The sequence below is a fragment of the Macaca nemestrina genome, chromosome 15 (genome assembly GCF_043159975.1).
Source record: "Macaca nemestrina isolate mMacNem1 chromosome 15, mMacNem.hap1, whole genome shotgun sequence".
Lineage (NCBI taxonomy): Eukaryota > Metazoa > Chordata > Mammalia > Primates > Cercopithecidae > Macaca > Macaca nemestrina.
In genome coordinates this window covers 26702665-26846726 of record NC_092139.1, presented here as the reverse complement: position 1 = coordinate 26846726, position 144062 = coordinate 26702665, and the positions used below count along the sequence as shown (strand labels likewise).

Below are 144062 nucleotides of genomic sequence, written 5' to 3'. Positions count from 1 at the left end.
CCTGGGGGATCTGCATTAATGATAAGTTTCATTTTTTTAATTAATTAATTTATTTATTTTGAGATGGAGTCCTACTCTTGTTGCCCAGGCTGGAGTGCAATGGCGCAATCTCAGCTCACTGCAACCTCTGCTTCCCAGTTTCAAGCAATTCTCCTGCCTCAGCCTCCCAAGTAGCTGGGATTATAGGTGCGCACCACCACACCTGGCTAATTTTTGTATTTTTTAGTAGAGATAGGGTTTCACCATGTTGGTCAGGCTGGTCTCAAACTCCTGACCTCATGTGATCCTCCCGCCTCAGCCTCCCAAAGTGCTGGGATTACAGGCGTGAGCCACCGTGCCTGGCCATTAATGGTAAGTTTCCTTCATGCTAAAGTTTGTGAGGTATTGGAAATCACCTGTGCATAACAAGTCATTGGAAAAGACAGACTCCATGCTGAGCACTGTGGTCATTTCTGAGAAGTGGGATAGAAGAGATACATACATCCTAGGAGGCTGACTATTTGTAAAGGGCAAGGATTACATGTGTAACTTGAAACATCCTATAAATATTTAAAGAGAACCAATCGGGAAACAAAAGTAAATAAAATGGGGGAAATGAAAGAATGCCAAGGTTGGCAGGAATCCTAGTATGTGCACCATCTGGTGTCTGAGTCCCTTTGACAATGTCTCTCCCCCCAGGGACGAGATGCATTTTCCTTCTGAAAAAAGCCCTTACTGACCCTACCTAGGGCAGACCCTGGAGCTATGTCCTACTTTGCCTCCAGCCTCTCCCACTCTCTCCCCAGTCCTACTTCCTTTTTTCCTTCTCCTCTTCCTTTTTGCTTGCTTGATTTAGTCCCATTAGTTTAGGTTTTTTTCCCCACTCTTTTCAGACCACTTGTCTCAGAAAAGACTTGCCTAGTCTCAGCGTGTGTATCTTGATTGGTCTAAGCCAGGGGCTCTTAACATGCAGTCCACAGACTACCTCAACCAAGGAGTCTGTGGATGGAATGCACGGGATTTACAAACTTGGATGGGGGAAAAGGAAAAGAAGCTACACCTTTATTTTCACTAACATTTAACTGAAATTTAGCATTTGCTTCTCTTATGAATGTAAGGAACAAATCATAGTTGCAATAGCAGTACTTGTGACTTTGTCACCAAAAGAAGTGAAATATTTTTTCATATCACAAAACATTTGTTGCAGGTATCTCACAATACTGTTTACACTCATTGCTGCTTCAAATGATAGTTGTTAGACCAGCTGCTAGATTTTAACATGCTAATAAAGCAGCATATTTGTTCCTGTAACATACTTCTAAAAATATATTTTGAAAACTGTATTCAATATAATTGGTTTTCTTTGCAATTCCATCATTTTATTTATTTATTCTTCATTTTATTTTATGTAGTTAAAACAGTATTATGAGAAGGCGTCCGTCCACAGGCTTCACCAGACTGCCAAAGGGGTCCACTAAACAGAAGAGGTTGATAAGCCTTGGTCTAAGCCAATCCTACAATTTCATTTTTCTTGCTTTTTTCATCTTTCTTTCATTTTTCTAAGGACTGGCTTAGAAGTGTTATGTGACCTGAGATGAAATTTGAGGGTACATGTGCTGGAAGGAAAAGAGAGTCCCTCTTGGAAAAAGTTTCTTGTGATGTGAGGGGACATCTGCTGGAGGGAATGAAGGGAAGGGGGAGTCCCTCCTGGAAAAGGTTTCTTAACTTTTAACAGGAGACACAAGGAAGACATGCTTTCCTCCTCTGCTTCTTGGTGTCTGACCACGTTAGGCTGGGTGTTTCTTCCACCGCTAGGCACCCATGAGGAGAACTACTGACCTACTGAAGATGGCAGAGATGATTGATGGTAAAAGCCTGGGTCTTTGAGGACACAGTTGAGTTGCTGGCTTAGCCAGACACAGAACTACTCTACTTTTGGACTCCAGTTATCAATTGATACATCCCGTACAATCAAGGACAATTTTGGTCAGTTGTCTGTTACTTGCAGCCTAGAGCACCTTCTCTAATCCACCATGCTATTTTTGTTGCCCAGTATTTTCCATTCTTGGTCCTAACTATCTCTGGGTTGACACAGAGAACAAAGCTGGCATCTTCTTTTATCTGATCCTCACTTGAATTGGTCAGGTCTTTTTTTCTTGAGGTTGAACATCTTCAGGTCCTTCAACTAGACTCAAGAGGCATGGTTTTGAGACCTTTATCCATCCCTACTACGTGTGTCTATCCAGATCAGTGGTTTTCAAACTTTAGCATGCATCAAAGTCATGCTGTTTGTTAAGGTTAGCTTGTTAAAATGCAAACTTCTGGGTCCCACTGCAGAGTTTCTGATTCAGTAGAACTGGAGTGGTATCCAATAATTTGCATTTCTAACAAATTCCCATATAATGCTGATGCTGCTGGTCTTGGGGACCACAGTTTGAAAACCACTGGTCTAGGTCCCTATGAAAGCATAGTTCCTCAAGATAAAACCACTAATCAAGTTCAGCAGAGCAGGGCTATCACATCCTTCATTACTGAGAGCATGCTCCTATTATTGCAGCCCAAGTTACAAGCTACTTTCTTATACTGCTGAAATCTATGTGAACCAAAACTCTGAAACCCATTTCATACATGTGGCATCTAAACCCTCTCTCCATTCTTTAAATAGGGAGCTATCACTTGTCAGTGCTTATGGTGTGCTATTTTATATCATTTGATTCTCACAATAACCTTTGAAACAGGCAATGATCCCTTTCTGGAGAGACTGATAACTATAAAAATAAAGAAAAAAAAACTTACCAAAGTCATCCAGCTGGTAAATATATGATGGGACCAGGATTTGAGTCTGGGTTTAGAACTCTACAATTGAGAACATTCCTCCTGCTTAACAGCATCTATTAATCAGCTGCCCTGCGGGGCTCAAGACAAATTTACCTAATTGTGCCTCATCCAGCTCCTTTCTCTTTCTTGTTCACAAGGTCATTGCTTGTGATTTTTGTCAAATGCCCCAGGTTTCTTGAGTCTCCATTATCTCCTTCATCTGCAAGTCATCCCTTTCTCTGCCCCCACCCCTGCTCCCAAACAGAAGGTGAGGCTTGCTGAGTTGCCTTTGGAGCCACGTGAATTTAGTATCTGAAAGTGTTAACTGTGGGCACGTTTTAATAAAAGCCATTTTCTAGGCTATATCTATATAAATGTTCCCATTTAACATGCAAATGTACCATAAGTGATTTAGGGTGTGCTGGGCCTTTATTGTTCTAGTTGCAGTTATGTTGATTTAGCCCATAGCTCTATGGTTAATAATTTAGTAAGCAACCTTATTTTTTAATCTCCCTTTGTCCTCATGCCTCATCCTTTTCCACATTAAGGGACTTAGCCTTGCATTAAAATTCAGTTTAATGAACAATCAATTCTTGAATAAGTGGTAGCTACAAAAGAACTCCATCCAAATGCTAGGGAATGCTGTAAGTTTATGGTTTTTTACCTTCTTTGTGGAATTCTTGCTTTTATCATAAATATAAAGACCCACTTTATCCCTCCTAGTGCTTTTTGCATTATGTTCTATTTTGCCTGACATTGATATTGTTAGTCTAGTTTTCTTTGGTTAGTATTTTCCTGGGATATCTTTTTCTATTTTCAATATTTCTGTGTGATTATCTTAAGTATATCTCTTACACACCATTTACAGCTGGATTTTGATTTTTAAAAATCTCATGGATAGTCTCTGTTTTTAAGAGGTAAAGTTTAATCCATTTACATTTATTGTGATTACTGATTTGTTTGAACTTATTTTCTAACATCTTTCTGTGTGTGTGTGCATATGTTTTCTATTACCATGATATTTTGGGGGGTGGAGGCTGGAGGGCATATGTGATTACTTTAATTTTTTTCTTCCTTTTTTACTTTTGATGGATAGAGCTCCTTATCACCCCATCTTTTACTCCCCACTGATTTGAATGCTATATATCAGGGGTCTCCAACCCCCAGTACTGGTCCATGGCCTGTTAGGAAATGAGCCAGACAGCAGGAAGTGAGCGGCAGGCAAGGGAGCATTACTGCTTGAGCTCTGCCTCCTGTCAGATCAGCAGTGGCATTAGATTCTCATAAGAGCACAAGCCCTATTGTAAACTGTGCATGTGAGGATCTAGGTTGTGTGCTTCTTATGAGAATCTAATGATAAATGTAATGCACTTGAGTAATCCCAAAACCATCCCCGCACTCCCCCACACACACCCACCCACCCCACCAGTCCACAGAAAAATTGTCTTTCATGAATCCAGTCTCTGGTGCCAAAAAAAGTTGGGGACTGCTGTTATATATCACATTTCTTTTAGTGGTTTCGTTTTAATTTTTAACATAGTTACTTGGCTATACATTTTCCCAACAGTGTAAAATTATTCAGTATCTCTATTTTCCTCCTGACAAGACAATCGCTTTAACATAATGTAACTACCAATTGAATTCCCCTCACTCTGTCTTCCTCATTATTTATTTATTTATTTGAGACAGAGTTTTGTTCATGTTGCCCAGGTTGGAGTGCAATGGCACAATCTTAGCTCACTGCAACCTCCACCTCCCAGGTTCAGGCAATTCTCCTGCCTCAGCCTCCCAAGTAGCTGGGACTACAGGCATGCACCAGCATGCCCAGCTAATTTTTTGTATTTATTAGAGATGGGGTTTCACCATGTTGGTCATGCTGGTTTTGAACTCCTGACCTCAGGTAATCCACCTGCCTTGGCTTCCCAAAGTGCTGGGATTACAGGTGTGAGCCACCATGCCCAGCCATCTTCCTTGTTATTGTCTAGAATTCTGTTTCCACTATTTATTGCAAAATTGAATATGTATATAATCAGAAATTAGATTTACCAATATTTGAACACTTTCTGTACTTAATGTTTTCCTTCTTTCACTTTTCCTTCTGCCAAAGTATATGCTTTAGTAATCCTTTCGTGATGGTATGGGTAACTTGATTTATGAAAGTTTGAAAATATCTGTAATTTTTCTTCTTCAGTGTTCATTTAGCTTTCTATTGAAGTAGGTTGATAGTATTTTTCCCTCTGCATGTTCATGATATTACTTCTCTGTGTATGTCATCCCTTATTGCTAATGAAAAATCTGTTCAGTTGAACTAGCATTCCTTTGTGGGCAATTGGTCTTTAATCTCTTGTAACTTAAGATTTATCTCTTTATCTTTGATTTCATCATTGCAATGTTAGCACATGGTATGCATTTTCCATCTCAGGACTTTCTTTTTTATTTTGAAATAGTCTCAGCCATTATCTCATACATATTACATCTCCATTTCATTCTTTATTCTATCTTTCTGGTATTTCTGTTATGTATATAATGAAACATTTTAATCAGTTCACTATGTCTTAGCTGCACTTTCATGTTTTTCATTTCTTTTTCTCTCTGTGTTGCTTTGGGTGAATTTCTCAGAAATATCTTTTAATTCACGAATTGTCCCTTCAACTGTGTCTTATCCCATTTGAATTTACTTCAATGATAATCTTTTTTTTTTTTTTTAATTTTTAGGATTTCTTTTTCCTTTTTTATCTTTTTTTTTTTTTTTTTTTTTTTGAGGTGGAGTCTCACTCTTGTTGTCCAGGCTAGAGTGCAGTGGTGTGATCTTGGCTCACTACAACCTCCACCTCCCAGATTCAAGTGATTCTCCTGCCTCAGCCTGCTGATTAGCTGGGACTACAGGCGCCTGCCACCATGCCCCGCTAATGTTTTGTATTTTTAGTGGAGACGGGGTTTCACTGTGTTAGCCAGGATGGTCTCGATCTCCTGACCTCGTGATCTGCCCTCTTCAGCCTCCCAAAGTGATGGGATTATAGGCGTGAGCCACCACACCCAGCCGTAAGATTTTTTTTGTTTTTTGAGATGAAGTCTTGCTCTGTTGCCGAGGCTGGAGTGCAGTGGCATGATCTTGGTGTGATCTGAGCCACTGCACCCAACCCATTTTTAGGATTTCAAATTGTTTCTTTTTCACATCAACAGTTAATTTTGCTGGGTGTGGTGGCTCACGTTTGTAATCCCAGCACTTTGGGAGGCCAAGGCAGGTGGATCACCTGAGCTCAGGAGTTTGAGACCAGCCTGGCCAACATGGCAATCCCCCATCTGCATTAAAGATACAAAAATTAGTGGGGCTTGGTGGCAGGTGCCTGTAATCCCAGCATGTTGGGAAGCCGAGGCAGGCGGATCACCTGAGGTCAGGAGTTTGAGACCAGCCTGCCCAACATGGCGAAACCCTGTCTCTACTAAACATACAAAAAATTAGCTGGGCATGGTGGCAGGCACCAGTAATCCCAGCCACTCGGGAGGCTGCGGGAGAATTGCTTGAACCTGGAAGGCGGATACTTGAACCCAGGTGACAAGAGTGAAACTCCCAAAAAAAAAAAAAAAAAAAAAAAAGAGGCGGGGCGCGGTGGCTCACGCCTGTAATCCCAGCACTTTGGGAGGCCGAGGTGGGCAGATTACGAGGTCAGGAGATCGAGACCATCCTGGCTAACACGGTGAAACCCCATCTCTACTAAAAAACACACACACAAAAAATTAGCCGGGCATGGTGGCAGACACCTGTGGTCCCAGCTACTCGGGAGGCTGAGGCAGGAGAATGGCATGAACCCAGGAGGCAGAGCTTGCAGTGAGCTGAGATCGCGCCACTGCACTCTAGGCTGGGTGACAGAGCGAGACTCCATCTCAAAAAAAAAGAAAAGAAAAAAAAGAAATGTCCATGAATTAATGGGGGAAAATAATATTTGTTCATATACTGTAATAACAGTATATAAATAAATAAATAAAACTCACACTCCTAAACAAGACAATTTTCTCTGGAACAGAAAAGGAAGAGAAACATGAAGATATAGAGATTGAAACCTCAAGGCCTACAGACTGTGGATCTGGAAACAGGCAGAAGTGACTAGGAATTCAAGTCCTACACAGTAAATAGGGAGCAAAAGAGTTCTTTAGAGCTGGGAGTCTAGCATCAAACTCACAGCTTGAAACCATATCTTAGGTAACAGAAGAGTGCAGACCCAGGTCTGCCAGTTGGGACTTGAGCCAAGCCACCCTGGCTCATTAACTGTATCTATGATACCTTCCATATCACAAAGACTGGAAATTCTGAGCTGCCAATAGGAAGCCTGGCTTGGGACTGGGATCCTGAGGGTCTTGGTTTAGACAAGTGCAGAGAAAGAAAAAGGACAGAAATAATCCTCTTCAAAATAAGCCTACAAACCAAAATTCTAAAGCATGGGAAGAAAATTGACACTAAGAAAGCCAACAAATTCAACTCTGAACAGATGGATTCATTAGTGATAAGTAATTTCATAAATTCAGTTCCAGATTGCTCTAGATAAATAATCTGGAACTGACTTTAAAATACATTTAAGATCCTAGCAAAGGTAAACGAAGGAATGACTTGTAAAAAGAGAAAAGTTATGAAACAAAAACAGACAAAATTAACTGTTTTTTTTTTTTTGGTGGGTTTTTTTTGTTTGTTGGTTTTTTTTTTTTTTGAGACGGAGTCTCACTCTGGGAAAAATACTATCAACCTACTTCAATACAAAGCTAAATGAACATTGAAGAAGAAAAATTACAGACATATTCAAACTTTCATAAATCAAGTTACACATACCATCATGAAAGGATTACTAAAGCATATACTTTGGCAGAAGGAAAAGGGAAAGAAGAAAAACACTAAGTACAGAAAGTGTTCAAATATTGGTAAATCTAATTTCTGATTATATACATATTCAATTTTGTGATCGTGGAACCAGAATTTTACACAATAACAAGGAAGTGCCTAGCCGGACACTTATTTTCTTTAACATCAGTTTTGTTAAAGTATAATTTACATGCAACATAATCACCAATTTAAGTGTATTATTCAATGAGTTTTGGTTAATATATACAATCATGTAATCACAACTAAAATCAGAAAAAGAATATTTTCCTCACCCAAAAACTTCCCTTGTGCCCTTTGCAGCTAATAATCCCCTTCTCCAGCCCCAGGTAACCATCGATCTGTTTTCTATACATTAGTTTGCCTTTCCTTGAATTTCATATAAATGAAATCATACAGTATGTATTCTTTTGTGTCTGGCTTCTTTTTCTAAATGTAGTGACTTTTATTTTTTTTATTTTGTATTTCAATAAGTTATTGGGGAACAGGTGGTGTTTGGTTACATGAGTAAGCTCTTTAGTGGTGATTTCTGAGATTGTGGTGCACCCATCACCCGAGCAGTGTACACTGTACTGAATGTGTAGTCTTCTATCCCTCGCCACCGCCAACCCTTTCCCTGGAGTCTCCAAAGTCCAGTGTATCATTCTTACACCTTTGTAGCCTCATAGCTTAACTCTCACATATGAGAACCTATGATGCTCGGTTTTCTATTCCTGAGTTGCTTCACTTAGAATAATACTCTGCAATTCCATCCAGCTTGCTGTGAATGCCATTATTTCATTCCTTTTTATGGTATTCCATGGTATATATATACCACATTTTCTTTATCCACTCATTGATTAATGGGCATTTGGGCTGGTTCCATATTTTTGTAATTGCAAATTATGTTGCTATAAGTATGTGTGTGTATCTTTTTCGTATGATAACTTCTTTTCCTCTGGGTAGATACTTAAGTAGTAGGATTGCTGGATCAAATGGTAGATCTACTTTTAGTTCTTTAAGGAATCTCCACACTGTTTTCCGTAGTGGTTGTCCTAGTTTACATTCCCAAAAGCAGTGCAAATGTTCCCTTTTCACCATATCCATGCCAACATCTATTTTATTTTTTATTTTTTTAAATTGTGGCCATTCTTGCAGGAGTGAGGTGGTATCACATTGTGGTTTCAATCTGCATTTCCCTGATCATTAGTGATGTTGAGCATTTTTCCATATGCTTGTTGGCTATTTGTATATCTTCTTTTGAGAATTGTCTATTCATGTCCTTAGCCCACCTTTTCATGGGATTGTTTTTTTTTTCTTGTTGATTTGTTTGAGTTCTTTGTACATTTGGGATATTAGTCCTTCATCAGATGTATAGATTGTGAAGATTTTCTCCCACTCTGTGGGTTGTCTGTGAACTCTGCTGATTATTTCTTTTGCCTTATAGTACAGTTTGAAGACGGGTAATGTGATGCTTCCAGATTTGTTCTTTTGCTTAGTCTTGCTTTGACTATGTGGGCTCTTTTTTGGATCCATACGAATTTTGGGATTGTTTTTTCTAGCTCTGTGAAGAATGATGGTAGTCTTTTGATGCGAATTGCATTAAATTTGTAGACTGCCTTTGGAAGCATGGTCATTTTCGCAATATTGATTCTATCCATCCATGAACATGCAGTGCGCTTCCATTGTTTGTGTTGTCTGTGATTTCTTTCAGTGGTGTTTTGTAGTTTTCCTTGTAGAGGTTTTTCACGTCCTTGGTTAGGTATTAACATATTCCTAAGTATTTTATTTTATTTTATTTTGCAGCTATTGTGAAAGGGGTTGATTTCTTGATTTGATTCTCAGCTTGGTCACTGTTGGTGTATTGCAGAGCTACTGATTTGTGTACATTAATTTTGTATCCTGAAACTTTGATGAATTCATTTACCAGTTCTAGGAGCTTTTTGGATGAGTCTTTAGGGTTCTCTAGGTATACAAATCATATCGTCAGCAAACAGTGACAATTTGATTTCCTCTTTACCAATTTGGATGCCTTTGATTTCTTTCTCTTGTCTAATTTCTCTGGCTAGGACTTCCAGTACTGTGTTGAATAGAAGTGGTGAAAATGGGCATCCTTGTTTTGTTCCAGTTCTTGGGGGAACCTTTCCCCATTCAGTATAATGTTGGCTATAGGTTGGCTGTAGATGACTTGTATTAACTTTTGCCCCTTCTATGCCAATTTTGCTGAGGGTTTTAGTCATAAAGGATGCTGGATTTTGTCAAATGCTTCTTCTGTGTCTATTGAGACGATCATGTGATTTTTGTTTTTCTGTTAATGTGGTTTATTACATTTATTGACTTATGTATGTTAGACCATCCCTGTATTCCTGATAAGAAGCCCACTTGATAATGGTGGATTATCTTTTTAATATGCTGTTGGATTCAGTTCGCTAGTATTTTGTTGAGGTTTTTTGCATGTATGTTCATCAGCGTTATTGGTCTGTAGTTTTCTTTTCTTGTTTTGTCCTTCCCTAGTTTTTGGTATCAGGGTGTTACTGGCTTCATAGAATGATTTACGGAGGATTCCCTCATTCTCTATCTTTTGGAATAGTGTCAATACAATTGGTACCAATTCTTCTTTGAGTGTCTGATAGAATTCACCATGAATACATTTGGTCCTGAACTTCTTTTGTTGGCAATTTTTAAATTACCATTTCAATCTCCGTGCTTGTTATTGATCTGTTTAGAGATTCTATATCTTCCTGGTTTAATCAGGGAGGATTGTATGTTTCCAGGAATTTGTCCATCTCCTCTAGGTTTTCTTTTTCTTTTTTTCTTCTTCTTCTTTTTTTTTTTTAGATGGAGTTTCGCTCTTGTTGCCTAGGCTGAGGTGCAATGGCAGAGTCTCAGCTCACTGCAACCTCCGCCTCCCAGGTTCAAGTGATTCTTCTGCCTTGGTCTCCCAAGTAGCTGGGATTACATGCCCCCACCACTACGCCCAGCTAATTTTTGTATTTTTAGTAGAGACAGGGTTTCACCATGTTGGGCAGGCTGGTCTCAAACTCCAGACATCAGGTGATACATCCATCTCAGTCTCCCAAATCTCGGCCTCGACTGGGATTACAGGCGTGAGCCACTGCGCCTGGCCTCCTCTAGGTTTTCTAGTTTACATGCGTAAAGGTGGTTATAGTAGCTTTGAATAATCTTTTGTATTTCTGTAGTATCAGTTGTAATATCTTCCATTTCATTTCTAATTAAGTTTATTTGGATCTTTTCTCTTCTTGGTTAATCTCGTTAATAGGCTATCAATTTTATTTATCATTTCAAAGAACCAGATTTTTGTTTCATTTATCTTTTGTATTTTTTTGTTTGTTTGAATTTCATTTAGTTCTGCTCTGATCTTTGTTATTTCTTTTCTTCTGCTGAGTTTGGGTTTGGATTGTTCTTGTTTCTCCTTAGATTATCTAGGAGACCTTATAATCTAAGTTGTGACCTTAGATTATCTATTTGTGCTTCTTTAGACTTTTTGATGTAGGCATTTAATGATATGAACTTTCCTTTTAGCACTGCTTTTGCTGTATCCTAGAGGTTTTGATAGGTTGTGTCACTATTATCCTTTAGTTCAAAGAATTTTTTAAATTTCCATCTTGATTTCATTGTTGACCCAACGATCATTCAGGAGCAGGTTATTTAATTTCCATGTATTTGCATGGTTTTGAGAGTACTTGATATAACTTCGATTTTCTTAAATTTACTGAGACTTGTTTTGTGGTCTATCATATGATGTATCTGGGAGAATGTTCCATGTGCTAAAGAATAGAATGTATATTCTGTAGTTGTTGGGTTGAATGTTCTGTAAATATTAGTATCTGTTAAGTCCATTTGTTATAGGTGTCATGCGCGTCCATGTGAAGAGACCACCAAACGGGCTTTGTGTGAGCAACATGGCTGTTTATTTCACCTGGATGCAGGCGGGCTGAGTCCGAAAAGAGAGTCAGCAAAGGGAGATAAGTGTGGGGCCATTTTATAGGATTTGGGTAGGTAAAGGAAAATTACAGTCAAAGGGGGGTTGTTCTCTGGAGGGCAGGAGTGTGGGTTACAAGGTGCTCGGTTGGGGAGCTTTTTGAGTCAGGATGAGCCAGGAAAAGGAATTTTACAAGGTAATATCATCGCTTAAGGCAAGGACCGGCCATTTTCACTTCTTTTGTGGTGGAATGCCATCAGTTAAGGTGAGGCAGGGCATTTGCACTACTTTTGTGATTCTTCAGTTACTTCAGGCCATCTGGGCGTATACCTGCAAGTCACAGGGGATGCAACGGCTTGGCTTGGGCTCAGAGGCCTGACAATAGGGTATAGTTTACAGTCCATTGTTTCTTTGTTGGCTTTCTGTCTTGATGACCTGTTTAGTGCTATCAGTGGAATATTAAAGTCCCCCACTATTATCATATTGCCATCTATCTCATTTCTTAGGTCTAGTAGTAATTGTTTTATAAATTTGGGAGTTCCAGTGTTAGGTACATATGTATTTATAATTGTGATATTTTCCTGTTGGACTAGTCCTTTTATCTATGTAACGTCTCTGTCTTTTTTAACTGCTGTTGCTTTAGAGTTTGTTTTGTCTGATATAATAGTTACTCCTGCTTGCTTTTGGTGTCCATTTGCATGGAATATCTTTTTCCATTCCTTTACCTTAAGTTTATGTGAGACTTTATGTGTCAGATGAGTGTCTTGAAGACAGCAGAAACTCAGTTGGTGAATTCTTACCCATTCTGCCATTCTGTATCTTGGAAGTGGTGCATTTAGGCCATTTACATTCAATGCTAGTATTGAGATGTGAGGTACTATTCTATTCATCCTGTTATTTGTTGCCTAAATACCTTTTTCTTCATTGTGTTATTTTTATATAGGTCCTGTGAGATTTATGCTTTAAGGAGGTTCTATTTTGGTGTATTTTGAGGATTTGTTTCAAGATTTAGAGTTCCTTTAACAGTTCTTATAGTGCTGGCATGGTACTGGTGAATTCTTTCAGCATTTGTTTGTCTGAAAAGGACTGTATCTTTCCTTCATTTATGACGTTTAGTTTTGCTGGATACAAAATTCTTGACTGATAATTGTTTTCTTTAAGCAGGCTAAAAATAGGATCCCAATCCCTTTTAGTTTGTAGGGCTTCTGCTGAGAAATCTGCTGTTAATCTGACAGGTGTTCCTTTATAGATTACCTGATGCTTTTGTCTCACAGCTCTTAAGATCCTTTTCTTCATGTTGACTTTATATAACCTGATGACTATGTGCCTAGATGATGATCTTTTTGTGATAAACTTCCCAGGTGTTCTTTGAGCTTCTTGTATTTGGATGTCTAGATCTCTAGCAAGGCTGGGGAAGTTTTCCTCAATTATTCCCTAAAATACGTTTTCCAAACCTTTAGATTTCTCTTCTTCCTTGGGAATACTAATTATTCTTATTCTTGGGACATTTAACATAGTCCCAAACTTCTTGGAGGCTTTGTTTTGAGGAAAGAGAGAGACCCTCTCATATTGTTTTATACTCAGTACCTGTTTTAAGAAAAAACAAGGAAGTGAAACCAAAGACAGGCAGCCCGGTGTCAGGTCCAAAACCAGGCCTGGGTCTGCCTGGCCTAAACCTCGCAGTTAAAAATCAACTCATGACTTAGAAACCAATGTTATCCATAGATTCCCGGCATTGTACAAAAGAACATTGTGAAACTCCCTGCTCTGTTCTGTTTCACTCTGACCACTGGTGCATGCAGCCCGTCATGTACACCCTGCTCGCTCAAATCAATCATGACCCTTTCATGTGAAATCTTTAGTGTTGTGAGCCCTTAAAAGGGACAGAAATTGTGCACTTGGAGAGCTCGGATTTTAAGATAGTAGCTTGCTGATGCTCCCAGCTGAATGAAGCCCTTCCTTCTACAACTCGGTGTGTGAGAGGTTTTGTCTGCGGCTCACCCTGCTACAGTTTATTTTTTAAAATTCATTTTTCTTTGTTTTTGACAGATTGGGTTAATTTGAAAGTCTGGTCTTTGAGCTCTGAAGTTCTTTCTTCTGCTTGTTCAATTCTATTGCTGAGACTTTCCAGTGCATTTTGCATTTCTCTAGGTGTGTCTTCGATTTCCAGAAGTTGCGATTGTTTTTATTTATGCTATTTCACTGAAGATTTTTTCTTTCATTTCCTGTATCATGTTTTCGATTTCTTTAAGTTGGACTTCACATTTCTCTGGTGTCTCCTTGATTAGCTCAATAATCGACCTTGTGAATTCTTTTTCTGGGAATTCAGAGATTTCATCTTTGGTTTGGATCCATTGCTGGTGAGCTGGTATAATCTTTTGGGGGTGTGAAAGAACCTTGTTTTGTCACTTTACCAGAATCGTTTTTCTGGTTCCTTCTCATTTGGGTAGACTATGATCAGGGATTCAGGGGCTGCTGTTCAGACTCTGGTCTCACGGGGTGCTCCCTTGATGTTGTGCTCTTCCCCTTCCCCTAGGGATGGGGCTTCCTGAGAGCCAAACTGTAGTGATTGCTTTTGCTTTTCTGGGTCTAGCCACCCAGTGGAGCTCCCGGGCTCTAGGCTGGTATTGGGAAGCGTCTGCAAAGAGTCCTGTAATGTGATCTGTCTTCAAGTGTCACAGCCATGGATACCAGCACCTGCTCCTGTGAAGCTAGCAGGGGAATGAAGTGGGATCTGTGAGGGTCCTTGGTTGTGTTTTTGTTTAGAGTGCTGGTTTTGAGTTGGTTGGCCTCCAGCCAAGATGTGGTGCTTTCAAGAGTGCATCAGCCACGGTCTACAGGGAGGAAGCAAACTTGCCCTAGAGACAACTGGGGAAGTATTCAGGATTCTCAGGCAGTGGGCAGGGCTGCAGAGCTCCCAAGAGATTATGACTTTTGTCTTCGGTTACTGGGGCAGGTAGAGAAAGACCACCAAGACGGGGCAGGGATAGGCATGTCTGAGTTCAGCTTCTCCTTGGGCAGGGCTTACTGCAGCTGCTGTGGGGGATGGGGGACTGTTTCCCAGTCCAGTGGAGTTATATTCCCAGGGGGATTATGGCTGCCTCTGCTGAGTCATACAGGTCACCAGGGAAATGGGGGAAAGCTGGCAGTCATGGGCCTTACCCACTCCTATGCAGCCTGTAGTCCTAAAGGCTGGTCTCACTCCCACCATGCCCCTCCAACAGCACTGAGTCTATTTCCAGGCAGCCGGTGACCAGGGCTGAGAACTTGCCCTAGACCACGAGCCTGTCTGTTGAGAAAGCAAGCAGACTCACAGGTTTTTGGCATCTCAGGAAGCCTGCAGCAGTGATCCAGTTCCTTTAAAGGGTCTGTGGATTCTCTCGGCTTTCCTGGTATGTTCCTGTGGTAGTTCTTGGAGCAAAAGTTCACGATGTGAGTCTCCACTGGCTGCTCTGTCCATCTGAGCGGGAGCTGAAAGCTAGTCTGGCCTCCTATCTTCCATCTTAATCTCGTCAAATGTAGTGATTTTTAGATTAATCCATATTACTGTGTATATCCATAGTTCATTCCTTTTTGGGTAGTATTCTGTTGTATGGTTATGTCACAATTTTTTAATCCATTCTTCTATTGATAGACATTTGAATTGTTTCCAGTTTGGGCTGTTATGTATAAATCTGCTATGAATATTCATATACAAGTCTTTGTGTGGACATGTTTTCATTTGTCCTGGGCAAACACCTAAGAGTGGGGTTGCTGGGTAGTATGGTAAGTATATGTTTAACTTTATAAGAAACTCCCAAACTGTTTTTCTAAGCAGGTATACCATTTTGCATTCCCATCTGCAATGTATGAGTTCCAGCTGGGGAGCAGAAGTTATTTTTAAAGCATGAACCCAATGCCGTCTTGACTGGAGGTGATGGCAGAAACACTTTAGAATAAAATGCTAGGAATGGTAATGAAGGCTCCAGGAGGGCACAGACTCCAAGCGTCCTGTTTCCTGCTGCATCCCCAATGACTAGCACAGGGCTTGGCTCCTGGCACCCACTCAATAAATGAATCAATGAATAAAAGATTTGCCTCTGACAGACATTAACAGCTTATACGGGTTGGGTCAAAGCTTGGACCTACTGTATCTTATTTAATCAAAGGAAGTTTTAGGGGCCCTGGTTTCTCCTTCCCCAAGTTTCACAAGACACTTAATTTTCAACTTGTTGGCATTTCTACCTGGTTACTACAATATCTGCTGACTCTAGCCTGGCTTTCCTTCACAGCCCAAGATGGCCATTTTGCCTCCCATCACTGAGTATGCACTTCAGCCAGCAGAAAGGAGGAAATGGGAAGAAAACACACCCTCTCTTTACGGAGACTTGGCTGAAGTTGCAGATCATTTCTGCTTATCTGTCATGGGTCAGAACTTGGTCACATGGCCATATCCAGCTGCAGGGGGAACTGGCCACATCCAGCTGCAGGGAAAACATGGCCTTTATTTGGATCAGCTGTGTGCCTAAATACCAGGACCCCATTGCTAAGAAGGGGAGGACAGACAATGGAACACTTCCATTGAATGAATGATAATAATGGCAGGCCCTATCCTGAGCCTGGCTTTGTCCAGAACTGCTGTAGGGACTTCGAGGTCAATATGCCATATTATTCAGAAAACATGTTTATTTCTCAACTCCAGGGAGAATCCTTTCAATTCATACACAAAAGAAAGCAATGCTGGTGAGTACGGAAGGTGTCTCACTCAGCACTTCTCATCCCTGCCCCTGGCCACGCAGGCCAGCCACTTGGATTCCTCCTCAAGGTGGTCTGTTTCAGCTACAAGGGGCAGGGAGCATTTCAAGGATGGTGCATTCAAAGAAGGGGGAGCTAGTGATGGGATGGGGACATGGACATATACCACTGGCCTCTCTGGGAACCAAATGGCTCCCTCTGAGTGACCTACCTTAAGAAGCTCTGGTGTGCTAAGCAGACCCCAGCTGGGCCACCATGGTCTACAGACACACTTGGTAAGGGAAGCAAGTGAGAGAGAGGAGGGGATCCAAGCAAGGGTAACTAGGATGTAGAAGGGGCTTGAGATATATCTGTGTCTTGTTTCCAGGATATCTTATCATGAGTTCCTCCAGAAGCAGGTACTGAGATGAAGATTTGACGGCAGGTAGTTCATTTGAGACCTAATTCCAGGAAGCACCAGTAGGGACATGGGGAAGGGAGACTGCGAAAGAGTGCAGGGTCAAGGAAGTTACACCACCGGGCCCAAGTGGGGCTCAATCCTGTGGGAGCCAGTGTAGAACACACACCTTGAAGTTACCCTGCCCAAGAGGTTGGGTGTAAGGTTTTAAGAAAGAGGAAAGATGAAATGCGGCTCAACATTAAATTGGCCAGAAGCCCCTCTCAGGTTTATTTCTCTAAAATAAACCTGTCCTTGACTGTTGAGCCACATTTCCTGTTTCTTTGCTCTTTCTTTAACTCTTACATTGGGGAGCTGAGATTTTTACACATCAGTTATTGGCTACAGGTTGCTCCCAAGACCTGCTTAATTCACCAGGACTTCTGGCCTGTCAAGCGTGGAGACAGAAGGCCTTCCTTACCTGCAGAAAATCCTTAGGCAAAGAAATCAAATGTGGGGCAGCTGGAAGTTGGCTGGAGCACACTGAGGTGGTAAGCCCTGAGGGATGTGGAGTGGGCACTGGGTACTGTCTGCTACAAAGGATGAAGCCAACATCAATCACACATGCTCTTGCTCTCTGACACACACACACGCCCCTTGCACACCTCGTACACTGGCTTTTTTCCTGACTCACACCACTCCCTCTCAACACAGGACCTCTGCATATGCCATTCTGGATATCTGAGCCACTCTTCTACTCTTTCTGTTACCCCTTCCATGAGTTAAGTTCTACTCACTCTTCAGATCTTGGCTCAACTGCCCCTTCCTCTTGCCCCCTCCCACCCCAGGACAAGATCAGGTCCTCCTGTTGCATATTGTCTCAGCTCCCTGACCTGTAAGTGTGTCATTATAGGTAAGTTTAGGTGATTAATGCTGTCTCCACCATCAGACTGTGAGGAAGGGATTCTCCCTGTATTGTTTACAGTGACACACAGTAGGAACTCAAAAAATGTATGTTGAATGAATGAATGAATGCCAGCTTGATTGACTAAGGCCCCCTGTAGCTAGAGAGAAGAATTTACCAGCTAAAGATCCCAGGAAGAGGAGGTGGCTAATTAGCAATTCATTAGGATCCATTTTCACGTCTATAGTCAATGCTAATCACTTGTTTGTTTAAAACAGGAAGTTCTGCACTCATTAAATCCATTACTAAATGAAAATGTTTCTCATGGAAGTCTGGCCTCCCACACTAGAGTGTAAACTCAAGGACTGCACCCTCTCTTTTGGGTAGACTTCCCAGAAATCAGCAAAGCCGGTGCTCACAAGCTGGAAATACCCTGGGTTAGGACCCTAGTGCTTGCTGCCAGTGGGACCTTAGGAACCTGGCCCTTCAGCTCTGGCTGGGAGTGGCCTGGCAAGGGTGAGCTCTGCCCATCATCCCTCATCCACCCTATTCCACCCTGCAGAAAAGCCCCAGAGAAGAACTTCCCTATGGCAATGCTACCCACCCACTACTCACGCACCTATTGGGTGCCCGCCAGATGTACAGCCCAGGCCAACCTCTCGGGTATTGAACAGACTGGCCTCCTTTCCTGAAGTTTCACCTTTTCCTTTATCTTCATTGCCCACTGCCCCCACCTTACATCAACACAAGCAACACCTTAAATGTGTTGTTTGAGCCTTTGTACCTGCTGTTCCCTCTGTTCAGAGGGGACCTTCTCTGTGTGTACTTGATGGGCAAATACTGCAATGCCAGCTTGATGGTGTCTCCTCCATGAAGCCTCCCAGTTGCCTTTTGGTTCAACCTCTGTGCTGCCATTTATCCTCTTGAATATCATCATCTTCGTGGTGGCGACCAACTCTGATAGAGCACTTCCCAGGGGCCAGCCAGTCCCTGAGTCTATCACTCTATCACTCCGGTGTCCCATGCTCCCAGGGAGGTACTGTTTTTATTTTCATTTCGTCAAGGCTAAGAGTCCTGAAGAGACTTTTCCAAGACCACATGGCAGGGTCAGGATTCCAACCTAGGCCATCTTGTCTCCAGAGCCCATGAGCTTAACTGCCGCTCCCTACCTCCTCCCAATGTAGACTTTTATTGCTGTCTTCTCACACTAACTTGCCTTGTTTAGCTCTCCTGTAAGCCTAGCTCCTAAGAGGCAGTATACATGTCTTTTTATCTCTGGGGCTGGCACGTAGGAAGCCTCAAAAAATACTTGTTGAAGTTTCCAACCAGCAGATTTCAGATCCTGTTCCATAAACCCTGTTGTAACTGATCATGCAACTGATCAGTAGCCTCCTGTTAGAATCCTGTCTTTGCTCTTAATGCCTTTGGATCAGTCACTGGATATGTCAGTCATCATGACCATGAGATGAAGCGGCAAGTCATGACCCTGTCGTGTGCCTGTCAGGTGCTGAAGATGCAGAAAGGAATATGACTCCTACATGAGAAAAAGGCCGCAAGCCCCAGGCAGAGCTGTGGCGAGGGCTGCAGCAGAGGGCGGCATTGCAGTGGCCTGATTTCAGCATGGGTAGTCAGGAAAACCTCCGAGGCCTGACCTGCCTCTTTTGGGATTCTGAGGGGGCTCATATGAGCTAGGGCATGGGCGGCAGATCATCTTCCTGTATGCCCACAGGGATACAATCCATCCCCTGAGAGGCATCCTCTCCAAGATTCCTTTGCTTATTTTTTTGCTATTATTATTTTTTAGACGGAGTCTCGTTCTGTCACCCAGGCTGGAGTGCAGTGGTGCGATCTCAAGCAATTCTCTGCCTCAGCCTCCTTAGTAGCCGGGATTACAGGTGCCATGCCCAGCTTTTTGTTTTGAATTTTTAGTAGAGACGGGGTTTCACCATCTTGGCCAGGCTGGTCTTGAACTCCTGACCTCGTGATCCACCCGCTTCGGCCTCCCAAAGTGCTGGGATTACAGGCGTGAGCCACCGCACCCAGCTGCTTATTTGGATTAAGCATTGATTCCCCTTCTTCCAGCCCTGGTTCCCCTTGAGAAACGCAAAGCACAAGCGAGGGGCCCAAGATGACGTTAGGCCCCTAACACCAAATGTGAGTTTGCTGTAGGATTATAGACCCATAAACACCCTCTATTTTGATAACTTTTTTTCGTGTGAGTGGATAAGATACACATTAATAGGGTTTAAAAATAATATCAAGGGTATATGGGGTACTTGTGAGAAGATTTCTCACCATTGATCCTGTTACCCTTCCTAGAAGCTAAAGGCTGCCACTTGGGTATCCTTTAAGACAGATTCCACACATCAAGTATCCCCCTTCCCCATATGTAGCAGCATTGTTCTGCTTGTCGTTTTCTTTTTTTCTTTTGAGATGGAGTCTCGCTCTGTTGCCCATGCTGGAGTGTGATGGCGCTATCTTGGCTCGCTGCAACCTCCGCCTCCTGGGTTCTAGCAATTTTCCTGCCTCGGCCTCCCGAGTAGCTGGGATTACAGGCGCCTGCTACCATGCCCAGATAATTTTTATATTTTTAGTAGAGACGGGATTTTGCCATGTTGGTCAGGCTGGTCTTGAACTCCTGACCTCAAGTGATCCACCCACCTCGGCCTCCCAAAGTGCTGAGATTACAGGTATGAGCCACAGAGCCCTGCCGCTGCTTGTCTTCTTCTTTAATAATGTATCTTGAAGCTATACAGAGAACTACCTCATTATTTTGAAAGGCTACGTGGTACACTACCCGTGTTTATGAGGCACTTATTTAGCCAGTACTCTCTGGATGGACTTTTAGGTTGTTTCCAATCTTTCATTAATGCAAACAATGCATCAACAAACACTTTATTCATCATCTTTGCTCGTGGCAAGTAAATTCCTAAAAGCAGGATTGCTGAGTCAAAGGGTATGTGCATTTGAAACTCTGATAGCTATTGCTGTTTTAATTTTTATTCTTTTAAAGGCAGACTACCACATGTAGCACCTCATTTGAATGTGTCCGGAGTCTTGGAAACTTGACTACCCTATGTTCTCCTACAAATGGACCTTGAGAGCTTGTTTGGAGGTTCTAGCAGGGGGGCTCAGCTACTTATATATCCTTGACTGAAGACCAGTCTTCCTCTATTGGGGATGGTTGTCCTCTTCAACAGTGTGCAGCTTCAGGAGGGACACACATGGAGCAGAGAGGGAGGAAGGGGACACCTGCCTGGCCAGCCAGATCAGCCGAATCAATCCTGGCAATCAATGGGGTGACGGATGTTGCAGCCAGATTGCTCTCCCATCCAGTTTTATTCTTTTAAAGTGTTGCACAGTATTTTGTTATATGAATGCATCGGAGATCATTTAACTAGTCCATCCCTCCCTTCCTCCCCGGTTCTTTGTAATTTTCTTTGTCTTTTCTTTTTTTTTTTTTTTTTTTTTTGAGATGGAGTTTCACTCTTGTTGCCCAGGCAGGAGTGCAATGGTGTGATCTTGGCTCACCACAACCTCCACCTCCCAGGTTCAAGTGATTCTCCTGCCTCAGGCTCCCAAGTAGCTGGGATTACAGGCATGTGCCACCATGCCTGACTAATTTTGTATTTTTAGTAGAGACAGGGTTTCTCCATGATAGTCAGGCTAGTCTCGAACTCCTGACCTCAGGTGAACTGCCTGTCTCAGCCTCCCAAAGTGCTGGGATTACAGGTGTGAGCCACCAAGCCTGGCCTCTTTTTAATTTTCTATTTACTTTGAGGAAATAGTTAACAGTAACATTTCAAGACTCTGGAGTGTAGTGGCACAGTCAGCTCACTGCAGCCTCAATCTCCTGTGCTCCAGCAATCCTCCTGCCTCAGCCTCCCAACATGTTGAGATTACAGGCATGAGCCACCATGCCTGGCCTCATGACATTTGATGTATCACTCTTCAGTATAGCTCAGTAGAATTTCTGTGTCGTGGGAGGCATTTCAGTCTCTTCTGGATGAAGAGCTCAGCACTGTGATTAGGTTATTTCCTATATTTTGCTTCCAGTCTTTGGATACTGAGGAAAAGCATCAAGCACAAAGCCTGGCACATACTAGGCATTCAATATTTGTGACTTTTAAAAAATTTGGAACGATGTCGCAGTGAACTGCCTACGCATGTACATCTTTGTGCACATGTGTGAGTAGGACATACTTAAGGGGCAGAATTACTGATCAAAAGGTGTGTCCATTCAAATTTGGTCGATACTGCCCAACTGACCTCCAAAGACCTTGTGCCAATGTACATGCCTGTCTCCCTATATACTTGCCAACATTATATTATCAAATTATAGATGCTGAGGAGGTGGAACAATGCTTGGAGACTGATTGGTTCAAACTCTTTACCTAGTAGATGGGGAGGCTGAGGCATAGGGAGGGGAAGAGCATGCCCAAGGTCACCCGTGAGCTGTGGCACAGTTCGATTCCCTCCAGGGAACTGGGGCAGGGTCTGGGGTGAAACACGTGACTGCACCCTGTGGGGTCCATGAGACAATGAGAAGATGGGCTAACAAGAGGTGGGGTGCGCCGAGGCCTATTCCTCCCCCACACCTACGCCCGGGGAACGCAACATGTTTTATTTCATGAAGGAACTTCTGACTCTTCTCCACTACTTCTCCCTGCCTCCCCCCGCCCATCTTTTCCCTTGGAAACAGCCTCAGAGATTCTGAAAGGTGCTTCCCTTACTTCTGAGCCCGCCTGTGTGGGAGGAAGCTGAGGACGTGAGGGTACTGATTGAGAGAGCAGGTTGAGACCCAGGAGCTGTTGTGCAAAAAGAATGGCAAATTATATAAGGAGGGGAAACGGAAGTGGGTGGCGGAGGCAGCCATTCATCAGTGTTTTTTAACTCTTTCCTGCTGCAAAAGCAGGCAGCCCCAGATGCCGGGATAGGGCCGCAGTGAGACAGACATTTTCATAAACGGCTGGTGCTGAAAGCTTTGAAGCGAGGAGGGCACTGCTCCCTCCTCGTCCTTTGCAGACTGGCTTTGTACTCTGGGTAAAACTGTCGGAAAAGGTAGAACAGCTCCTAATCTAGGAGATGATTCCTGTGGGAAATCAGGCTGCTTTTCAAGCGTAATTTGAAAAGCCGCAGCCTCCAAACTTCAGTGGTGGAGGAGGGGAGTCGGGGGGGGGAGATGGGGGAGCGCAGAGAGGAGAATGCCATTTATAAAGCAATCAACGCTTCCACAGAGTCCACCATCACTCAGAATTATTTTCTGAAATTTGGCCTCTATTCCTTACTCTGGAGGAAAGGCAATACGGGCACCTGGCTTCCAATCAAGCCCAACGCACAGGGCTGGGTAAGCCACACAAAAGGAGAGGGACCCTGCATTGCTCATCACAGCTGGAGTTGTGGAAAATCATTTCTAGGGCTCCTCAAATCTCCGGAACCAGCCGGAGGAAGCCTCATCAGAGGTTTCATTCATCTGACTTCTTACTTTTAAACTTTAAAGCACATATTTATGTGCCTCAAGTTGCCCATGAACCACGGCATGTCAAACAGTTTGGGGTTGATGGAAGAGGTACATTTTCTCGTCCTGGGACTTTCAGAAATACAATTTCATTGCCAGTCTCTCTCCCTTCCAATTTCTCCCGTATGCTGCCACGAGATGAATATTCCTAACATCCTGCTTTCAATACATTATTCACCTGTTCAAGAACCTTCCAAGGCTACTTCTTGATCCCTTAAGGCCGGGATGCTCAGATTGGCATTCAAGGCCTTCCATAAATGTGGCCTCAGCGCCCACAACCTCCTTACACTCACTCTCCCAGACTGCCACACCACACGTGTCACAGGCCACAAATACAGGGTGGTGAGTGCCTGTCACATATGCCCTCCCCAATCCCAGCATCTCTCTTCCTGGTAACCAAATACAGTGCTTTCTTTTAGGGGAAACCACTCCACCTCAACTCTTTCTCCATATGGTGTGGGTGTCTCCAGACCTGTCCCCGAGAATGCTGCAGTTCAGGGGTTGGCAAACTAAGGTCAGAGGGCAAAGCAAAAACAAAAAAACCACCAATGAACAAAAAAACAAAGGCCACTGGCTTATTTTTTGTGAGGCCCTTGAGCTAAGAATTTTTCTGTTTTTTAAAAGATTGTGGCCCGGCATGGTGGTTCACACCTGTAATCCCAGCACTCTGGGAGGCTGAGGCGGGCTGATTGCTTGAGTCCAGGAGTTTGAGACCAGCCTATTTCGCAATACAGCAAAACCATGTCTTTACTAAAACCACGAAAAATTAGCTGGGCATGGGGGTGTGCGCCTGTAATCCCAGATTACTTGGGAGGCTGAGGTGGGAGAATCACCTGAGCCTGAGAGGTTGAGGCTGCAGGGAGCTGAGATCATACCACTGCACTCCAGCCTGGGCTACCAGAGTAAGACCCTGTCTCAAAAAACAAAACAAAACAAAACAAAACACATTGTAAGAAAAAAAAAGTCAAAGAAGATGCCACAGAGACCTTTATGTATGGCCTGTAAACGCTAATAGATTCACTCTGGCCCTTTACAGAGAAAGTCTGCACACACCCGTTGTAGATGACCAAGTTTGGTTTGAGGCTGGGCAAAGCACCGGCTGAGCCAATGAGAGCAAATCCTAGGATTTAGGCTGAGGTGGGAGGATCTCTTGAGCTCCGGAGTTCCAGGTCAGCCTGGGCAACAGTGCAAGACCCCATCTCTAAAAATCCAACCCAATCCTAGGCCTTTGGCTGGAGCTGTTAGGAGGTGCCCATTCACTTGGGTGTGTGACGCTGAAGGAACAGGAGCCTGGAGTCAGAGTGAAGCCACCACTGGGGAAAGCAGCATCGGAACACAGAGACAGCCTGGGGGAGCTGTGCCAGCGGGGCCTCTTCATTCTGTGTGCCAAGATACTTTTTTTTGCTCAAGCCAATTTTGAATTGGGTCTCCTGTCACTCCCAACTGAGTTATGATGTGTACAGATAGTGGCAGGCATGCCCGCAGGTCTTTCGGCATGTTATTTTTCCTGTCTGCAATGCCCATTATTCTGTCTGCTGAAATCTACTTGTCCACTAGGAGGTCACCTCCTCCTAGAAGCCTTCTTTGATTCTCTCCCCCTACTGTGGTTCTATTTTAGTTTCTGGGTGGTACATGCTGAGACCTAACCATCTACTTCCTCAGCTGTAACCGTCAAGAGGAGTGTGTATTGCAGCCATAACAAAGAAATGGGCAGCAGGGGAAAGACGTTGCTAGAGCCCCAGGCACAGTGCAAAGACCTAGGATTGGGTTGGATTTTTAGAGACGGGGTCTTGCACTGTTGCCCAGGCTGACCTGGAACTCCGGAGCTCAAGAGATCCTCCCACCTCAGCCTAAATCCTAGGATTTGCTCTCATTGGCTCAGCCGGTGCTTTGCCCAGCCCCAAACCAAACTTGGTCGTCTACAACAGGTATCTGCAGACTTTCTCTGTAAAGGGCCAGAGTGAATCTATTAGCGTTTACAGGCCATACATAAAGGTCTCTGTGGCATCTTCTTTGACTTCTTTTGGCTTTAGAAACACTACTGCATTCATCCCCTCTGATGCAGCTGCCTGAAGAGGCAGAGGCAACAGCTCTATTTCAGAGATGGGAAAATGCAGTTCAGAATTAAAATGACTTGGCCAAGGTCACACAGTTACAGAGAGACGGAGTCAGAAATGAAGCCCAGCTCTGAGGAACTCCAAATCATCCATGCTCCTCCCACAACACAGTGCCTCCTGAAGACCACAGCCACCCCCCTCCAGCCATCTCCAAGGATCCCCTGGGTCCAGGTCTACGCTTTCCTGCATCCTCCAGGAGCCTTCTACTGCCTGCAGATCATGACTCAAACATCTCAACCTGAAATTCGAGACTTTGTAGTATCGACCTATCCATTCTGTACCAACTCCTAACCCTGACCCAAACAATACTTGAAGTGCTGGTGCGCCCTGAATGAAATAAGAAGCCCCTATTGCTCCACAAGTTTTAACAGGGGGAATGGAGTATTTTGCAAAGCTTATGTTAACAAGAACTAGACTGAGTCGGTTGGACAGGTTCAAAATTAAAGTTGCCTGAATATAATCATAACTGGAGATGCACTCTAATGAGATTTTTTTTTTTTTTTTAAATCAAGTGCAACAATCTGCCTGCAAGAATCTGAAAACAACTTGAGATAGCTTAACTCTTTGAGGGAAAAGTGGGTTTTCGGAGAGCCATGGTGTATCCTGTTATGCCGATTATCTCCTGGAGAGCTTTCCCAGAGCCCAAGTTTTTATCAGGATGCGTGTGCACATCTTCCTGGCCTCTCAGGACAGCATCGGGCTTGCCACATCCAGGTGCTCTGTGAAGACAAGCTACTTTAATCTCACTGGGAGAGCTAAGTAATGCTTGGCACGTCACGCCACCTCCCTGACCTGTTTTTCTCATTTGTCAGAATCTGGAGACTGAATTAGCCTATCAATTTGGGTCCCCAGTGGAATTAGGAACAATGCTGTGAATCCTTTCACCATCTCCGCAATTAGAGGCATTTCCCTCCCTTTTTCCAAAGGAAATCATCCCAGAATTTTAAAGCTCAAAGAGAGTTTAAGTGATTATCTTGCTCTTTCAGGGGGTTCTTCTCCCCCTCTGGCCCAGTCCCTCCACTTTACAGGCTGCAGAACTGAAAAAAGCCCTAAGAGAAGAGTTCCCTGAGGGCTCAGGAGCCAGACCAGAGCCAGGCTGCTGCCACTGAGACTGGAGCTGGACATAACTCTGCCCTTGCAGGGTGGAGTGGAGACGGAAGTGAGTGGGAACTCTCCAGAGCTGGCTGCGGACCCTCACACCAATATGTTCCCATGCCAGGCACCCTCTGGGCTTTTTAAGAGTTTGGGAACTATCTATGTCACTGGAATTGTGATCTAGCCAGTGCCTCACTATGCACCTGTGAGGAAGCATTCATCATCCCTGGGATCCTTCAGCACACGTGGGGGCGCTGGGGTGGGATGTGCGCCTGAATTTACATAATCTGTGTGTTTTAAATTTCTCAGCTAGAAAAAAATCAAGTATTTATCTTGCTTTTTCTTTTGAGACAAAGTCTCGCTCTGTCGTCCAGGCTGGAGTGCAATGGCACAATCTCGGCTCACTGCAACCTCCGCCTTCCTGGGTTCACGCCATTCTCCTGCCTCAGCCTCCCGAGTAGCTGGGATTACAGGCAGGTGCCATCTTGCCTTTTCTATACAAACTGTACCAGTAGGTTACCAGATGGTTGATGAAGGGAAGGTTCCCCTTACACAGGACTCTGGCTAAAAGCAAGCCAGCATGGCGGAATTAGAACAGCATTACTCTGCAATCGCTAATGAGCATGTGAATCCCAGTGAGATCACCATGGTTCCATGGTTGCTAGTGACACAGTAAGAGATCAAACACACCTCCCGATGGAAGTACATAACACCACCTATGGAGAAGTGCCAAAAACAAAGCTAGAAGACCCAGACCTGATCGCGACTCTTACTCTGCCTCCCAACGGCCAGGAAACACAGGTGATAGGAGGGGCCCATGAAATGACCTCCATAGGGATGCAATCAATAAATCCAGATGGTGGGAAACGCTATAGGAGAAATGACCATGTTTCCCCACCAAAACACTTACAAGGAAAATGAGAGAGAGGTGGAGGGGGAATCTACATATTAAAAGAGATTTATTTTTTATTTCTGAGACGGAATTTTGCTCTTGTTGCCCAGGCTAGAGTGCAACGGCATGGTCTTGGCTCACCGCAATCTCTGCCTCCCAGATTCAAGCGATTCTCCTGCCTCAGCCTTCCTGAGTAGCTGGGATTACAGGCATGCACCACCATGCCCGGCTAATTTTGTATTTTTAGTAGAGATGGGGTTTCTCCATGTTGGTCAGGCCGGTCTTGAACTCCCGACCTCAGTTTATCTGCCCACCTCAGCCTCCCAAAGTGCTGGGATTACAGGCGTGAGCCACTGCGCCCGGCCTAAAAGAGATTTATTAGGGAACATACTGATACCAGCAACGTACATCACTTATTTGGATCCTGATCCAAACACACTGGGGAAATTTAGACACTGACAATATCTGACAATATTAAAGGGTCATTGTTAATTTGGTTAAGTGTGATAATGGTATTGTGGTTTACATTCAAAAAGTTTCAATGTAACATCTGGGATTTGCTTCAAAAAAATACGGGGTGTGGAGAGAGAGGTACGTGGGCGGGGCACAGAGGAAGCAAGCCTGGCCACATGCTGCCTGCTGGGGAAGTCCGGTTCATGGGGACATGGGACTTCATTACACTATTACCCATAGTAAAAAGTTAAAAAAAATTAACCTCCTGCTTAAGAAGTATCCAAAACTTTGTTATGAGTGTTTGCCTTTGGAGAGAGAAACCAGACGGCTGGGAAATGGGGAGAGGAGATTTACTCTTTATTGTTTTCTGTTTTGTACTGCTTGGATTTGGATTTTACACCATGGTTCTATATTAACCATTCAAGAATATAAACTCATTTAAAAAAAAGAAAAAACCCCACCCAGTTTAAATAACAAACTTCAAAGTGAGCTCTTGGTCATACTTTTCATCCAAGAAGTGTCTTTATTTCCGTTTGTTTCCCAAAGAACAGGTTAGGTACAACAAAATTAGTTCCATCTCATTATTTGAAGAGAGGGAGGTGTATGCAGATGGAGGGGAACTGACCTCTTGTGTGTGTCTGTGTGTGCATGTTACCTGTGAGGGAGCTGAGGCTATAGAGATGGTAGGCTAAGGAGTTAAACCCTTAGAGCCACCAGACAATGTCACTTGAAAACACAAGGTATGAAATATAAATAACAGTCAGCTACTTTCCTTCAATCCATTTCTAGGCAGTTGTGTGACTGATCAATTTACAAATCGATTGGCTAATTCACCTTCTCTGCTGCCACTGCCACCGCCTATGGCCAGGGTGGGGTCAGCCCAACTTCTGGCTGGCAGGGGAGGAGGGATCGGTGGCCTCTGTAGTGGGGGAGCAGGGTCACTGCAGCTCTGTGAGCAGGTGGAGCACGTTGGCCGTGTACAGGTTTTGCTGCCCGCTGGCCCCGCGCAGCTGCACGGGGTGGAGGCTGAGGTGGGGAGGTGTGAACTGCACGGGGCAGTAAAGCTCGTTCAGGAGGAACCAGGTGGAGTCTGGGTCCACCTTCATCAAGTGGAGGAAGACGCTGTGGAGAGATGGAAAGGAGTGAGTAGAGGGTACGGGCAGGGAAGGTGGGGAGTGCTACAGCCCCAACCAGGAGGCTATTTACCGGGCTATTTGAGAAGAAACCGGTAACCATATCAAGTCACTTCAAATAGTAGAAATAACCCACTTGAATTCATAAGACAAGACCAGTAGGATGGTCCCAAAGCCCAACAGAAATACAGGTAACAGTTTCATATCCACTGACATACAGAAAACCAGTAATTAGTGTAAGCAGAACAATATTGACAGCAAACAAGCTCTTGGCAAAGAAAGAGGCTGAATTCCAGAGTATAAAGCAGGAGTTTTCATAAAGAAGAAAAATGACAGAGTGTACCCTTTCTTAAAGGCTTTGCTCAGCTCACAGGCCCAGACCAGGGTCAGGGGCAGGCCCAGGGCAGGGTTCCCTGTCCTGCTCGGGGGCCCTGAGCAAGCCTCATTATTACGGTCCTCCAGCATGGTGCTGAACTTGGCAGTTGGAGCCTTTCTGGCTGAGAGCCATGGATACTTGGTGGTGCGAACAGACACTCATGGCTCCCGTGTGAGGAGCCCGTTTCCTCACAGGGATCAGATCCACAGAATATGCCGCCTTTGGCAGGCTGGCAAAGGGCTCCTTTATTCTCCTGGGGCAGGACTGGCTGAGCCCTGCTCTGTAACCTTTGGCAGAGATAGAGCACTGATGTCCTCTGACACGTGACAGGGACAGAGCTCAAGGGCCTGCGCTACTGAACGCCACACAGCCACCGAGGGTGGTTTTTGCCTTAGTCTGAACTTTGGGGTCATAACCTGTGCCTCTTAGCTGCTCAAATACTATTTCTGAAAGATCAGTCACGTGCCCAGGGCCACTGTGTTGGGCAGTCCAAGTGTAAACTTCATACGCGGTGGCAATTCAGTCTGGCTTGGCAATCCCTGGAAGAATGGGGCCCTCCCACAGTGGGCGGGACCTCCCAGCCAGTCTGCCCATCTCAGCTCACAACTGCCTGCTCAGAGGCTGGGCTCCCCATGCCATTTTGCCCATACCACTGTGCCCCAGTAAGGCTGCCCCTTACTTTTCTCTTTCGGGACACCTTTCCCAGCACATATTGACTATTGATCATCTCCCTTACAACACAAGCTCCCCGAGGGCAGGGACCAGCGACCACATCTGTTCTGTAGGTTGCTGTATTTCCGGCACCTGGAATGGCATGTGGTCAGCATCCAGTTAATGTTGACTGAACAGGTTCTCATTTCTCTTTTATCTTTTTTTCCCGTGCAATATGTCCATGTAACAATGAATGAGTTCTCATTTTAATGAGGACATGGCGAGTTACTACATTGCACATGAATGACTTTAGACGACACCCCTCTCTAGAATACTTAAAATTCTACAAAAGGATCTGAAGGAGGGGTTAAACTCTCACCATCAAGGAAGGAACAAGGAAGATTATTACCAGGATTCAAATTATGAGAGGCATCACTAACCATGTGGCTTTGGGAAGTTATTCAACTTGCCCTGTTTCAGCCTCCCCATTTCAAAAATGGGGGATGTACTTCACTCAGGGTTTTGCTGAGGTTTAAAGCACAGATCAAGCCCTACACAGTCTAGCACACGTGACCCCTATTTACCAATTAACAGTATGTAGTATCTATTTGATAAATTACATTTTATTCTTGGCAATTATTCTGAGGAGCCTCTTGCATACTGTTCGGCATTAAATAGGAACTTCAATGCCTGCTAAGTGGGAGTAAATTCTGGGTTTTAATTTCACTAATATGAAAGACCTGCACCCTCAGGGGATTTGGGTCTTACCATGAAGCCAGTCTTGATATCATCCTTAGGTGTAATGGACATACACTAAAGAGGCCAGGGAGGCAGTGGGGGAGTGGGGAGGGTGGACAAGGGCACTGAATTTGCTTTTTTTTTTTTTGAGACAGTCTTACTCTGTTGCCCAGGCTGCAGTGCAGTGGTGCGATCTTGGCTTACTGCACCTCCACCTCCCAGGTTTAAGCCATTCTCCTGCCTCAGCCTCCCGAGTAGCTGGGATTACAGGCGCCCATCACCATACCCGGCTAATTTTTGTATTTTCAGTAGAGACGGGGTTTCACCATGTTGGCCAGGCTGGTCTCGAACTCCTGACCTCAGGTGATCAACCCTCCTCAGCCTCCCAAAGTATAGGATTACAGGTGTGAGCACCGGGCCCAGCCAACTGAATTTTTTCCCGGCCTGTTCTGTGCCCAAACAATTTAAGTTTCCTTTGCTTAGGATAATCTTGTGTTTATAACCTCCACAGTGGTTGTTGGAGAAGTGATTAGAATATTCTAATTCATCGTTTCCACTTCACCGCAGAAAGGAGATGAGGCCTGCGTGGGAGACAATTTTTGTTTAAAAATAAAAATATCTTTGATAATTAGAGTGGCAAGGGAAATTATGAAAAAATGCACCAAAACCGGTGAGCAGATTTCTGTTTACACGTGACACAGTTGACAGTTTTCCCTGGTGCCAAAGACTGTTAGAATGCAAATGGTTTCATTTGATTTTTTTTTCCCCTTTCAAGAGCTGGAACAATTTCTCAAGCTACAGCATGGCGCTCTCCCAGCTTCAAGGAATATTTTTATCTGGGCAACACCCAGCAAAGTGGTGCCACGCGACCCAGTTCAGTCATAGCTGCGCTCTGACTTACACAGCATGAAAACGCTACAATGTTCATTTTCTGAGCTCTTTTTTTAACATGCTAAATATGAATGTTGTATTCATTGGCAGGAAAGGAAAGAAAATAAGCCACTCTCTTTGCCCTGCAAGATACCCACATAAAATATTAACAGAAAAGCAAAGGGAAAACATGTGCAAAGTTCACCTTCTTTTATTAAGCAAGAGCCAAACTCTTGGAAGGATTGTTTTGGGTCTCATTTCTTTGCTCTTAAAGGGGCAGATGCCCCAGAACGGCAGGAATGCACGTTCCGTCTCTCACCTCTGTGGCTTGGAGCAAGTTATTTTGCCTCATGAACCTGTTTCCTCTTTCTCCAAAGATGATCACACCTGGCCCACTCTCCTCACAGGTTTGTTCTGAAGCTCAGAGGAGAGGGGGTGCAGGACAACACTTTGAAGTATGTAACGAAAACAGTATTCCTTCTTTCCTTCCAGAGAGAGACAGAGAGAGAGAGAGAGAGAGAGAGAGGGAGACAGAGAGTCTGAGGCACAATTATCACTACCAACCTTAGCAGCATCGCCATGCCATGGATAATTTTCAGACACCCTGAAAAGGGCAAAACATTTGTCTTTTGTTTCACTCGTAACTTTCTCCATACTGACTTGGTGGCGGGGCGGCTGGGGGGGTCCCAGTTCTCAGTCAGTGGTGTTCTAATTTTCCCCATTATTTTCAGGAAGAAACAGATGCAATATACTCTGTCCTCTGCATGCCTGAGGTGGGGAGCAAATGCCATGCCATGCAACCAGGTGGCTGGCAGGCGTAGCTGTGCTCTCCTCCCCGAGAGGCATGTGGCCTGCTGAACTCTAAATGCGATAAATTCCAAACCTACACCCTTGTTGGCTTTAAGCCCCCGGGAGCTGAGCCTGAGGCCCAGGAGGTCTGATCTAAGTGCTTAGCACCAGGCCTTGTTCCAAACTCTGGTGCCACTTTGTCCTGGGGCCAGTTCCTGCCTAGCCTTAGCTGGGAAGAGGGACCCCCGAGAGTGAACAGCTGAAAGCCGAAGTTGTTGAAAACTCCTTTTGCATAAGCCAAAGCCAGAAGACAAAGACAGGACCTCTGCTTTGAAGTGACTGGGGTAACTGCCTGGAAAATGTTCCCAATACATCTTGCGATGCGCAGGGATGGCTCCTGAACACGCCAAATGGCCAGTTCCATCTTTTTTTCAAACCCAAAGAGAAACACTTTTTAAAAAATGTATGTATACCATTTAACTCCTGAACAAAAATTTCTTTCTCCTCCCCCAGGCCCAAATCAGTGGCTCCAGGGAGCACAGTTATCAAGAGATTATCTGGTCCCCAGAGTATCGGGAGGCACTCAGCTGTGCCGCATGCCTCCGAGTGTCCTGAGGCGAGTGATTATCTCTCAATAACCTGTAGGGCCGTGTAGCTTAAATGATAACTTGACTTTAAAAAATTTAGAACTCGCTGTTAGGCAGTTTCTAAGCAACCTGTTTCCATGGCAAAGAAGCCTGGTGTTTATACTGATTTTTCACTTAAAATGCGGTTTTATTGAATTTCACTCCATGCAGGCAGCCATTTGCCTGCACTTCAGCCCTATCTACAACTGACGGCTATCAGTAAGTACCTAATAAACTCCAGATGCCAAACCAGAAGCGGCTCCTTCCTTCATGATCAATATGGGGGTGCTCCTAGTGAGCAAGCTGGGGGCAAGGAGGCGGGAATGGGGAGGGAGGAAACGTGCTCCTGGAATCTGGTCAGCTGGGTTTAAGTCTTATCTCTTCGTGGTTCATCAAACATTTACTAGAGCCTGGTCCAGCCCAGGCACTAACTGAGGTGCCTGTGGCACAAAGACAGAGGGACAAAAAAGGCTCTGCCCTCGGGGCTCCCTGTCTGCTGGGGTAGACAAGGGATCAGAGAGGCCCATGGCGCACTGTGGCAAGGGCCATCCTAGAAGTGATGTGCGGGGTGGCACCAGGCATGGCTTCCTGAGAAGGGGCACAGCAAGTTGCTTCTCTGTAAAGAGCAGGTGGACCAGATCAGTTCTAAGATCCCTGGCAGCTCCAAGAGACCACGAGAGTTTTCAATCATGGGCACTGGATCATTATCCACCCCCACCCTCCCAACATGGCAAAACCAAAAAGAAACCCCTCTGCTCTGCTGTAGGAGCGAATATTAGAGTATGTTCTCACCATCTCTGTCTAGACAACATCTGCTCAAAGGGAGCTCTAGAAAACCGCCAGCCAATGAAGGCCCAGTGAAGCTAAATAAACTGTAACTGAAATGCGGGGCTTCCCGCACTCCTGGGTGACACGCTATTCTTCCTCTGTCAATTACTTGCTTGAGGGATCTGCTGTTCTCCGTCTCCTTCTGGATTTATAAAATGCTCTCATGAGCCGTCAGGGTAAATGCCAGTGGTAAAGAACATGTGGCTTTGTGATCTGTTTGTTTGCTTATTTATTTGGGGCTTCTAAAGAAGTTACTCAGAAATGTCTCCTTAGGAACACGATAGGCTCTCTCTATGCGGGCACCGCTAAATGCAGTGGGAAAGTAAGCTCACTTGTGGGAAAGCAGGCATATCCACTAAGTTATTTTGGTGTTCCCGTTGTTCCTTCTCTGGCAGCACAGCCTCCACACTCTCCTTCTCTCTGGCCATCTCTTCTCCCATCACTCTGTACATGCTGATGCTGCAGATGAGGCCGTGTGTTTCCTTTTAAACAAATGGATGCTCAGGGTGTCGATGCGTCCTAGCCAGCAAGCAGTGGGGCTATGTTTCTATACTCAGTAATTTACTCTAATGGGTCTCGGTTCATTGGTTAACCAGTATTTCAAGCCTGTCCTTTCTTGCTATTCCATTTAGCTATCTTCCCCTGCACGGAGGTCGTTTTTTGTTTCTAAATGTTGGAAATGGAGGATTATGACTTGAAGCAACGAGTTACTCCCCAAATAAATACTACCAATTACCTTTGCAGCTATACATGCTTGTTAGACTTAACTATATTTACCTGTTCAAAACCATTCATCTATTGATCTAACACCAATATGCGTACTCACACAGAGACTCATATCAAAAATATTTAAATGCAACAAGGGCAGGCTTGAAAACCATAAACACCAGTAGAAGCAAATGATGCTAACCATACCCCTGAAGTGCCGCAAGATAAAGTATCATAAATGCAGAGGAATGACTCCATTGCTTTGTGCATATTTAAAAGGATATGGCACTGAGAGGCCCAATCTGTTATAGACAATTCAAAAATAAGCCAGAACCTAGGAGGGTTTAAATCCCACTAGGGCGAGATTTAAAAGCGGCCCTTTCCATCTGGCCAGTTCTCCTGCCTCCAGGAACCCTGCAAGCCTAGATCCCACGACAGTGCTGTTGGGCACAGATTTCAAAGTGGCATTCTGTGCTGAGCACTGTGAGGGCTGACTCGGACCTTTCCCCCAGCTGGCTGCACTCAGTTCCTGCCACATTCAGTTTCCTGCACCTCCCTGGAAGGTATGTACCCTTGAAGATAAAGACATCTTCATAGCAGCCTACCTATCTTGCCCCCCTCCTGCCTGAACTGTTTTCCTGTAATCTGTGCTTTGGCACTAAGCCAGTAGTCTCCACTCACGGATGCCTTCGGAAACAGCTCTAGGAAATGTACTTCTGTATTTACTGCAAGGACGTTGAGGATATTACTCACGATAGTACCCAGTGTTCTTTTAAGATGACCCAAGGAGAAATTTTCCTCAAGCCTCAGTAATAAGGAAATCCATGCTTCTTTCTGAAAAGCTTTCTTTCCTTTTCTTTTAAAAAACTCTTATTCAGGTACTTCCTGTACCATTTTCCTCTTTGCTGTCTGTCAGTATGCACAGAGCCACTCTGAAAGCTCCTCTCTGGCAAGAGTGCAGGGCTCTAACTGGATTGTCTATATTAACCTCAACTGGGTCTCATCTTGCTTTTGCTGTTATTTTTCCGTTTAAAAAATTTCTTTGCTTCCTTCCTCATTTCTTTGTTGCAAACAATTTATAAGATGTTCCAAGTCATTTTTGGAATAAGAAATTTAAATAATGATTAACAAGTACTATTTAGTGACTTCTACTCTGTGGTGGTATTATGTGCTACCTGACTTTACTGAATCCTTGTCATTGTTGTAGTAGGTGAAATAAGCAAAATAATATATATGCTCTTTTCAGTCTTATGGATGAGAAAACAGAGACTTTGAGAAGTGAATTAATTTGTCCAAGGCTATCTTGCTATCGAACAACAATGTGAGGCCTTGGTAGTTACCTTTGAAAATCTTCTACTCTCAACACAGCACTTGGCTCATCATAAGAGACCTAATAAGAATCTTTTAAAATACACACATACAATAAGACAATAGAGATCATCTCCCTGGCTACTTTACTCAGTACTGAGACAACATTTACTTCCGCGTCTCTGAGGTGTTCGAGAGGGATGGCAGAGCCTGCAGAGTGAGGAAATGACTACCCTGTGGTCGACCACAGCCTCTGACGACCAGAACCCACTTTGTGCCGGCAGTGCTGTGACCAGGCTCTATCTGTCATCGAGAGCGTTCTGCTCCCAACCTGGCACGGCCTGCACTGTGCACACACACCCCATGCTTGGCTTTCCTACTGGGTGGTAAGATGGTTGACCCCGGCAGGTTATCAGTGACATGACAACACTAAGGAAGTAGGGACAGAATTGGCAGCATTGAATTTAAGTAGATTTAAGTAGCCCAGAGGTCCCTGCCTTCAGTTCTGAAACCCAGCAACCCACTTGGTTTGTAATCTGCCTGCCAGATGTCTCTTATCTTTGACACCATGAAATCAGGCCTATATATGCAGAGTGAACAGCTTCAGATCTGAGTGTATTTTTAGAACAATGGGACTCAGAAAGAAAAGCAGCAATGCCTGTCAAAAGATGGATAATAGGAAAGCTAACTACTTGGGTTTGGATTTGTCAACTATTAATCAAGTGTCAAAAGGAAAAAATATTAGGTGTGCCCTCATTTCCATGCTGGGTGCAATCCAAGGGGGAACAGCTTTGCAGTCCCAGCTCAGCCAAACTGCCCACACCATTTAAGGCGATGAGCTACTAATTTCAAGCTCAGCTGAACTAATGGATCACCTCTGTGGCTCCTCATCCGTTCAAATATAATAGGCTCATGTGTGGGTAAAGAGAGGAGTTGGGGCTCTGACGGGGATGAAATGGATGAGCCTGTGCCAGTCTGTGTTCGTCCAGGGTTTGAAGGCACCAGCTGGTTCTTTGATGGGTTGGGATCCTACTGCTAGAAAGAGAGCAGGGAAGTCAGTCAGTAAATGAACCTTCAAACCTGGTCCTGACTTCTGCAAACCGTGGTGGCACAATTAACATGAAAAAGACCTTTCGAGGTGAAATCTCCAGTTCAGATTTTAGTAAAGATGAAGCAGGCTTACAACTAGAAATTCTGTGGTCAGTGTCTATGTGTCTATGTGTAACATACACATCATGCATCACCTATTTGGGAAATTTACATACAATGTACCCCACATAGGTGTGTACACAGATGTAAATATACCTTCAGAACATAAGCAGAGGGCAGAGGCCCCTATCTTGTTCTCTCTAATTCCAGTCCCTAGAACAGTACCTGGAGACACTCTGAACGTACTAATGTGATTCATCCACAAGGACCCTATGAGAATGAGGTTTTCATCTCCCCCAGTTTACAGAGGAAGAAAATGAAATGAAGCTAAATCATTTGCTCAAGGTCACATGGCCAGTAAGATCTCAACCTCGGTTTGTCCAAACCAAGACTGCTGCTTTTTCTCTCACACACAATGGCGAGGCAGAGGGAGCTGGAATGGCAACCTCCCCAGCGCCCCATCAGGGGCTACAGCAATAACAGCATCCAGGACTTGTGTGGCCAGAAGGTATACCAGCTGGTCACCACTTGCTGGCACCCTGCATCCCTATCTGGGCTCTGGGGTTAGCAGGTGGGGGTAAGACTAGGGGTGGAGGCCAAGCATCCTAAAAGCTTTGTTCCTCTATTATGAGACTTATTGGGCACTGTCTTCATCCTTTTTTCTTTTTCTTTGTTTTGAAACAGGGTCTCACTCTGTCACCCAGGCTGGAGTGCAGTGGTGTGATCACTGCTCACTATGGCCTCGACCTTCCAAGGCTCAGGTGAACCTCCTGCCTCAGCCTCCCAAGTAGCTGGGACAACAGGTGCACACCACTGCGCCCGGCTAATTTTTATATTTTCAGTAGAGACAGGGTTTCGCCATGTCGCCCAGGCTGGTCTGGAGCTCCTGAGCCCAAGTGATTCTCCCACCTCAGCTTCCCAAAGTGCTGGGATTACAAGTGTGAGCCTCATCACATGGCCTGACTTCATCTTTTCAAAAATAGGTGTTGTCTAGTTTTGTTTCCTTTTAGCCCTGGGTAAAAAGGTTCATTGGATGATGTAAAACCTCACTGCAAAAGCCAGGGAATCTCAGAGTCTGCTAAGAGACTGGCTCAAGGAGTATGGTTTTAATAGAGTTCAACTAGGCTAAGTACATGCATGGACTTCAAGGAAAAACAAATTTGGGATGTATGCTCTCTTTTCAAATTCCTTTCATGTACAGGAGGGAAAAGCTACATGGCCAGAAAGGCACGGAACTGAGAAGGCCCAGGGCATGCCAGGAGACATCTTGGAGGCTGAGAATTTCAATCAGCAAAGTTTGCCACTGCAGTCAGCTGAGATGGGGGCGTGGCTGATCTGACCTGTTGTCTGTAATCCAATGCCTACCCTCAGGGACACTGTCTTATTTTTAGCTCCTGGTATGCTAAGCCCTCCTCCCACACCACAAATATGATCGGCACATTTGTTACCCATTGAAGTTACTTAACTAGAGGGACTTTGGGGGAGCTGGCTTTTTTTTTTTTTTTTTTTTTTTGCATTGCCAGTTAACAGTGACACCTGGTGGTAACACACAGCAAGGTCACACCCTGCCCTCACCTTCCTGCCCCTCCCCCATGCCTCCCCCAGTTGGAAGATTTATGCCCCCTCCATACAAGGCACATTCACTAGATAAAAGCATTAAACTGGAATGGCATCTCTGTTCTTAGCATTTACAACCTCGGTTATATCAACCACCCCCTGATCAATTTCCATTTCTAGAGTTTATAGCCTGGATGTAAAAGCCTGCCACAAAGGCTATATTTAATATGACAAATTAAAAAAGCAAACACTGGTTTGGTCATTCTTTGGAGCCAGGAAAAGCAAACAGGAGCAAGGAAAAACCCAAGCGTGATGCACATAAAGAGGAACTCTCATGGGGCTGCTAAGTCTGCCTCCACCCAAACTCGATGAAGGCGCCCCCTTAGAGGTCCTAAGCCCACCTGCCAGAGGGGCCCACAGACATGGCTGCTCTACAGGGCCAGTGCATATCCATCTCCTTCCAGAATGCATAAGGCCTTGCACCAGCCTCCTGCCCTGAGAGGTTCCCTCACCAGCCCTCTGGCAGACAGGAGAGCCATTTCCAAAGCAAGCTGGTCATCTGCCCAGGGTTGGAAACCCACTACCTCTGGTCTTCTCTGGCTTTTCTGAATACTAAGCCAAGGTTCCCGCTTGGGCCCTTGCAAAGAACACAGCTTTCTCTTCTCCCACAAGGGTAAGCATATGTAAGTGTGTCATTCTGACTGCGGTATGGAGAACACCTAGAGGGGCAGGAATGGAAGTGGGACTGGTGGTGAGGTCTGTCGTTCTGGTGGGAGATGATGGTAGCCTGGCCTGACCTAGTGGCTTGGAGGTGTCGTTTTGAGAGAAGTCATTTTGAAAGCAATTTTCCAAGTGAGGTAGGCAGGCTTTACTTTTGGTCATGGATGTGGGGTGTGAAGGTCAGAGAAGAATTAAGAACAAACAACGGGATGGATGGCAGGGCCATGTGCTGAGATGGGGACTCCACCTCATGCAGGGGACTTGGTTCCTCAGTACCAGTAGGTATGACTTTTCTTTGAGATGGAGTCTCACTCTGTCGCCCAGGCTGGAGTATAGTGGCACGATCTCGGCTCACTGCAACGTCCGCCTCCCAGGTTCAAGCGATTCTCCTGCCTCAGCTTCCTGAGTAGCTGGAATTACAGGTGCCTGCCACCACGCCAAGCTAACTTTTTGTATTTTTAGTAGAGACAGGGTTTCACCACGTTGGCCAGGCTGGTCTCGAACTCCTGACCTCGTGATCTGCCTGCCTCAGGCTCCCATAGCGCTGGGATAACAGGCATGAGCCATCCACCGCACCCAACTGCCAGGTATGACTTTTCAATACTAAGTGGCCGGCCCACCCACCCACCCCTCTCTCCATGCGGTAATGAGGCTCACAGAGAGACCAGGCTTCCTATTGTCTCAAGCTTCTTCTCCCACTTAAAGAGCTTATTAATTTTGGATCAAGGACAAGACTGATTTTCTTCCCCCTGACTTCAAGATAAGTTTGCAGGTGATATGTGTGAAGCAATCCACCTAGCTCTTCCTCCCGCTCCCTGCCCGTCAGGAGGGAGGCCATCTGACTCAGCCGCTGAACGGAATGTGCTGGAGCAAACAAAGGGAGCTGCAGTCAAGTGGTGGGGCTGCGTGTTCCTCCACCTGAGGGTCCCTGAACACCAGCTCAAGATTCAGCAAGGTCCAATTCCGGGTTTAATTGCTTTCAGCGGCAGAAAAGAGAATTAGAAATGAAAAGATAATGAATTGAGAATATTAGCTTATTTGATGGTTCTAAACTTGAAGGAAGGGATGGGGTGGGTATAGGAAAAGTAGAATGGAATGGGGAATGTGAAAATTAGACCTTTGTAACTCTTGGTTGTAATAGGCATCTAAAAGAATTTACTTCAAGATAAACTCATTATGTTCTTGAGTTGCACTTTAAATCACAGCACAATCAGCTCCAGGGGCACCGCCCAGGGAGAACTATTTTCACCCTAAGTTGATTCTCTACAGAATAAAAATGCCTGGGGACAGAAGCTGGTTAGGATGCGCCCCTGTGCTCACAAAACTATGACTGATTCTGGGACTAAGCGATGTGACGGGAAAGGGACAGGAAGAAAAAAGGAAATGGGAAATCAAGAGCAAAAAACAGCAAAGGACAATAAATCAGTTCAAGAAGATATTACCATCACTCCCAGGGAGTGCAAGGTTTATAAGGGGCAAGCTGGCTCTCCTCACTGCACAGTCAGAGCAGCCTTTTCGCCCCTCAGGGAGTGAGGTGACTCCTAACTCCCACCCCACTGAAGAGGATCAGGGATGTGCCTCGAGAAGCTAGGAAGAAGCAGGGATTCTGCTGCAGGCATGAAGCTGGTGAGGCTGGAGGAGCTGCAGGGCCTAGAGCGGCACACAGTGCCAGGCCCAGCTTTCGCCCCAGCAGCAGACATCCTGGGATGGCAGTTCCAGGATGCAGGCTGCTCCCGCCTGGAAGGAACGCTGGGAGAAGAGGGGCAGAGTAGACTTTGGGTCTCACGTCTGGGGAATGCTGTTGTGCTCAGAGAGTTTCAGCTCTTAGTCCTAAAGTAACCAGCAATAGCTTCTTCTCCTAGAGGTGATACAGCTTTTCTCAAATAAGCATGGTCAAACTCTTAGAAATTGGAATCACCTAGTTTCAGAACCAGAAAAGGCCCTTTAAGCCATTAGTCTGGCAGCTCTTAATGTTCTTTGGGTCACAGATTCCTATTAGAACCTATGAATGGTTCCTATTAGAAAAAGGCACATGTGCACCTGCCTGCACACAAACAATTCTGCATGGCACTTGTGAGGGTTCATGGCACCAATGCCCATCTAAGACCTGCTGTGGAGTCGACGTATGCCATATCAGGAACCCAGCACTTTCACTTTGCTGTTGAAGGAGCCAAGGCATGAAGAAGTGCCAGGCACCTGGTCTCCAGGCCTAGAAACAGATTCCCCTCCAACCAGGAGGGTGCTGAGTCTCTCTAGCACACCGTCTTTCTGCTTCTTGACCCTCTGGAATTGTTGCTGACTTTGCAGGAGAGGAAAAGGTTACCGGCAAAGAGAAACACATCTAGTAAAAATACCATCTCTAGTGCTGGCACAGTTAAAGAAATTATCTTAACCTGGCAGGGAGAGAGAGAAAACAGCAGAGATGCCTCAACTCTGCTTGCCATTAGCAAATCATCTGTAATTTAGAACAAACGTAAAGGGACGCGGGTGATCAGGCAGACGTACCTCCTGGCAGCCTCTTGTAATTTCACGGGCTGTTTGGCGCTGAGGTAAATCAAGCAGGCATCAGCCACTTTATTCAGGTCACCCTCACCTGCAGAAAAGACAAACAAAACAAGCGTCAGCCCTCACACTTCATTTGGGACAAGCAGTGACCAACTGTGTCTGCAGAAACTGCAATAGCTAGGCAAGATGCTCTGGGCTCTCTACTCCATCCCGCCAAAGAACACATCAAGATAAACAGACAAATGAGGCCAAAATAAGACGGAAGGAGGTACACGGGCGGGGGTGGGTGGGGCACAACTGAGCAGAGGGCATGATGGCAGGGGTGAGACAGATGCTGAGTGTGTGTCCAGCTGGAACTGCCTGGTACCCACCTAGGTCCAGTCTCTCACAGAGGGGGCCCAGGCCCTGTAGGACAGCCAGCTGCAACTTGAAGGCCAGTGTGTGCGAGTAAACTGGTCCAGCCCTGGCACTGATGGGGGCCTGGGTGACTAGGGAGCCAGCCAGCTTTGGCAGGACATCTTTGCAGAACCGGCTGCGTAGAAAGTCGCCACACTTGCTTCCCAGAGTACGTAAAACCTGCAGAAACAGCCCCCAACCTGGTGAGTGAACATCGTCAAGGCAGCAAGAGAACTAAAGAACGCTTGGTAATTCAATTTCATCTAGGTCTCTGCTTGGAAAAAAAATAGAATTACTGCTGTTAATTCCTTGCCCATGGTTTGTGATTCTGACAGTTATGAATTTGGAGGTCTCTGCTCCCAAGGCATGGTTGCTTCTATCCATAAATACAGATTACACAGCGAATAATTCAAAGGAATCTTGGGTTGGATGAATAATATGATTAATATCTTGATTTCCCTCCCATTTTTGTTAAAAAAAAAAAAAAAAAAAAGAGAGAAGAGCTTAAAGCAGTTCACATAGATCATTTCTTGAATCTTCCTAACATCCCTTGAGAAAATACATATGCTTTTAACTCTAGCTAGCTGAGCAACCATGAACACTATGGCCCAGCTGCTGCCACATGCAGGCATCAGGAGGTTGGCGACTAGGCCGAGGTCCCTGGGCTGAACCAAGGCAGGGTCCCTGAAGTTGCAGCCGACTTGGTGTTCCTTCTGTTCTGCTGTACAACCTCTTATGCACATCACCCTCATTCTATCTTTCAGAACAGATAGTTTCTTTGCATGTCTTGTTTTACACTTTCTCTAGCAGAACATATTGAAATGTTTTGCCCTGCTGCACAAGACTGAGTATACAGGATAATAGGAATTTCTTTAAAAATTGGTAAGCAAGGCATAACCAGCACAGAGTGTTTGCTGATTTTGCAGAGAACAAGGCTCTCATTTCAGGTCCCTCAGCTGAATGGCACAGCTTCTATAGACCTCGGTGTCATCATTGTGTCTGTGCATGGGGAAAGCAGCCTCAGTTATCGTGCACACATCTTTATATTTTTTTCATTTTTCTTTGCTTGCTGTTATTTCAGACAACCTAGTCTCACCAACCCCTCTCACCCCCCAGTACATCTGGATAAGATTTAGCAATACCTACCTCCCTCCCCCTTAATCTTCCTCTTTTTTTGGCACATATACATACACAAGCACGCGTGTCATTTTGTGAATTTTGTTTTGGGAAAAAAACATTAATTTTTAATATTTTAATTTGGTCTAGTATATGCTGAAGAATTTACAGAAGATCAAACTACTTTGGCCAACTGTATCTGGTGCATTACCAGTTTCATTTTGTATCCCTACACATCTTTTCTCTCTGCTTCATCTTACGCACCTTCTTCTAATTTACGGTAGCTTGTTGTGGTATGTATCTCTGTAGGTTGCCTTAAGGGCTTTGAAGAACAAGAAAGGATATAAATAAGCTAAAATATCCATGCTAATGTAAGCTAAACTAAGCCAGGGAGAATAATATACATACATACATATAGGACTTACATATATATAGGACTGTTAGCTTTTCAAAGCATTTCACCAAATAGTCCCATTTTATCCCTGACAACACTATGAGAAAGGTGGGCTAGGTGTTCCTAAGCCCAACACGAAAATGGGTGGTCCCGGGTTTTGCCAGCATCACTCAGCTGGGCAGAGGACACCCACTGCTAGAACCTCGCCCCTTCACCTTGACTCCTGTGCAGTGCAAAGAACATGGAGTGAACTCACTGCTCTGGGTTCCTATCACTTACTAGCTGTTTGATTGTGAGAAAATTCCTTAACTTCTCTGAGCTTCTTTCTTCCTTCGCCAAAAGTAAAGACAATATACCTACCTTGCAAAGTGGTTTTAAGGAGACAAACTCCTGTGTGGAGGAGTGCTGAGCTTACAGCCTGGCCTTTTCATCTACTGGTTCATCTGCTTCAAATTCAAAAGGAGACTGTTATCTTCTTCTTTGTGCTTTTCTTATGTTTCTATACTTTCTTCACAGTATGTGACACTGCAATCAGGTGAAGAGAACCAATCCAAAAGGCCCCAGTGAGCTCTGCTCCTACTAACTCTACCCTCACAACAGACCATGGGGGATGCTGGTGCAGTACCTTGAAGGCTCTAAGCACTGCCAGGGGGGCATCCCGTGTGAGTCGGTGCACGAGTGAGGGCCAGGCCCGATGAGCCAAGGGAAGCAGCTGGTTCTTGTGGGACTGCAGAACAACCACACACAGATCCAGCACATCCAAGACCTGAAAGAGACATGATTTCAGCAGATGGTACAGGCTTGAAAACAGATACCTGGGATCAAGTCACCATTTTCAAAGAATAACGTTTAGAAATGTATTAATTGGATAATTGTTTTCTGAGTGCTGACTACATGCCAAGCACTAGCTATGTACTGAGGGGACACAGAGGGACAATATACACGTTTCCTTGCCTTCGCAGGGTTCGTGGTCAGCTGGGGAAAGACCTTAATTAGATAACGCCTAAATGAAGTGATGATTAGCAATTGGGACAAGAAGGAAAGTCAAAGGTGAAATGCAAAGAAACGAGGGGAAGGATCTAAACCACAGACTGTTGGGAAGTCTTTGCTGAAGAAGGAGCTTCTAAAAGAAGACACAAAGGATGAGTAGGAGTTAGTTCTGTGAAGATTCATGCAACTGGAAACCATGATGAGGAAGACTCAGAGGTGGAACAGAGCTTTCATAAGAAGTGAGAGAAGGGCAGCGTGGAGCGTTACAGAGAAGAGGTAAAATGGGGACCAACTACAAAGGGGTTTGTTAGGAGTTTTTTTATATTTTGTACTAAGTGCAGTGAGGAGCCATCAAAGCGTTTTAAGGAGGAAAGTGACATGATACAATTCATGTTTTAGAAAGGTCATTCTGGCTGCTGAGTAGAGAGGAGACTTGAAGGGGGAGAGAGAAACAAAGAGGCCCTTTAGGATCCACATGAGAGGAGCAAAGTGATGTGGCCACATGATGGCGGCAGAGGAGAGAAGTCAAAGGACTGGAGATCTGTTTTGGAGATGACATGGCTTAAATTGCTGAAAGACTGGATACTGGGGAGGGGAAGTGAGGGTTTTAAAAGAGCTGCTTCGGTTCAGGGGTAGCAACTGAAGAGATACACGTGCCATTGAATGAGATGGGGAGCATGCAGGAGGAGAAAGTTGAGTGGCTAGGGGAGACCGAGTTCTGTTACCACTACATGGAGAGGCCCAGCTGGCAGTTGAGGTACAGGCTAATCTCACCAGAAAGGGTTGGGCTACCCTGCACGTAAACTGAATATCAGTTACCTTCCTTGTTTCCTGATCTCTTACATCTCAAACTCACTGAAAAGAGACGGCCTGCATCAGTGTTGCAGCGGTCAGTACAACGGTCAGCGCAGGCTTCCCTCCCGCACAGACGGCCAACCTTCACAGGGCAACTTCTCGTTAGTCAGCAAGACAGAGCGAAGCCAGCCAACACGAAGCAGTAAACCCTACTGGGTGCCTACTATGTGCTGGTCCGCACTGAAACTGGAACAGAAGAGGCCCTGCCATTGAGGGTTGAATAGTTAGGCAAGGCAGTAAAAGAAAGCTCGGCTGCGCAGCGGGGAGCAGGGGAGCAGAGTGGAAATGGCTGTGGTATCACGGACAGGCTTGGAATTTGAGCTCTGTTATTAATGGGACAAGTTACATGACATTTCATTCACTCAAAGATGCACGTTTCCCCTCTGCCTGGAATGTTCTCTTTGCATCTTTGCAGGGCAGGTTCCTTCTCAGCCTTGAGAAATGTTACCACCTCAGAGAGGCCTTCCCTGATGACCTCAGAAGGTAAATCAGAAGGTAAGCTAAATCAGAAGGTAAGCTCTGTCTTAGTCAGCAGGGTTTTGCACCGAGTAGGTTCCCAACACATACCTGCTGCATGGGTGAATTACTATTTTCTATCAAACAGAACCTGCCTCCTGGGCCTCTCCATGTAGTGGTAACAGAACTCGGTCTCCCCTAGCTGTTTCAGTTTCTCCTCCTGCGTGCTCCCTGACAGCCTTTCTCCAATATGTATGAATCTGTGTATTGCCTCTCTCCCCACAACAGACAGGGAGTTCCGTGAAGACGGGGATCGTGTCTGCATCATCCCCTCTACACACCCTCCACCTGACCTGCACTAGTCCTCAATAAGCATTTAGTACATGAATGAGTATATGTGTCTTTTTTAATGCTGTTTTATATTTATAATCAACAACTCTGTGAGGTAGGTACCATCATCTTCATTTTACAGATGAAGATGCTGAGGCTCAAAATAGTGAATTAAGTTACTCAAGGTCACATGGCTAATAAGAGGCAGAATCAGGATTTGAACTGACTCAGGTATGTAGGTCTGACTCCAACGCTGATGTTCTTAATAACTATGGTATGTATACAGCTGCTACAAATCCTCTACAAAAGGGAAGGTCTTGAAGGATATACAGGAGTATGTTGAATGCATCAGCCAGGCACCCACATTAAAGCTGTGCAGGTAAAAGGTTAAGTGCTTGCTGAATGGAACAACAGATGAATGCTAAGAGCTCTTAGCATTAGTGTTTGGAAGACTAAACAAACTCCACAAAACACAGACCCTGAGATTTGAGATAATCTGTGATCAGGGTTTCCTAGCCCATCACCCCTGAGCAAGGCAATGTACCCTCATCACTAACAGTGAGTCACTAAGGCAGTTGTGTTTCTTTTTTTTTTTTTTTTTTGAGATAAAGTTTTGATCTTGTTGCTCAGGCTGGAGTGCAATGGCGAGATCTTGGTTCACCACAACCTCCGCCTCCTGGGATCAAGCGATTCTCCTGCCTCAGTGACCCAAGTAGCTGGGATTACAGGCATGCACCACCACGCCCGGCTTATTTTGTATTTTTAGTAGAGACGGGGTTTCTCCATGTTGGTCAGGCTGGTCTCGAACTCCCAACTCAGGTAATCTGCTCGCCTTGGCCTCCCAAAGTGCTGGGATCACAGGCGTGAGGCCCTGCGCTCGGCTGACAGTTGTGTTTCTCACTCCTGCCTGGGGGTAGGGAGGAATGCTGTTTCCCTTTGGGTGTAAGATCTTCTCCAGGGTGATTCGGAAAGCCCTGGCCCCCACTTCTACCCCACCCCACTGTCCTGTTATTGCAGTCACTACTGTATACTTCCAGCCCTTGCTGATGGGGGTGCTGCTTGGCAAACTGCCAGCAAGTCAGGCTATATTAGGAAGTGTTCAAGTTTTCCCTAGGATGAAAACAGAAAGAGAGATAAGGGCTAGTGTCAGGCTTGGAAGAATGATCTTTTAAAGTATTAAAACCTGCATCCTACATAGCTGAGAAAATAATATCCTTCCCAAAGCACATGGCTTTCTTTTCCTTGGAGATTCAGTGAATCCCCAAAACTTGTGGTTTTTAATGCAGGAGATTCAGCTCCCTTTGGCATCTGAGCAGACACAGAAAGATGTAAAACTGTCACCCCACAGACAAATTCCTTTGGATGCCTTCTCTTGGCCACCACACATGGACTACGACATAAGGGGAGCTACGTGCTCATCCGTGTAGCCACTGCCAACCAGGCCACACCTTAGTCCTACTGCTCTGAGAATGCAGAGAAGCAGCTGTGCACTGACCTTCAGGCGGATTTGCAGATTTTTATCTGACAACAAGTGGATGCAGCGTTCCATCACGTCCATGGCTATTTGGATCTGCAACGGCAGTGGTGGCTCCACATCTGGATGGGTGTCATTCTCGTCCACTTTGGGAGAGACTGACTGTTCCTCTGGAAAAAAAGCACAACTAGCGGCAGTGTTGTATGAGTGATAAAACAGAGATACCTAAATTTCTGTTCTTTATAAATTACTCAGTCTTAGGTATTTGGTTACAGCAGCACTGTAAATGGACTGAGACACCTCCATGCAAGGGGGAATGATGGGTACAGAAACCATAGTATAGCCATATAATGGCATTTTATGAGGTCCCTATTTTTTTTTAGAGACAAGGCCTTGCTGTGTCCATGCTGGAGTGCAGTGGTGTGAACACGGCCCCCTGCAATCTCAAACTCATGGGGTCAAGTGATCTTCCCACCTCAGCCTCCTGAGTGGCTAGGACTACAGGTGCGTGTTACCATGCCCGGTTAATTTTTAAATTCTTTTTACAGAAATGGGGGTCTCACTATGTTGCCCAGACTGGTCTCCAATTCCTGGGCTCAAGCAATCCCCCTGCCACAGCCTCTCAAAGTGCTGGGATTACAGGTATGAGCCACTACACCAGGCTTAGCATGGGTTTTAACAACAAGAGAAATGTTTATAAAATAATATTGTCTTAAAAAGACAAAAAGCACAACACAAAATTGCATATGCAGCATGAACACTACTACATATGTTTTTGCATGGGAGGAAGTACAGCAAAATATTAAAAGTGACAAGGTAATGAGACAACAGATGACTTAAATTTTTTCCCTATACCTTTGGTCTTTTCTAAATTTCCATTAATGAATATTTAAGATAAAAACAAGATATCTGGGAGGTTGAGGCAGGTGGATCACCTGAGGTCAGCAGTTTGAGACCAGCCCGACCAACATGGCAAAACCACATCTGTACTAAATTACAAAAATTAGCCGGCCATAGTGGCAGGCGCCTGTAATCTCAGCTACTTGGGAGGGTGAGGCGGGAGAATCGCTTGAACCCAGGAGGCAGAGGTTGCAATAAACCGAGATCGTGCCACTGCACTCCAGCCTGGGCAACAAGAGCAAAACTCCGTCTCAAAAAAAAAAGGATACGGTTCTCGTGTGGAGCCTTGAAGCTGGGACGTTCCATGGCTGGCCTCTGCTCTGTCCTTCACTTTTTCATCTCCTCTTGGTTCATCCTTTGATTAAAAGGGGTGCACGTCTGTCTTCTCCATCAGGCTGTAAGAACTTCTGATGGCCAGAATCAAACCTTACTTATCTTTGTAGGTGAGGTAATAAGGGCAGCTTGGTGTAGTTCACAGGGCATGGAGTTTGGTTAGAGGAGGTTGGATCAAGTCTTGCCTCTACAACCTATTAGCAACTTCTTTCATCCTACATTACCTCATCTGGAAAAAAAAGGGATACAGCACATATACCTCACATGCTACTGAAAGCACTAAATGAGATATTACCAGCCATTATCATTCTCACTGCTTAGAGTGCTGCGTTGCATGAGATAGATGTAAGTTTGTAAATGGAAACATCACAAGATTTGAGAATTGCATGAAACCCAGGCCAAAATCCCTACCCTGAAAAATTTTCCTGATCTACTTACAGCCCCAGCCTCATTCCAACCCTGATCACCAGCTGTGCTCATTTCCACTGAGCAGAGCACTGCTCCCTTAACTTTTTCCAATTTCAGTTCCCTCTGCTGGAAAGACAGACTCTTACAGTAGAGGATGCACCTGTCTCTAACAGATGCTGAAAAGATAAATGAAAATGCATTTGTAGAATGCTTGGATTTCTTGGAGAAAGGGACCTCAGATATACAAGGTGCTTTTATGTGCTTAAAACAAAAAACTCATGTCAAGCCAGCACTGAGGCAAACATTCCTTAGAATGCCAAGTGTGTGGTGTGTACTTGATGAATGATAAGCATAAAGATGATAGGCCTGTGCTTTTTTCCCCAGAGGGGAATTTGTTGTTTGAAATTCACCTATTGCAGAATGTTATTTGAGGGATGTGGATTTTCCTGGTATTGGAAGAAGGGTTTGACTCTTTCAGTCTGCTCTAAGTGAACATCAACTAACACTAGAAGATCCTAATCATGAAGGAATGGATTCACTGACAGTGCTCAAATTTTGAACAAGAATGGCAAATCTGGATTATGAGGGATCAGAATGCCTCCACTGCTTCAGCATTTCCAGGTTTGGATGAAGGGTGCAGTTCACGAAAAGGATTGGGTTGGCTCAAGAAACAAATCTGAGAAGAAAAAGCCTGATAGATTTCTGATCAGAAAACTCTGTTCTTGGGGAGAGCAATGACTCAACTCTGCATAAATCGTTATTTGGGTCCTGTGATGCTTCTCTGCTATTTAGAAGGCATTTGTTGCAGTGAGTTGTGTCGAGCTACTATTTCATGTTATTCTGCTGGAAGTACTGGCTTCAGTTCACCAGAATCTCACAGTGGAGATCACCAAAAGGAGGAAAAAAACAAAAAAAGGAAAAGAAAAGAAAAAGAAAAAGAAATCTGTTTTATTCCAACCTAACAAACTAATTTGGGACTCAGTTCGATTTAGGATGGTTCTGAGACCACCAAGCTCATTATGACTTGGCATTTTATATTTGCAGAGAAGATTCTAATAATTTATTAATCCTTCCGTGACCTGAAGCTCCAGATTGAGCTTGTGAATAAAACAACAGGCCAGAGCTTCAACTAGCCTGAACTCCCTTCTTTATCATATAAATTGGTAAGAAAAACACTGCAATCTCCTCCCACCAATAAACAAATGGACAAAGCATATGAATAGACAATGGGCATAAGGAAAAAAACCTGTTAGGAAAGAAGCTTATAGAAAGACATTCAACCTTGTTGGTAATCAAAGAAATGCAAGGTAGATAACAAGAACCATTTTTCACCTATTAATTTAGGAAGAAGTAAAACTGGAAATAGCCAATGTTGGTAAGGCTGTGGTGAAACCAGTATTCATCCTGCACTGCCGAAGGAAAAGTATAAATTGACACAACCATTTTGAAAGGCAATTTGGCAAGCATTAAATTATGTTCACATCCTTGACCCAGAAATCCTACTTTTGGGAATTTAAAGAAATATGCAAAAAAAAAAAAAAAAAAAAAAAAGTCACATGCACAGAATCATCCACTGCAGCACTGTTTATTAGTGTTATTATTAAGCCAGAAGCAACCTAAATGTCCTACAGCAGAATGGACACTTAGTAACAGCCATTAAAGCATTAATTATCAAAATTCAACAGCAACAGAGTTGCTTATAACTAAACACAAAAAGGGTACACAGCTGCAACCACGTAAAAACAGTTTTGCAACAGAAAAGAATGGAAAAAGATTACACAAAACAGGGGAACAACTATGTTAGCCTGGTAAGGTTATGAGTGACTTTTCTTATTTCTACCCTTTCTGTAATGATGTTTCACCATTTTTACAATAATCTGTTTCAGAAAGAAAAAAACAGCTAAGCCAAAAAAACCAAGTTACCTTCTTCATTATCAAAATCTGAGACATTTCCTTCTGCCACATCCTTCTCTTTGAGGTAGTTCAGCAAAAACTGTTCGATGTCTTCAGCTGTGGTGGTGCTCTTCTCAAGAGTTGCTGGTCTTTGGTTCAAATGACTTCCCTCCTCTCCTAAACTTTGCTCTTGGAGGTGCCCGAGATTACCTGTGTCTGGGAACCACTGGGCTGTAAATAAAGTGTTAGTTACAATGATCACCTTGGCTATTAACAGCAGGCATGAGTACTTCACACAGAATAAGCTCTTTGCCCTGGCCTGCACAGCCCCCACATGATTCAGTCCCTGCCTGGCTCTCCGGCCTCCCAGTTGACCATTAACCCATTATTTTCCAGTTCCCCCAATGCAGCAAGCATTTTCCTGTTTCAGAACTCTTGCATATGCTGTTCTGTCTGGAATTCCTCCCATCTACTTCACATCTGGTTAGCTCCAAGTCACATCTCAGAACACATAGAACTTGCCCGATAAGGCCCTCCCTTGACTACCCTGTTTAACTTAGGTCACTTACATGATATCTTATATAGCTCTCTGCTCTTTCCCTTCATATCAGTTCATCACAATATGTGATTATACATTTGCGTATCTATTTATTTGTGTGTCCTATTCAGTGTCTGAGTCTCCCATTAGACTCTATGTTCCATTGGTCACCACTGGAAATCCAATATGCCCAGTGTGAGATCCAGCATCTCTATTCCTTCAACCATCTCAGCTCTAACTGCAAATCATTTTTGTATGTCAGAGTTCCACAAAGGCTCTTAGTAGAGCAATTTGATACTCTCTCAAAAATTTAAACATAAACCCTTTAAACCAGCATTTTTTCCAGGAATTCATCCTATTGATATGCTGAGGCATGTCCAAAATGACCTACAAAGATATTGGGTGCTCAAAGTTTATGCAAAGGAAAAAATATACAAGACTGGCAAACACGTCCAAGTGACAAAATTCTGAGTACAGAATATACCACTCATTAGCAGAATACAGGCTTTACAGAGCCTTAAGGATGGATGGTCTCACACTGTATTTCTGACATAAAATGCATCAGAAAGCTGGCTGTTTTCTCTCCAAAGTCTTCCCTATTCGGTGATGCTCAAATACTTCTGATAAGTTACCACAGAATAAACTTCAAACATCACTGGGTCCCATGGTTTTCAAACTGTGCCTTGAGGAGCCTTAGGGCTTCACAGAAATGTCTTATGGATCACAACAGGGAGGGCACCAAGAGACGGGGGGCTACGGGCATGGGTTCTAGGGTCTCTATTCCTTCAACCAACTCAGCTCGAATTTCAATCTTTTTTTTTGTATATCAGGGTTCCCCAAAGGCTTCATTTCAAAAAAATCTCTCAATACTTAAAGAATAAAACAACAACAAATCCCACAGCCTGAAAATCACTGCTCTGGTCCAGTACCCTCCTTTTGCAGACAACTGGGAAAAAGACTTTGATAACCTTTAGCACCTGCTAATCTTCTTTTTATCAAAAAGCATCTGCACAGAGCAAGAGCAGCAGCAGATGGGAGATGACAGGGCCAGGCAACTGGGAGTATCAGAGAGCAAACACGTGAGGTGTGAGCCGGAGGTTCCTACACCCAGGGATCCATTATGACATTCTTCAAACCGCATCCCCAGTTGTCTATCAGGTACTTAGTGCACTCTAAGGGACTGGTTCCCAAATAGTTAAAACCCAGACCCAGCATTTACACTGCTAAGACTAGACAGGCTGCAAAGATTATTTCTAGATTCAAGGCTGGTGCCAGACATTAAAATGTCTTTGCTCACAATGGCTTTTAAACATATGAAAAGCAGCTCAATCTCACTTTTAATGCAAATTAAAACTATAATAAGGTGCTATTTTTCTCCTATTGGATTAGCAAAGATCAACAGCTTGGTAATATACAGTGTGGGTGAGGGCGTGGCAAAACTGGCACTCTCATACATCGCTGATGGAGTTTAAATTGGTACAACCTCTTAGAGAGCAATTTGATACTCTCTCAAAAATTTAAACGTTATACCCTTAAACCAGCATTTTCAGAAATTCATCCTATTGATAGACGGAGACATGTCCAAAATGACCTACAAAGATATTCAATGCAGCATTTTTTGTGGTGGCCAAAGACCGGAAATGACCAAAATGTCTACCAAGAAAGGACTGGTTAAATACACTACGGTGCAGACACATGATGGAATACTATGCAGCCATAAAAAGAATGCAGCAGCCATGTATGGATGGACTTGCACATTCTCCAAGTTCTGTAGTATGTGACATAAACACTTATTTTCAAAGCTACCCTATTTTTTTCTTGTTATGAATAATCAGCCAACAAGCAGTTGGTATTCGCAGTAATTAACTGATGGTTCTTGCCCTTACCGTGGCACCTAATGCTTTTTTAGTCACTGCATGTGACACACTATGTTAATGATAACTCAGTTTCCTAAAACTCTTACTGGGTTCTTCTAAGGCCTTTCCAAAGTTCTCTGAGAACACATTTCCACACCCATCTTAAAAGAGTGGCTGTCAGATAATTCGATGACAAACAGAAATGACAGCAAAAGGTGCTCCTCTGATTTATGAGTGACTATAACAACTCCACCTGAGCACTAATTCCTGTTCAAAAAGCAAGTGTATTCTGGGTTATTTCAAATCTTTCAGAAAAGCTAGCTCTAAGTTTGCTTCTGTTCCAAGGAAGCCCCACACTCAATTTGAACCATCCAATTTTCCTTTCTGCAAGGCAGACCCTCTCCCTCCACCTCATTTTTTTTTTTTCTTTTTAAAGCACTACAAAGCTACACGAGTCTTGACATTCCTCTTTCAGAGATGATCGAAGACATCAGCAATCTAAGGCAATTCAATTCTGAAGGCCCAAATTCAGATACCTCTTGAGAGACATATTTCACAGGGCTTTTCTTAAACTACTTTATAGAAATTTCAAATTGAAACATAGCGTAGGTCCCTAAAGCAGTACAGGTGGGATATACTTGGCCCATGGAAGCCAGCCTTAGTCTGCATAAGCAACCTGCCAGTCCTTATGAGGGCCTCCACAAGGGCAGGTCCAGGTGGGTCTTATTCATGGCTGACTCCCCAGTGACTAGCCCACTACACAGGCTTCCAAGTGGCTGCAAAATAAAATCCAAACTCCTTCTCTTGGTCCATAAGGCCCTACCAGGATTTGTCCTTGCCCTTCTTTCCAACTTCATCTTGCAACACTCTCTACAATGGCCTCTTTTCCATTCTCCAAAGACCCATGCCCCTTCTTCCCTCTGGGCCTTCCCACCTGAATTTTTATTTCTATTTTTTTTAAGACAGTCTTACTCTGTCACCCAGGCTGGAGTGCAGTGGTGCAATCACGGCTCACTGCAGCCCTGACCTCCCTGGGCTCAGGTGATGCTTCTGCTTTTGCCTCCCAAGCAGCTGGAATTACAGGCATGTACCGTCACTCCCAACTCATTTTTTCCCATTTTTAGTAGAGACGAGGCCTTACTAGGTTGCCCAGGCTTGTCTTGAACTCCTGGGCTCAAGCAATCCACCCACCTCAGCCTCCCAAAGTGTTGGGATTATGGGTGTGAGCCATGGCACCCGGCCTGAATGTTCTTAAAAATAAAAAAAAAACAACGTGACAGCCCCATATGTGTTGATGTGCCCTTCTCATCCTTCAGGTCTCGGCTTTAGTGTTGCTTCCTCAGAGAGGCCCTCCCTGACCACTGAACTTACAGAAGCCTGTGCCTGTTACATCGAGGTGTTTATTTCCTTCACAGTGTTTATCAGAATCTGTAGTGAGCTTGTCTAATGATTTGTTTACTTGTTTATCATCTCTCTTGCAGTGGCAGGGAAGTTCCATGAGTTTATTCGTCTTGTTCTCTGCTCTATCTTCATTACCTAGCACAGTGTCTAACATATGGCAGGCACTCTTGAATGAATGAATGAATGAATGAAAAAAGGAACATTTACGCTGAACGCAAATGCTCATGCATGAATAAACAAACACTGGAAATGGCATTAGCTACACGGCAGGGCACTGTCCCTGCCCCAGTCACCTTCCATGAGAATGCTTCTTACAAGGTCTTGGCTTTTTCAACTGACAAAATGAGGCCAGTGACCATTCCACCTGCCTCAGAGGCTATTAGCAATACTGAGATAAATACTGGAAATATGCTCTTTAAATAAAAGGGACCCTGCTATACAGCTTATTATTTTCTCATTGAAAGACTGACTATCCAGTTGAAAGATTCCTTTTCTTATAATTGAAGTCCAAAATTTTGCCCTTTTTTTTTTTTTTGAGATGGAGTCTTGCTCTGTTGCCCAGGTTGGAGTGCAGTGGCGCAATCTCGGCTCACTGCAAGCTCCACCTCCCAGGTTCAAGCCATTCTCCTGCCTCAGCCTCCCAAGTAGCTGGGACTACAGGCGCCCGCCACCACGTCCAACTAATTTTTTTCTGTATTTTTTAGTAGAGATGGGGTTTCACTGTGTTAGCCAGGATAGTCTCAATCTCCTGACGTTGTGATCCGCCCGCCTTGGCCTCCCAAAGTGCTGGAATTACAAGCATGAGCCACCGTGCTCAGCCAATTTTGCCATTCTAATAGTGGCTAACATCTCTGGCAAGCACCCAATAGGATCAAAGAGAAGAAGAGAAACTCAAACCAACTCACACAATTAAAAGGTTAAAAGGAAGTTTCTAGACCTGCTCTGTCCAGTGTGGTAGTCGCTAGCTACATGTGGCTATTAAAATTAAGTAAAATATAGAATTCAGGTACACGAACCACATGTGTAGAGTGGTAACTGTACTGGATAGAACAGATAAAGATTATTTCTACCATCACAGAAACTTCTCTTAGACAGTACTGTTCTAGACTATATGTGGACTGAATAATTCATGTTATATCTCTTCTTCATTAGCATAGATACTGCTAACGCTATGCATCATCAGAAGCAGTTTGATATACTGGAAAGAACTGTCATAAATCCTGATTTTATCATTTATTAATTGTGTGACTCTGGCTAAGTAGGATGTCACTGACCCTTAGTTTTTCTTATTTATAAAATAGAAATAATATTTGCATTTAGTCTGCAGGGTTTATATCCCTGGCATAGAGCAGGAGCTCAATAAATGGTAGAGATTACTGAAAGTATAAAAGATAAACAGTGAAACTCCACCATAACCTATGGGACTGGAGAGACAATGATTCAAATGTCCCCCATAGCATCACTGCAAACAATGCAAAAAACAAGGCTAAGCAAACTAGGAGATTGAGTCCTGTCCCCCACACATCAGCATTAAAAAGGGCTCTCAATGTACCTAATGCTGCCATCAGAGCATGCAGAACACTGACAAAGGAAGCAGCTCTCTTATCGTAAAATTGGTCCAGGGTGGCCAAGACATCTTGAACCACATCTGCCACCAAAGGAAGCAGGTTAGCATCTGAGTTCCGCAGCATGACTTCCAAGACCTTTGGGGTATGAGGGTGCAGAGACAGATGACGCAGATTTAAAGAGATCCCATTCACTAAATAGTCTGAATTTTGGTTGATCAGGTGCTGCAGGGAGTTGTAGCCACAAGCATGGCAAATATTCATCATGGTGCTGGTAGCCACCTGACTGATGAGTAGGGTTTGGTCTCCAGCCTTCTCCATTACTGGATAAAGGACTGACATCAAGAGCAAACAGAAGTTTTTTCCTAGTGCATATGCAAACTGGCCAATTCCTTCCAACTGAATGCATATTTGCCAGATGTTGCTGTTCATGGAGCAAATAGTGGGACTTGGTTTTGAGAAGGCTAGAAAAGATGTAACTTGGCAGGTGTGTTCACCAGACGTGATGGCCTGGAGGCCTGGGTGTTCCATCATCAGCTCCTCTCCCATTTCCTCAGTTTCCAGATAGGTAACCAAATACCAATTTTCTTGACTTGTGTATTCTTCAAGTATAGATGTCACAATCTCTCTCAGTTCCTCTGGGTTTGTTTTAATATGTTTTTCATGAAGATTCTCGACCTCTAGCCCAGCAGCCCCTGTAACCAGTTCATTAAGGATCATGGCAGCTTGCTTCCGGTAAACCACGGATTGACGGTAAAGTTCCATAAAGTGATCCACAAGCAAATAAAGATTCCCATAATAACCAAGTAGCTGACAAACCTGCCTCAAGAGCATGAAGATCCTCTCATCAGTGAAGAAGTGGAAATATCTCCTCTGGATGTGGTTCCAAGGCTGTGTGGCTGAGGTCTTTGGAGAGGCATTCAGATCATCAGAGTTCCAACGCCGTTCCTCAACAATCTTGATGTCAGCCACGTCTAGCTCTAGAACTTGGATGAGTGCTTTGGAAAGGCGCTGGAGATGGGCCAGAGAGTTGAGAACAAAGTTTATTTTTGGACCCAAGAGTTTCAGATAACCAAGTAACAAGGAAAGTGTAGAGAATTTGCCCTGGTCATCTTGGGAGTTCATTAGGCGAGGAAGAGATGTGGCAAGGGAATGCAGGCTTTCCGACAAGATGTCAGCAAGGGCTTTGCTGCCCACCACTACTCTTTGATCTGCAAAATGTCTCAGAACTTTATTGCACTGGGCTTGGACTTCAGAACTCTCATCATTTACTAGTCCCACTAAGGCCTTCAGAAGGGGACCAGCACATTCGACCAATGATTGACTACACTTCAAAAGAAGGTCCTCCACAAGTTCTACCAGTTCCAGCCTCACCTTCCAGTGTGGGTGAACAGAAACACACTCAATTATCTTTTTAATAAGGATAGTCAGCTTGTCGCCAGTGTTTTTGACCCAATCTGCTTCCCTGTGAACCATCAGCTCTGCTACTCTGTGCTCAACTGCAGGTTTTGCTTGGACCTTTGAGATTCTTTTGAGCTGTTCATCAGCCATAATGAAGCTCACTGTCTTGTAAAAGATCTTTAGGGAAGATACGACAATGCTGTGACCTTGTTTAAAGTCTCCTGTGATAACCCTGGTCAGTGCAGTTGAGATTCCAGGTAAAAAAGAGGCAAACAAATCCCCCAGCTGCTTTTGTTCAAGTTCATCCAATGACCTTGGATGGTCCTGACAATCACACTGCAAGAGTAGAACCTGTAAACATTTTAAGGCAGCAATTTTAATTTGCTTTGATTTCTCCTGTTCTGCAAGGCCTAACAGCAAAGATATGGCAAATCCTAAACGTGGCAGAATGGAGGGCTCATAAAAAGTCAGAATGATGTCCCCATAAGCTGAGTGCATTAATGTGCTAAGTCCCTGGATCACAGCCAATTTCAACTCCTCAGACACAGCCGCAGGCTTTTGGGAGCTAGGTGAATACAGACAAGCAGAGAGTTCTGAAAAGAGTTCCTGGAGAAGTTCTTGTTCTTTCACACATGTTGAAGAAAGGACAAATGTGAGGCATTCCACCACACTCTGGATCAAACGCTCTCTTTTGGGACCTGGGGTCTTCAGGGTAAACCGCAGAGGGAAGAGGATGTACTGCTGAAGTTCCTGAAGGGCACTGTCACTCACAGCTTGTAGTCGAGTCTGCAGATGCTCCACATTCTCCACTGTCTGGGTCTTTGTGAGCTGAACACAGACTGGACGTAAGACACCAAAGGCCTCCTCAGGAGTATCAAAAACTGCCATTGTGCAGCAGCCTTCCCCTCACTGAGGAAACATCCTGCAGGCTGGAGGAAGGAAACTGTTCAGTAAAAATGTCAAGTTCAAAGCAAGTATGAAGTGAACTTGCATTCATTCATTCAACAGACATTTACCAAGGGTCTATGTGCCAGCCACTGCACTGGGCACCAGGGCTGCAAACAAACTGAGCCCCCTGTCTAGTGAGGGAAGTACATGTACAGTTACAATAAAGTATCTTCAGGATTAGGACAGGCCTAGGCTTCCAGTCCTGAGTGTGGAAGTCATATCCTGAGGAAGCCAGGATGGGTCTCACAAGAAAATTATGTTCGAGGCAAGACTTGAGGGAGGAAGGAATAGGAATCTGTGGACTATTTTCAGGAGTCTGGATTTTAACCTTCAGGATTTTGGATTTAAACCTTCAGGTTTTGGCCAGGCGTGGTGGCTCACACCTGTAATCCCAGCACTTTGGGAGGCCGAGGTGGGCGGATCATGAGTTCAGGAGATCGAGATCATCCTTGATCTTCCTCGATGGTGAAACTCCGTCTCTACTAAAAATACAAAAAAATTAGCCAGACATGGTGGCGGGTGCCTGTAGTCCCAGCTACTCGGGAGGCTGAGGCAGGAGAATGGCGTGAACCCGGGAGGCGGAGCTTGCAGTGAGCCGAGATCGCGCCACTGCACTCCAGCCTGGGAGACAGTGAGACTCCGTCTCAAAAAAAAAAAAAAAAAAAAAAACCCTTCAGGTTTCATCTTTTTAAAACTGAGGTATACGTACAGTAAAATGCACTATCTTAACGTACAGCTCAGTGAATTTTTGTGTAGGTACAGAACAATGTAACCACTACCCAAAGTAAGATACAGAATAATTCCAACAACCTAGAAGGCTCCCTCAGGTCCTTTTGCAGTCAATTCCTATTTCGCCTGCCTGGAGGTAACCACTCTTCTGACTTCTATCACTACAGACATGTTTTGTCTGTTCCTGTCATTAAGAGGTTTAAAGCAAGGGGTGATATGGTCAACTCTATGCACTGAAAAGATCCCCCAGGAGCCTGTAATACAGGAGAAGGATCAAAATTGGGTGAGACTGACAGCAACATAAAGCGAAAGGGGCTACCCAGAGAGATGGGAAAACTGGGAGCACATACTATCACAGAACACACAGGAGAAGACAGATTCCAGCAGGATGGAAAGATGGACAGCAGGCAGGCAAGCAGGCAAAGGAGAAAGGATTACGGGAAAGCAAAGAGCAACTCAATATCCGAGAGTCTGTCTTTTTGAGTCTGTCTTTTTTTTTGTGAAGAGAAATTCAAAGTCATGGGCTGACAGTGAACAAGGAGGAGGATAAACAGAGGGCTTGAGGAGAGAAATAAAAGTCTCAAATATTCCCTTTGGAGAAGCAGAGCATGCTGGGAAGACATAAAGTGTGGCCCAAGGGTACTGAAGACTGAGTTGAGTTGGAGACCATAAATGTGTATAACTGTAAAATGTCGGCATTGGATGGAGGCTTAGAGATCATCTAGTCTGGTGGTCTTGTGGTCTTTCTTTTTTCTCTACTTGCTGGGGGCTTTTGAAGAGGTAAGAAAGTGCTTGTGCTGCTTCTCTCTACCCCCAGTTCCATGAATGCTCCTGAACTCGGTGGCTATAGATTGGCAGGCAAGTTGTGCCCAGCAGGCATGAGCAAGGCCTGCTCAGTCCAGAGAGAGAAATAGATGGTGCCAAACTTCCCCTGGGAGGGGACTCTGATACGCTGAGAGTCTAAGCCTACTGAGCTCCCTGGAACCCTATGAGGACGGGCACTGTTCATCTCTGTGAGGCTTCGTGGGGCTGTATCTCATGCTCTCTGTGGCCCCAAGAAGCTAGAGAAGGGAAGAAGCTTGACTCTTCCCTATCTCAGGCTAGAAAAATGCCATGCATGGCAGCCACAAAGCTTGGCTGGGGACTAATGACATCCCAGGTGCACTGGCTCATACACTGATGAACCAGAGGCTGCTTTGCCACCTCCCTGCCTGAGATACTGGTAGTTGGATGAAGAAGTAGGAAGGAAGAGAACTGCTTAACGGGATCCAGCAGTCACGGGTAGAAAAAGCATTTCAGCACTCCTTGAGCTGGTGAATCTTAGATTAACAGAACCAGAAAAAGAGGCAGATGAGAATTTAAATAATAATAATAATAATAATAATAATAATAATAATAAGACCAAGTTCAATTATGACACCAAAGACGTTTCTTAGAATTAAAAGCATAATTTTCCACATGCAAAAAAGCTCCACTGATGAAATTTTTAAAAAGATAGTTAATTGCAGAAACCCAATTAGTGGCCTAGAAGATCAAGCAGACCTATCTTACCCAAAGCAGGGATGCAGAGATGCAAACCGTGAGACTTGGAGGACAGATCTGGGAGAACCACCATGTAAGGGGTAATTTGAAAGGAGAAACATTTCCCTTAGCTGCAAAAAGATTTATCTGGAGACCTAAAACCCTGAAGGATACACACCTGACCACATTCTGGTAAAATCCCTTCACTCTAAATATGAAGAGAAAAATCACATATTCCTTTGAGGAGGAAAGGACAAATAACATATAAAAGAAAAATAAATGGCTGTGAACTCCTCATTGGCAACAATGGATGCTAGAAGACAGTGGAATAGCACCTACTTACTGCAAATAAAGGATGTGGCCCCCAAATGCCGCTGAAGATGTTCTTCTGTCAAGATGGAAGAACAACATGCAGGAGAGGGTATCAGCCACATATCCTACCAGAAGAAGATACTTACACTGCTGAGGAGTGTTTTTTCTTTTAGTACGGAGAATTTTCTTCAAATACAATGTTTAAATGGAAGCCCAGTATACAAAACAGACAAAATCAGAGGGTGTCTTATAAAATACAGGGTGAAGGCAATGGCCTAGGGCTCTCTTATTTCACTGTAGGAGTTTCAAGAAGATAACTTGGGGTCTGCCCCTCAACAGGGTGGTGGTTCCTAAACTACATTCTCAGATTACATAACAAAAACCGTAGTAGAGCTAATGAAACGGGAAAACACAGTATGTCTAACATTGACCTCATCACTTTCTGCCATATTCCCTTGGTGATTCATAGTCAAGCTAGAAACCATAGAATCTGTTTTCTTTCACCCCTTCTTAATCCCAGCATTCCCTACATTTCATCAATTCCACCCCTTTAACACCTTTCAAATCTGTTGATGACAACTGAGGTGTTTAATATTGGGTCAACTCTCACAGTTTCCTCTCTGGCCCTTTGGCTTGTTTCTTGCCCTCTTTGAATTCACATCTCACAATGACACTTAAGTAATCTTTCTAAAAGAAAAATCTGATCGCAATTCTCTAGGCTTAATTCTTAAACTGTTCTCCATCCTGCATGAAGGGCAGATACTTCTAGGTAGAAACTATACCTAACCATTACCATGGCATACAGGGTCTTCACCATCAGGCTTCTGCCTGTCTTGCCAACCTCATTTCTCACTGTTCTATCACTTGATCTCTAACCTGCAATCATGTAAAATTTATAAAACTTGCAATTTTCTAAACAGGTGGTGCTAGTTTACATTTGTCTCCTTTTTCCTACCCCTGTACACACTTCTATGACAGTATTTGGCAAGCTGTATTATTTATGTATATGTCTGTCCTACCTACTTTAGACTAGAGGCTCTGAGAGGGCAGGGACAATCCTATACCTAGAAGCCGGAAGAGCATCTGGCACACGGCAAGCCCTCAAAAACATCTGTACAGATTCCGCTTCCAAGTAGGCTCTAGTATGGTTTGGCAGGCTAATACTCCTGCCAATGTCTAGAAAAAGTCAAATAAATTACAAAAATCATTTCTTAAAGCATCCAATACTTGTGGAAGCAACAAGGACTAGATGGACTAACAGACAGAATGTTCAGAGGGAATCAACAATCAATAGCTTGTGTGTGGGTGGGTGGGTGTGCGTGTGGGCATGCGTGCGTGAGCCTTTGGTGCATTTGTTGATCCTGGATGTGGGCTCGGGAATAGGGTGTGGTTATCACTGGGGAAAGAGAAACCACAATGCTTTTAATGGTCACCTGGGGCTGGAGAGACAAAACTACAGCCTCGAGGGACCTCAAAATACCCAACTTCTGGAAGAAGGCTGCTGCTGGAGACAAGCCAGTAGAGATTTTGGTATTCTTCAAAGCTAGGGTAACAAAACTGGAGATTTGACGGACTTGAAATACTTACTTGGTTGGGGTCTTCCTCAAGACATTTAGTCAATTTTGAAATCATGTGAAGTAGTGATAGGCTAAATAACTAAGTTGAAAATCTTACGGGCAGAAGTGAACCTCCCAAAGGCTTTCATGTCTAAGGAGACAAACAGCCTATTAGGCTTTCAACTGAAAGCCCTGGAGGATCATACTCTAATAAGGATGAACCAAACTAAGTTTGAGGCTTACCAGGATTGCAACCCAACAGTGACCCAACTCAATCCCTGAAATATGTCAGATTAGACTGAAGTATTTAGTTAACAAAAGAAAGGAGCAAACCTTGATGGAAGATATATGCAGCCGCTATGATACTTTTATGTAATGTTTGGTATATAGTAAGTTTTTTAAGCATGTGTGGAGGTAAATGCACATAGCTGGTAATCAGGAGAAAAAACAGACATTAGAAGCAGACCTGTGGATGGCCCAATTATTGAAGTTTAGTAGTCAAGCACTTTGAAATAACCAAGATTAATAAAGTCAAGAAATGGAGGAAAAGATGACCAAAGTAAATGAAAGGATAAATAATTTTACCACGGAATTGGCTGAAATCTATTTAAAAAAATCAAATGGATACTTTAGAACTGAGAACTACAGTATCTATAATTAAGAATTCAATATAAGATATTAACAGTAAATTGGACTCAGCAGGAGACATGATTAATGATTTGGAAGACAGGTCAATAAAAAATATTCAAACTCAATTAGAAAAATGAATGGTAAACACAGATAAGAACATAAAAGACATGTGGAAGAAAAGACGTAAATGAGTCTCAGAAGACAGCATAGAGCAGAAGCAATACTAAAATGTCCAAAACAAATTAAAGAGATCAACCCACAGATTTAAAAAACTCAGCAGCCCAATTATTTGGCCAATATAAAGAAAAGAACACACAGATACCATAGTCAAACTGCTGAAAAACAAAAAGAGGAAAACCTGAAAAAGCAGTGAAGCAATAAAAATGACAGCTGACTTCTCAAAAGAAACGACACAATCCAGGAGTCAATAGAATACTATCTTTAATGTACTGAAAGAAAATAACTCCCAACTTCGATTTTTTTTTTTTAAATCTATGGACTAGGGAACCAACTGTGAATTTTAAAACCTATAAAAACCACCTCTTTCAATAAGGTAAGGCTGGGCCTGGGTGGCTCAGGCCTATAATCCCAGCACTTTGAGAAGCTGCAGTGGGTGGATAACTTGAGCCCAGGAGTTTGAAACCAACCTGAGCAACATGGTGAAACTCCATCTCTACAAAAAATACAAAAATTAGCTAGGTGTGGTAGTGTGCACTTATAGTCCCAGCTGCTAGGGAGGCTCAGTTGGAAGGATCGATTGAGCCTGGGAGGTTGAGGCTGCAGTAAGCTGTAATTGTGCCACTGTACTCTAGCCTCGGTGACAGCGTGAGCCCGTCTAAAAAAAAAAAGAAGGTGAAATTAAGATATTTACGACAAACAAAACCTGAGGGAATTCATTGCTATCAGGCAGCACTAAAAGAAAAAACAATGTAAGAAAATAAACCTAGACAGAAGCATGGAACTGTAAGAGGGAATGAAGAAAATGAAATAGGTAAATATATAAAAAATGAACTGTACAAAACAATAACTATTATGTCTTCTGTAGTTTGTGCATATATAAAACTAAAATGCAAGACAACAATAATTCAAAAAGGGGGGGGGAAGGAGTTAAGTGTCTAAGAGTCTAGTAGTATAATGAAGTGATAAAATAATCTGTATTAGACCGTAACATGTCAAGATGTTAAATGCATGTTGAAATCTGTAGAGTAAGCTCTAAAATAATTGTAAAAGAATACCTACCTAACAAGATTACAGGGCAGTAAAAAATGGGATACTATTTTTGATTAATCAAAGGGCAAAAATGCAAAAAAAAAAAAACAAAACTAGTGAGCCAAATTGAAAACAAAAAGTAAGATGGCAGAGAGAAGTCTGTAGTACAACTGAAACAGCGATTACATTTGTGCAGAGTTTGTCAACAGTAGAACTACTGACATTTTGGGTAGGATAATTACTTGTTGGTGGAGGGCTGTCTTGTGCATTGCAGGGCATTTAGCAGCATCCTTGGCCTCTGTATCTTGGCCATCCATCTATCTGCTGCCAGTAGCAGTAGTCCAGGTGTAACAAACAAAAATGTCTCCAGACATTGCTAGATGTCCTGTCAAGGACAAAAATTGTCCCTGGATTTGGTACCATTGGTAGAGTCAGCATAATCCTAATCAAATCCCAGCAGGATTTTTGCAGAAACCTGAGTCTAAAACTGATAGAGAAATGCAAAGGACCTAAAATAGAAAAGACAATCTTCAAAAAGAAGAATGCAGTTAGAGAACTTACACTAACTGATTTCAAGTTTACTATAAAGATATAATAATTAAAGGACAGTGTATACTTGGCATAAAGAAAAATGAACAGAGTTCAGAAATAGACCACACATAGAATAGAGAGTCCAGCTATAGACCTACACACCTGACACAGGTGACAGTAAGTGAAGGGGTGAAAATAATGGCCTTTTCAATTAAAGGTGCTATGTCACTTGGCTACTCATATGAAAAAAAAATATATATATATATAAATATATGTATATATATCTTGATTCCATCACATCATATTTAAATGTGAAATGTAAAACAATAAAGCTTTCCAAAGGAAACAGACAAAAACATCTTTGTGATCCTGGAGTAGGCAAAGATTTCTTAACTAGGACACATAAAGAAAAAAACTGAGAAATTGGACTACCTTATAAGAATTTCTGTTCATCAAAAGACACTATTAAAGAGTGAAAAGGCAACCCATAAAGTGATGTTAAGACACTTGCTACACATCTGACAAAACACTCATATCTATAATATACAAAAGATTTTTAAAAAATCATTTTAAAAAGGAAAGACAACCTAATAGAAACACAAAAAAGGACTTGTATAGACATATCACAAAAAAGGATAGCCAAATTGCCAATAAACATATGACAAGACTTTCAATATCATTAGTCAGGAAAATGCAATTTAAAACCACAATGCAATACCATTACACATCCATGAGAAGAACTAAATTGAAAAAAGGGAACATACTAGGTGCTGGCAAGGATACAAAGCAACTAAAACTCTCATTCGATGCTGGTGGGAGTATAAATCAGTGCAGCTAGTACAGAAAACTCATTGGCAGTATCTATTATTTCAAAGGTGAATATATATATGCTCTATGATCTAGCAATTCCATTCTTTGATATATACCCAATAGAAATGTATATATAAGCTTATCAAAAGATGTATTCTGGAATTCACTATACACAATCACCCTAAAATGAAAACTACCCTAACGCCTATCTATAGCAGAATGGATAAATAAACTGTAGTATAGGGCCGGGCGCGGTGGCTCAAGCCTGTAATCCCAGCACTTTGGGAGGCCGAGACGGGCGGATCATGAGGTCAGGAGATCGAGACCATCCTGGCTAACACAGTGAAACCCCGTCTCTACTAAAAAATACAAAAAACTAGCCGGGCGAGGTGGCGGGCGCCTGTAGTCCCAGCTACTCGGGAGGCTGAGGCTGGAGAATGGCGTGAACCCGGGAGGCGGAGCTTGCAGTGAGCTGAGATCCGGCCACTGCACTCCAGCCTGGGTGACAGAGCGAGACTCCGTCTCAAAAAAAAAAAAAATAAAAATAAAAAAAATAAACTGTAGTATATTCTCTCAATGAAATACTACACAGATGAAGATTTACCACAAGCAGAGATCTTCAAAAGACTGGGTTATAGGCTCAGAAATATATAAACCAGCTTTCTCTAAGGAAGACAGCATAACACATTGCTACTCTGACATGACTATAAAAGGCAATCATATAGCTTTATGGGATGGCCATGAAATCACAGTTGTGTGACAATATGTCAATTACAGAAAGAATTGTTTAGAGATTTAGAGCCTTGGGAATCCTAGATTCTATTCCTATAAAATGCACCCTGATTACTTAGAGTGGTGCTACACCAAAGTTTGATGTTTATAACCAATAGCAACAGGGGCATTCTGGTCCAGAAAGTTATACTGGGATGAGGCATTCAGAACAAACGGATTCTCTGGGTGAGCAGACAAAACCACCCAGAGCTCAGAGAGTGACTGAATAAACATGAATAAACATAAGCATGACTAAACAGTTCTTGACTGCTAATGGACATCTAAACCCTTTCTAGTTTACTGGCCCTCCGCTGTGGTCCTGGAAAGTAGTTGGCAAGCAGCCACTGGGGAGGTGGGAGATGAGATCTGTGATTGGACAGCATAACTGAACTCACTGCCCCTGGCAAGCCTCTTCCCCTCCCCCCGACCTTTCTGCCTTGTAACAGGAGTGGGCTATATAAGATCCTTGGGCTATGGTGTAAAGGTCGTGAAGACAAATGGAACAATCTGTACAGGACACGGTGTTATACTTTACAGATACTTAGATCCCAACGTACTTATTGTATCATACAATCAAGAAGGGAAAAGGGGAGGGAAAAAAGTGCAAAAGGAATTTGGAAACAATGAATACTAACAAGGAAGAGGGAGAAGGATCTGTGTTGGGCTAGGGCACTATACACTTTGGGCTGTGCGGGAAGGCTGCACAAGGTTAAAGTCCTGTCACAAGCAAAGGCCTGAAGGGAGAAAAGCCATAGCACCTAATAAAGGCAGAGATGAGACAGAGATGCCATTGTGGCAGGTGAGCCAGGCCTCACACAGCAATTCAGATGAAATCATTTGCTCAGGGCCTTTGCACTTGCTGTCCTCTCCCCTATGTCCTCAGGGCTCGCCCCTTTACCACTTTCAGGGCTTTGTTCAAGTGAGGCCTGGTCTGATCACCCCTATTTATCACTGCTACCTATGCTTACTCCTCCTCATCTCCTTTCCTTGCCTTTAAATTTTTCATCCTTAGCACTTCACACCAGCTGTCAAACCAGATTATCTACCTGTTTGTTTACTGTTTCTCTCCCTTCAATGGAATACTAGAATCAGTGATTTTTGACTGGTTTCTTAATTGCTTTTGGTACAAAGTAGGTATTCAATAAATGGGCGTTGAATTAGTGGTCATAATGCAAGATCTGGTTCTGTCATTTGTAGAGCGCTGGTATCAGCTATTCTGAACTGGATTCTAGATGAAACCTACCATGCTCTTCTCTTGGGGTGAGTTTTTCCTACATATAGTTGATCTAGTCTACACTGGGAAAGTGCTGCTAGATTTCATTCTCATGGGGTAATCACAGTTCTAGATTTGGCTGTACTCTAGCCCACTTTTAGGCTATTTCCAGAACTGGGACAGAGGGAACATGTATATACTCTCTCTATACATGCTTTCCCCCTTCTGAAGAATAAGTTGTAAGATGACATAGGTATTTGTTCAATAATCCATCTGGGTGCAGTGTTCAGAGTACACTGGAGGACTGATCTGGGTTGTACCCCTGACTTTTACAGTACCTGGCTGTGTGATTTCCATGAATTCTAGCTTCTTCAATATAAAATAAACTTCTGGATAAGACAATCTCCAAAATTTCCACCTTTGAATAACTAGCCTATGGAAAGAACGACTGGGTTTAGAGCCCAGAGATAGGAGTTCAGATATAAAAATCATCAATACAAGTTCTTGAATAAGAGGAAAACATTTTTCTTTTGTTGTTGAAAAAAAACCCCATCATACATCAGGCAATGTGCTAGGTATTTAATGTATTCCTCATCCACAAGCTAAGCAGCACAAGGCTCAGAGAGGTTCAGTGATGTTCACACAGCAAGCAGGTGTCACACTTGGGCTTCATCTCGAGCCTGCCTGACTCCAAAGGCTGTATATACTCTTTCCACTATGCCAGAGGTTCCCAACCTGGCTGTTTAGCAGAATCAAGGAGGAACAATTTAAGTACAGATTCCTGGGCTCCAAACCAGATCTACGGAATCAGAATCAATGTGGTGGGGGAGCAGGTATAATTGGGAATCCATAATTTTAAAACTTTGCAAGGTCAGCCCCATGGCCAGTGAGGTGTGGGAACCTTGCACTGTATATATTCTCTATGTGCTTTCCCTTCTGAAGAACAAATCATATGATGAAATAGGTACTTGTTCAATAATCCATCTGGTTGCATTGTTCAGAGTACACTGGAGGACTACTATCTTGGGTTAAAACGATGAGTTTATTTGTCTCCCCAGCTGAACGGTATAGTGTTACAGCTTTACTTGTGGTTTCCCCAGCACCTGCTGGTGTCTGCCAAGCAGTTCCCACTCACTGTTTAATAAATAAGTAAAAGAAGCTGGATAAACATTAACCCTTCAGCATATTCTGAAGTTTTGTTGATTGCTACTCATCTTTCCCTCTATCTAGAAATGTTTCCTTAGCATATACTATTTGCCATACAGTGTGCTAAATTCTTGACAAGGGAAGAGATACAATGTTAACGAGAGAGGCTAACACTGTAAGGGAAGTGTACTGCAGAACAGGAAGAACATGCAGAGGAGGGGAATCAAGGAGACTTCCCATACATATTTCCGGAAATTACTCTAGGCTCACATAATGCTTAGTTTACAGCTGTCCCTTATAGAAAATATGTGAAGCTGTGTCTTGTATTACACTAATACTATGTGCCTGTTTCCTCCACTAGACAGGACCTTTTTTGCTAGGCAGTACATTCTAAAAGAGGGATTCTTAACTTAGAAGAGAGTGTACATAGAATATATATATGAACGACCTCCTGCCCTCCCCCCACTTATTTATAAATATTAATATAAACAAAAATTCTGCTCTCACACACACATGAATATAAATAGAAAACTTAAGCGTCTGGGGAGATGGAGTAGGCATACATTTCCCTATTCCTTTTGTTAAATATAACTGAAACCCCTGGACATTATATATAAAGCAAATACAAGAAGAAAGCAGACTGGTTAGGGACCCCGGGACCTGGGGAGTGACACAGTGCTGAGTTCCCTGGGTTTTCTTTCTGCCTCATAGACCCAGGCCCTGGAGTTGAAGAAGCTGGCAACCGGGAAGCACCAAGGGGCACAGACACAAAAACCCCAACCTGCTCTTTCTAGCCAAAGGAGTAGGAGAATGGGCACCCTCGCAAGACAAAAAACTTTTGGACAGCAAACGCTCTACTCCAGCCAAACACTACAGAAAATAAGGCAGCCTCCACCTGCCTTAAACTTCCACTCCTACTTGGCAGTAATGAGGTAGCATCAGAGGAGACCTAGTCAGGACTTTCACCACTGCCCAGTAGTAATGATGCCACCTCCATCCACTCCAATGTTAGTGGAGACCAAGTGGGGAGTTGGAACCGCCACACCCAGCCAGCAGTATACCTCCACCCAGCAGTAATGGGGAGACCTTTTTCTTGGGTGTCAATGGAGGCTGAATGACAAACTTAGACTTCTACCTCCACCTGGCAGTGATGAGATACAGACCCCCTTCTCCTACCAGATTAGGAACGGTGTCAGAGAAAACTATCCTAAACATTAGACTAAACAGCCTAAACAGAAGACTAAACAGCCTCAACAGATGTATCAGAACGTTATATAGAAATGTCCAGATCTCAATATAAAAATCACTCATCATACCAGGAACCAGGAGGAACTCAGACAGAATGAAAAAAGACAATTGGTAGGCTGTGATGGCTCACACCTGTAACCCCAGCACTTTGGGAGGCTGTGGCTGGTGGATCACCTGAGGTCGGGAGTTCAAGACCAGCCTGGCCAACATGGTGAAACCCTATCTCTACTAAAAATACAGAAATTAGCCAGGTATGGTGGCGCACGCCTGTAATCCCAGCTACTTGGGAGGCTGAGGCAGGAGAATCACTTGAACCCGTAAGGCGGAGGTTGCAGTGAGCCAAGACTGCGGCATGGCACTCCAGCCTGGGCAACAAGAGCAACACTCCATCTCAAAAAAAGAAAAAAGAAACAAGACAATAAACACATGTCAACACCAAGATGATAGAGACAAAGATGTTAGAATTATCTAAGGAAGACATTAAAGCAGCATGATTAAAATGTATCGATAAGCAATTATGAATACACTTCAAACAAATGAAAGAATAGAAAGCCTCGACAAAGAAATAGAAGATATAAATAAACAAGTGAAAATTTTAGAACTGAAAATTTCAGTAACAAAGAAAAAGCTCAGTGGATGGGCTCAACAGCAGAATGGAGGGAAGAAAAAAATCTGTGAGCTGGAAGATGGAACAATAGAAATTACCCAATCTGAACAAAAGAGAAAAAACAGACTGAAAAATATATAAACAGAGCATCAGGGAACCTGTGGGACCAAGAGGGCAGGCTGAAAAAGTACTCGAAGAAATAATGGCTGAAAATGCCATAAAGTTGGCAAAAACATAAATCTATATATCAAGAAGCTGAGTGAACCCCAAAGAAATTTATCCCAAGACTCTTCATAATTTCATTTCTGAAAACTAATAACAAAAAATATTGAAAGCATCCAGAGAAAAATTATACCTTGTCTACAGGGAAGAAACAATTTTTTTTTTTTTTTGGGACATAGTCTCATTCTGTCACCCAGGCTGGAGTGCAACGGCGCCATATACATTCACTGCAACCTCCACCTGCCAGGTTTAAGCAATTCTCCTGCCTCCGTCTGGGTACCTGGAATTACAGGCGGGCACCAGCACTCCCAGCTAATTTTTGTATTTTTAGTAGAGATAAGGTTTCACCATGTTGGCCAGGCTGGGCTCAAACTCCTGGCCTCAAGTGATCCACCCACCTTAGCCTCCCAAAATGCTGGGATTACATGCGAGCCACCCTGCCCAGAAGGGAGAAAACAATTCTAATGACAATAGATTTCTCATCAGAAACCATGTAGGCCAGAAAGAAGTTACACAATAATTTTTGGGTGCTGAAACAAACAAACATCAATGCAGAACCATATACCCAGCAAAAAATGTTCATCAGGAATGAAGTGGAAATCAAGACTTCTGAGAAGAAGGAAAACAAAGAGAATTTGTCACCAGTCAACTTACTGTAAAAGAATGGCTAAAGAAAGTTCTCTAAACAGAAAGAAAATAAGAAAGAAAGAAAGAAAAAAAGAAGAAGAAAAGAAAAGCAATCCTGGAACATTAAGGAGGAAGAAAGGACATGGTATACAAAAATATGTGCAAATGCGATTTATAAGGGCTTTCCTTATCCTCTTGAGTAGTTTTCAAAACCATGTTTGACAGTTGAAGCAAAAATTGTAATGCTGTCTGACGTGGTTCTAAATGTATGCAGAGAAAATGTTTAAGACATTTATATGATAAATGGGGAAAGTAAAGAGACATAAAAGGAAATAAAGTTTCTATACTTTGCTAGGTAAAGATAAGTTATGTACACACAATGTAACACCTAGAAGGACCACTAAAAGTGCTACATACAAAGAGATACACTCAAAAACATCACAGATAAATCATACGGAATTCTAAAAAACATTCAAGTAATCCACAGTAAGCCTAGAAAAAGAAAGCAGATAAATGAAAAAGAGAATAAACAGAAAAAAATAAAACATAGTCATCTCTCAGTTTTCACCAGAGATTGGTTCCAAGACTCCCATGGATAACAAAATCAGAGGATGTTCAAGTCCCTTATAGAAAATAGTGTAGTATTTGCATATAACCATGCATATCCTCCCATATATTTTAAACCAACTCTAGATTACTTACAAAACCTAACACAATGTAAATGTTATGTGAACAGTTGTTATACTATATTGTTTTTAAATCTGTATCATTTTTACTGTTGTATTGTTATCTTTTTTTATTTTTTTCAAATACAGTTGACCCTTGAACAATGTGGGGGTTAGGAGTGCAAACCCCCTCAAGCAGTCAAAAATCTCTATAAATTTTGACTCCCCAAAAACTTAACTATTGACAGCCTGCTGTTGACTGGAAGCCTTACTGATAACACAAACAGTTGTTTAACATAATTTTACATACTGTATGTATTATATGCTGTGTTCTTACAATAAAACAAGCTAGAGAAAAGAAAATGTTATTAAGAAAATCACAGGCTGGGCCCGGTGGCTCACGCCTGCAATCCCAGCACTTTGGGAGGCTGAAGTGTGCAGATCACGTGAGGTCAGGAGTTCAAGACCAGCCTGGCCAACATGGTGAAACCCCATCTCCACAAAAATCCAAAAATTAGCCAGACATGATGGCAGGTGCCTGCAGTCCCAGCTACTCAGGAAGCTGAGGCAGAAGAATCACTTGAACCCAGGAGGCAGAGGTTGCAGTGAGCCAAGATCGCACCACTGCATTCTAGCCTGGGTAACAGAGCAAGGCTCCATCTCAAAAAAAAAAAAAAAAAAAAAGAAAGAAAGAAAAGAAGATCACAATTACTATTCGAAGTATATCATTACACAGGTCTTTATCCTAGTCTTCACCTTGAGTAGGCTGAGGCAGCGGTGGGCTGGCAGAAAGGAAAGAAAATCTGCATATAAATAGACCACCACAGTTCAAATCTGTGTTGTTCAAGGGTCTACTGTGTTTACAATCCACAGTTGACTGAATGCACAGAAGCGGAACCCATGAATACAGAGGGTCAACTATAATTGTATTACGTATAAAAGGTCTAAATACATCAATTAAAAGACCGAGATTGTCAGAGTGGATTTAAAAACATGATCCGACTACATGCTGTCTTTAAGAAACTCACTATGCAGAAAGATAGAGGCAGGTTGAAAATCAAAGGATGGAAAAAGATATTACCATGCAAACATTAATCAAAGGAAAGTAAGATTAGCTATATTAGTACCAGATAAAGTATACTTCAGAGCAAAAGAAGAAAAAAATTACCAGAGACAGAGTACAATGAATAACAGGTATATCTACTAAGAACATACTGCAATCTTAAAATGCATATGCTGCAAAACATGTGAAACAAAAATGTACAAAACTAAAAAGAGAAACACATAAATTCACAAGAATGGATGGTGGTGACTTCAATACTCCTCTCTCAACAATGGATAGAATAACCAGACCAAAAATCAGCAAGGATATAGAAAAACTTACCACCACCATCAACCAACAAGATCTATGACATTTATCGAACACTCTATCCTACAACAGCAGACTACACATTCTTTTGTTGTTGTTATTTGTTTTCTTAGACAGGGTCTCACTCTACTGCTCAGGCTGCAGTGCGGTGGCTCGATGATGGCTCACTGCAGCCTCAATTTCCCGAGCTCAAGCAGTCCTCCCACCTCAGCCTTTTGAGTGTCTGGGACTCCAGGTACATGCCACTATGCCCAGCTAATTTTTGTATTTTTGTAAAGACCGAGTTTTGCCATGTTGTCCAGGCTGGTCTTGAACTCCCAGGCTCAAGGGATCCTCCTGCCTTGGCCTCCCAAAGTGTTAAGATTACAGGCATGAGCTACCATGCCTGGCCTACATTCTTTCCAAGTGCTCATAGAACATATATTGAGAGAGATGATTATCCTGCCATAAAACAAACCTCAACAAATTTAAAAGAGCTGAAATCATACAGAGTGACATTCCCCAGCCACAATGAAATCAAGCTTGAAATCACTTACAGAGAGATAACAGGAAAATCTCCAAATACTTGGAAACTAAACAACATGTTTCTAAATAATCCACGGAAGGGAAATTAGAAAAAAAAAACATGGAAATGAATGAAAATGAAAATATAACACACCAAAATCTGTGGATACAGCTATAGCCATGCTGAGATGTAAATTAATAGTACTAAGTCATATGTTAGAAAAGGGGAAAAGTCTCAAATAAAAAAGGTAAACTCCTACCACAAGAACCTAGACAAAGTAGAGCGAAATAAAGCAAGCAGAAGAAGGAAATAATAAAGAGCAGAAATTGACGAAACTGAAAACAGAAAACAGAGAAGGACAATGAAATAAATAACTGGTTCTTTGAAAAGGCCAATAAAATTGACAAACTTCTAGCAAGATTGACAAGCGAGTGACTGAGAGAAAGAGAGAGGAGAGAGAAGAGAAGAGACACTGATATTGGAAATTACCAATATCAGTAATAAAACGGGATAGTACTACAGACCGTGCAGACATCAAAAGGGTAATATGGGAATGCTATGGTTTGAATATCTGTCCCTTCCAAAACTCATGCAGAAATTTAATTCCCAATGTATTAGGAAGTGCAGTCCTTATAAGCCCTCATAAATGGATTAATGGGTTATCATGGGAACCGGCGGCTTTATAAGAGGAAGAGAGACCTGAGTTACCACACTCAGCCCCCTGGCCCTGTGATATCCCGCACTGCTTTGGGACTCTGCAGAGTCCCCACCAGCAAGAAGGTTTTTTACCCAATGTGGTCCCTTGACCTTGGATTTCTCAGCCTCCATAACTGTAAGAAATACATCCTTTTTCTTTATAAATTACCTAGTTTCAGGTATTCTGTTATAAGCAACAGAAAACAAAGACAGGGAATACCACAAATAGCTTTACCCATATAAATTTGACAACTTTGATGAAGTGGTTAATTCCTCAAAAAACACAACCACCATATGAAAGAGATTATTTTAACAGCTTTATAACTTTTAAAGAAACTGAATTTGTCACTTAAAAACTCCAGAAAAAAAAGAAAGAAGCAAAGGAAGGGAGGGAGGGAGGAAGAAGGAGGGAGGGATGGAGGGAAGCGAGGAGTGAAGGAGGGAATCTCCAAGCCAAGATGGTTTCATTGGAGAATTCCACCAAACATTTAATGAAGAATTCACACCAATTCTGCACATACTCTTCCAGAAAAAGAAGAAACACTTTCCAATCCATTTTATGAAGCCAGTATTATCCTGATGCCAAACCAAAGGCAATACAAAAATTTAAATAATCTATAGACCAATTTCTCTCATGAATATAGATGCAAAAATCCTAAACAAAATATTAGGAAATTCAGCAGTATGTAGAATACACACACACACACACACCCCCCACACCCACCCCATGATAAAGTGGGGTATATTTCAGAGATGAAAGGCTGGCTCAATATTTGAAAATCAATTAGAGTAGTTAATATTAACAAGCTATTAACAAGCTTAAGAAAAATCACATAATCTTATCATCCTCATCTTTCAGACCTCTGTATATTGAAGTGTCCTAGGACTCAGTCTCTTTTTACACCTTATTCCCTGTTACGACTCTCGCATTTTTATCTCTAGCCCAGATCTCTCTTCCTTGAATTCTAGACCCATAAACCCAACTGCCCCTTAGACATCTATACTCAGATAGGCATTTCCAAATGGACATGTCCAAATACAAATGCTTGCTCTTACTCCCCAAACCAACTCTTTTCTGTAATTCAGTAAATGGAAGCTCTATTCTTATAGTTGCTTAGGCCAAAACCCTTGGAGCTATCTGAACTCTCATATGTCTTTCACACCCCACATCCAATCTATCAGCAAATCCTGTTACCTCTTCCTCTAAAATATCCCCAGAACTGTCCCTTTCTTACCACTTCCATGGATACAACCCTAGTTTGAGTTATCCTTTCACCGTTACTACAACAGCTGCCAGACTGGTTCTTCCTGCTTCTACCTTTGCACCCTTACTGTCTTATTTTCTACCTAATAGCCACAATGCTCCTTCTTTGTGCAAAACTGCCCAATGGACTTCATTTCATTCAGAGTAACATCTAAGTCTACGTTATTGCCTACAAGTCCCCATGTGATGCAGTCCCTTTCTACTTTTCTGAGTTAATTTCCAGCCACCCTTCTGGTTCATATCACTCCAGCTTTATTGTCCTCTCTGCTGTTCCTCCAAAATGCCAAAAATGGTATAACCTTGGTTTTCCCTCTTCCTGGAACCATGGCATATGGCTTGTTCTCTGAAACGTCACCTCATCAATTAAGCCTTCTCCGAGAAGCATAAAAGACTGCCCACCTACACATACACATTCCTTATCCTCCTTACCTTCTTGATTTTTATTGAAGTTACTTACCACTTTCTGACTTATTCTAAACTTGCATGTTTGGTTTTCTGTCTTTCTCAGTAGAAGGTAAGTTCCCGAGGACATGGATTTTGTCTGTTAGCTTAGAAAAGTGCTTTGGACGTAGGTGGTGAAAAATTATTTGCTGAATGAATGAATAAACTATTGGTTCAGGAATCAAGAATTTGGGATCAGATATAAGATAAACCTAAGTTGACTCCTGCCTCTGCTATTTCCTATCTATGTCCAAGTACATAGGGTACTTAACCATGCTTTATGTTTTCTGGTCTATCAAATAGTGATTGTAATAATAATCTCAACTCCTAAGACTGATGTAAGAATTAAATTTAAAAAGTATGTAATCTGCTTAACAGACAGTGACTTGGTATAAAAGCGCTCAGCATATGACACTGTTACTTAATATGGAAAGAAGACCTAAATTTTGACACAAAAGCCCTCAGTTATGACTAGATACTCACTGTATGATTTTAGATTATTCACCTCTTTTACACTAACTCACTTGATAAATCAGGAACTGCAGCCAAAAAGATGGCTAAGTTGCAGCCCCTTCCTCAAATCTTAGTAAAGTGATCTTGGGTAAGTCACTTAACCTCTCTGAGCCTAACCTCTCTTTACCTCTCCTAAGCTGTCAAAAGGGGGATAATATAATACCTCATAGCTTTGTTGTGAGGATTAAATGAGTTACTGTGTGGGAACTGTGTCTAGCACATTGTAACCTCTCACTGTGTTAGCTATGATTATGATTCTAGTCTGGAGGAGGGGTAAAAGCATGTAAGCAAAGAACTGCAATACAGTGCAATAAGAGCAAAAGCAGGTATCAATTAGAAGAACGTCTCCTAAACTACAGTCTGCCCACAACTAGGAAGTTATACCACGATCACGAAATTTTAAAACTCTCTTACGTCTATAACTTAACTCCCTACCATCACCCCTGTGGCAGTAAGAAAGATATTTCTCTCCTGCTTTGATAACTGGGATTTAAACACTCAAAAAAAAAAGGGTCAAGGTTTAGAGTCTCAGAGTGTTTTGTTTTGTTTCAGACAAGAGTCTTGCTCCGTCGCCCAGGCTGGAGTACAGTGGCACGACCACAGCTCACTGTAACCTCTAACTCCTGGGCTCAAGGGATCCTCTCGCGTAGCTGGAACTACAGGTGAGCGTCACCATGCCTGGCTAATTTTCGCTATGTTACCCAGGATGGTCTTGAACCCCAGTCCTCAAGCTATCCTCTCGCCTCGGCCTCCCAAAGGGTTGGGATTACAAGCAAGAGCCATTGCGCCAGGCCTCAAATAGCGTGTCTTAACATGAGGTCAGCAGACACATTGGGAAGGGTAAGTTAGTTCCCTCCACCTTTTCCCTAAAGTTAACACCTCACTTAAGTTCGAAAAAGTCAACTGGACCCCCAGAAGGCAAGAGCAGCATGTAATAACACCCTGAGAACCCACTTAAGAGCTGAGAGCCCAAATGTGTTTCATGACGGCGCTGTTACAGACTAAAAGGTCAGAATCGGACATTAAAGGGTGCTCCGGAAGGCTGAGTAGGAGCTCACCAGGTGAGAAAGGGGATGTCACTTTCGGAGAGAGAACGAGCGCCAGGGCCTGGAGGCATGAAAAGGGCACGTGGGTGGCTTGGAAGAACCAAAACTGTTTTTGGGGACAGCCAGAGAACCGAACACGTACGGAGGAAAGGTGCGGCCTGGGGCCCGCCAGATTAGAAAGGAAACCCCCCTCCCATACCCATATCATGATCTCTCAGCCTCAGTGTCCCCTCAGGATACCCCTCTACGGGGTCCCAGCTGTTGGGCTCCCTCTGGTTCCCGCCACTCTTCCCTTACCTCGTCTTCCAGCCTTTCCCTCACTCTCCCGCCTCCTCTGCCTCGCCGGAAGTGACGCGCTAAGTAGCGCGCCGTACTGCGCCAGAAAGGTTCCGAGGGAGCGGGAAAAAGGGTTCCGGCGAGATCCACTGCGCAGGCGTGCGGGCTTGAGCGGTCAAAGCCCTTTCCGGGGGCCGGGGGAACTACGTTCCTTCCCTCGCTCTGTCTCCTTCGAATTCGTCTGCGCGAGGTTCAGACAGGCCGTCGCCTTCAAAGGGACGGTTTTCTAGAGCTCCGACGCCTCTCGGTGCCCAGCTGCTCTGGCCCTTGCCCTTTGACCCCGCTCTCGCGGTAGGGTGAGAGGTCGGGTGGCCATCTTGTGGCGGCGGCGCGGGCGGCTGTTACTGCGGAGACCCATCCCCTCCCCCTCCTTGCACCCCTGGCCGTCTGTCAGTCGGTAAAAAGTCCCGCAGCCTGTCAGGTGAGGTCCCGGCCTCGTGCCGTCGCTCTTCCCGCCGCACTGGGCGGCCCAGGCCGCTCCCTGCCGGGCCTCACTGCCGCCACCATGTCCTCCTTCTCTGAGTCGGCGCTGGAGAAGAAGCTCTCAGAGCTGAGCAACTCTCAGCAGAGCGTGCAGACCCTGTCCCTTTGGCTCATCCACCACCGCAAGCACGCGGGACCCATCGTCTCCGTGTGGCACCGCGAGCTCCGCAAAGGTAAACACCAACTCCCCACCCCTTGGACGGTCCCCGGGTTGTCCTCTCGCCCACCCACACGTTAGGCCCTTCTAAGCCTCTTCATTGAGCCTTGCTTTCCAGGCCTGATCGAGCTTCTGAGATGGGAGACAAGGTTAGCCCCATTTCTCGAAGAAGGAAACTGAGGTCCGGGAAGGTTTAAGGTACTTGTCTGAGGTTCCACGGACTGGGACTCAGGTGTCCAGACTTAGAGTTCATCAAGCCATTTTCCCTTCAGTTTCCGCCTGACATCTGTGGCTGTTATTATCTCGGCTGCATTCAGCGCCGCACTGGCCCTAGCATGTCAGGCCCAGTGCTGGGTATTTGGAGTAAAAGCCAGTGGGCTCCGGAGTTAGACTCCGCAGATCGAGTGCTGGCTGGCTCAGCGACTTGCCAGCTGAATAATAGTGGGAGAGTTTCTTCATCTCCCTGTGTCTCTGTTTTCTCATCTGTAAGAGGGAGGCAAGGATAGCTCCCCCTACAAAGCCTTTACTCCATACCAGTCACTATCCTAAGACCTTTGTATATATATCCTCACACTCAGTCCTTAGAACAGCCCTGTGAAGTAGATAGTCTTTCCCGTCTTAGGTTAAGGAGCCACCCGACCCAGACCTTACCTCTCCTCTCCTCTCATGCAGCTGTCATTGATTTCAGGGCCTGCTCAGGTTCTGACAGACATTCATTGAACTCAGTCTGTTATGTGCCAGGCACTGGCTTGGACACTTATAGCGTGTTGCCTCTGCCAACTGCCTAGAATTTAAGTCTGACTTTGCCGCCTTACTGACCCCAGCAACTTAACCTGTCTGTCCCTTCATTTTCTTATCTACAGAATGGATAATTGATACTTACTATGTCTTTATTACATGCGAAGTGCAGTACTGATATCTTTACATACATTGCCATCAAAAAAAATTATTGAAGCCCTATAAAGTAGGAACTTTGCAGAAGAGGAAAAATTGAGACTCATCTCGTGGTGAGAAGTAAACAGGATAATCCAAATGAACATTTAGCACGGGGTCAGGCACATTGTAGGCATTCAACAGATTATGGTGAGATGAGACTTTTGATTACTCACTGTGAGGCATGGTCTTTGCCTTCAAGTTGCTTACGGTCTGGTGGGGAAAGATGGGCACCTGCACTCCCTGATGAGTTTCATAATGGAAGACTGAAGAAATGAAGCTCCGAGCTGCTCCGGACACCCTATATGTGGTAGGCCTTTATAGCAAAGGAAGTGGCTTTACAAGTATTCTCTGCTATCGGTGAGTTGAGGACACCACAGATGTCCTGCTCTACAGGCGAGGAAACTGAAGTGGCTAAGTGGTATTTTCAAGGGTTTTGAACTGTTGAGGCTCAGACTACATCAGGCTGGCAAACACCAAAATCTATGATTTTTTTTAGAAGACCCAGTTCTAGCCCTTTAGCAGGGACCCTCCAAGTATTGCGTACTGTACTAAGATAGGGATCCCCGCAGCCTTTCGGGCAGTTGCGGGGAGAGGTAGAGCCTGGAGTTTATGGGGCCTTCTTCATGTACCCCAGTGTGCCATTCAGAAATTATTTGTAGAGTCTGCTGAGATGTGAATTGCCACTGTATAGAATTCTATTGGGTGGGACCTCAAAAGGCAGTTAAAGTCCGTCTCAAGTGGATGTACGGGGTCTCGCTCTGTTGCCCGTGCTGGAGTGCAGTGGCACAATCTCGGCTCACTGTGAGCTCCGCCTCCCGGGTTCACGCTGTTCTCCTGCCTCAGCCTGCCCAGTAGCTGGGACTATAGGTGCCCGCCACCATGCCCGGCTAATTTTTTATATTTTTAGTAGACACGGGGTTTCACCGTGTTAGCCAGGATGGTCTCCATCTCCTGACCTCGTGATCCTCCCGCCTGGGCCTCCCAAAGTGCTGGTGTTACAGGCGTGAGCCACCGCGCACAGCCAGGTGTCACTTCTTTCGTGACTCTTTCTTGATTCTTCACCTCACGCTAGTTGAGTTACTGAAAAAAAGCAAATTAGAGAGTACATTTGAGTATGAAGCTCCGTTATCCCTAATCTTATATGGTAGAGCCTTATGTTGCAAGTAGGCCAGCATTATTATCCCCATTTTATAGATGAGACGATAAAGGTATAGAGAGATTAAATGCCTTGTCCAGAGACATATAGCTAGGACATGAGCCCAGGGCTGCCTGATGCCAAAATGTGTTCTTTTTCAAGTACTCAGTGTCTCGGTGCATTTAATAAGTGAAGGTGGTCACCTGACCCCAACCAAACTGTAGTGCTTTCATTTATTAGAATTAATGAGTGCCTTCCACCCCGTCATACCAGTTTAGCATTTGATTTGTTCCTACTAGCTGTTCATTTGAACTGGTTACATCTTTGTCATTAGATTATGTTTTGAGGGAGAAACTAGACCTTCTTGTTTATTTGTAACACCACAAGATATAGCCTGGTGCCTGTTACATAGTTTAAAAATAGGAATTAAATCATGGTCTCTGATAGAATATTCATGGTTGGGTAAAGGATCTAAACAGCGCTATCCAATACAACTTTCTATGATAACAACGAAGGATCTAAACAGCGCTATCTAATACAATCTTCTGTGATAATAGCAACGTTTTCTATCTGTGCCATCCAACAGGTAGCCACTTGGCATATGTGGCTATGGAGCACTTAAAATGTGTGACTAAGGAACTAAAGTTTTAAGTAGATAGAATTGAAAATTTAGTTACCAATTTTTACCAGCTACAATTCAGGTGTTCCAGTAGCCACACGTGGCTAGTGGCTAACTTACTGGACAGTGCAGAGTTAAAAAAAGATGCTCTTCCAAGCATCAAGACCTAGCTTCCAAATATCCATGCTGCTTTCTTGAACTGAAAATGCCCCCACACTAAAGGAAAAGGATTCTGTGCCCTAATGTTCAGATTGATTAGCCCTGTAGGTTCTGTCTAGGGTGAAGTCATTTTTCCTAGCTGAGATGCTCACAGACTGTCTCTGAGTTGCCTTCAAAATATATGAGATTTACAAAAATTAACTTTTTTTCTTGCTTAAATACTTCTATTCCTGATGTGTTATCTTTCCATTTTCTAGGAATAATTCTTAATTTATCCCATTTGAGCTTCGTTCTAAGTAGAATGTCTCCCCTTCTTTATGGAATAGGTTTGGTGTAAAGTGCTCCTAAATGAGTATTTTTAATGGTGTTTTGTATCTTGGCCTGAGTATAGGTAAATGGGCTTTTATCCCAGAATTACTTTAAGACTTTCTCTAGATGCCAAAACCAGTCAACAAGTAAAAAGTTTTGATTAACCAGTTGTTTAAATTTTACTCAACAACTAGTTTGACCAGTTTGGAGTGGGCATGGGTAGTGGGTGAAAGGACCTGTTTCTGTCATCTAGGAAATCTGAACAAGTGAGTTGTCCCCCAGGATTGGAATGGAGGGTGTGCATGTTGTGTGTATTGTGACTGTGTGCTCAGGAGCTCTAGGGTTTTGTCATATCACTTTGACACACATGGTGCTTATGTTGACTGTTGAGGATGTTGAATATGTAAATAAATCCCCATTGTTAAGTTCTGGGGTGATGAAAATTAATTGGCATTGTAAACAGTGAAAACGTTGGCTCTCAAGGCCCTTAGATACCTTGTTTGTCTACTGAAAAGTATATCAGGTCTTGAATGTCCGCATTGACATTTTACAATATGGATTCTAGGTTTTTTAACATAAAATGTATGGAATTTTAAAGCTCCACTTAATGAAGTTTGCTTTGTTGAAGTTCTGTTTTGCTTTTGAATCTGCTAACTTGCATGGGATTACAGGTGTGGTAGTTTCACTTACATCAACTTTGCAGAGCAAGGTTTGCTTTAACAAAAAAGCGCGATTTGCCGTAATCATATCATACCTTTGTAGCAACAGTAGGTATTGTAACTACTGACACTTTCGTTCTGCTTTTGAATAATAATTAGAACAGTTGAAGAAAGCGCCAGGTTCCTAGTATTATCAGTTGGCCTTCTAAACTAGGCTATTACCAAAAGGTTAAAACAATTCAGGGTATCCATATTTAATTTTATGAGCATTTAAGACATCAGTTTCATCAGTTTAAACTGTAATATGCCTTTAAAATCTTGTTTTTAACTTGGGTTATTCTTCTGTAGCTAATTTTTTTTTCTTTTTTTCTTTTTTTTTTTTTTGAGACAGAGTCTCTTACTCTGTCGCCCAGGTGTACAGTGGCGCGATCTCGGCTCACTGCAGTCTCCGCCTCCCGGGTTCAAGTGATTTGTCCAGCTCAGCCTCCCGAGTTGCTGGGTTTACAGGCACATGGCACTACGCCCAGCTGATTTTTGTATTTTTTTTTTTTTTTGAAACAGAGTCTCACTCTGTCGCCCAGGCTGGAGTGCAGTGGCGTGATCTCAGCTCACTGCAAGCTCTGCCTCCCGGGTTCACGCCATTCTCCTGCCTCAGCCTCCTGAGTAGCTGGGACTACAGGTGGTCACCACCATGCCTGGCTAATTTTTTGTATTTTTAGTAGAGACAAGGTTTCACTGTGTTAGCCAGGATGGTCTTGAATCTTCTGACCTCAGGTGATCCACCTGCCTCGGCCTCCCAAAGTGCTGGAATTACAGGCGTGAGCCACTGTGCCCAGCCTCCTGTAGCTACGTTTTAAAATGTCAGATCTTATGCCTGCTATGTCAGACGTATACATGATTTGTACATTTCAAAAACTGGTTTCAGAGAGAAATAGAGCAAGGACTACTCAGGTGTGTTAAGATTAATAAAGAGCTTGTGTTTTTCAGGTACTTTAGCGCTGGAGAAAACTCTGTGTTTTGAAACATCTAATTATGTTCTTCTTTATTTCTTTTAAAAGAAAACTGGGACCAAAAATCATAGTGATGTAACTTTATAGTTGAGAAATTATGTGCATAGAAGCCAGGAAATTCAGTAATGTTCCCCCAAAGCAACTGTAACTCAGACGTGTTGCATGAGGTTTTTATGCTTTAACGTATGATACATATAAAGTAATAGTGAATATAACCACATTTCACATAAATAAGAGAGAATTACGGTTTTTGTGAAAGCCCTAATTTTGCATATCTAGATTTAACATGTGTGTAAATTTTCATTAAGAATGTAGTGTTAATGTATACTTGTATTTGAGCTAATATCTATTGGTGCACCTAGAGATTCTTCTGTATTATTGATTATGGTTATTGGAGTATCAGAGAAATTCTCAGTTTAGGAGCAAAATTACAAGAAACCTTTTTTTTTTTTTTTTTTTTTTGAGATGGAGTTTCACTCTTGTTGCCCAGGCTGGCGTGCAATGGCATGATATAGGCTCACCACAACCTCTACCACCTGGATTCAAGCTATTCTCCTGCCTCAGCCTCCTGAGTAGCTGGGATTACAGGCATGCGCCACCATGCCAGGCAAATTTTGTATTTTTAGTAGAGACGGGGTTTCTCCATGTTGGTCAGACTGGTCTCGAACTCCTGACCTCAGGTGATCCGTCCACCTCGGCCTCCAAAAGTGCTGAGATGACAGGCATGAGCCACCATGCCCGGTGAAACCATTTTAAAATTGAAACCTAACTCAGTCTTTTTTTTTTTTTTTTGAGACAAAGTGTTGCTCTGTCGCCCACGCTGGAGTGCAGTGGTGCAATCTCGGCTCACTGCAACCTCCATCTCCTGGATTCAAGCGATTCTCCTGCCTCAGCCTCCAGAGTAGCTGGGACTACAGGCACCCACCACCACACCCAGCTAATTTTTGTATATTTAGTAGAGGTAGGGTTTCACCATGTTGGCCAGGCTGGTCTCAAACTCCTGACCTCAAACGATCCACCCATGTTGTCCTCCCAAAGTGCTGAGATTACAGGCATGAGCCACCACATCTGGCCAACTCAGTCTTTCATTCTGGAATATTTGATAATTAAAAGTGAGTTAGAAATTGCTCATTTTTGCAATAAATAAAAGCCTTAGTTTTAACATTAATATTGACTGCTTATCCTTTAGGAATTCCTTTGGATTATCTTAATTTTTACTATCAATTAATTACCCTGGTTTAAACAACACAGAAATGAAGATGGCCCATTGTTTTTCTTTTTCTTTTCCAAAATGGTATTCCCAAACCTATTCCTTAGGTTGTCTTTTTAAACATATCTACTTGACCCCCCCAGGTAGAAAATACTTGTCTTAATGTTTTTTTTAGGAGCAGCCCAGCAAAAGAATTGTGAATTGAGAATTTCTTTGGTGTAAGTTAAATTCTTTTCTTTTCTTTTTTTCAGCCAAATCAAATAGAAAGCTTACTTTTCTGTATTTAGCGAATGATGTCATCCAGAACAGTAAAAGGAAAGGACCTGAATTCACTAGAGAATTTGAATCTGTCCTTGTGGATGCTTTTTCTCATGTTGCCAGGTATGTTGTCTGTTTTTGGATTTGTTTTTAAATTCATTACCTTTTCCACCTTTTTGGTTTTTTTTCTGTGATAGCCTTTGTAAATTGACAACTTCCTACTTTACAGAGAGTTGTGGAGGCCAAATTGTGGTTTTATGTTTTGTTGAGCCCTCAAGAACTATCGAGACATGTAAACACTCTGATACATTTAAGAGATTCAGCCTGGCATATCTTTTCTTCTAGATATATTCATTTTCATTTTTTGAATTTATTTCTTGGTTATGATATTTTCCTTGGTTTGGTTGAGTTGTCTCATTAGCTTATGATTAAAAAACAAAGCTAACTAGTAAGGGAACCTTTTAGTAATGTAATAGCAAGTGATTAATTGCCAAATGCCTTCCTTTTTATTTCCTTCTGGATTTCTAGATGTCTAGTTTACTAAAAATAGTAGTCATTACTGTAACTGCAATAATAGTAATTATTAGTGTGGAAAGTAGGTGTTTGATCTGGCTATTTTGTATTAAGCCTGATGCTATTGTGTTTTGTGGTGGAGAGGAGTGGCACACACATAACTAATACCATAGAAAGCATACATTGGATTAAAAGTCTTATAAATTACTTCATATGAAAACAAAAGCTTTCTGTAGGCTCAAATTAGGTGCCCAGGAAAAGCAAAGAAAAGCTATCATTCATTAGAATATTATGTTTATAGGTAAATATATAAACAGATATTTGCAAAAGGAATTGGGAAACATGAATGGGGAGACTAGTAGGTTAAACATAAATTGTTATTAGGTCTAAAATATAGTGAAAGGCCTTAAATGAGAAATGAAGTCCTGCTTTCCTTACAGGATTTGAAAAGTTTGAAGGGATAAAATTAGAAATCCAAGAGAAAGAAATGACGCCTAGCTTTGTAGAGATGAAAAAGATGGTTTTTGTTGGTCAGCTACATAACTGGCTCACCTTTTGATCAGCATGGACACTGAAGTAGGAAAATGTGTTATTAACTTGAAAAAAATACTGCATCTTCATAACAGAGTAAGCTTAGAACAGACTACTAGAGGAGCTATCTGAAATAGACAGATTTTCTTGCTTTGATGAGATTTAATTCACAATTTCTTAGAAATTGATGGTAACTCTGCCTCAGACACTATGTGAGTGACCTGGGATGTGTTACTTAACTTTTGAACCCAAATTTCCTAACTGGCTAAAAGGGGGAGGGTACCACTTATCTTCTAAGAGTTGTTGGGAGGGTAAAGACAGACAGTATGTTTAAAAGTACATAGTACAATGCCTGTTCCACATTCTTTGCTCATTCATTAGATCATATGTTTTTTCCTATATTCCAGGCACCTAGTAAAGTGTCTGGCACAGAGCTGCTTAGTTATGTAGCTTGAAGGAATACCATTTATATAGCCTCCACGTAAATGGTGTCCCAGGAGCTGGGCAACAGTATGGTCTGCCCTGACACAGAGTAGGTGTTCAGTAAATATTTGTTAAATGAGTTAATTAATGTTAACTCATTATGGAAGAGGTTTGGTCTAGGGAATTGGCTGGAATGATTTCTTGTAGCGATAGTAAACATAACAGTTTTATTTATAAATTTCAGCGTGGGCAGCATAGTGAGACCCTGTGTCTACAAAAAAACTTTTTAAAAATTAGCCAGGCATGGTGGTATGCACCTGTAGTCCTAGCTACTTGGGAGGCTGAGGCAGGAGGATTACTTGAGTCCAGGAGTTCAAAGCTGTAGTGAGCTATAATTATACCACTGTACTCCAGGTTTGGTAACAGAGCAAGACCCTGTCTCTAAATTACAAACAGACAAACAAACAATCTGTAATCTTTAGCTGTTCTGAAACCAAAAAGTAAATAGAAAGGGATGGAAAAGGGGGTGGGCAATACCAGGGTTAAAAATTCCTTTTCACTTGGGAACAGCTTAAAAACTAGCCAGGTTTCGGGCGCCTGTAGTCCCAGCTACTCGGGAGGCTGAGGCAGGAGAATAACGTGAGCCCGGGAGGCAGAGCTTGCAGTGAGCTGAGATCCGGCCACTGCACTCCAGCCTGGGTGACAGAGCGAGACTCCGTCTCAAAAAAAAAAAAAAAAAACTAGCCAGGTTTTAGGTGTCTTGGCAGATTCAGTGGCAGTGCGGGGAAGATAAACCTGGTCCTTCTCAATAAAATAGCCCAAATTCCTTTCTGTTTGCTTTCTTCTGGTTCTTTTAAGATCCTGCTTGGATATTATATTCAGGATACCCATGTTTCCAATCTCCTTTCTTATACCCCATTATTAGGACAGAAAGTCCAACATCTCTGCTTCAACCGTGATGCAGCTTGTCCACAGTAGGAGTAGCCTAATTAACATATACTTTCTGTATGCTTTTTTTTGTGGCCAGTTGATGAACAAAGATAGTTGACCCGTCACTATTGACTAAATTGATGAGGGATATCTTTATGATAAAAGATACCTCCATCCCCAACAAATAGTAAAAAAAACTCTCAAGTCTGACAAAGCTGCCAAGTTCATAGGATAGATTTGATTTGAATAGCGATTTAATTAACCAGACTGCAAACTTTTTTTCATGCAAGTGCCTTGTTTTCTTCCCAGTGAGGAGACAGCTGTCCATGTCATTTTTCATTCAATATGTATTGGAGTGCCTTCTATATGCCAAGTATGAATCCAGACACTGGGGGAGCAGCAATGAACAAGGCAGGCGAAGACAAGTAAATGAGCAAGATACTTTCAGAGCAGGATAATACAGACATAGTAAAATAGAGTGATGTTCTAGAGTAGGATCTCTCGCTGGCAGTGTGGTTCAGAAAGGCCTCTAAGGAAATGACATTTGAGGTAATCGTGCGAAGCAGGAGCGGCTATTAAGAAAAACTTAAGGCAGAAATAATCTTGGCCTGCTAAGAGAAACAGAATGAAGGCTGGTGTGGTTCGAACACAGTGTGCAAAGGGAAAGTGGCATCCAGATGAGGTCTGAGAGGTGGACAGGCACCAGTCACGTACACCCTGTAAGACTTGGGAGTTAGGATTTTTTCCTGATGGGATGTCATTGAAGAGTTTTAAGCAGGGGAATGATATATTCCAACATACATTTTTAAAAGATCCCTCTTTAAAAGTGGCTTAGTGTGGAGGGATGGATTGTAAAGGCCAAGGGAGGGGCGGGGACGTGAGTTTGGAGGATATTGCTGTGGTGCAGGCTAGAGGTGACATTGGCTAGGACCCAGAAGCAATGGGAAGATACTAATAGCTTCCATTTATTGAATGCTTCATTTGTGGGAGGATCCCCACCTCTCCAGTGTGAAACTGATAGGATTTATAGGTGTTGAGTGGGAGCTGGTAGTGAAAAGAGAAATCGAAGACGATTTCTAGCTTTTGACGTAAGTGAATGACTGATGGTGCCCTTTACTGAAGTGAAGATTGGGGAAAAGATTTGGTGGAGGAAATCACGAGTTTTGTTTTGACCAGGCCGAGTGTGAGATGGCTAGTGAATATTCCAAGGAGTGATGCCAGATAGGTAGGTGGATAAAATAGTCTGAAGCTCAGTAGAAAATTGATTTCTGGAGACATAAATTTGGGAGTTACCCACATGATGTTTATTTATTGTTGTGGGCCCCGAGACCACTCCCAGGTGTGGTGATTCCCTAGAAGGTCTCACAGGACTCATCATGTAGTCATAGTCATGGCAGTGATTCATTACAGCTAAAGGATCCAAAGCAGCAGCAGCAGAGGGTGATGTGCATGCAGTGCCTGCAGCAGACTGGAGCACTCTAGGTGTAAGCTTCTGAGTCTCCTCTCAGTGCGATTACACAAACACACTTAATTCCTCCAGCACTGAGTTGTGATGTGTATGACGTGTAACCTACCAGGAAAGCTCATTAAAGACTCCGTGCCCAGAGTTTTTATCGGATTGGTCATGTAGACACCCTCTGCCAAAATTCTAGGCTCCCAGAAATAAATCAGGTGTTCATTAAGAACTGTATTGCTTGCACAAACAATTTAGGCCCAGTAAACCACCCTTACCAGTTAGGAAATGGTAGGGACACTCTGAAATCCCAAGTTCCCAGACGCTAGCCAAGCACTTCCCTAAGGGTGGCAGTCTGGCCTTCTATGTTAACTCTTTTCTGAACCAGCTTTACATGAGGTACTGTTGGAAGTGTAGGGAATACTTAGAATTCCTGCCCTTAGTAGGCCTACCATAGGCCTGCTGTGCATGGGATAAGACAGAGTTGTACAAATTACCGTGGTTGTACTGAAAAAGTGCCGTAGAACTGTGGAGGAAGAAAAGGCCCCCAAGGCTGGCTTAGCAGGGCCTCAGGTGTCCAGCTGACACGTCAAGCAGCAATTCTGTTTGTGTGTGTCATACACATTTTTCACTCTCAAAGGTCAGTTTTGCTATCTATATTGAAAAATGAAGGGATTGAATTTTAATTAATCAGAATTAAAATACTAAGTGTTCAGTGTAATAAGTTGTGTATGTAATTATTGCCATCTTCCACTTTATTCATAGATTGATGGCAAAGATGGTTTAGTCTTTTTTTCCATTTAAAGATTTCTCAGTTTAGATTGGAGTTATTGTATACTGTATACAGTATACTGAAAATACTGTTCTTTCTGTTATATAATGGCTTTATTACCTTGGTTGTGTCTGATTCCAGATACCAAAGTGACTTCCATTTCACTGGAGCTACTTCCTTCAAAACCTAATCAGTAGAAAGATTTCTTGAATATTTTATTTATAACTTTGAAACTTATCTAGCAAAACCTTGATTTGCCACAATGCTCAAGGAAATATCTGTCCTGGTTAGTTACATTCACTAATTAAACTGGAACCCCCCTTTTGGCCTTTAGTAGTAAAAGCCTTTTGAAAATGTTTTGCGTTTATAACAGATTTGAACATTTTCCATTGTGCCTGAAACTGTACACAAAACCAGTCTTAGCCTGAATGGAGTCCCAAGTATCCCCAGGAATGGTGGATGGTGTGTGTGTGTTGTGATACCCACCTATTTTTTAACTAAATCCTTGATAAGAATTTATTTTCATGATAATGGTTTCTCCTTGTTTTAAGTGAATAGAGAATCTGCAGCAAACAGATGTATGGTAAAAGTACCAGCTAGTTCGTTAACTAAGTTCTGATTAGTTGCAATTTGGTTTTATTAATTATAATGACTTTATTTTTCTAAGCTGTACACTTGATCACATCAGGGACCTCTCGTTGCCTGCAGGCCACATGCTTTAATATGGCATTCGGGGCTTCCAGATTCTTCTGCCGTTTCCCCACATTCCCCCATATACTTCAGCTACCTGAACTACTCCTTTCCCTTTGCCTTGTTCGATTTTGGCGGTTCTATTTGAAGAAGAGATAGCATGAACAAAGGCACATACATGCACATGAGAGAACAAATTCTGAGTAGCAAATACATACGGGTGGGTGTTGCTGGAATGCAAAGTTCCAGGTCGGGTAGGGAAAGGAGACTAAACAGGTCTGAGGGGTTGCTGAGTCGAGCCCTAGAGGTCAGGACCCAGGCCTTCTTATTCTTTGTATTCTGTAAACCTTCATTGATGGAGCCGAGGAGTGCTTAGTTGATTTCTGACATGACCTTGATACAGTAAGATGATTGTTGAAAGTTGAGTAACTGTATAACTTACTGAAACCCATATACATTTTTTTGAAAAAGATTACAATTTAACAGATATTTATCGTGCTTGTTCAAGGGCATATAGCAATGGGAGAGAATGACAAATCTCCACCCCTGTGGAAATTACGTTCAAATGGAAAGCATGTAAACAAAAAGTAAACTATTGAATATACAACATACCAGAAAAGTTGTATGGAAAAAAATTGAGTAGGGGCAGGGAGTGTCATTTTCAACGTGGAGATTAGGGAATGACATGCCGAAGGTGGTGTGACTAAACATCCGCCTGAAGGAGTAGAAGGATGGAGCTTTGTGGGTGGCCACATGGGGAATGTAGTTTCAGGCAAAGCAAACTTTTCTAGTGCTAAGGCTCTGAGGCCGCGCTAGGGTAGCTGTTGAGGCAGGAGGTTGCAGGATGGGGGTGGGGAAGAGTGGGTAGGAGATGAGGCCAGGGAAATAACAGCTGGGTTGGGAAAGGCCTTGGAGTCTTTATAAGGACTTTTATTCTGAGGGATACTGGGAAGAAATGTTGGCAATTTTGAACAAAGGAGTGACGTGGTCTGCCTTAGTACAGCAGCTAAAATGATATTTTGAAAATTCGAGAGTAGATTGTAAGAGGACAAGGGTGGAAGCGGGGAGACCAGTAATGAGGCTACTGTAGTAGTCCAGGCAAGAGATGATAGTGCCTTGGGCCAGATTGATAGCAGAGGAAAAGATGAGAAGTAACTCATTTCTGGATATATTTTGAAGGTGGAGTAAAAGTGTTTTATCACAAATATGAAGTAATTGGGTCATATTTTTAAGCTTTTTAAACTTAGCAGTAGAAATATTTTCCTCTTTTTTTTAACCAGACCCTCACTTCTGACTTTAAAAAGTTTAACAAAAAAAGAATTAATTGTTATGTACCCTGATTGAGTCCTTTAGTCAGTGAAATTGACCACCTGTAATTCATAAGAAAGATGCTCTGACCGGGTGAGGCTGAAACCTCCGTTCGCCTTGAGTTTACTAAAGTGTTGTCATGGTTGGGTGTGAATAGAGTTCCCATTTCAGTTGAATTTGGCCTGGTTTCTTCTTGAAGTTCCTACTAAAAGCCATTTAACTTAGATACTAAGATGTCGAGGTATCCCTTCTTGTTTAAAGTCATTCAATATAAGATCGTTGCTATTTAAACCCCCTCACAAAACAGAACAATTCACGGTAACAGTGGGTGGTGACTGAATTCCCTTTGCTTTCAGAAAGTCTAACCCAATCTTCTGCTTGCTGTCTGACATTTTATTGTAGGCAATTGGTTCTCAGTGAGTGCTAGTTATGGTCCTTTATGTCCTGTTTCAGGAGTTAACATGTCAAGGGAAAACATTTTACTTCTAATTCATATCCTTTGATATAAATTCTGAAGAACTGCATTATTAAGTGTGTCCTGAGATTATCAGATACCTTTGTGTGAACCTGGACTATGGACTTAGCCCACAATTAAAATGATTATGAAGTGGTTAGAACTGGAATGAGTCTTAACATATACATGTATATGATTGTGTTTATACATGTAGAGGTGTTGGTGTGTTAGGATTGATGGGTTGCAGTGAATTTATTTCCTGTTTTAAACATCTGGTTTTTTAAAATCAGTTTTCTATCTGTAAGAGTTCTGATCCACTTTTAATTTCCAGCAGAATGTCTGGCAGCACATTTTAATTAACGTCGTCTTTAAAAAGCAAGCTATCACAATTGATAAGATGGAGTTTTGATAATTTTCTGTCTAAAAATTGGCCATTGACTTTTGGTCTTATTTGATTTCGATTATGGCATGATCCCTCCCACTACAGGAAGAATGTAGTCTGTGGTCAGGTTTTGGGTATCCAAGTTTTAGAATATGTACCTTATTCTTTTGCTTTTAAATGTGTAAATAATTTAGTCAGTTGTTGATTTCTTTTTTTTTTAAGTAGATCTGTCCTAATTAAAAACAAAATCTTAAGCTTATATATATCTTTTCATCTTTTCTGGGCAGAGAGGCAGATGAAGGCTGTAAAAAACCTTTAGAAAGATTGCTGAACATCTGGCAAGAACGAAGTGTGTATGGCGGCGAGTTCATACAGCAGCTGAAGCTGTCTATGGAGGACTCCAAGAGCCCTCCCCCCAAAGGTAGAAACATCACCACATGTTTACAGCTCTTGGTCTTTGCCTACTTTCGAATCACATATGAAAAGCTGCAGTGGGGTTTGCTGTGAACCACCAGCGATTTTATGATTCTTCAGAGAGATGATCATGAACGATGGTGAGAATTTATGTAGTGCTCACAGCGTGTAAGCCTGGTTCTAGTATTCATGCTGTTCATCCTCTCACACCCTGACTTTTGCTCTCTGTTCTCCTTGGCTTGCTTCTGTCTTTCAGAGACTTTCCTTGCACGGGGAAAGGAACAATGAAGTTATTCAGAGTTGTGGTGAACTAGGAAGTAGCCTGGACTAAGATTTTGTCCTTGCTCTGCCATTAACTACAATAGGACCTTGGATAAGTTTCTTAGCTTTTTAAGAACTTGGTTTAATTAAATGTAGATGTGCGTTTGAAACATATCCTTACGATTGTCAGCATGGTGTCTGTCTAAAATTGATTGATTGTTTGTTTTGGAGACAGAGTCTCACCCTGTCATCCAGGCTGGAGTGCAGTGGTGTGATCTTGGCTCACTGCAACATCTGCTTCCTGGGTTCAAGCCATTCTCCTGCCTCAGCCTCCCTTGTAGCTGAGATTCAGGCACCCTCCACAACACCCAGCTAGTTTTTGTATTTTTAGTAGAGATGGGGTTTCACCATGTTTGCCAGACTGGTCTCAAATTCCTGGCCTCAAGTGATCTGCCCGCCTCGGCCTCCCAAAGTGCTGGATTACAGGTGTGAGTCACCGCGCCTGGCTGAAAATTGATTTTGATCTTTATTGAACCCAGGGTATCTTTAGGAAGTGCATCTGTGTGTGAATTTTGCAAAGCCCTTAATAAGAGCTTATATTCTTTTTCTTTTTTCTTTTTTTTGCTCTGTCGCCTAGGCTGGAGTGCAGTGGGGTGGTCTCGGCTCACTGCAACCTCCACCTCCCGGATTCAAGCAGTTCTTTGCCTCAGCCTGCTGAGTAGCTGGGATTACAGGCACCTGCCACCATGCCCAGCTAATTTTTGTATTTTTGATAGAGACAGGCTTTCACCATCTTGGCCAGGCTGGTCTTGAACTCCTGACCTCGTGGTCCATCTGTCTCGGCCTTCCAAAGTGCTGGGATTACAGGCATGAGCCACCGCACCCGGCCTATTTTTTTCTTTAAAGAGTAAGATCACGTGGTGTTTAGTTGCTTGGCTTCTGGTTAGTTGTGGTTTAATTCTAGTTGGCATGACATGTTTCTAAGCTACAGGTCTGGTCTGCCTGCATACATACTTGTTTCCTGGAGGATCAAGTCCAAGTACTGATAGTATTGAAGATCCTTTCTATCTGAAGTAGCCTGTTTTTCCAGATTCTTCTCCTGCCGCTTTCTCACTTACATTGTATTCTTTGGCCAAACTGAATTGTCGACAGTTTCCCCTCTGGATGCTCTGTTGGCACTGCTTCCTTTGCATCTGCTGTTACCTCTGCTTGATGTCCTTCTACTGCTTTCACTGTGTGGTGAACTCATTCTCCAAGAATGCAACTCTCATTCTGACATCTTCCTTGGCTTGTCAGGGCTCATGTGGTCATTCCCTCCTTGTTCTCTGGTACTTTGTACATGGATCTGCTATAGAACCTAGTCACGATTAGCATGTGTGACAGTATCCTTCACTGAGCAACCATTTTGTGTACCCTTGGTGATCCTTTCCAGGTCTGAAATTATTTGCATTTTACAGTGGGTAACTTTCCTGTGAAACCAAAGGTTAGAGGCTTTCTGTGAATGACATAAGTGCTTTCAGACTGCAGGTCATTGTTGTTTTACTTGGTTTACATGTTGCTAGAAGATAATTTTAGGATCACTCAGGTAGGTAGGTAGCTTCTGAAAAGCAAGATGCTTCCTGCTTTGGATTCTGGTGTTTGTATTGTGTCCTTCGGAGGTCTTCAGTACAGCTTTGGGGAATTGCTCAGCATTCTTTACTCTGCCTTAGAGTTCATTGGTAAACAGTGCTGATTTTTAAAAACACCTTTGGGCAAGTAGGAGAGCCTTGAAAGAGGATGTTTGAAGCTAATGTTGAATTTCAATTTAATGTACATTTGCTGGACACACACTTTGAGTAAACAGCTATACTAGATGCTATAGGAAAGAGGGAGAGAAGAGTGAGGAATAGTTTTGCATTCTGGGAATGTGTGGAATTTGTGGCAGTGATAGTATTGGAAATAGCTTCGTTGGGTTTCTGATTTTTTTTTTGAGAGTCTAGACAGACATTAACAATAACAGAGGCAGTTTCCTCTAGGTAGAGGATAATGCTGATCTAAAGATAATTTCTCTTTCTCTATTCTATAAAGATGAAAACACACATCAAAAGATTTCAGCATATGTGTTAGTCCCAGCCGACTCACTCTGTCTTCACTCTCTTCTCTGGACCTGAGTTATCAGAATATTTTACCAGAGTCCTTTCAAATATTGATGAGTTCTCGAGAAGTTTATTTCCAGATTTGAATAGTCCTTTTATATTCCAGCTTTGATTCATGGGTAATTCTTTGTCTTCAGGCAACTTCATAAAGTTTACCTCTGAAATAAAAATTTTTCTGTGGAACTTTGACAGTTCTTACAACACTGGAGAATGCATGAGCTTAGGAATTCTGTTGTAGAACTGGGTATTAAGTTTATAAACCTGTCTCTCGAGGTGTTCTAAAGGTGTCTCAACGTCACATACACCCCATACACATGTACCCCATAAATATATACAATTATTATTTGTCAGTTAAAAACAAAATTTTTAAAGTAAGAAAAGGAGAGAAGTTCTCTACTCTTGAGAATACTCAAGGTGTTGCTTGACTGAGTGGAACTTTTTTATTTGAGCCACATGTGACTCATGTAGTATATGGTTGTAGGAGGATTTAGAGAGAGAGGGTAGATACAAAGGAACTAGCATTTATTGAGCATCCGTTATGTACCAGCCTCTGCTGGTTACTTTTCACGTTAATTTGTTTTAGATCCTTATAACTACTCTGTGAATTTGGTACTATTTTCATACTTTAGATGAGGACACTGGCTCAAAAAGGTATAGTAATTTTATTCCGAGAGAAATAATTGATAAGTGGTGAATTCCCAGGCCTATGTGACTTTAAAGCTGATATTCTTCACACTGTCGTATTTCCTGAAAGCACATGATTTCAATATAGACTTGAATTTTGATAGGAATTTGTGAGTAGGTTACCCAGCTTTCCTGGATCTTAATATAGTTTAGCTATTCAGGCTTCCACAGTATGAATCCTAGCTGTCATTCTTTTTCTTTTTTTTTTGGAGACGAATTCTCGTTCTGTCGCCCAGGCTGGAGTGCAACCTCGGCTCATCGCAACCTCTGCCTCCTGGGTTCAAGTGATTCTCCTGCCTCAGCCTTCCAAGTAGCTGGGATTACAGCCATGTGCCATCACGCCTGGCTAATTTTGTATTTTTGGTAGAGACGGGGTTTCTCCATGTTGGTCAGGCTGGTCCTGAACTCCCAACCTCAGGTGATCCGCCCACCTCGACCTCCCAGAGTGCCAGGATTACAGGCGTGAGCCACCGCACCTGTCCCCTAGCTGTCATTTCTAAAGTTCTGTGACCTTGGCCATGGCATTTGATCTCTCTGAAGCTCAGATCCTCACTGTACAATGTGGCTATTAATGGTAATACCTTATAGGGTTATGATAAGGGTTACTTGAGATAATGCAGGTAAGATATTATCAGTGGGGTGATGATACGAGTTTTGTTTGCCCTGCAGTGCCCCGCCAGTTCTAGTATCTAATATGCTGAGTTTCTATATATGAACTGGTAGCAAAAATAAGAAGAGGTTTTTAATATTTTCAGTCCCCCAGACTTTGTGCAAGGCTGGAGAACATGTTAGCTAAGAGTATGAGTTCTAGGCACAACTTCCCTGGGTTTATGCCTGGATTTGGCTACTCAGTTCAGTGAGATGATAAGGGTAGACAGCTGGTAGAACTGTGCCTCAAGTGTTAGACCTTTATTTGTTGCAGGTTCTTTTCTTTCCACAAGTAAAGTTTAATGTGCCTTATTAAAATGTCCTTTATTATGCAGGGATGGAGCAAAGAATGAGGGAGCTGTTGCAAACAATATTTCCTTATCCTTTTCTCATTATAAAAGTAATGTAAAATACATAGGTGTGTTTTTTGTTATTGTTGTTAACTAGTAAATTGAAGCAGTGGGAGTAGAGAAGGAACAAAAAAGCCTGTAACTGATTGTAGTTGATTAGTTGTAAACACCGCTGCATTCAGACAGGGTGTTTTGATTTGTTTTTTAAATCACAGAAAATTTCAAGTGGATCCTCTAGAAGATCCAGCTTTACGGTAGATGGCTACATATTATAATGTGATTTGGGAGCCTGCAGGCCAGCTTTTTGCCTTAAGATTAGTTTCACAGTCTGCCACAGTGTCTGAAATTCTCCCACAATCAGGTTGTAAGAGGCATACTCTAAACCCTTAGGTAACGAGGATTACTTAAGGTTAGCTGAGTACAAGGCCTGCTGGAGACACAGGGACAGGTTGGAGGGTAGAATAGAAGGTACCCAGTATGAGGACAGAAGGACTTTGGCTACCCCCCGGTTTGTCCTGCCTGTAAACAGAGTGGTCAAGTGAGTAAAAAAGGGAGTGTAAATGTATACCGTGGTAGAAGCTGAATTGATAGTGGAAGGCTTACCTTGAATTCAGATGTAGAAATGGGACTGATAAATATTCTAGTTTTTAAAATAATTTTAATTTTTAAAACAATGGATAACTTTTGCAAAGGAAACCTGGAAATCCTAAGTTATTTTTAATGGCTGGCTGACTAGACTGACAATACTGGGCACCATAACTGCTGACTTCGTAGCAGCGATAGTCATTTCTGGCCTAGCACTAGCGTTTTCCAAGCTCTGTGACTCCTCCCTCCAAGCGGTTTCAAACTCTGACCTGTCAGCCCTTTCCTAGGTACTGTAGGGATGTAGAGGAATAAGACACTAAGTGCTCCTGTCAGAGAAGAACGCTTGCCAGTGGCCAGAGTAGCAAGGCCAGGTGCTTTAAGAGAGGCCCAAGAGCTGTGGGAGTTGGAGACCATTGCCATCATTAGGCTTTGAACTTAGGAGGAATCTGTAAAATCATTAGAAGCCCCTTAAGGTTTATGAATAAGGACACGATGGAGTGGGCACTCCACTTTAGGAAGATTAATTTAAAAATAGAAGACAGTCTTCCATATTTACAGGTTCCACATCTACAAATGCAACCAACTGCATTTTGAATTTATGTTGGGGAAAAATAATACATATTTTAAAAACGAAACTGTGACAGTTATTTACATATCATGTACATTGTACTAGGTACTGTAATCTAGACATAAAATATATTGGAGGATGTGTGCGTAAGTTATATGTAAATACTATGCCATTTTGTAATGGGATCTTCAGTATCCCTAGATTTTGGTCTCCATGGCGGTCCTGGAACCAATCCCCCATGGATACTGAGGGACAACTGTATAGTCTAACTTGGGAAAGGGGCAACTAGAGGTGGGGAGACAGTGGTCTCAACCAGCTGTGACAAAGGACAGATTGCTGGTAAGAGGCTGTGTAGGGGAAGGAGGAGAGAGAGGAGTATGTAAGGCATCCTTCTGAGGTATGGAACCTGCTAGAAATTGGGACCTTGGGATAGATTCTAATGGTTTCTAAGGCCTTGTACCTGGAAGACGGGACAGTGAAAGTGTTTGTAATGGAAATAGGTAGCTCAGGGAATGAGGAGCCCTGTGGGGGAAATGATTAGTAATTCATGTCCAGAAATCTTAGGTTTGTAGCACCAATAGGTCCTCCAAATGGAAAGAGGAGGAAACTGGAAAAGTAGGATAACAGTTAACACCTATTGTGTCCTCTGCCATCAGGATGGCAAAGGACATAAGTGGTCCTAAAATGATTTCTTATTTTAAGTCTTGTAATGCTGTTCGTGAGCAGCAATGTGAAGTGGCAAAGAGAACTCCAGGTAAGGAGGCTTTGATCTGTAGCACCCAGATTTACACTAACAAACTCTCTGACTTTGGGCAAACTGCAACTTGTGGACCTAGATATTTTCATGAAAATTTGAGTTGGGGGAAACAAAGGCATAGGTCTAAGTCCTCCCAGTGCCAAAATTCAGGAATTCTAAGTGTCTTGAGGTAGTGTTTGGTTTTTATATGTAATAATTTCTGTGTGAGAGTTTGAAAACGGAAGGATTTCAAGTTTTATAATTTTTTTCTGCTTTCTTTGGTGTATCTAATAGTTACTTACTGAGCACTCCTCTAGGTGCTTGAAAGCAAACACAACAGTATAAAAATTTTGAAGTTTGTACTTAGCTTCTAATGGCCACTCCTTCCATGTGACCGTTTTGATGCCATAGTGGCTAAATGTCTGCATGGGTCATAGCACACATTAATTAGGCAGCTGCTATGTACAAAGTACTGTTAGGTGTTTCTTATGTAAATTATATCCTAATAAGATTTTTCATATTAAAAATATAGCAATCTTTGCTTTGCATAGTAGTGCAGGACTATAACCATTACTGTGCAGGCTGAACCCAGGCAAAGCAATCTTTATAATCAGTGGGGAAAATTATGATTGTTCTGTGACTTTTACAATTTTTTTGTCAAAGAATTAAGAACTCCCTGTTGATTCCAAATGTGTAGGGAAACAAAAGAGATAGTAAACTAATAGTTATTTAATATGCTGTAACAACAAATTAGAAACATTGAGAATTCAAGTGTGTTTTCTTTGTAACAAACTTATCAAGAGTAGTTTGAACAAGGGTTGCCTTCTGGTATAATTTATATATATATACAGAGCAAACATCTTTTCTGTGGCTTTGCACATTGTCATACTGTATTTTGTTTGGATCAGCTTCCAACATTTTATCTATTATGCTTTCAGTGTTGTAAAATACCTCTCAGTTTCTTTAGCATGCAGTTTTTTTTGTTAGCATCTCTTCCTCTAGGATGTTGTCATTCTTTTCATCACTCCCACTTTCTTCATTGCTAAGTTGGCCTCTACAAGTTCCTCTGGCCATGGATCTAGGCTCCCTCTGATGCTGGCAGTGGCAGCATCCTGCAACCTGCTGTTTCTTCTGTATCTCCACTGATGTGCCATTGGGATTTCAGTTCCAGCATTAGCTTTTATTTCAGTTTCTTTGTTCCACGTTCATCTTTATGATCAATACCCTCTTATCATTCGTTTTTATAAAATGTTGTTGGTGTTATCACTGGGAGATAAGGAGACAGCCCAGTGAAGCGCTTTGCTGTCTTTGTGTGACCTGCATGACAGGTGTGCAGTGACCAATCACTGATAGACTTGAAGAATGATGTGATTGGTCACTGATCATGATTTGGGGGCTGAAGTTAATAGCAAAATTTGTACTTCATGCAGTTACTCAAGTTAATATGCCATGGTAACTGAAGTTCGAACTTGTTTTATTGAGGGACTGGTGTCATTTAACGAAGCCATGATAACAAATCTGTGTATAATAGAATGCTTTCAAAGTGAGGGGAGGACGTCCTGTATTGCAGATGTTGCTGTCTCCTTTTTTTATAATAGACAAAAACATTAAGAAAAAATGAAACTTGGCCAGGCGTGGTGGCACACACCTGTAATCCCAGGATTTTGGGAGGCCAAGGCAAGTGGGTCACTGGAGGCCAGGAGTTCGAGACCAGCCTGGCCAACATGGTGAATGAAACCCTGTCTCCACCAAAAATACAAAAATTAGCCAGGCGTGGTGGCAGATGCCTGTAATCCCAGCTACTCGGGAGGCTGAGGTGGGAGAATTGCTGGAACCCAGGAGGCGGAAGTTGCAATGAGCTGAGAACATGCCACTGCATTCCAGCCTGGGCAAGAAAGCAAAAACTCCATCTAAAAAAAAATAAAATAAAAATAAAACTCATAATATTGACCTGGCTTTCACTTCAAACATAAGTTTGGTCAGTTAGTATATAATGTATATAATGTAGAGAACAGGCTTGGTTCTACATGGCTTGGTTCCAGAAGAAAATGTATAAGCAAAACATGTGTATGTATCTGAAGCAGGTGCCTGGTGTCCCCCTTTTTTTGCTAAATGAGAGGGTACCTGTATGGTGCTAAGTAATTTGAGTGCAGCGGAAGGAGGACAGGTTTTGGAGTCATACCATAAGTGTCATTTAACCTCCCTGGCCTTTGTTTTCTCACCTGTCAGATGGAGATGCTGTATCTTAAAATTGTTGGAAAGATTAAAAAGAAACTTGCAATGCCAGGCACAGGCTGTGTCCAATATTTCTTTACTTTCTAAACTAGAATTTATCATTTAGATTTATTTCCCACAGTTGTTTGGCATTTATTTTGTATTGTCTAATTTGATGCAAAAAGAATGATTTTGGAATTAACACATCTATCATAACAATGTAAAAACATATGGTGCAGATAGATAATAAATAATGTAACCTGTCAGCCTCAAAAGTGGTTAAATTTAAAATGGTAACTTAAGTAATTTTTCTCAGTAGTATCAATCATATGTCTCAGTAATGGTTATTTTAATTTTAAGGTAAATTAGATTTATTTTGTTTTTAGGGGAATAGTGTAAAGAATATTTGCGTTTGGAATTTTTGACAAAATTTTATTGATAAAATTTTCTCTCCTGTTTTCTGACATGATCCCTGGAAAGCATAACATATCCCGTTTTATACGCAATATGTTCTCTATGTTCTCTGTAAACCCTAGCACACGTTGGCTTGCTTCATTGTATTGTCCCATGAGTTTCTTACTCAAGTGTGATAGTTGGGTAAGGTTCACTTTAGATGCCTGTTTTCCATAGTATTTTACCAGAGAATCAATCCGAGATGATGGACAAAGACCTGTTTGACTCTTTTCAGTAATGTAGGGAACTACAATCAATTTAAAATAACTAGCATAAAGGTTATTATTAAACCATTCCGAAAATGTGCACCCCTTCAACCCTGTTTTTACATGTGGCCCATTGTGCATAGCATGTGACTCTTATTACTACAGGATATGTGGCTCAAATTTATCCCTTTTACCTTTCCTCTAGCAACAGAAGAGAAGAAATCTCTGAAACGAACTTTTCAGCAAATTCAAGAGGAGGAGGATGACGACTACCCTGGCAGCTACTCTCCTCAGGATCCTTCTGCAGGACCCCTCTTGGTAGGTCTTGACCCCAGAGAGTAGGGAAGAGTGGCTTAAAGTGACCTCTAGTTGAAGACTATGGCCACAAGGTGGCGCCAGTGACCACCAGTGTGGCATCTTCAGAGGGCACCTCTCAGGGGCCCTGTGCATCATTCTGCCCAGAGGAGTTTGCCGGATGGCAGGTGTCACTGTTTCTTTGCGTGCCATGACTCTGGGATGAGCTTATGTTTTATAAAGTACTTGAACTTGGTTTTTTCAATCCTAGAAATTAAGAGTATTCTTTAAAAATAGATTTTGGAGAAAGGGATAGATAATATTACAAAGACATTCAAAAGTCTTCTACCATGGCCTGTCTCCAGTAGCATGGTAGTTTTAGAAAGTAAATAACTCATTAATATCTAAAGACAGTCTGTGTGTCAGTAGCAAATTTGCTGCATAATAGCCTATTAAATATTAAAACAGGGAGTTAGTCTTTAACCATGTGTTCGTGTTATTTGGCTATACAGGTTAGCTTATGAAATCTGTCTTGGTTCATTTTATCTATTTACAGTCAGAGAATTTAGGTGCAAGGTGACAGTTTAAGTAACTTGACCAGTGTCTTAATTTAAATCCAGGTGTGTCTGACTTCAGCGCCCATGCTCTTTTCAAGGGGCGCTTCATCTTACTTTGCCTAAAACAGCTTTATTACACATGGTCATGCTTAAAGCCTATGTAAATAGGAAGCATGTCTAGTTTGCGTTATGTTACAATGTTGAGTTAGGCTAGGGATTAAATGACAGCAGTGTTAGGTCATGTATCTTTGCATTTAAACACTTTAAAGACGACAGCCTACATTATTACCTTTTGGGGTAATCTAACTACTGTTTACGGAGCTAGCTACTCCTTGGTCATTATGGAGTGGCCTGTTAGCATTTTTTGTTTTCTGACAGTTTAAGAAACTCCTTTTTGATATATATAGAAAGTGCATCCTTGGTTTACTTTTCTTGTTTTTTCCCCCATTTGTTTATAATAAGTTCCATGCATTTAATTTTGGGAGTGACATTCATTTTGTCAAGAAAATCCAAGAAAGACTTGAAGTAGGTTGATCAGTCAACATATAATTTTTTCCTTCTTCTTCTGGAGACAGGATCTTGCTCTGTTACCCAGGCTGGCGTGCAGTAGCATGATCACAGTTCACTGCAAACTCAACCTCCCGGGCTCAAGTGATACTCCTACCTCAGCCTCCCAAGAAGCTGGGACTATAGACACATGCCGCCATGCCTGGCTAATTATTTTATTTTTATTTTTTTCTAGAGACAGGGTCTCGCTATATTGTTCAGGCTGGTCTTGAACTCCTGGGCTCAAGTGATCCTCCTGCCTTGGCTTCCCAAAGTGCTAGGATTACAGGTGTGAGCCACCACACCTGGCCACAACACACAACTGTTAACATCTGATATTTATACCTTTATTCTATACTGGAAATGATACATCATTTGAAATTAAGCAATACAAACTTCATTGTTCTGAATTGCCAAAAACATGTTCTTTTAGAATTAAAAAAAAATAATAATTATTCAGAATTTCATTCATGTCCTGCCATGGACTTAGATAACTAATTTTGTAGATTTTCTTAGAATCCATGACATTGGCTTGCATGTAAGCTCTGGGGCTAAGAACAGTTTTTTTAAGAAATGGCAGGAATGACTGTTTTTAGAATTTGCCTCCACCTCATTTAACTCCAACTAATTTTCTTTAAACCCCATGTCTTAATGGATAGTGTTGTTTGTGTTTTGATTTTACAGACTGAGGAACTAATCAAAGCTTTGCAGGATCTGGAAAATGCCGCATCAGGGGATGCTACTGTCCGACAGAAAATTGCTTCTCTGCCCCAGGAAGTGCAAGATGTTTCTCTATTGGAAAAAATAACAGGTGAGAAGGTAGAGTTTGGGTGAAAGGTGAGGAAAGAGTGACATAACTAATGCAACTAACCCTAGGCCATACTTATGTTTGCGGGTATAGACTATTTTCCATGTTGTGTTGGATGCTCTACCATCTTGGGATTTGCAAACATAACTCACATGGTGAACAAAGAAACTTGAAATAGTCAGAGCTTGAATAGTGATTCTAGGAATTATTGCAAAAATGCTGGTGTACCACAACCTGTGGCTCTCTAAATAAGGTCTGTTAAAAACATAGTACACATTGTGTGCGTGTGGGGTGGGTGGGGGGAGATTAGGTATTATTCTGTCTATTAGACTCATAACCCTCTTACTAAAAGAAAAAAAAATATGATTCAGGGCTGTGTGATTTGTACCCAGCTCTCTGACAAGCCCTGCAGATGATAGTGCCTTCAATGCCAGGAATTTCAGGTGTGTGTTAGACATGTCATTTTGCCCTAATCGTGACCTCCCTAGTTAAACAGGGAGGGGCAGTTGACACGATTCCTGCTTTCTGCGTGAGAAACTGAAAGGAAGGAATGAAGCATGAACTAATCTTGACAGTATGCTTTGCACCCGTACTTTTGTTCTTTGTGATAGTCTTCGGAGATGACTGAATGTGTGTCTCCATATTGCATAGGACATTGAGGCTTTGAGAGGATAGGTGTTTTGCCCAAGGTCATACAAGTAGTGGATCTTGGGATTCTAACCTAGGCTGAAAAGCCTATGTTCCTCCCCTTACAAAAACTCAGACCTTTCATTCCACTGTCTTCTGAATCCTAAGCTTTATCTCAGGCCACCATTTTCCCACTTCAGTCCCTTGACTTGGCTGCTTCTCTAACTTATTCCATATATATCTAAAGGAAATAAAGGTCACTGATGAAATATTTCCCTCAACAAATATTTGAGGCCCACCTATATCCCCTCAAGTGAAGTGTCAAGAAGAAAAATAAAGCAGGGCGGTGGGAGCAGAGAATGATTGAGGGCGGTATTAATAGTATTTTAAAGGTACTTGGGGAAAGCCTTTCTGATGAGATGACTTTGAGCAGAGACCCGAAAAATTAGGAAGCAAGCCATGAGGATATCCAAGGGAAGGAAGCGCCACCAGGCAGAGGAAGCAGCACAGGGAAAGACCTCAGGCAGTGGGTGTACTGGGTTGGAGAACACTGCTCGGAGGCCTTCTGAGTCACGCAAGAAGCATCTTAGCTCCTCACTCTGCTTCCCTACCCCGGCAATTCACCCCACTGGGACCTGCAGTCTCTTGATCCCCCCTACCTCTTGCTGGCCCTCAAGTCCTCATTTTCTTCTTTACTCAGATTGGAGTGGTCTTCACTTCCTCACGCACACCTTCAACCCATTTTCTTCTCTTTCTCCCTTCAGTGTAGTTTCCTGGCAAAATACCTAAACAGGTTAAATCACATTTTAAAAATACTTATTACTAAAAGGACTACTTCATTTATTCTTACTATCAAAATCATAATCTGCAAAAATTGCAAGCAAGTTAATGTAAAGCTAGCCATGTATGTAATTTCATTTCTCTATTTCACTGACCTAAAGGTCTCATGTAGCTTCGTTTTAAAATATTTGTTTTATTTTGATTTTTAATTGTGGTAAATTACATACAAAATAAACTACATATAAAATGGTAAGCTCCATATAACATAAAGGTGTGCAGTTTAGTTGTGCTGAGTATTCTCACATTGTTATACAAGCAGTTTCCAGAATTCTTTTCATCTTGCCGAACTGAAACTCTATACCCATTAAACAATAACTCATAATTTTTCACTTCCTGTATCACCTGGCAACCACCATTCATAAATTTAGCTTTTTGTCTCTTCCTTTCCTGTACCTGTGCAGTGGAATGTGGCTGGGGAAAACTAACATGTCTGAGTTGACTTTTCCTCCTATTTCTCTGCATGGACATGCTGTTTTCTAAACCCGCCTCTCTGTGTATTAGATCTGCTCCTTCTCATCTAGCCAAGGTCATTGCTCCAACAGTGCTCCCCTTTTCTCCTGCATTTTCCATTTTTTGCTCTTTACTGGATTATTCTCAATAGCATAAAAACATGAAAGTTTCCCCCACATGGGAAGATGTTTTTCTTGACCCCATATCTTCCTCTAGCTACTGCCTCATTTCTCTGTTCTTTTTAGCCAAACCACCTGAATGGATTGCCTGTGCTCTCTCTCCACTTCCCGTCCTCCCAGTTGCTGATGACTTCCTTGTTGCTAGACTCAGTGGTGGATTCTCTGCCCCCATCTTAACTTCACCCCAGTAGTATTTGGCCCAGTAGATTATTTCTTCTTCCTGAAAATACTTTCTTCACTTGGTGTAGTAGTTGGAATAATGCCTCCTGACCCCCTACCCCGCAAATGCCCATGTTTTAATCCACAGAACCTGTGTGTATGTAATCTTATATGGCCAAGGGACTTTGCAGATGTGATTAAATATCTTGAGATGGGGAGATTACCCTGGATTATTTAAGAGGGCCCAGTGTAATCACAGGGTCCTTGTAAGAGGAAGGTGGTAGAGGGGGAATGAGAAGGGGGTATTACCGTGGAACCAGAGGTTGGAGCAATGTGCTTTGAAGATGGAAGCAGCAGCCGTGATAAGGCAAGGCATAAGATAATTAATTGGTGATATTCTAAGCTACTAAATTTGTGGTAATTTGCTACAGTAGCAGTAGGAACTAGGACCCTACATTGTTCTAGCTTTCCTCTTCTCTGTGTCTTTTCAGCCTCCTTGCTGGTTTCTTCACTCTTCCTTGACCTCTTCATATTAGCCCCCTTCTTTAGCTGGTTTCACTGGCAGCCATTCTCACCCAATTTCATGACTATAAATAAGAGTTTTTCTGCTGATGATTTCCTAATTTACATCTCTAGCATTGACCCTTCCACCTTGAACTTGAGACCCATATATCCAACCTCCTACTCAGTTTTATTAGTTGGATATCTTGATAGGCATTTCAGGCTTATTCTGCCCCAAACTGAACTCCTGACCTTTCCTCTAAAACTTGTTTCACTCATGGTCTTCCCCATCTCAGTAAATGGCCCTCATCATTCCTGTTGATTGGGACCAAAACCAGCATCTGATACCTTGTCACCGCCTCTACCACTGCTCCCTGGTCCAGGTCTCTGCCATGTTCAGTTGATTTATTGCAGTAGCCTCCCAGTTGGTCGTGCTGCGTCATTGTTCCTCTTGCTCAGCCATCGTTCTATTCTTAACATAGTAACCAGAGTGATCCTCTTCAGTAGAAGTCAGATCATGTCTCCTGCTCCACACAACACCCCCATGACTCCCCCCATCACCAAAGTAAAAGCCAGAGCCTTTTTTTTTTTTTTTTTGAGATAAGAGTCTCATTCTGTCGCCCAGGCTGGAGTGCAACGGCCTGATCATAGCTCGTTGTAACCTCAAACTCCTGGGCTCAAGCAATCCTCCTATCCTAGCCTCCCAAAACACTGGGATTACAGAAATGAGCCCCCTGCCCAGCTTTAAAGCCAGTCTTTCACTGGCCTCTGTTACCATGTAGACTTTTACTATTTTCCCCTCACTCACTGCTCAAGTCATATGGGTTCCTCGCCAGTCACTCTTTCCTCTTAGGGCCTTTGTACTTGTCCCCTGTCTGAAATGTTTCTCCCAGATAGTTACGAAGCTGGTTCTCATTTTCTTAGGCCTTTGTTTACGTATCACCTTAGCGAAGCTTACCCTGGCCACCTTTTTGAAAATGTTGATCCCCCTCTGCTTCCAGTGCCCTACTCTTTCTCCTCTGCCTTATTTTTCTCTGTAGTTCTCTTCAGCTGATAAGTAAGCATAATATTGTATATTGATTCTCTTCCTACCTGATAATATAAATTTGAGGGCAGAAAGTTTTTGTCCTTTTTATTCTCTACCGTTTCTAAGAGCCTAGTTATAAGAACTCAAATTTGTTAAACTAATTGGAAGGTTTTGAGCAGAGGATTGGTGGGCATAAAGCCTGGTTGGGGTGGGCTCAGGAGGAGAGCAGGTGGCTACACTTCTCTGAAAAGAGTTTAGCTCCAAGGGGGAGCAGGGAAGCAGGTCAGTAGTGGGATAGTGGTATGTGGGTGGAATGCATGACAGCAGGTTTGTGTGCTAGTGGTGGTCTTCAGGAGGGAGAGAGAGAATTTGCTGAGGTAGGGAAGACATGGGACGGCTGCAGAAGTTGAGTCTTTGAGGAAACGAGAGGAAATGGGATGAGAGGAAATGGGATGCGCATGCCGCTTGGAGGACTGGCTGAAAGAGGCACTTGCCACTCTGATGGGTGAAGGAGAGCAGGGAGCGTGCGGACAACGTGGGTAGGTCCCCTGAAGTGAGCATCTGGCTTCTGCATTTTCACTGCATATTTTGTGTAACTCACTAAATTATTATAAGTTACTTTTCTGGGTTGTAATTTGTGTAAATGAATTATTTCCTTTGTAAAAGTTCTTGAGGCTGCGAATTGATTTTCTTTTTAATCTTAAAAATTAGTATTTGCCATTTTTTGCCACAGGCACCTAAACATCTTAGTGAATTAACCATTTTTAAAAAATGATCAGTCAAGCAATAACAAAACTAAAACCAACCTAACCACCCCAGGAGCTTGCTCATGGAATGAGCCACTGAGCTGGGAGAAGTTTGGTGGTCCTTTATCCTCTGTGAATGAGGTGATCTCTTTCCTTTGTGCTCCATTCGGCTCACTTCTTCCCTTTCACCAAGGACATTCTTTTGTTTCCCATCCCTGAGGAGGGTAGAGGTGCCTAATCTTTGGCATCCCACCCAATCTGGAATCCTTCAGCAGTTCCTCTTGCAATGTTCACATTAAGAAAGCATCTAAAAGCCACATGGCTGTTTGCCAGAGCTACTGTGTTGGAAATTCTGAAATCCTAGTTCCCTAGGAGAACGCGAGCTCTCCCCTCTGACAGCCTGTATCCATAGGGAGTGTCATGGAACTGTCCCATGGTACTGCGGGAGTCTCTGATGCCCTTTGTTTCAAAGCACCAACCTACTGTTTTGACCCATTTAGGCCTTTTAAAAATGAGGTATACATATTTAAAATTCTAATCTCATCACCACCCACAGGTAATTAATTATGTCAATTCTTTGTAAATGCAGATCCTCCTTTGTTTATCACTTCTTCCCAGTAATACCCTTTCTTAATGTTTTTCCATCCCCAAACATGAGTTACAACCCATTAATTGGATATGAAATCAGTCTGGTAGCTAATGACCAACAGATTTTAAAAAATGGAATAAAGCCATCCTGGCTAACAGAGAAACCTCGTCTCTACTAAAAATACAAAAAAATTAGATGGGCGTGGTGGTGGGCGCCTATAGTCCCAGCTACTCGGGAGGTGTAGGCAGGAGAATGGCTTGAACCTGGGAGGTGCAGCTTGCAGTGAGCCGAGATCATGCCACTGCACTCCAACCTGGGCAACAGAGCAAGACGCCGTCTCAAAAAAAAAAAAAAGGAAAAGGAATAAAATAGAAGATAGAGCACACATAGTAAGAATGGGTATATGGGTATTTTATGAAACCTGCTTTCATTTTTCTTTGTGTTTACATAAGTGTATTTCTGCTTGAGTCATGTTCAGAAACATTTACAAACCTCCTTCTTATCAGACTTTACATTTTGTTGCATGTAGGAAGAAATTCATCCCCAGGTCCAAGGCTTACATAGTTTAAGAGATAGAGTATTATAGATCATTTTAGAGATCTGGCTTCGAGTCCCAGCATCTTAGCTGACTGCATATTGAAACCTGTCATGTAGGGTTTTTTTTGGCGGGGAGGAGGTCTTAGTTCCCACACCCAAGAGATAAAGTGCACGCTATTTTTTATTCCAATGGAAAGTAAAAAGACTACTTAATGAAATACGGTTGTCCCTCCATATCCATGGGGGTTTGGTTCCAAGACCTTCTGAGAATACCAAAATCCAAGGTTGCTCACGGCCCTTAAATAAAATGGTGTCGGATTTGTCTATAACCAACGAACATCTTCCCATATACTTTAAATACTCTCTAGATTACTTATCATAGCTAATGCAATGTAAATGCTGTGTTAATAGTTGTTATTCTGTATTTTTAAAATTGTGGGTTTTTAATCGTTATTTTTATTGGTTTGTGGGGTTCTTTGGTCTGAATATTTTCCATTTATGGTTGGTTAATCCACAGATACAGAACCCACAGATATAGGGGGCCAACTGTAATATAAATGAAAGCACTTGAAATTCTCAGAGGCAAGGAACGATTTTTTCACGGATGATCTTCAATATCTCTTTCTGCTTGTTTTGTCTGGAGAGCTTTTGCAGGAACAGGCATTTAGAAAGCCTTTGCCAGATTCCTCCCCTGTACCACTTCCTTACCTCGGGTAATTGAGTAGTGTCCTGTCTTGCTGACAGGGTGAATACCTTTGGATTTCTTGATCAATCAACTCATTGTTTGTCCACAGGTTCTGGCTTATTCTTAGACTCTGTATATTGGGAGAGAAACCGTTAACCTCCCCCAGAAATGTTTGTAATCATACCTATGTGATTTGTATATTTTCTCTATTTTTTGATCTCATTTGTATTTAGACAAAGAGGCAGCTGAACGTCTTTCAAAAACAGTAGATGAAGCATGTCTGTTACTAGCAGAATATAACGGGCGCCTGGCGGCAGAGCTGGAGGACCGTCGCCAGCTGGCTCGGATGTTGGTGGAGTATACCCAGAATCAGAAAGATGTTTTGTCCGAGAAGGAGAAAAAGCTAGAGGTGAGTCCATTAAAAGGCAGACCCAGACTGTCCACGTTTCCCTTCCTGTAGCCCACATTAGGAGGTTTTTATTATGCTTTAATTAACAACATTTTTATCATTTAAAAATTCATGATGTGAATTCTGAATATCCATCAGATACTGTAGTTATTTGAGCACAGTTAAAAATTGAAGTCATGTTCTTATATGTCCAGGACAGAACAAACTGGATTGTAGGAAACAAACAGTGAACTCTTAATCACAGCCTTAGGATCTTAATACTGCTTTCGTTTGAACTCATGTTTAAAAAAATTATAAATTGAGGTACAAAAACAATAGCGAATCAGTGAAAACCAAAGAGTATGTTTGGTGGTAGTTGGGAAGTGCTGAAAAACGTTTCTTTTAAGTCATTTGGAAGGTTTTTTTTGTTTTTGTTTTGTTTTTTGTGTGTGTGTGGTTTTTTTTTTTTTTTTTTTTTGAGATGGAGTCTTGCTGTCGCCCAGGCTGGAGTGCAGTGGTACGATCTTGTCTCACTGCCACCTCCACCTCCCGGGTTCACGCTATTCTCTTGCCTCAGCCTCCTGAGTAGCTGGGACTACAGGCATCCACCACCACGCCCGGATAATTTTTTGTATTTTTAGTAGAGACGGGATTTCACCATGTTAGCCAGGATGGTCTCGATCTCCTGACCTCGTGATCCGCCCGTCTCAGCCCAGAATGCTGGGATTACAGGCATATGAGCCACCGCGCCCGGCCATTTGGAGGTTTATTTCTGACTTGTATCCATGCTGTGGCTGAGAAGTTGTCTGCCTCCAAGATCTATCTGTAGTCAGCTCTTAAATTTCACAGTAGTATTTATAAAGCACAGTTCTCAAACTGTAGAGGAAGAACTCATTTCTACCCTGGGTTGAGGACATTAGTCCGAGTGACCTTGGGGAGGGAGTTCAGAAACATTTCCTCCCCATACACTTGTTTGGTTTCGTAGTTAAGTGCATGGTGGTTTACCCTCAGTGCTTGGTCCCATGGGATAACATAGCCAGCAGTGTGAATGTTTGGGAACTTTTGCTGCCCTGGGCTGCTGCACTTCCTTTTCAGGAATGTCTGCTCTTCTTTTTTCAAGAGATATGGAAAAGAGTTGCAGCCAGTGGTTTTGTAAAGGAGGACACTTCTGAGTTAGAGAGCCGGTCATGTTGTATTTCAAGAAATACTTCTTAAATCCCTCTCAGAGTAGACAAGGGACAAGGAGAGCCATGTCACCTCCATGCTCAGGAAACATGCTCTGGCACAGAAGGAGGGAACATTGAGCTAGCTCTGAGGCTGAGATCATTGTATTTGCCTTTCAGCACGGTCATCTGACTTGAGGGGAAATGAGTGGCAGGCACTTTTTACCGTATCCTTACCTGCAGTGATTCTGGGAACCGTGTTGCATAGTGGTAGCAGGAACCTCACATTCGTAGCCTGCTTGAATGTGGAAGGTGCGAAAGGGCTGTCAACATCCTACGGCTTAGATTTAGACATCGGCACTGACCAGAGATCCTAAAGGGAGTTTCACAGGCAGTACCAGACGGTCATTTATCTGAAATGCTCATCTTTCACTGAGGAAGCATTTTCAGCACTGTGCCCCGGGACTAATAAGAGAGTGTAATTAATGATTCTGGTTGTAAGTCACCATGCCATCTGTTGAACTGCCCCTTGGCGACACATTAAGGGCTTTCTCTGATCTGTCAGACATTGATTATCATGAGCAGCTGTTGTTGGGTGGAACGTGGCAAGCAACCATAGAGGGCAGAGTCTTTGAGGAGATCGGGTTGGTAGAGCTGGTTAACTCTTTGTTCTGTTTTCCCTCCCCACAGAGGAAAGTTGCACTTTCCTCTGTGTATTGTTGGGGAATCATTCTGGTTTTTATAGAACTAGTGGTTTGCTGGACACCATGAGAGGGCATTAAGGTGGAGAAACAGATTAGAGCTTTGGATGCGTCCTGTAACTTTCTAGTCTACATTGCTCTGCCTGGTTCATTCAGTGGAATGGTGTTGGCATTCCGTTGCTGAAGAAGCGGAACAGGAAGGCCCCACCACTGGAACCAAAGTACAGAGTCTGAACTGAAGGTTCTTATCTCAAACCATGTCTCCCAGGCATATGAGCAGAACCATTTATTGTAAAAATAGAGCCGATTTGCTGCATTAAAGAAAGCAAATGACTAGATACAATATAAGGTTTTTTTCTGAGATGGAGTCTCACTCTGTCACTCAGGTTGGAGTGCAGTGACGTGATCTCAGCTCACTGCAACCTCCACCTCCCAGTCTCAACCAATCCCCCGTCTCAGCCTCCTGGGTAGCTGGGATTGTAGGCATGTACTACTACACCCGGCTAATTTTTTTTATTTTTTTTTATTTTTAGCAGAGACGGGGATTCACCATATTGGCCAGGCTGGTCTCGAACTCCTGACCTCAAGTGATCAGCCCGCCTCACAATGTAAGATTTGAGAGATGGTTTTAGTTCTTTTCTTTATCCACGTTTGCTAAAAATGTAGGCAGTCTGCTCTCCTGAACCTAAGATTTTTCTCACATTCTGTAATAGACTGGTCCTGTCCCATCACATCCCTGTGGTGGTGGCCCAACTTGATAAATGTATGCCACTTGAAAGATGCATGAATACTGTGAATTCCTTCAAATTGTCCAAAAGTCTGTCTGTGTGATGGGGCAGTACATAAAGTATACCCACTTTTTTAGCATTCATTTTTGTAACACAGCCAGTCCATTTTAAAACTGCCAAATCAGAATGCTAATTAAATATTTTATTTTTTAATCTTTTCATTGCCTTCAGTGTATACATACATGAAATTCTCAGAACTCTTTGGAGAAGTGGTTATTTGCTTGGGAGTCTGTTTTCTTCCCAAAGCTCTAATATACTTAGGTTTCTTTGTGCTTTCCTTTTTAATTTTGTATCTTTATGTAATAAGCATCTTTTTCTCTTTCACTTGGGAATTTTACGTCAGTGGTTCCTACATGTCAGGATTGGGCGTATGATGATTCAGAGCCTAGGATGTAAAAGAGGGAATTACGACTCAAAGTAGGAGATTGTGTTTCTTCCCTCCAGGAAATCATATTCTGGCATAAACAGCACAGGTGAACATAAAGCCAAACCACTTGATTGTACATAATGTAGATTAAGGAGGCAGTTGGTGGTTCTGTTTGTGGTTTAAGGTAGGTCCAAACTTGCCGTCAAGCAATAAAACCTTTTTGTAAAAGGAACTAACAGTTGAAGAAGAGAAACGTGTTTATAAATGGGGAGCAGTTAGACTGGACCAGACGGTATCTGAAGAAGGACAAAGGCAGATGTGGGAAGGAAGTGCTGGAGACCACCAGGGGGAGATTAAGGTCTGTGCTCTTTAGGAAGCTATGTATTCATTCAGGGAGTCAGCAAAGTCTGTGCCAACCAGATGTTGGCAACAAAGATGGGCACGATGCACTTCTCCCCTCAAGGGGCTTATGCTCGAGTCAGGGGGAAACAGCAGCAAACAAGGGGTTAAGGTAGAATTCAAGAAAGATTATCAGTAAGGAAAATATTCTCACTTGTGTCTACACTGAAATAGACCAAGAAAAAAATGAAGATGCTAATAATAATTTGATCAGATGCTTATTAAAAATGTGAGACTTATCAAATCATGGACAGTTTGTGAAACTATAATGCCTTCAGCAGGTCTCCCGAAGTTTGCTAGACTATGTGCTCTTTGAGTGCTCTCGCAGTGCCAGGAACATATTTGTTCCTCAATAAATATTTGTTCTTTGACTGAAATCCATCACTTGATGTAACCTTTTTCTATAGAGAAAAGGGTTTTTTTTTAGTTTGCGTTAAAAGTGACTTAACAAATCGGATTTAATGATTGGTTGTAAAGAATATGTTAGTTCGGAAAGGTAACCATTTTTAGAAATTTCTGTGTGTTTTCTCCTTTGTGCTACTTTTCTTTTTTCCTTTAAGCAGAATTATGCTTTGTTTTGAGAGAATCATCTTTTTTTGTTTGTTTTTGACTTTTGCTTCTGGGTGTCATGATTGATTTGGCGTATGATGTGGGGCCTTAAAAACCAGGCAAGGGTAGAAGGAATGCTGCTGAAAATCTGTTGCTAATGTTTTTGTCATGAACATAAGAAAACCTGGAAATGGAAAAGAAGGCTTGTGGAAGGAAGCACAAATAGCAGCCCAAAGAGGAGGTTAGAGAATGTGGAGGGTATAGAAGAAAGCCCATTCAAAAAGGCAGAGGCCAAAGGTACCAGAAAAGCCTTCCAGCTTCACTTCCAGAGCAAAGAGAAGCTTTGTTTGTGGTTCACAGAGGTGACTGCATTACTCCCAGATGTCTGCTCAAAGCTCATAAGACATAGTCTGAGTGGGTTGGATAGGGTTCCTGTCTTGTCAGTGTGAATAAAGCATAATACAGACATGTTCCATTAGCATGATCAGTGCATGGGGAAGAGTGTGTGTGAGAGAAAGAAACCTATTTGTACAAGTATTAAGGAAAGAAGAAAGGTCAGGAACCTGCAGTTTTACCTTCTTAACTGTGATTTTTTTGTTTGTTTGTTTGTTTTTTGAGACAGACTCTTGCTCTGTTGCCCAGGGCTAGAGTGCAGTAGAGCAATTGCAGCACACTGCCTCCCAGGTTCAGGCGATTCTTGTGCCTCAGCCTCCCTAGTAGCTGGGACTACAGGCGCACGCCACCACACCCAGCTAGTTTTTGTATTTTTAGTAGAGATGGGGTTTTGCCATGTTGGCCAGGCTCTTCTCAAACTCCTGGTCTCAGGCGATCCACCTGCCTTGGCCTTCCAAAGTGTTGGAATTACAGGCATGCGCCTCCATGCCTGGCCTTAACTGCGATTTTTATTCAGATCGTGGTGTCTGACTGTCAGTGGTCTGGAACTGAAAGGAGATAGTCCTGTGTTGACGCACGTGCCACATGGTGCACACACAAAGATGATATGCCACACAGGGAAGAGCTCTTGAGAAATTTGTTACAAGCTGCAGATTTGTTTCAGTTAAGGTGAAATTCATATAACATAAATTAACCATACACTTCAAAGTGCACAGATTTTTGTTGGCATTTAGTACATTCACAGTATTGTATCAAGTTCCACAACATAATTGTGTCTGGCTTCTTTCACTTAGCATGATGTTTTCAAGATTCATCCCATGTTGTAGCATGTGTCAGTACTTCATCTCTTTTATGGTAGAACACTAATCTATTGTATGGATGTGACACAGTTTATAACCTGTCTATGGACATTTGAGTTGTTTCCACCTTTTGGCTCTTATGAATAGTGTTGCTATAAACAGTCATGTGGAGGTTTTTTTGTGGCCATATCTTTTCGTTTCTCTTGGGTATGTATAGATCTAGGAGTGGAATTGCTGGGTCATATGGTAATTCTATGTTTAACATTTTGAGGAACCATCAGACTGTTTTCCATAGCAGCTACACTATTTTACCTCCCCACCAGCAATGTGCATGGGTTCCAGTTTCTCCACATCCTCATCAACATTTGTTGTTGTCTGTCTTTTTATTCTGGATGACCTAAATGTGCAGGTTTATCTCATTGTGGTTTTGATTTGCATTTTGCTAATTACTAACAATACTGATCATTCTTCAGTATGCTTGTCAGCTGTTGATGTATTTTTGGAGAAATGTGTATTCAATTCCTTTGCCCATTTTCAAATTAGGTTGTTTGCTTTTTTTGAGTTGTAAGAGTTCTTTATTCTGGATAATATACCTTGATCACATATATGACTTGCATATATTTTCTCCTATAAGTTGTCTTTTCACTTTCTAGATAATATCCTTTGATGTGCAAAAGTTTTTTATTTTTATGAGTTCCAATTCATCTATTTTCGTTGTTGTTGCTCATGCTTTTACTGTCACATCTAATAATCTGTTGCCAATCCCAGGTCATGATAATTTTTTTCTGTATTTTCTTCTAGGAATTTTATAATTTTATCTCTTAAATTTAGGTTCTTAATCTGTTTGGAGTTAGTTTTTGCATGTGGTGTGATGTAGGGGGGGACCAACTTCATTCTTTTGCCTATAGATATCCATTTGTCCCAGCACCATTTGTTGAAAAGACTACTCTTTCCTCCACTTGAATGCCTGGTACCCTTGTCAAAAATCAATTGGCCATAGATGTATTGATTTATTTCTGGATTCTCAGTTCTATTCCATTAATGTGTATGTCTATCCTATGCTGATCCCACACTATCTCCATCACTGTAGTTTTGTAGTAAGTTTTAAAATCAGGAAGTACGAGTTCTCAGAGTCCTTTTTCAGTATTGTTTTGGCTATTTAGGATTGCTTGCAATTCCCTGTGAATTTAACAATCACCTTTTCCATTTCTGCAAAAAGGGTAATTGAAGTTTTACTAGGGAATGCATTGAGTCTGCAGGTCACTTTGGGCAGTATTGCCATTTTAGCAGTGTCTCAGCTCATGAACAGGGGATGTCTTCACATTTATTTAAGTCTTTAATTTCTGCTGCAGAATTTTAAAACACTCTTGGAGAGTGTCATTTACTGATGCATTGGATATTATAAAGGCCCTGTCAAGGTATCAGGACCACAAATGGGGGGCAGTGGTATCACCTTTCAATAGTGTTAACCCCCACCTCTAGAAGATAGGAGTATTTCATGTATGGACTCAACAAAGTCATCGGGGCACAGTCACAACAGCAGCTTTACAAAGTAAAGTGACACATAGAGACCTGGATATCTAGGTAAAGTGATTAGCAGGATTATTGAGCTGGATGGAACCTTAGAGATCATATAATCAGACTTCTGAATTGGTGAAGAAACAGAGAGAGAGAGAGTTAGCTGCAGACCAGGATAGAGTCCAAGGCAGACATCTGGTAACTTCATCAGATTTGTACTTTAGTTTTTGATTTCAGAATTTTGATTCTGCAACATCAACAGCAGGAAGACATCTTACACAGAATAGTAGCCAAAGTTTAATCATGTAAACAATTTCCAAGATTCTTGTTGTAGAGAAATGACATTTTATATGGGGTCATAAAATGGTTGCATGAAAGCATTCTAAGTGTGAAGGAACCTACTCTGCCACCGAGGTTCTAAGTACCTCCCTTGCTGTACCCATGCTCATGCTCTTGCTCTGATAGGAGGGGAGAAATTGGCTCATGAACTTAAAACTGCTGATGTTTCTCCTCACTTGGCACCTCCCCCTTGGCTGTAATGACTACTCAGGAGTAGAGCCTCTAACTTCAGGCAACACAGCTGGGAAGGGGGAAATGGTTCAGACTCCAACATTGCCTTATGACTCTTCATATTTCTGTTTGATTGTGGTTATAACAACTTGAGAAATTCTTTGGCTACAGTTGAGGGAGTGCTAAACCAAAACGATGCAGATTGTTGTTTTTGGCAGCACCTCCCTGCAGGGTGCAGATGGTTAGAAGCTTTTGTTTCAATATTAGGCCAGGCAGTAGGGGGAGATAGAGAGCTCCTTTTTTGTGAACTTTGGAGTAAATTCATCTTCCCTGTGATGATCAAAGCCAGTAACTCAGTGTCCTATTACGGTAAGGACAGATGGGAGCAGGTGATCTAATCGTCATTTTGGGTAAGAGTCCTTGGGTTTATATGAGCAATTCAGGGTCACAGAGGAAGCCAGTGAGGACCAGGATCTTCTGACTCCTAACTACAGTGATCATCCACTGTGTTCCCCTGGGATCTGAGAGGCCCTGCCTAGTGCTGGCCCCCTCCTCTCAGTCCTCTAAACTCACTGCCCTTCCATAGTATTCAGCTCTGTCCTCTCTAGGCTGGCAGCTCTGTCAGCACCCAGGTTGTTAGAATAGTTGTTGAAACAGGTCAGTCTGCTGCCAAGTGATTACGGGGCCTTGCACTCAGTCCCTTCCCACGAAGCGGGCCGTAGTGTGCTCACTGCTCTCCCTTGCCTTTTCATCCCCTACTTTGATATGGGAGCCTTTTTTTTTAGTTGATGTGTGGGCTTCTGTGAGCGATTTGGAGTTCCTTGGATTTCTTTTATTCATTTTAGTCTGCTGACCCTATTGCTCAGGCGCAATTTACAGCTGGAGCTTTTATCTCTTGGGTGTGTGTGTGTTTCTTTATTACAATGTGAAACCTATGATTTTTTCACCCCAGGAAAGTAATGCTGCATTATAATGTACTTCACATACTTAGTGACCTAAGAACATGATTTGCTAACATTTGAGACTTTGAGACTTTACATTGAAAAAGTGACACGGTTTTAAAGCTTTCCCAGCAAGAATTCATGCTTTTAGCCATAGTACCATTTTCATATTTGTAGCCCAACTTTTGTAGGCAGTATAACCCCTGCTTGATGGAACTGAGTTTCAGCTGGTGTATGTGGCACTAATTTTTCGTATTTATGAAATGCATATACATATGAAGTTAAAACAGCACCTGGGCCTCTTATGACTCCTGCCTGCCAGAACATTCACTCGCATTCAACTAGTACTCAGGGTTTTTTTTTTTGTTTTTTTTTTTAATAAAAATAATACATCAGAGGAAACTTAGCAAATAAGTATAAAGAATAAAATTAGTCTCATTACCCAGAGATAACTATTTTTAATTTTTGCATATTTCCTTTTCCTCTTAGTTTAAAATTAAACTGAATGATAACGTGCAGATAGTTTTCTGTCATGCTTTTTTCTTAACATGATTATTTTCCCTTGTAAATAAAAACTTTATAAACATTGTAAATGATTGCTTGAATACCTGTGGTTGGATAGTTAATGATTATTTGTATTAGCACTTGTATGTTTCTGTCTCTGTCTCTTAGCTTTAGGCTAACTTTCAGTATTTGGATTATTTTCTTCCTGTAGATTTCTAGAAGTGGTTCTATGTATATGTGCGGATGTCTGCTTGTCTTTTAAGTACACTGAAGGTCATATACATTTCACGGTCTCTGCCACCAGAATGCGTTCCTGCTGTAGGAGTTCCTGTCTTTTCCAAAACAACTTAACCAATCTAGGACTTCATTGAGCTTATTTTGTATAAACCTCTATACAAGTTAAGGATTAGTCTTTTGTTTTATGAAGGAGTAAACATGGAATAGTTTAATTAGACTAATGGAGCCCTCTTCTGGCTTTTAAATGATCTTGTTTACATTTGAGACAGCTGTGTGAAAATAGCACAGACTTCTATAACATTGACTTAAGTGAGCATAATTTTGAGAGCAAGGTTCAGATTGCAGAAATTTGAGCTGCCTATTTGACCTAGTGGACGCATGTTATTTTGAGCAAGATTCTATTTTAGTCTTTATAAGTGTTCCTACTACTGTTAAGGTGGGCTTTCTACTGCCACTTAAAATTGGGATTTTGAAGAAAGTTAAAATTGGATTGTGGCATACTTTACAATCTTGGAAGTGAATCTCTGACTTTTTCTGTCTCTAAAATGTTAGACTTGAAATAGATCAGAAAGAGTCATTTTCTGAGATCAGGCAAAGTATTCTGGTTATAATCAGGAGTCAAGTGAAACCTTTGCAGATGAAAGCCATGAGCCCCAAAGATATGGCATGCTTTATGTGAAGAGGGTGGTACTAGCCAGCTGTCATGATGGCTGTGCAAGCCTCCTTATTTGTTTTTTTCCTTATTCAGGTCCTTTATCTTTAAACATCTGTAGGAAGAGGTATGGTCAGCTCTCTTTGCTTAATTCAACCAGTAGCTACTTTGAGAATTTCAAGCACAATAACTTAGCAAATTTCAACCCAACAAAAATTAACCAGCAGCCTTTCTGAGAATTCTTGGGGTTGGAACAGTAGTTATGAATGGACACATCCCACTTTTACTCATGATATTCTTTTCCCAGTCCTTTCCTTTTGCTCACAGTATGTCTGTTCTGCGGGGCATAGACTCAGTAGGAATTGTTCCCTTTAAGATACCATTACCCCAATTATGGTATAGTGATGATGATCTGCTTTGCATATTCCAGGTTCTTTCTGGCTTTTTCTGTTGAAGCCAGTTGTACTCCCAGGCTTTTTTCTTTGATGTGGCTTTTCATTGATAAAGTAACAATTTACCTTCCTGGGACAACAGATTCCAACACCTTAACTAATCTGAAGTTGTTAACTTCTGCCTTCCCTTGTCACATGGGACCTTTAGGGCCAATTTATTTTCCTGTCCACGTGAGAAGTCTCCAGTAAACGAGCCGAAGGTCCTCAGCATGTAGCATGCTGTGTCTCTCCAGTGTTTAAAAGAAATCATCACATTCACATGAGCATACCCTCTGCACCACCCTCCCTTTATAACTGCCACCATATCCACTTCCCTTGCTGCCTCTGCTTCTCAGCCTGTTGAAGCTTGGCATGCATGTCTACATTCCACCCAAGTGGCTGTCTTCAGAATTTCCCTCTTCCCCCCCACCCCCGCCCCCAGTGGTCTAATCTCAAAACTCAAAAGGTACTTCTTAGTCTCTGCCTCTTGGCTCCCTTTCTCTTTTTGGCCCTCTCTGCAGTATTTAATACTACTGTATTACAATGTGTTTGCCTTTTCTGGTTTCTGTGTACCACCCTCTGCTGGTTCTTCTGCTTTTTCATCTTTCAATAAGCTTTTCTCCATGCCCGTATTGTAAATGTTGCCATTCCTTTAGCCTTTTCTCATTCTCGACCTTTTTTTTCTTTTTTTTGGGATGGAGTCTTGCTCTGTCGCCCAGGCTGGAGTGTAGTGGCGCAATCTCGGCTCACTGCAGCCTCCATCTCCTGAGTTCAACCAGTTCTTCTGCCTCAGCCTCCTGAGTAGCTGGGATTATGGGTGCACGCTACCACACCCGGCTAATTTTTGTATTTTTAGTAGAGACGGGGTTTCACCATGTTGACCAGGCTAGTCTTGAACTCCTGAGTGAGGAAATACTGTTTGATATGAGATACAAACGGTGAATGGGAATTAACTAGGTAAAGATAACTGATGGAAAGTAAACAAGGGGAAGTGTGTCCTGGGCAGAGAGTGGCAACAGCATATGTAAAGCCTGAGATCAAAGGCCGAGTGCAGACAAAATGCCATGGGACACAACAAGAGATGTGGCTGAGGAGGTCAGCAGGAGCCAAGTCATGGGGCCCAGGAAGGGGCCAGGCCACCAGCTGGGCCCATAGTCTTTTTTTTTGTTTTTTTGAGACAGCCTGCACTCTGTCGCCCAGGCTGAAGTGCAGTGGCACGATCAAGGCTCATTGCAGCCTTGGCCTCCTGGGCTGAAGTGATCCTCCTGCCTCAGCCTCCCCAGTAGCTGGGCATGAACCACCATGCCCAGCTAATTTTTAAATTTTTGATAGAGACGGGGTTTTGCCATGTCGCTCAGGATGGTCTCAAACTCCCGAACTCAAGCAATCTGCCTGCCTCAGCCTCCCAAAGTGCTGAGATTACAGGCATGAGCCACTGCACCTGGCCACTGGGCCCATATTCCAAGAACTAGGAATAATGAGAAGCTATTTAAATGTTTAAACAGGGGAATGACATGCTCAGAGCTGCATTTTGAACACATCACAGGGCTGCCTTGTGAAGAATGGATTCTAGGGCGTAAGAGCAGATGTAGATGATCAGTGATGAGGCTACTGCAAGAATCCAGGGGAGAGGTGATGGCAGAGTGGACTAAGGTGATGGAAGTGGAGACAAAGACGCAGAGAAGGGAGGCAGATTCACGAAAAATTGAGAGGGAGCAAAAACCACGCTGGCGTGGCGCCTGCTCAGCTATGGAAGATGGTGGTGGGAGGTCAACCTGGCAGAGGCATAGGAGAGGAATTGAAGGAGAGGCTGCAACAGGGAGGCCAAAGCAACAGATCTGAGCACTGAAAAAAATCAGGATAAACACTAGATGAGGCCTAGTGTCTGATTTTGATGGATGGCGCTGCCACTCTCCAAGCCAAGGAAAGAGAAGGAAAGGAGAGGTGACCAAGTTTAAAAATTCTGTGATTTTTTTTTTTCCAGTATTCCAGGTAGACTTTTAAGGAAAAAGAGGTGCCCTTGGTCAAAGACCCTTTCCTTTTCTCAAGGCAGCTTCTAGTAAATATGCTAAATTTTAAGGATATAGTCAACTGGTTTCTGGGAGAAAGGATCTTGCATCCCATTAATTCTTTTTCTTCAACTCTGCATGTCTTTTCCTGACATATTATAAATCAGGAAGATTAAGTATTGCTCATAAAATAATAGAATATGGGAGGGGTGAGAATTTCAAGCACAGTAACTTTGCAAACTTCAACCCAACAAAAATTTACCAGCAGCCTTTCTGAGAATTCTTGGGGTTGGGACAGTAATTATGAATGGACACATCCCACTTTTACTCATGATATTCTTTTCCCAGTCCTTCCCTTTTGCTCACAGTATGTCTGTTCCGCGGGGCATAGACTCAGTAGGAATTGTTCCCTTTAAGATACCATTACCCCAATTATGGTGTAGTGGTGATGATCTGCTTTCTCCATCAGATCTGTTGATTTAAATGGAACAGTTTAGCAAGCCTGTTCTCACCCAAGCTTCCCCCATGCCATAGGCATTGTTTCATTCCCATCTCATATATAGGAGCCCAGTGAGTTTGTCACATGTTATATCCTAGGCACGTGGAAGTGTAGGATATGAACTTGGATTTTCTTTTTTTTTTTTCTTTCCAACTTTTATTTATTTTATTTATTCACGGGGTACATGTTCAGGTTTGTTACATGGGTAAATTATGTGTCACAGGTATTTGGTGTACAGATAATTTTGTCATCCAGGTAATTGGCATTGTACCTGATAGGTAGTTTTTCAGTCCTCGCCCTCCTCCCATCCTCCACCGTCAAGTAGTCCCAGGTGTCTTATTTTTCCCTTCTTTGTGTTCATGTGTACTCAGTGTTTAGCTCCCAACTTGTAAGTGAGAACATGCAATATTTGGTTTGCTTCATCCATGTTGCTGCAGAGGACATGATCTCATTCTTTTTTATGGCTGCATAGTATTCCATGGTATATATGTACCACATTTTCTTTATCCAGTCTACTGTGGATGGGCATCTAGGTTGATTCCATGTCTTTGCTTTTGTGAATAGTGCTGTGTTGGAACGTAGGCATGCGTGTGTCTTTATGGTAGAATAATTTATATTCCCTTGGTTATGTACCGGGATTGCTGGGTTGAATGGTTGTTCTTTTTAAGTTCTTTGAGAAATCTCCAGACTGCTTTCCACAGTAGCTGAACTAATTTACATTTTAACTAGTCCTTTATAAGTGTTCCTTTTTCCTCACAACCTCCCCAGCATCTGTTATTTCTTGACTTTTTAATGGCCATTCTGATTGGTATGAGATGGTATCTCATTGTGGTTTTGATTTGCATTTATCTAATTATTAGTGATATTGAGCTTTTTTTATATGCTCGTTGGCTGCATGTAGTCTTCTTTTGAAAAGTGTCAGTTCATGTCCTTTGCCTATTTTTAATGGAGTTTTTTGTTACTTGCTCATTGACTTGTTTAAGTTCCTCATAGATTGTGGATATTAGGCCTTTGATGGTGGCATAGTTTGCAAATATTTTCTCCCATTCTGTAAGTTGTCTTTTTGCTCTGTTGATAGTTTCTTTTGCTGTGCAGAAGCTCTTTAGTTTAATTAGATTCTACATGTCAATTTTTTTTTGTTGCAATTACTTTGGGAGTCTTTGCCAGGGCCAATGTCCAGCATGGTATTTCCTAGGTTTTCTCCTAGGGTCTTTGTAGTTGGAGGTTTTACGTTAAGTCTTTAATCCACTTTGAGTTGGTTTTTATATATGGTAAAAGGAATGGGTCCAGTTTTAATCTTCTGCATATTCTGCATATGGATAGCCAGCTATCCCAGTACCATTTATTGAACAGGAAATACTTTCCCCATTGCTTGTTATCATCAGCTTTGTCAAAGATCAGATGCTTGTAGGTGTACATTTTTATTTCTTTCTTTTTTTTTTTTTTTTTTTTTTTGAGACTTTAGTCTCGCTTTGTCCACCGGGCTAGAGTGCAGTGGAGTGATCTCGGCTTGCTGCAACCTCCGCCTCACAGGTTTGAGCAGTTCTCCTGCCTCAGCCTCCTGGGTAGCTGGGATTACAGGCACACGTCACCACGCCCGGCTTATTTTGTATTTTTAGTAGAGATGGGGTTTCTCCCATGTTGATAAGGCTGGTCTCGAACTCCTGACCTCAGGTGCTCTGCCTGCCTCGGCCTCCCAAAATGCTGGGATTACAGGCATGAGCCACTGTGCCTGGCTGGTGTACAGCTTTATTTCTGAGTTCTCTACCTTGTTCCATTGGTCTTTGAATCTGTTTTTGTACCATTTCCATGCTGTTTTAGTTACTGTAACCTTACAGTATAATTTGAAGTTGGGTAATATGATGTCCTGGGCTTTGTTCTTTTTGCTTAGGATTGCTTTGGCTATTTGGGCTTTTTATTGGGTCAAGGTCAGTTTTGGAATATTGTTTTCTCTTTGTTTTGTTTTTACTTTTGTTAGTAGATGCTGTGCATGCAAGAATTTTTTTTTTTCCTAATTCTGCGAAGAATGTCATTGGTAGTTTGATAGAAATAGCATTGAATCTGTACATTGCTTTGGGTAGTATGGCCGTTTTAACAATATTGATTTTTCCTATCCATGAGCATAGAATGTTTTTCCATTTGTTTATGTTGTCTCTGACTTCTTTGAGCAATGTTTTGTAATTTCTTGTAGAGATTTTTCACCTCCCTGATTAGTTGTATTTTATTCTTTTTGTGGCTGTTGTGAATGAAATTGTGTTCTTGATTGGGCTGTCAGCTTGGACATTGTTGGTGTATAGAAATGCTACTGGTTTTTGTATATTGATTTTGTATCCTGAAGCTTTGCTGACGTTATCAGAACTAGGAGCCTTTGGGCAGATATTATGGGGTTTTCTAGCTATGGAATCATAATATAGCCTGCAATGAGAGAGAGTTTGACCTCCTCTCTTCCTATTTGGATGCTTTTTATTTCTTTCTCTTGCTTGATTGCTCTGGCTAGGACTTCCAGTACTAGTTGAACGGGAGCGGCAAGAGTGGGCATCCTTGTCTTATTCTGGTTCTCAAGGGAAATGCGTCCGGCTTTTGCCTGTTGAGTATGGTGTTTGCTATGGGTTTATCATAGATGGCTCTTATTATTTTGAGGTATGATCGTTCAATGCCTGGTTTGTTGAGGGCTGTTAACGTGAAGGGATGTTGAATTGTATCGAAAGCCTTTTTTGCAGCTATTGAAATTTGGAATGATGATACGGTTTTTGTTTTTAGTTCTGTTTATGTGATGGATCACATTTGTTGATTTGCATATGCGGAACCAACCTTGATTCAAGGAATAAAGCCTACTTGATCATGGTGGATTAGCTTTTTGATGTGCTGCTGGATTCGGTTTGCTAGTATTTCATTTATTTTTACATCTGTGTTCATCGGGGATATTGGCCTGAAGTTTTCTTTCTTCATTGTATCTTTGCCAGGTTTTGGTATCAGAATGATGCTGGCTTCATAGAATGAGTTAGGGAGGACTCCCTCCTTGATTTTTTGGGAATACTTTCAGTAGTACGATTGGTACCAGCTCTTCTTTAATGTCTGGTGGATTTTGGCTGTGAATCCATCTGGTTCAGGGCCTTTTTTGGTTGGTAGGTTTTTAAATTACTGATTCAATTCTGGAACTCGTTATAGGTCTGTCCAGGGTTTCAATTTTTTTCCTGGTTCAATCTCGGGAGATTCTGTGTTTCTAGGAACTTATCCATGACTTCTAGGTTTTCTAGTTTGTGTGCGTAGAGGTTGAACTTGTATTTTCTGACTTCTGCCACAGCCGTCTCCCTCCAGTAGAAAAGATGTGACATACTCCCAGTGATTTGGAGGTGCTAGGAAACATAACCTTCTTGTTTGTTTGCTAATGGAAAGGAACTGAGTTTTTGTTGTTGTTGTTGCTTATAGAGAGAGCTGTATTCCAATGTAGTACAGTAACCTACAGACTGTCTTACCCTGGGCAGACCTGCCAGCACTTAAAATTACAATAAACATTGCTTAAAAGAATTGTATGTGATACAACCAAATACACAAGTACAAAAAAAAATTTTTGTGTGTTTGTGTTTTTCCTTTCTACCCTTTGTTTCTCAGCTGTCCTCCAGGAATGCTTGACTCTACCAGTATTTGGCTTAAAATGAGAAACCTTTGTCTATCCCTTTGATGTTTGTCTGCACAAAAATCAATAACCTGGCTTTCCATTAAAATAGTCCTTAAAGAAGCTAGTTTGTGGAGTCTTTGTTACTTGTGTAAAGCATACATTTTTGATGGTTTACTTTTAAAAGAACTAAATGGTTTCTCTTATACTTTAGTATTTTGGTTTTGCTACTTTTATGTAATGAGGGACCCCATTCCATAAATGTAAGGATTTGTGAAGGATCTAGGTCCATTTATTAATCCGTATCTTTTTGAAGCATTTTATGAGCATCTGTTAAATTGAAAATATTTAGCTTTATGATTATATTAAGGCTCGAAAATTGTCCAATCCTAAAATGTATTTTCCTTTTTTAGTTTTTTTTTTTTTTTTTTTTAATTAGTGTAGACACTGACTTTTCATTCTCCCCTTGGTGCTGCATGTCCCTGTGCGATCGGGGTTTTGTTGTGGCAGTAGAAGCTCCCTTATCACCTTTTGTGTAGAGGAGCCTCTGAGGAGAAAGCAGCACCCTGAAAATGCTTTCTGGTGCAATTTCAGGTTTAAGAAGCTTGCTCCCATTTGGCTTTTCCTGTGGATGGCTGGACTGCTCCAAGAACATTCCTCCAGTTATAGCCATTTTGTCGTTTTTCCTTTTGGGAAATACTTTGTGTGTACCTTTATTATGGGTTTTGATGGTGGAGCTGAGAGGCCCTAAGTTTTGGGATTGGAGCCACAGTTTCTTCTCTTACTTGTATCTTCCCCAGCGTCTTACTCAGCAGCTCCCACTGTGCTGTGACACCCTAGAATGTATCATTTCGAAATGTCACAGCTGCCACTAGGTCATATGGGAAGGTGGAGCTGGCTGGGGGAGAGGTGCAGGTCAGTAGTGGTTTTTTGTTCCCGCATTGGATCTTTGAAGAAAATGTAAAAGTGGCACTCTTATTTTCAATCCAAATATTCATATATTGTATTTTCCAAAAGCATAATGAGTGAATGAAATTGTGGTTTAAGAGGCTGTGCTTTTCAAGTGTAGGTCCTGTGGCCTTAGTAGCAAGGGGTAAGCCTCCTGGCAGGATGAGGGGGCTTGGCGGGTGTGTTAAATATTGGTGGGGTGTGGGTCAGCTTCCCGTTTGGACTTGGCTCTCTCAACCTCCATACTATGAAACAGTCCTTTGACTTAAATTCAGTGTGGCAGGTCACCTTTAAAACTGGGGCCTTCGTAAACTGCTTCAAAAACCCTTTATGACTCTTAATTGGGGGTAGCCAAGCAGTGGGTAATTTTGATATACCATATGTCCTGTAGCACAACAGGGCAAGATGATGGAGATTTCCAGGAGTCTTCTACTGGAAATCTTGTCTTACCAAGTCAAGCCCCTGCCCATGGCGTTATTTCTTACATATTTTTTTTCTTATGTAAGTACTTCTTAGCAAGAAAGAAAATAGGTTTAATAATGTTTACATTTTGATCATTGTTTCTTACATGTGTTGCCAGAGGAAAAGCTTATAGTTTTGTTTTGAAAATGAAATTCCTGTGGAAAGGGCATTACAATGCCAGCCCCTGTCATTTCTAGCCCTCTTATCCCCGAGCTCATCTGCAGTGTGTCAGGTCTGGCTTCTCTAACCAAAAAAGGCAAAGAATGTGTAAGCCCTGCTCCCTTCAGCAGATTGTCTGGGTGCTCCGTGATGGGTGGAGTTCATGGTGTCAGCTGGATCCACAGGAAGCAGGGAAATGTTATAGACACGTTTTCTCCTGCAAGTTTAGAGAGTCTGTGCAGCAAGATTCCAAAGCTTTGCCAGGAGCGTAAATCCTAGGCTTTATCTCAGAACTACACATTGGGCCTTACCCTCTACATTGTAAACATTTCTCGACAGTCAAATAAACCCAGGCAGTTTCTCGAAGGTGCCTGCCACCTTCTCCACCTCCCCTTCTTGAGGATCCAGACACAGGTTTGCTGCAGCAAGTCAGATATGATTCTTCCCTATTGAGGGCCCCCTCAACACCCCACGGCTCTTCTGGGCTGGAGCAAGGTTGCCACAGTAGATACTTGCCGCTGAATGGAAGTCCCACCTCAGTCCCCCACCTCTCAGTATAAATAATGCATGCACTGGAGAGGAATAGCAACCAGACTGCCTGGGCTTGCCTTGTCTTCTCTTGCATAAGATTGGTCGTGGAGGAAAGGCACCCTCTGAAGATGAGAGTACTGGAGAGAGCCTTGTGCACTGTGGTTGAGAAGAGTGCGCTGGTCGGGAGAGGAGACTGATGGGCAAGAACGCTACAGTAGGGTCATCCTGCAGCTGTAAATGGCACAGGACTGGAGCTCTTGAATTCCAGTTCTAGGCAAGGAGCGTGGGTGTTGGATGAAAGGCTTAGTCCTGTGTTACATACAAGAGTAAAGTGTCTGAAACAAGAAGCATGTGACCACCTGGGCACATCATTTTTCTCCCTGAGTGGTACTTGGTGTACTAAAGAGATCATGGGATACAGCACACTTAGACGAGGTAGAAGAATCTGAGTGGGTTTCGTCACGTTGGAGTTAGTTTTTGTGGGATGTGGAAAAGAGGCCTGGATTTCTTCTGAGAGCAGGAGTAGCTGAGGAGCCCTCTGGCAGCAGAGCTCGTGAACTGCACTTGTGTGAGAAGGCAAGCTGGTAAATTGAGACACGAGATTCTTGGATTTTCCTGAGACCTTTCTCCTTCATCTCTCGAGACCCAAAGAGAATAACCTGAAAAGGCAGCTAGTGAGGATCTGCAAGACCCAACTGAGAGAGCTTAAGAACCGGAGAATTCAGAGGCAGGTGAAGGCTGGAGTTGTGTTTGGGGGAGTTTTGTTTGGAATCACTCCTTTGGCTCACTGCAGTCTCCGCCTCCTGGACTCAAGCAATCTTCCCACCTCAGCCTCCGGAGTAGCTGGAACTTATAAGCGTGTGCCACCACGCTTGGCTAATTTAGCATTTTTTGTAGAGATGGGATTTTGCCATGTTACCCAGACAGGTCTTGGACTCCTGGGCACAAGTGATCCACCTGCCTCAGCCTCCCAAAGTACTGGGATTACAGGCGTGAACCACCTTGTCTAGCCCGGAGTCACTGTTAATTTCTTTTGTTGGTCCATGGCAAGGTTTGCAGATGACTTTGTTTGGAAAGCCTGAATCTGTTTGTAAAAGCAGGGGTGGGGAGTGGGAAATCACAGTGTTACTACTTGAGTCTATTTAGTGCACTATAAAAATTACTATAGCCTTAGTGTAACCTAATGAGAGCTTGCCATGAATTCCAGCCTGCTTGCCTCTCTTCAGGAAATTAATCTGGCTCATTTGACTGTCCCAGTTAAACAGGTACATGTTTTAACAGTTTAAAAGGCAATTGCTACCTGTATTTGGTTATTCCGAGTATATACCCAGTTGTCCTTGCCGATACATTTAAACCTCTTAGCCTACAGATCTGTTCTTTGTACAGCCTCAGTGTTTTGTGTTTTTTATTTTTTTGTGGAGACAGGGTCTCACTGTAGTTCCCAGGCTGGTCTCGAACTCCTGGCCTCAGGCAGTCCTTCTGCCTCAGCCTCTAAAAGCACTGGGATTAAAAGCATGAGCCACCGTGCCCAGGCCAGCCTTGATGTTTATTAATCCTTTTCAGTGACAGTCTCACTGTCACTCTTGCTTTTCTCTAGTGATTCCTTCCTCCTATGCCTGCTCTTACAATAGGCGTCCCTACGAGAAGAGTCACCCAGTGGCATGTAGAGCTCTGGGCAGGATCCGTCCACTTCCAGAGTGGCCTGAAGACTGGAACACATTTCTTTTTAGTTAAATGAGTTTCTTTGGTAATGTCCGGAATATAATATCAGCCTAAGCATGATATATAGGAATCCCCTGTACCCCACCCTATACCCCCTTCCAAACAGAAAAGCGTTTTTTGGGTTTTTTTTTTTTTTTTTTTTTTTTGACATGGAGTCTCGCTGTTGCCCAGGCTGGAGTGCAATGGCGCAATCTCAGCTCACTGCAACCTCTGCCTCTCAGGTTCAAGCAATTTCTCCTGCCTCAGCCTCCTGAGTAGCTGGGATTAACAGGCACCCGCCACCCCACCCAGCTAACTTTTGTAGTTTTTAGTAGAGACGAAGTTTCGCCATATTGGCCAGGCTGATCTTGAACTCCTGACCTCAGGGGATCTTGCCCGCCTCGGCCTCCCAAAGTGTTGGGATTACAGGCGTGAGCCACCGCATCTGGCCACAACTGGGATTTTTAAGAAATTCCCTAGGAGAAAGTTAGTTGAACTTAAAGTGGTGTCTAATTAGATCAAAGTGCCTTCCATTTTAGCTTCAGTGAACTTGCCAGGTTGGTCTGATGATAACTCAAGAGTAAGGAGTCTTGGATTCTGATCCCAGCTCAGCTTCCAGAGACTCGGTGGTTTTCAAACTGTTCTTGAGGGACTCCTTCAACTGAAGGGCTCCCTAGTTGCCAAGAGTGGTTGGCTCTGAGTCGAGGTGGCTTTGATTTGTCAGCTTTGGTCAGAGAATTCAGGTGGGGGCAGGAAGTCCCTGTTGCGTAGTTGTTTTGCCATTTTACCCTTTTTGTACCTTCAGTTCAGGAGAAGTTTATTAGATGAATCCATGTCCAGAAATAGAGAATTAGTCACCTTCATCCTATATATTAATTTCCCTTGAAGTATAAACAGCCAAAGAAGAAAAGTACTTGTGGGAGAAAGGGGGTTCAGATCCTCAAATCTGAAAATAGTTTTCAACTTCAAGAGTGTGAAAGGTGACTATTAACCGAAGTCTTAGTCTCAGGAGTTACTTCATGTGGCATGCTTATGCCTGATGTTATGTTTTAGATATGGCTCCTTCATTCGGCACATGTGCTGGATGCCTACTGTTTGCTGGACACTGCAGAGCCTGGTGGATGCTGGGGGAAGCAGATGGGTCTCGTCCTGGCCTCCAGGAGCTTATTAGTTAAATGTGGGAGTCATTGCTAATCATTTACATAAGTCATTGTTTAATTTTAGTTGTAGTAAGTTTACAAAGGAAAGAAATGGGCTGCTAGGAGAGCTCACTCTCTACCGTTTTCTGTTCCTTTGTGGACTGCGTGAGGAGCTGTCATTGTGGATGGGAGACCGATTGCCTGCAGTAATGGGGAGAGGATATTCCTGGTTCCCTCCTCTCACTCCTTGCTTGGACTTTGGTCTTTACAACTTGAACTAAGTATTCTTCATTTGACCTTTTTCCTGCCTCATTATTCTTCCCATTCTTTAGCTTCTGCTTTCTGCCTCTTCAGGTGTGCATCAGGGATCTGGTATCAAGGAATTTAGAAGCTGAAAAGAAGTGTTATGGTCCAGTTCCCTCACTTTCAGATATGGAAAAAGGGAACACATCCACGGTCACACAGCAGGTTAGAGGTAGAACCAGGACTAAATCTAGGTCTCTGCCTCTCAGCCCAGTGCTTCTTGTTACATTCCTGCAGGAAGGGCTTTCTAAGTCAGCAAGGGCCCAGCCTCAGGGACCTATTTACCCTTGCAGAGACACCAAGAGGACAAAAAATAAGCCCAAGGGGGCCAACAGCCCCAGACCTCACATGGCCTAGGGTTGTTTTCTGTATATCTTGGCAGATGTATCAAGAGTACCTTTTTCTGGGAGCTGAGGAAAGAAAAAAAAAAAATGCCCCATTCCTATCATTAGGGGATTCGTATTCTAGAGGAACATAGAAGTCTCTCATGTGTGGAGAGAGCATAGAGCAGCTTGCTAGGGGCTCAGGTACACTCCCTGTGTGAGGGGGAGCTCTGGAGCAGGAGGAGATGGGGAGTCGTTTCCTGGATGCAGAGCAAGGATTTTCCTAGAGAGGTGGAGTCCGGATAGTCCGAGGGCAGAGGAGCGGAGGCCAGGCTTTCCTAGGGCTAGGAGAAGAGAGAGACCCCTCCAGGCTCGCAGGGAGTCCTGAAAAAATGGTCCACACAAAGAGGGTTAGGAGGTTGTGAGAAACACCTTGGCAGGGGCTGATTTTGCAAGACCTTGAGCTCTGCTCTGAAGGACCAGATCATGGAGCTAGTGGGTGCCGTGCCTCACTTTCTCAAGGGAGTGGTTTCATGAAAGCTGGGCTTTCGGGAGAGAAGTCTGATGGCATTTTAGGAGCCCTAGGGGTCAGGAGGCCTCACCAGGGATTTACTGTAGTGACTCAGTCATGGAATGAGGAGGCCCTGGTCACAGGGAGTAGCAGTGGGGTATTTTGAGCTTCTATAGTGTTTGTTTGCAAAACATGATAAATTTAGGTTAATATCCAACCTTTGACATAGAAAGTATAACTTCACTGTGTTTTTTCTAGCCGTGTTTAGGTGGAGTCCGCAAAGAAATTGTGAAGCTCAGGTGTCTGTATTTTATTGTATAAGGCATTTTGAAACTTTTGAGAACGGACAAAAAGAGAATGCAAATACTAAGTGTCACTTCTTTTTACTTCCAAATCTCAACCCTAAGTTGAATACCATTTAATTCACTGTTGTCAATATTGTACTCTACGTTCCTTTTTTGATAGAAAGTTTTGCCTTTTGAGCATTTGAAGCCCTAGCTTTGTGATATAGCTGAACAGGGTGAGCAGGCTGGTTGGGACAAGGAAGAACATGAGGATGGGAGTAACTGCCCCAGCTCCAGCAGCACCCAGGCCCTCAGCACTCACAGACTTAACGGTATTGTATTCTCTTTGTCTCCTTAGGAATACAAACAGAAGCTTGCGCGAGTAACCCAGGTCCGCAAGGAACTGAAATCCCATATTCAGAGCTTGCCAGACCTCTCACTGCTGCCCAACGTCACAGGGGGCTTAGCCCCCCTGCCCTCTGCTGGGGACCTGTTTTCAACTGACTAGGATGGGTGTCATGTCCCAGATTTCTGTTTGTACCAGCAGAAAGAAGAGGTCAAGTCATGGTTGGAAATAACCTTCTAGCCCCTGGTTCTATCCCTTCTTCCGCCCAGCCCCCCAGCCTCAAGAAAGAACCTCAGGCTCTGATTCTCCTCTTCAGCCTCTCATCTTGAGCACAGTTCAGAACAGTGGCGACTGGAATCTGGTTTATATTCATATTTGCAAAGACTACAGACTTTTTCTCCCACTTCATATTTTCATGCGCCCCTGTTGGTTTTCCATTCTTAACTCTCTCCTTATACCTAAGAAGTTATGAAGATCATGTGTACTTCTGGAAGCTTTCAAAAGAATCTTGTCCCTCATGACAGCATTTTGTCATGAAAGCAGCTTCTCCTTTCTGAGCTGGGCTTGTTCAGGTTCGGTGTGGGCTTCCACTAAGGCACTTGTCCTGGAGATGTTGGCTCTCCCAGCTACATCTGCCCCAAAAGGTTGGAGGCACAGCTGTCGTAGCATTGCCATAAAGAGTTTGCCAAATCTCTGATCCTCCCTTTCCATTACTTCTGCTAGTGATGCACAAAGATTAGGTGCATTTATTTTGTAAACAGATTGGAGAATCTAGCAATAAGATTCAAAGCTAATCTGGAGCATAAAGGCACAGTTCAGAGACAGAGTAACAGGGAACACAAGCATGAATTAAAAGTAATTTATTTGCTTCAGTTCCTAGATACAACCTTCCCACACCGCACTGCTCCACTGTCGGAGCACGTTCTGAAAAACAGGATGCCTTGATCCCTGGTGGGTGCGAAGGCAGTTGTTAGGGGTGGCAGACATTGGTGGGCTCCAAAAGATGAAGGCCCCACACACAGGTGTGCTGCATTTGGGCTCTGTGCGGGTGTTACTTGGACCCTTTCTTCTGGGAGTAGGGTACACACTAACGTTTAATCCACTGTCTGGGTGCATGTCCACAGTATGGTGACTAAACTCGAGTATCACTGCAAATAGGACGCTGAGCAGGTCCGTCTGTCAGGTCACACCACTGCACAGGTCCTTGTCCCCACACGATGGGGAGTACTTGCATCAGATGTTATTGAATAGCTCGGGCAGGGGAAGCGGGGAGTTGGGGATATTAATTGGGGGTTTTAATTCTATTATCATGTCAGCTGACATTATGACTATATAATGTAGTTAGAGACGATTTTTATCTTGCTTATAGTAAAGGTTCAGCCTGCCAATTGTAAATCATTCTAATTTGGCAGGCTTATTTTTGACATTGGAAAGGGCAGAAAGCGATTTGCCCCAGTAGTGTAATAGGAGTTATAGACCAGAGGCTGAAACCCAAACTATATAAAAAGGAATTCCGTGGAGGGGACTTTGTAATCTCCATTAATTTGTGTTGCTATCTCCAGGATCACCAAAATTTACATGTAATTTTACATGTTAAACACATTGAAACATAATCTATGTTTATGAAGCGTAACGGGCTTCCCTTCCAGAAGCTCTCATGCTTGTCATGAAGTGAGAACAATGAAAAGTCGTAGCAGATATTCAGTTTAACTCTGTGTAGAACCTAGTAGTGTTTGAGCTGTTATTCCAATTTGAATTCAGACTGTGTGTTGTTTGCTTATTGACACTGCCGTTGTTCTGTCACTGTTAAATTAATGAGTCTATAAGGTTTTTCTTCCAGAGGCCATAGGTGACATCACTAAAATTGCAAGATCAATTGTAATCTTTGCTGCTGCTGCACTCCCCAACCTCTCCCCCGCTCCCTGTGGTGTGCTGCTTTCTAGATGAGCATGTTTCGGAGCAGGCCCATCTTGGACACTCTGCTTTCACCAAGGAAGTGAGATCTGACCAGCCACAATCCAGCCGAAAGAGGATCATAGATATTTGCTCTGATCAGCTAGATGAAAATGTAACAGAATGGATTTAGCCCACTGCTCTGTTTTATCCAACTGAGTCTCTGACCAGCAATTAGTGCATAATTATTACAGCAAAAGTAAGAAATGAAACTAGCAATTATGTAAATGAATGTGTTGGCCTCTTAATACCTGTTACTAGTGAACTTCCTGTGAGGAAGTTAGTTTTTTGTTGTGATGAAATGCTTTGGTTTTTTAAATCTTAATTCTGCTGTCCACATCCTCCCAAAGTGTGCTTACTTCATTTGTTTAATTTAAATGAACCTTCCTCCTTGTATGTATGAGGTGACTTGGTGGGTGGGGTGGGTGGTTTTTGTTTTTGTGTTTTTTCTTTCTTAGGGCATCTGTAGGCCTCAAAGGACCTTTCCTTTAGGTCATATTCCTCAGAAAGTCTTCAATCTTCCCTTGTTTTTGTTTGTTTGTTTTTCTTAAAGAATATTTTCAAAGCTTAAATTTGTATATTAATTTAGGACTATTTAGAAGTATAGGCTGTCATTGGCGGCAGCAGTATATTCTGAAATGTCTCATAGATATATATTTTTGAATAAAGATGGTGTTGTTGAACAACATTGTGTGATTTTTTTTTTAACCTACCCTGTTACTGAAAACTGCCTTTCTTTGTAAGCAGTGGTTGATTAGTAATCACCAATAGAGAATGTGCTGTCTGCACAGAATATTGTCCCTTGGGAGTTTTTGTGTCTGTTAGTGGCACATAAATACTCAGCACTTACATAGTATTTTCTGGTTCTTTCCAGGGGCTTAATTAGCTTTAATTAGGCAATCCACACAGTACCCATGAGAGGTGCCGCCATAGTTTTACCCCCGTTGTACAGAAGTGGGAACTGGTGGAGAGAGGTTCAATGACGCTTCCCCCGTACTTCACAGCCAATCTCTGACAGATTAAAACTTGGAAGTTCTTTGATTTTCGCGCCTTTGTTCACACCAGTAGGCCTCCTGAGAGTGATTTGATTTTGGCAGTGCAGGGAAAGCCACTCTGAACAGTAAAAAGACAAAAAATGAGATAATTGCGAACCCAAGTGGTGTGTCTCCTAAAAACAGTCATAGCTCTCCTTTGTCCTTTTCACTGGTACATGGAGTGAAAGCATATTGACTCTGTAGTGCTGGTTAAAGCTCTCAAAATAACAAAAAATGGTTTGAATTAGGTCCTTTTGAAGCAAGTGATATGTTTGAAAGGATCATAAACCTGTCCACTGGGTAATGGCAGCATCTGCCAGAAGAAATGGGTTTATCTGTTTGTCTTATGGTGCAAAAACCTTTGTAGTAAGTGTGGTTCAAGACTGCAACCCAAGTAAGTCCAGTATTAGGAAAATTGAGACTGTATTACCCAAGTTCTGTCTTAAAACATGAAAGTTGGATGTTATATGTGAACCTCAAGAGACAAGATCTCCTTCTGTGTCCCCAGGTTTCATGGCCTAATTTCTTCACTTCTGGCTATAAATAGTAAGTCCATGATTCTTCTGGTTTAATTAGCACTTCAGGCTACAAAATGACTCTGAGGTCCTCAGAGCTGAAGACAGAGCTACCGGAGAGTCCACGAATCTGTCAAAATGCTCATCCTTTGTGATTAGAGCCATTAACTCTGTGACTTTCCTGGGCAAGGTGTTTTCCTCTCTGGGCCTCAGTTTTCTTTTCTTTTCTTTCTTTCTTTTTTTTTTTTTCTTTTTGAGACAAGATCTAACTCTTGCCCATGGTGTTGCAGCCTTAACTCACTGCAGCCTCAATCTGCTCGGCTCAAGCTATCCTCCTACCTCAGCCTCTCAAGTAGCTAGGACTACAGGCATCTACCACCACGCCTGGCCAATCGTTTTCTTTTCTTGACTTTTCTATTTTAGAGATAAGGTCTCGCTATGTTGTCTAGGCTTGTCTCGAATTCTTGGGCTCAAGCAATCCCCCTGCCTTGACCTCCCAAAGTGCTGGGATTACAGGCATGAGCCACCACAGCCAGCCTCAGCTTTCTTATTTGTGAAATGTAGTATTGGACTAAATTATTTCTAGGCTTGCTGCGAGCCCTAAAGGCATATGATTGTTGTGCTGCATAAGAAGCATACGGGACCAGAGTCTCTGAGAACTCTGGATGGCATATCCTGGGCGCACAGTACTATTTGTTAAAGAAATGAATAGTATCACCATTGTGCTGTGTATACATAGGAAACCCTGGAGACCATAGTCTGTAAAGATCAGGACACAGGAGACAGTGCCACGGCCAGGAAGATGGGAGTAAACACAGTAGTTCACTGCACAAAATTTGTGTTTGGTTTATTTGGGATCTTTAAGAAAAAGCCATTTGCTAGCATGGTTTCCTCTTTTACTTTCTCCTGGAATAATTCATCTGGCTAAAGCTCATCTCTCACTGCTACCTCTGTGGGATTTTCCATTTAAAAATCATGCTTCCGCTCTGAGGCACAAATTCAATTAAGAATCCATTATTCTCCTGTACAGTAGGTTGGGATTCATACAGCTTTATGTAGTGTTGAAAGCCCAGTGTGTTCCATTTGTTTAGACTCTGAAATAGTTATTTTGCATTAAAACTTCATTTCCACCATTGGTTTGATAAATATTAAAATTAGCAGGAACCCATTTATCTAGTATTTTTTGTGAATAAGAGGCAGCTGTGGTGAGTGATAACTCATATCTTCTCATCTCCTCTCACTGTGACGACCTTGGGCAAGTCACTCAGCCCTTGGGGACCTCAGCTGCTGCTTACAGGAAATGAGTGGGGTTGATGACATAACCTCTGAAGTCCTTTCCAGATCTGAAGTCCTGTGACTAGGTTTTCAGAATATTTCTTCCCACAGAGAATCTTAAACTCAGTACCTGAATAATGTACTCCATAGATTTTAAAATACTATCTATACAAATTCTTAGTTATGAAATAGATAAAGTAGTTACGAACATACTTGATAATAACTGAAATGTTTGTAAAAAGGGCCTAGTGCTTTGGTACAAATTAGGGACTCAGTGGTGGCTGTTACTATGTTAAATAACGAATGCAGGTATTTATAAACACATGTAACAAGATTAAAATAGATGTTTGCTGGAAGGAGTAATAGAGACCACATGGCTAGACCATCTGCAGCATTTACAACAGAGCGGTCAAAAACCTGTCAGTCTCAACCCCCCTCACCCACATGAAGGGTGTGAAGAGCCAGGAGTTAAGATAAAGGAAGAGGATTTGGGGTGAGAATTATTTGAAGAGAGCCATTGGCATGTTTGGCATCTCCCTAGTGGGAGCAGTGGGTGCCACCTACACTTCATCTCAAGGCTAGGGAAAAGGGCCTCCACGGAGCTTAGTATGTATCCCTGATCTGATGGAATGGATTAAACAGACCCCTGCCTGGAAGAGTCTAAAGGATGAGATGCCAGTGCTGGCTAAGTTTGATGACGAACAAAGGGAGAGTCTGGGTGCAGTCTCCACTCCTAGAGTTTGTCAGGGCAGAGCACGCATGTAGAACTGGCCTGCATCCTGGGGTGATAGAGCCCGGGCAAGAGGCTAGGGGTTTCAAGGAGACAAACTTCAGACTCGCAGTGCTGAGGAAGGAGTAGAGAGCAAAGAGCCAGGGAGAAAGCCTCACCCCAAGAGACCCCAGGTGATGGGAGATGAGGATGGGAGACTGGGGGAAGGGAGGAGAGGAACCACTGCAAGGAGCATCTGAGGAACCTGTGGGGGAAGGAAGCTGTTAAACTTTTGCCCAGCAGCGCCCAGTCACCACCACCACACCTTAAGTAAGGACTGTCTCTTGCTACTTCTTCACTCCCACTGCTCTGTCCTTAAACAAGGGAGGCCTCGCTTCCAGGATGCTGGCCTCCCGCCCCCAGCACACCCAGAGGAGTCACCTTCACATGATAGGCTATTTTGATTATAATGGGATTGCACATTTGCATCTCTGAAATGAGACTGTTTGCACTTTAAGTGTGACTACAGGAATTTTTTAAAATAAAAATGACTAGAGAAGTTATGGAGACCTGGGTTTTACTTTGAGAGTTAGACTATACATGAGCACCACGAACTGGATTTCAAGGGACATTAGGAGACAAAGTTGCTTTGCGATTGCAGTTCCCCAATCCTGCTTGTGTACTGTGCTGGTTACACACATATGATTCATTTTAAGACCTTTAATTCTTGGTTCACCGTTCCATTTTTGTTACTTAAAAAGTTCATTTCCACAACCTCAGTTTGTTCATTAAATTGTGAGTTCATAATCCTATGTATATGTGAACATATTTTTCAAAATTGTGGTAAAATACGTATAACATAAATTTACTATTTTAGCCGGGCCCGATGGCTCATGCCTGTAATCTCAGCACTTTGGGAGGCCGAGGAAGGTGGATCACCTGAGGTCAGGAGTTCAAGACCAGCCTGGCCAACATGGTGAAACCCCGTCTCTAATAAAAAAATACAAAACTTAGCCAGATGTGGTGGTGCACGCCTGTAATTGCAGCTACTCGGGAGGCTGAGGCAGGAGAATCACTTGAAACTGGGAGATGGGAGATGGAGTGACCCAAGATTGCGCCACTGCACTCCAGCCTGGGTGACAAGAGCGAAACTCCATCTCAAAAAATAAATTACTATTTTAAAGTGTACAATTTAGTGGCATTTAGCACATCTGTGATGTGCAACTGTCACCACGATCTAGTTCCAGAACATTCTCATCCCCCTAATAGGAAACCCTGTACACATTAAGCTTACTCCTATTATCCCCTACTCCCAGGCCCTGGCAACTACTAACCTGCTTTCTATCCCTATGAAATTGCCTATTTGGATATTTAATATAAATGGAATCACACAATATATGACCTTTTGTGCCTGGCTGCTTTCATTTAGCATAATGTTTTTAAGCTTGGTTCATCTATGTTGTAGCATATATCAGAATTTCATTCCTTGTTACGGTTGAGTAATATTCTATTGTATGGATATGCCACAGTTTATCCATTAGTTGGTGCACAATTGGGTTGTTTCTACCTCTTCGCAACAGCCAATCGGGCTGCTGAAAACATTCACTTACAAGTTTTGGGTTGAACACCTGTTTTCAGTTCTGTTGGGTATACACCTAAGAGTGCCATTGCTGGGTCGCATGGTAATTCTACGTTTAGCTTACTGAGGAACCCCCAAATGGTGTTCCAGAGTGGCTGCACCATTTTCCATTTCCACCAACGATGTATGAGCCTTCCAGTTTCTCCACATCCTCACTGTATTAGTCAGGGTTCTCTAGAAAAACATACATCAAGAAAGGGAAAAAAATATTTTAAGGAATTGGCTCACACAATTGTGGAGGTATGGCAAATCCCAAATCTGTTGGGGTAGTCTGGCAGCTGGAGACCTAGGGAAGAGTTGCAGTTCAAAGGAAATCTGCTGGCAAAATTCCTTCTTGCTTAGGGGGAGGAATTTTGTGTTCTTTTGTTCTATTAAAGTCTTTGTGTTCTATTAAAGCCTTCAGCTAATTGGCCGAGGCCCACTCAGGTTAGGGAAGATAATTTGCTTTACTCTAGATCCAACAAGTTAAATGTTAATCTCATCCCAAAAACATCTTCACAGAAACATCCAGAATAACATTTGACCAAATGTCTGAGCTCCATGGCCCAGCCAAGTTGACAAGTAAAATTTAAAAACAAACAAAACAAACAAAAAAAACACTATTCTTGCCAAAACTTGTTATTTTTCATTTAAAAATTATAGCTGTATTAGTGTCCGAGGGCTCCATAAAAAAAACCCACCAACTGGGTAGTTTAAAACAACAGAAGTTTATTGTCTCACAGTTCTGGAAACTAGAAATCCAGAATCAAGGTGTTTTCAGGGCCATGCTTCCCCTGAAGCCTCTAGAAGAGGATTTTTTTTTTTTTTTTTTTTTTTTTTTCCTTCTTCAGTTCCTGGTAACTCCAAGCATTTCTTGGCTTGTGGCGACATAACTATAACCTCTGCCGCAGTCTCCCTAAATGGCCATCTTCCCTAGTTTCTGTGTCCAAATTTCCCTTCTTTTAAGGACACCAGTCATTGGATTAAGGCCTACCTTAATAACCTCATCTTGATTAAGTCTGTGAAGACCCTATTTTCAAATAAGGTCACATTTACAGATGCTGGGGTTAGGACTCCAATATATTTTTTGCCGGGTTGTTGTGGGGGTGGAGTGGGGGAGGAAAACACAATTGAAGCCGTAACAATAGCCATCCTAATGGGCATGAAGTGGTGTGAAGTGGTTTTGATTTGCATTTTTCTAATGACGTTGAGCATCTTGTCATGTTGGCCATAACAACATGGCCAAATGGCTTGTTGGCCATTTGTATATCTTCTTTGGAGAAATGTCTGTTCAAGTCCTCTGCCCATTGTTGAGCTGAGTTACCTTTTCTGTTGTTGAGTTGGAAACATTCTTTAAATATTCTGGATACTAGACCCTTAATCAGATACACATAAGGTTTAATTTTGATGAATTCCAATTTATTTTTTCTTTTGCCTGTTTTGGGGTCATATCTAAGTAAACACTGCCAAATCCAAGATCATGAAGATTTAGTCCTAGGATTTATACTTTTAGCTCTTACATTTAGTCTTTGATCCATTATGAGTTAATTTGTATAATTCCACTACTCATCAGCATGGGAGTCTTGACCTGCTCCATTTCTGACCTGGGCTGGTTTACCCCTACTTAGGCAACCTGATGGTCCCCCAATCCCAAGAGTTTGCCATATTAAAGCCAAACTTATTGCAGGCACCCAAACAGCATAGCCCAGAACTCCTGGGCTCAAGTGATCCTCCCACCTCAGACTCTGGAGTAGGTGGGACTACGAGTGTGCACCACCATGTCCAGCCAAACACAATTTTCTTAGAAGTCTCTACCAATCTTTAATAAAGTCATCATCTATTAGTTAAATGATATTCTGAAGTACAAATCAATAATGAAAACAACTAAGAGACTTTCATTCCTACCTATGAAGGATTAAATTCTGTGGGAATTGCCCTCTACTATAAACAACTATAAAAGCAGACAAAATATATAAAACAAGTGTTTCAGGCATTGGACAATAGATTTACAGAACTGTAAATCCCTGAGAGAAGGAAAACAGATAGAAGGCTATGATTGCCTACCTTACTTATTCAGGGCACTTCCAGTGTGCAGCACAAAGATAGGGAACCAGAGATCCATCGTATCACTGAATTGAGGAGACAGAAATTAGAGTTCAGGAAGGCTAAGGTGGCTTGAACTTGCAGGGAAAAATAACAGGAAGTCTCTGAACAGAAACAGAGATCAGGAACTCTGTAGATGGTCCCCTGACCCTTAAGTGAGTCAGGAAGGCTGAGGTGGCTGGAACTTGCAGGGAAAAATAATAGGAAGTATCTGAACAGAGACAGAGCTCAGGAGCTCTGCAGAGGATCCTCTGACCCTTAAGAGAGTTCCAATCAGTACATGTGTGGGATGAAACACCATGAGATCAAACAGAAAGAACAAACAGAAAGCAATAGACCAGATAATTCCCAGAACTCAAAAAAGTCTGGGAATAGTTAAGGTTTACACTAACTAGAATGGGGAGAGACCTTGTAATACAGACAGCATTGGTAGAATCCTCAAAAAGATTATGCTTTTGTAGTAGGGCTAAATTATCCCTAGAGTAAAAGCTGCTCACAGCTTGCCATAAAAGAATAGCTTAACAGTAGACCTTAAATAGATCCACAGGTAACTTAACTGCATGGCAGGACAAAGCCTAACCCTATTTAAAGAAATACAACAGAACCTAGCACTCAGCAATGTAAAATTCACTGAGTT

At 42.6% G+C, this 144062-nt stretch overlaps 2 protein-coding genes across 3 annotated transcripts; one reads left to right on the top strand and one right to left on the bottom strand.

Moving 5' to 3' along the window:
* Positions 1-28177: 28177 nt before the first annotated feature.
* Positions 28178-78891, bottom strand: LOC105496320 (TELO2 interacting protein 1). The gene is made up of 8 exons (XM_011766653.3): positions 78818-78891; positions 56528-58870; positions 51211-51411; positions 47668-47816; positions 44167-44307; positions 42007-42211; positions 41636-41723; positions 28178-28799 (listed from the first exon to the last, which is right to left on the bottom strand). The coding sequence occupies exons 2-8, from the start codon at positions 58827-58829 to the stop codon at positions 28616-28618; spliced, it is 3270 nt and encodes a 1089-aa protein (XP_011764955.1). The 5' UTR covers positions 58830-58870; positions 78818-78891; the 3' UTR covers positions 28178-28615.
* An 83-nt stretch (positions 78892-78974) lies between these two features.
* LOC105496319 (regulation of nuclear pre-mRNA domain containing 1B) lies at positions 78975-136857 on the top strand. 2 transcript variants are annotated; one of them, XM_071079341.1, is made up of 7 exons: positions 78975-79512; positions 85785-85914; positions 93535-93668; positions 102707-102819; positions 104583-104709; positions 111280-111455; positions 113832-134224. In XM_071079341.1, the coding sequence occupies exons 1-7, from the start codon at positions 79362-79364 to the stop codon at positions 113877-113879; spliced, it is 879 nt and encodes a 292-aa protein (XP_070935442.1). In that variant the 5' UTR covers positions 78975-79361; the 3' UTR covers positions 113880-134224. The 2 variants fall into 2 exon arrangements, with proteins under 2 accessions (XP_070935442.1, XP_011764954.1); XM_011766652.2 differs by lacking the exon at positions 113832-134224 and adding an exon at positions 134231-136857 and having other exon boundaries at positions 78977-79512.
* Positions 136858-144062: the final 7205 nt, after the last annotated feature.

What these genes read in the sequence shown, in the direction of transcription:
- LOC105496320 (XM_011766653.3), bottom strand. Translation starts at nt 58,829, where the DNA reads ATGGCAGTTTTTGATACTCCTGAGGAGGCCTTTGGTGTCTTACGTCCA. An exon ending in TGCTCTGATGGCAGCATTAG is followed by an intron (nt 51,412 to 56,527) that starts GTACATTGAGAG and finishes CTTTATTTACAG; the next exon opens with CCCAGTGGTTCCCAGACACA. An exon ending in AGATTTTGATAATGAAGAAG is followed by an intron (nt 47,817 to 51,210) that starts GTAACTTGGTTT and finishes CTTTTTTTCCAG; the next exon opens with AGGAACAGTCAGTCTCTCCC.
- LOC105496319 (XM_011766652.2), top strand. Translation starts at nt 79,362, where the DNA reads ATGTCCTCCTTCTCTGAGTCGGCGCTGGAGAAGAAGCTCTCAGAGCTG. An exon ending in GCTTTTTCTCATGTTGCCAG is followed by an intron (nt 85,915 to 93,534) that starts GTATGTTGTCTG and finishes TTTTCTGGGCAG; the next exon opens with AGAGGCAGATGAAGGCTGTA. An exon ending in AGAAGGAGAAAAAGCTAGAG is followed by an intron (nt 111,456 to 134,230) that starts GTGAGTCCATTA and finishes TTGTCTCCTTAG; the next exon opens with GAATACAAACAGAAGCTTGC.